This window comes from Ochotona princeps, chromosome 2, assembly GCF_030435755.1.
Source record: "Ochotona princeps isolate mOchPri1 chromosome 2, mOchPri1.hap1, whole genome shotgun sequence".
NCBI lineage: Eukaryota > Metazoa > Chordata > Mammalia > Lagomorpha > Ochotonidae > Ochotona > Ochotona princeps.
The window spans coordinates 14,069,464-14,200,423 of NC_080833.1; the positions used below are offsets into that span (position 1 = coordinate 14,069,464).

Below are 130,960 nucleotides of genomic sequence, written 5' to 3' on the forward strand. Positions count from 1 at the left end.
ACACCTAGCCTCTGTCCAACCTCATATCCCAGCACCCTAGTGGATGCCCCAGTCTGTATGACTTTGGCATACCTGTGCTTTCTCTCAGTGCTGGCTCCTTGTCACTGTGCAATTTCCTTGTTTATAACGTCGATTGTTCATTGTTGGACAGAGTGTCAGTGTCTTAGTTCGTTCATGTGTGTCTCTAAGTTGGGGAACCTGGGGCCTGGTTTGGGGCAGGGCAGGGCAGGGCAGGGCAGAGTTTGGGTGGAGTGTAACTTGTGATCCTTGGTTGAATCTCTGAGCTTGCTAGGTCTGTATTCTCTGGGAGCTCCTCTCTTGGAAAAGCGATGCTGGGCCCCAGGCGATGGCTCAGTGGTTAAATCCTCGTCTTGCACTCGCCATGATCTGACTGCTCCACTTTCCATCCATCTCCCTGCTTGTGGCCTGGGAGAGCAATGGATGGTGGCCCAAAGCCTTGGGACCCTGCACCTGCTTGGGAGACCTGGAAGAACTCCTGGCTCCTGGCTTTGGATTGGCTCAGCTCTGGCTGTTGCGGCCACTTGGGGAGTGAACCAGTGGATAGAAGATCTTTCTGTCTCTCCTTCCCTCTTTAAATCTGACTTTCCAAAAATAAATAAATAAATAAATAAATAAATAAATAAAGCAAGCCTTGGTCTTGCAGATGGGAGCTAGCAAGAAGTCCCCTGTGGTTGCGAGAGGTTGGTGGGCACAGAGGAAAGACCTGGCAAATGGCAGCTCACATGTGCCTCGGTTTCCCCACCTTTCAAGTGAGAGAAGAGTCCGCTTACTATCATGAGGGCTTTGATGGGTTAAGGCAGACAAGGCAGCTAGAGCAGCAGTTTGTTTGCACCAGTAATTTTGTGTAGATAAGAATGGCAGTTCCTGAACTTCATCCCATGACTTTTACCGTAACACAAACGGAATATTTGGATTCATTTCTTAAAAACATGAAATAGTTTCAAAAGGAAAAGTTTATATCAGTTCTGTAAATAAACAGTATCAGTTTTTAAAACATGAAAGCAGAAACAAAAATAACGGATAGTGCTGTGGCGTAGTAAGTTAAGCGACTGCCTGCAGAGCAGGCATCCCATATGGGCACTGGTTTGTGTCTCGACTACTCCACTTCCCATCTAACTTCCTGCAAATAGGAAAGCAATAGAGGATGGCCCAAAGCCTTGGAACCCTGCAGCGATGTGGGAGACCTGGAAGAAGCTCCTGGATCCTGGCTTCGGATCAGCTCAGCTCCCACATCTCTGTGTTGTGGCTGCATGGGGAATTACCAGCAGATGGAAGATCTTTCTCTCTGTCTCTCCTTCTATCTGTAAATCTGATCTACCTTTCCAATAAAAAAAAAGATTAAAAAAAAGGTCTGTGTCCCCCAGTGTCACTCTTCCTGATTTATTTAACACCTTATTTTAAAAAAATTTTAAAAGATGTGTTTATTTTTATTGGAAAGGCACAATTACAGAGAAAAGCAGAGACATATTCCATCCACTGCTTCATTCCCCAAATGGCTACAACAGCTGAAGCTGGGCCAATCTGAAGCCGGGAGCCTAAAGCTTCTTGTTGGTGTCCCATGTAGGCACAGGGGTTCAAGGTCTGGAGCTATCTGCTGCTTTTCCAGGCACATTAGCAGGGAGCTGAGTCCGGAGTATGGCAGCTGGGTCTTGAGCTGGTATGTATATGGGATGGCCCTGCAGGCAGAGGCTCAGTGTGCTACACCATGGCAGTGGACCCATTGATTAAGAACTTTAGGACTTCCAGTGTATTTGACACTTTTTCACTAAGCAGCAAGAGAAACCACAGTAGATGTCATCTGCCTATTAAATAGGGGAACGGGATCTCCCCAGGTCCTGTGCAGGGACTTGGCCAAGGTCGGTAGAGGAGCCTTTAAAAAAAAATCTATTGGGGCCCGGCGGCGTGGTCTAGCGGCTAAAGTCCTCGCCTTGAAAGCCCCGGGATCCCATATGGGCGCCGGTTCTAATCCCGGCAGCTCCACTTCCCATCCAGCTCCCTGCTTGTGGCCTGGGAAAGCAGTTGAGGACGGCCCAATGCATTGGGACACTGCACCCGTGTGGGAGACCCGGAAGAGGTTCCAGGTTCCCGGCTTCGGATTGGCGCGCATCGGCCCGTTGCGGCTCACTTAGGGAGTGAAACATCGGATGGAAGATCTTCCTCTCTGTCTCTCCTCCTCTGTGTATATCTGGCTGTAATAAAATGAATAAATCTTTAAAAAAAAAAAAAAGTCAAAATACTGGAAAAGCTCTAAAAACCTATCACATTACATTTAAAAAAAAAAAAAAAATCTATTGGACCCGACATGATGGCTCAATTGGTTAAATCCTCCCCTTGCAAGTGCCAGGATCCCACATGGGTGCTGGTTTATATCCTGGCCGCTCTACTTCCCATCCAGCTCCCTGCTTGTAGCCTGGGAAAACAGTGAATGGCGGCCCAAGTCCTTAGAACCTTACACCCATGTGGGAAATCTGGAAGAAGCTCCTGCCTCCTGGATTCAGATCAGCTCATCTCCTGCCATTGCAACCATTGGGGGCATTTGAGGAGTGAACCAGCAGATGAAGATTTTTCTCTCTGGAAATCTGTTTCTCCAATGACAATAAATAAATCTTAAAAAATAATCTAGGAGCTGCAGGGATTCCCCTGCTTGGCCACTGTTCCCACTGGTGTGCGTGAGAGCTGGGAATGGGGCAGACCAGTCTGGGCAGGACTACAAAGCCTTTTGTCCTGCATGTGAGCTGAACTGGGGGAGAGCCGCTGGTGCATGCATGAGCCAGAATAACTACAGGATGGTCAGACTTTGCCAAAGCATCAACTGGCAAGTGTTGGGCCATGGGGCAAGTCCTGTCAGGCTAGACTGTAGAACCACCTGGAAAGTGCAAGATCCGGGGCTTGGAGTGGACCTAGTAGGGAAATTGTGGGCACTCCTCTGATGGGTTGCAGTTCCCACTGCATGAGCAGTGGTGAGCATGAGAACTAGGACTGGGGGCAGACCTGGCTGGACAGGCTGTGGCAATTGCTGGCATGAGTGTGGGCTAGATAGTGGTGTTGGCTGAGCTAGGCTAGGATCCAATGCCCATTGAAGTGTATGACAGCCACAAGGGAAGTGGGACAGACTGGACCAGTCCACTGCACATACTGGCATGGAGAGGACCTAGGGCTGGAGGTGGGCCTGGTGGGAGTTATTGGGGGTCGCTCCAATTAGATTGCAGTTCCTGTTGGTGTGCCAAGTATGTAATGGGCAGGGTTGGGCTGGACTGAAACATTCATTGGTTTGCATATGAGATGAGGCTGGGGACAGAACCGACCAGGTGACTGCAGCCACCAGCGTGTGTAGGCTGATGTGGGTAATGGACCCCCTATTGGCTGGAAAACTCAGGAGTAAGTTTGGAGAGGGTCACCTTTGGAGAGGTTTCTTTGGGGATCCCCTCAATTGGATCACTGGATTCAGAACTCCAAACAGCAAAATCATAGCATCTGTGGTCTGACCATGGAGTTCATGTGTCAGAATCGGGCCTCCTCAGTTGCTGAAGATGGTGCAAGGGACGGCATGTCCAGATGCTCATGGGGGACATGAAAACCAGTTCATTGTGGCCTGTAGAGGACATCTAGTACCATGGAGGGCAGAACAAATTGGACAGCTCTTCCAGTCAAACTTTAACAGCAAGTATCTGGGCAAATCGAGACTCTAAGGTGGACTATGCAGCCAATGGACCTTGGGAGGATTTCCTCAACCTTGGAGCAACGAAAGCAACAGCATCTCAGAACTAACAAAACCACTCAAGCAGTACCCTTGGACCATGCTCCACATCAGAGACTCTGGGATGACGTCAGGTGGCCTTCCTCCATCCCCGGGGTACTGATGTGGTTGGGCTGCTGGGAGTGGACCTTTCCCCTTCTTTCCCCACTTTCCACAGATACAGGAAGACAAAAGGAGATTGAAGGCAGTTGTCTCACCCGCTTTCCTACATTCCTCCCACCTCTCCATCATAACTGGTGGTCCACATGTGTTAGGAGCCACAGACTTATGGGCCTTAGACTTGGCCTACCTGACAGCCTGTTGCATTTCAAAGCCTGCCTTGGGCAAGCAGGGCCACGGCAAGCAGGATATTAGGCCAGAACATCTTGTGTAGAGCAAGCAGAATAGAACCTCCACCCTTGTTCCTGTTCAGATGATTAGTTCCTCCCCTGTTTCAATATAGATGATTAGTTCCTCCCCTGTTTTAATATAGATGATTAGTTCCTTCCCTGCTTCAATGAAGATAATTACTTCCAGGAAACCCCTCCCCTTTTCCTCCTCCCCTAGAGAAGAAGGTATATATATGAGGAGTAAACTAAAAAGCATGAGGCACTCTTTTCCACCAAGTACGTGTGTTCGTGTGTTTCTTGGTCCAGCAGCCCTGGGGCTAGCAGTCTGGCATTCCTAGTCCACCCTCAGGATTTGAGCATCCTGTCCTGCAGGTCGGGACAAATTGGTGGCCCGTATGAGGAACCTGATATGGTGGAGCTACTGAGGAACCTCGCGGTGAAGACTTTGGCCAAAGCATTTGGGGTGTGAGGTAAATAAGGTGAGTCGATAATGGGCTTGGACATTTCCAGGAAAAATTTTGCGGGGGCATAAGTGATTTCATCCCCAGACCCTCTCCATGTCCTGGGCATGAGGGACAATCTAAGGGACCCCAGAAATCTGGAGGCAAGCTTAGAATTATGAAATTATTAAAACATAATGGTAATCTACCCCCACACTATAGTTACTCCCTATTCTTCTGAAAATCTACAGTGCTTGATGTGTGGTGATCTGGACTGGGCCATTTTACATCTGTCCTGCCAGGCCAAGTTCGATACACAGTATCCCCCTTCTATTCTTTCCTTTCTTAAGGTTCACTGTGCCATTTTCCTGAGGATGGTTAGAACAACCCCTATTAGTAATGCTTTAATAATTTTTAATCAAGGATTATACTGTTGGGAAGTCCATGCTAATGATAAACAGCCTTAGCAAGCCAGGTCATATGTGTTTATCTTTATGAGTGTAGAAACCTTGAAAGTTAAGATAACACATGAAGATCTTCACATTACACTGAAATGGTAAGAAGGGACATTAGTTTGTTTGCAAAACAAAAGACATAAACTTGATCATGGCAAGTATGTGATTTTAGCATTTGTGGCAAGGTCCATGGATGCTTCCTAAGACATGCATATATATGTATGTAGCAAGATTGTTGATGTCTCTTTTTCTTATATTTGCCGGTAGTAACCTATAAGGCTAGATTTCAATGCTGTGTATCAAGTCAGAATAGAAAGTTAAGAAAGTAGCAGAAGACTATTCAGGCCAATCCCTCCTAGTGAGTTCAGTGGATGACTACATTAAGAATGGCCTGATTGTGAGTGGGAATCCAGGCAGACGGTAGTACTAAGACACCCAGGCAGATGGTAGTACTAAGACACTCAAAACTTTTGCTTGAAGTAATACTTGACATCTATTAGTGTGGTCATTCAACAACAGAGTAGAAAAATCTAGCTTATTTTCTGTGTCTCTCAGTAACTGTTAGGAAGGCACATAATAAAACTCTGTGTATCAGTTAGTTGAGGGAAAAACAATTATTTCCATTTTGGCATTGTTAAGCCATTGCTAAACCTGAGATAGTGATGTTTGATCATCTGTGATTTGATGAGATGACAAGAAACTGGTAGTGGATCATATATGTGAACAACTTCCTAACAATTGTCTAGAGCTGCTGTCTTGTTCGCAAAACCACAGGCTCCATTTTACAACTAAGAAGAGTAGCTCCTCCCAAAGTCTGTTGAAGATGAAGCAAAGCAGACATTTTAAAATATATTGAAAATGAGCCGTTATGTCCTGGCTCAGAATTAGCTTAGGGTCTGACAGTGTAATGTCTACAGACCCCTGGAACTCCTGCAGAAAAAAAGAAAACTACCAAAGCATAAGAGGCTTTAACACGTCTAGGAGATTTCTGAGCGGTCTTACCACCCAAGAGGTCTCTAAACTGAAGGAGAATACTTAGTGGTTGTGTTGTAAAGCTACCTGTGAGGAGCTGTGTGTTAGTGTTGTGTGTGTCCACACTGTTAGACGTGAGTGTGGTATTGTGTACAATCCTGATCATTGCATGCAGTTTATACCTCACAACTCTACTTCCTCTATACCCTGGTTCCTGTCTCAAAGTCAGGATTCTGAAGGTCTAAGACTGGAAACCTGAAGTTGGATGAGGGCTCCTGACAAGACCTACAGAACCCCCCTCAAATGCAAACATTCAAAATTCCTCATTTGCTAGAGTTGCATTAATGAAAACTAAGCCATCTTTTGGTTAATAAGATTTGCTTACCTTTGACGCTCTCCTGCAAAGTTGTCTCTTACATTCGCCACCCATGCCCAAGGAGAAGAGAATAAAAACCAGTTCTAATTACATGGGCCTAATGAAAGCTACCAACACTTTCTTCTGTTCCTTTAAGCATTTCCCCCCTAAATTTAGCCCTTTTTACCCTTAACTTTTTAAATATAGGCCATGAGGGTAACCCTGCAGCAGATCGTCATTGGAACCCACGTGCAGAGAAAAAACCCAATGTCTTTCAGAAAAATGTTTTGACTGGACAACGGCAAGGGCCAGACCCTGTTCTTATTTGGGGAAGAGAAAGTGTTTGTGCTTTCCCACAGGATGAAGACAGCCCCAGATGGGTTCCCAAAAGGCTGGTTAAACACCATTCTCCCAGGCTCACTCTTCTACTCCTATGCAGCCCACGCCCCGGAAGGACGGAAACACACTGGGGGATAATGAGAGCGATCCCACTTCCACTGCCATTGGGACCCACGACTAGAGTCCTCCCAAAGCTTTTTCAGGAATGACTTATTACTCAGGTTCAATGCAGTATGTGTCATCTTGGTAAAGTGGGAATGTGTCTCTACACTTGCTAATCTCTCTCTCGTGAGCTCTCTTACAGATCAAATGGTTCCTGGAATGCAGATTTTGAAGGCTTGACCAGCATGCTTTGACATCATACCTTTGCCATTGATTCTACCCATGTTGATCCCATTTCCTGGAATTCTCTTGGAGATATTATAGTCCAGGGCTTCCATTTGTTCAGGAACTGGGCAGGGGTTACCCCTATGATAACTCTCTTATTCATAGGCCTCCTTTTGCTCCTTCAGCTTAAGCGGCAAAAGACAGTAAGCACAGGCTCAGGTTGTGGCCATAAGACAAGCCTTTGCAGCCTAGAAGGAGGGCAAGACCCTCAATTCTGGCTCTCACCTATACAGTAGACGGGGCTGGTAGTCAAAGACGGGCAACCTCTGACCCAGTCAGGTACCAACCTAAGACAGGAGTTAGGCTTCGCCATTTGCCTAAGCTTCCCATGATGGGTAAGGGACTGACGGGAGGTCAGATGACCTAAGACAGGCACAGTCACCGAGCCGTACCCTTACTGTATCATAGAAAAAATAGAAGGGGGAGCTGTTAGGAGCCACAGACTTATGGGCCTTAGACTTGGCCTACCTGACAGCCTGTTGCATTTCAAAGCCTGCCTTGGGCAAGCAGGGCCACGGCAAGCAGGATATTAGGCCAGAACATCCTGTGTAGAGCAAGCAGAATAGAACCTCCACCCTTGTTCCTGTTCAGATGATTAGTTCCTCCCCTGTTTCAATGTAGATAATTAGTTCCTTCCCTGCTTCAATTAAGATAATTACTTCCAGGAACCCCCCCTTTTCCTCCTCCCCTAGAGAAGAAGGTATATATATGAGGAGTAAACTAAAAAGCATGAGGCACTCTATTCCACCAAGTACGTGTGTTCGTGTGTTTCTTGGTCCAGCAGCCCTGGGGCTAGCAGTCTGGCATTCCCAGTCCACCCTCAGGGTTTGAGCGTCGTGTCCTGCAGGTCGGGACACGCATGGGCATGCATCCCGCTCAACTATGGAAACAGCATCAAATATAAAATGAATTGTTTCATGTAAAAATTTTTTGTACAACAATTACATATATGTGGGAAGTATGTATATTTCTACATGTATATGGGAATATATGTATACATATATATACAGTAGGGGGAGAAGGGGAAATCCTGAGCCTAAAGCACTGTATCATAAAACATTAAAAAATTTTTTTTTAATTTATCTATCTAGCTACAGAGAGAGCTTCCATCTGCTGGTTCACTCCTCAAATAGCTGCAATAGCCAGGGCTGGGCCAGGCTGAAGTCATAAGGGTGTTACAGGGTGCGAGCGAGATCACACCAGACTAATGTCTAAGGCTTATTAAGGAGTCTTTATTAATCAAGCTTGAAGTCAACAGAGCACAATAGCAACTTACAAGTCCATACAGCAGTCCACCCAATTATAATCCAATCAATCATAATCCTAAAAGGAACAAATGGTCATTATCCTTAAGTCCATCCATTAAGCTGAAGACCTATGTCCCAGCTTCCCCAACAGTATAAGTTATCCTAAGAGACATGCAACAAATAACCTGGACACACTCACAAATAACCCGGACACACTTACAACACTGCAGACATTCACCTTTCCCTGGCTTTTCTGCCCACATTCTACTACTGCTTGGTCTCATCCCTCGTGGAACTCCAGCTAGTACACAAATCAGAAACAGCATCACTATAACCATTGCCTCTTCTAAGCAGTACACAGGGACCATGCTCAGGGGCTTACCTGTCCTGGGTCAACCAAGAGTCGAGGTGCTAGCGTAATAGAAGCACCTGGCCAGAAAGAAAAGAGCCCCTGCTTCACAGGCCCTTTAAAGGGGCTTGTGAGGGGAGTGGTTACACAGAACACAATACCGTCCCCTCTCAGTTGATAGGTGAGTCACAGCTGGGCAGGAGCGAATACCTGAGTGATGTGGGCTAAGGAGTTGATTAGTGCTGGTTAGGATGGACAGGAACAGGAACAGGGCTTGTAGCTAAAAACACCTAGACTAATTGGACTTCTAATATCCTGGCTCATTTAGGATGTGAGGAAAGTGGTTGAGGATGGAATTAACATTCCATTGCTGTTAGGACCCACCTTCAGGACAGAGGATAGGGGACCCAGCCAAATTTCATTTGCCCACTGTCAATGGGTGCTGGTTATCACAGGCTGCACCCCATAACAAGGGAATCTGGCATTGCAGGCAACGTGATAGCCCATTGTGCCACAGCGCCTGCCCCCAGAGGGATCTTCCTCGAATGTGGGCTGTCTGGCCATGCTGCCAGGGCAAAACCTGTCCCTTCAGTGGCACCCACGAGGCACATCATCGGCTGTGACCGGGACTGCTCCCTGGCTGAAGACAGGATAGGAGGGCAGGGTCCCTGACCAGGGAGGGTTCCCTTCGGATGCATGCTCCGCGAAGGGCATTAGGGGAGGCATACAGAGGGGGTATGGAGTCAACGATGCAGACAGGAACACAAAGGTTGCAGATTTCGAAGAGGAGAAAGCCAGACGGGTAGAGACAGACGCAGACGCTCGGAGGGGAACGCACGAAGACAGGCGGCGAGAGGCCGACTTCACAAACCGACCCAAGATAGAGGCGAGCGGGGGGACGCCAAGGCCGGAGCCCGCCAGAGGGGAGGAAAAGCCGCCGGGCAGCGCTGCCCAGCAGAGGGCGCCCAGGCCGCGCGGCGCCGCCGGGTGCGGGGCGCGGGGCGCCGAGCGCGGGCCGGGGGCGGGGCGCGGCGGGGGCGGGGAGGGCGCCGGGCCGCGCTCGGGCCCCGCGGCCGCCTTTATAAGGCCGCGGGGGGAGGTGGCCCGGGCAGCGTCGCGCTCCCGCCACTCCGCGCCGTCGGCCGCAGCTCGCTGGTCCCGCGCCCCTCGTGCCGGGGCAGACCCTCGCCCACGAGGTCCGCGCAGGTAAGGACGTGCTCGGGCCCGGCGAGGCTGACGAGACAGAACGAGGGCGCCCTGTGTGCAGCCCCTGTCGGACCCTGGCCTCTGCCACCGGCTGGCGTCCTCGCGCGCATCCGCGGCTTCCGCCGGACGCGCTGGGCCGGGCTGCAGGTTGGACGGGGCGCCCGCGAGCTAAGGAACAGCGCTCGGGACCGCCCGGTACTCCTGGGGTTTCCCACCTGCCGAGCTGCTCCTGGCGCCCCAGCCTCCGCGAGGCACCTGTGTCCCGTTCCTCCTCAGCCCCCTGGTCTGCCCAGCCCGAGCCTAGGCCCTCTGCTGTCCAACCCCCGCAGCCACCTCCAGGTCCAGCCACAGCCGCCAAGCGACCGGGGCGGGGGAGGGGAGCGCCTGGGGGTCTGAGGAAGTTAAGAGCCGCGGGAGGGTGGCACTGCGACCTGGGGAAGGGAACGAGCCAGAGGCGCACGTCGCTGTGTGTTTGCTCCCTGAGGCCCTGTGGCAGAGCTCTGGAGTTCGCGACTCCCAACTCGGGGATGTGCACGGGTGAGATCGGCTGCCCAGGGCTGGCTTCCTTGCTCCGTCGTGGCAAGAAAGGGTTAAAGGCATGGGCACTGTGCGAGTGCGGGGAGCTGAGGACAGTCCTGCCCACTCACCGCATTGTCCCTTCTGGCCGTTTTTCAACACATAATGGAGTTGGTGGAGGGGCCTCTTCTAGGGGATTGGAGTGTAGGGGTGGTGAGTCTCAGCCGGACGGGGCGCTACCCCAGATCCTTTAGGGAGGGCCTCAGCACCTTGTGGCATCCCAGGGATTTACAGAAGGGAAGCAGCCCTGGAGGGAGTAGTAGGGTCAAGATTTGAACCCAGGCCCCAAGCCCTGCAGCCATGACCTCCTGCCTCCTGTCCCCAGTTTGTTACCTGGGAGATGAGAGGCTAAGCCTCAGTTTCCCCTTCTGACCCTCCACCTGCAGACCTGCGCTCTCCACGACTCCCCCACTGTGGCTGCCTAACCCGCCCATCTTGTCCTTCTGCCTCTGTTTCAGCAACATTGAATTCCCCAAGCAGAAACTCCAGGGGAGGGGAGCTGTGTAAGGGTGGGGGAAGGATGGAGAGCGGGTTGCCTGTGTCCCTAGTGGAGGAGGGAGGCAGGACTATGGCCCCACCTATGAAAAGGGGTGCAGGAGCTATGGGAGGAACAACACTGAGCTGAGATCAGAGAACACAGTGCTGTCTTCATTCAACAAGTATTTGCTAAGCATCCGATTTGTGCCAAGTTTTGTTCTAGGTGCTGGGTTCCGGGGTGTAAATTAAGCAGACCTAAACCTTCTTAGTGGGGACATTTGCATACCAGGCTTTGAAACTCCATGTCCAAGTTGACATTTTAGAGCTGAGATCAAGCAGTTCTGGGGGTGGGGGGATTTCAGATGCAATCCCCGGTCTGAGGGGTGGCTTGCCCTTGGCACTCACCAGTAGAGACCTGGCTGGGGGCCCAGTGATGCATTCCTCCCTGGGCCTTATCTGCTCCCTGAAGCCATGGGAGATCCCATGCACCTTCTGCTGGTGGACTCTGGGTGTGATGAGCACTGGCCGCGTGTTTAGCCCGTGCCTGTGCTTTAGCAAACCTGGACCATTAGCAGCTGTCATCACTGTAGAAAGTGCAGCGCTGGGACCTGGTTGCTGCCCCTAGCTGGATGGGCTGGTGCAGTACCTTCTAGACTCAGCCTGGGCTAGGAGTCTGGACAGCCCTGGAGCTGTCCACCATGCCTCCTGCCCTGTACCCACCCCGATGCCCGCTCTGTCCTGCTCAGGAGCCAACCCCAGCCTGTGCTGTCCTGTGACTTACATGCCCCATGTTCTTTGTCCATGAAGAAATGCTTGGGAGGGGAGCAACCACTTGCCCAGGGACCCCTAGATGCCGCCCTGGAGAGCTGGCGGTGGGGCTCAGGTGTGCGGAATTCCAGGTCTGCTGCTTATTTCCATGTGTAGTACCTACAGGGGCAGAGCCTTGAGTCATCGCCTGGAAATCCGTCTGATGGGTTGATTCATGTAGATCCGGGCGCTCCAGGAGGATGCTGGGGAGAGGGAGCAGGCTGGGCTGAGGACTAGCGCGCAGAATTGCCGCGTGGCCACAGGAATGCTGACTCAGCTTCCCAACATGACAGTGTGGTTGCCCTCCTTGGCAGCCTGAGCTGGGCTGTGCAGTGGGTTTTTTTTTTTTTTTTTTTTCTTCTGGAGCTGTTGTAACTTCTAGAAGGCAGCTGGGGGCAGCAGATTGTAGGTTCGTTCCTGTGCTGCTTTGTGACCCTGGACAAGCCGTTTTTTTTCCCCCTCTGGCCTCAGTCACCTCATCTGTAATTTGGGTTAGTAATATGTACTTGGCAGGGTTGTTAGCAGGGGTCTGCCGGCTCTGCCCTGAGCCAGCTTGACTTATATGGAAGTATATATTCTCTGGAGGAGGACAGGGGGAGCTTTCTTCACCTTTACCGGGCCAGTAGAGGGCTAGGAGGGGAGTTGGATGGTCCAGCTCAGCTGTGTGCCTTGGGAAAAATCACCCCGCTTTTTCTTGGCCCTCAGCCCCGTTGTGTGGTGGTGCACAGTGCCCAAAGAACATTCAAGAATACACTCCATATTTTCCCACCTCCTTTACCACCACTCAACATATCATAATTGCTCCCAGAAAAACCCACGCTTCAAGTTTTCCATGCTTAAATTCTCAGCCTCACTGTGGCATGAAATCAATTGTTTGTATTTAAATTTGACTTCTCAAATTAAGGGGTAACATTTGAGATGAGGACAGGGGCTGAGGGAAGGAGAGGAGGGAAGAAGTTAAACCAGATGTGTTTTTGTTCACTGCAGGGTGGTGGTTAAACTGCCCAGGCTCTAGCATCCTGCTCTCTGGACTCTCCGTAACGGAGAGTCGGGTTTCGCTGAAAATTATAATGATCTCCCCTGGCTGGAGTGGACACGCCCTCCCATTATTATTATTATGACTATTATTATTTTACGTTCATCTGAGGCCTCAGAGCTCCACCCAGGGAGGAGACCTCTCTGTAGCTGCAGGGGATGGCACTGCCCACTATCCCTGGAGGCCAGGGAGATGGAGGCTCCTCCACAAGAGAAGGGACTTGCCCCCGGGGTCACCCTGCTGCTTAGGGTGCTGGCTCATGGTGCTGCCTCCTGGCTGTGAGTTCTGTGGCCTTGCCCAGGCCAAGAACATGCCCACGTGCCATGGGATGCCCCTGACTGCCTGGGCTACCATTTGTGCATTCGCCCTGGTGCATCTGTTTGTTGAAAAGAGGTAATTGTTGAAAAGAGGTAATTGTTCGAGGGCAGACACAGGTGGCGTGGGTGAGTGGACAAAGAGCTTAAGCATAGGAGAGTCAAACTGAAGTCCTTGGCCTTTGAGCCTGTGTGACATTGGGCAAGTCGCCTCCCCTGTCTGGGCCTCAGTTTCCTCTAGCCTACAGGCTAAGTGGCTGAGGAGGAGGGATTTCCCCAAGACTTGGGGTGGGTCTGATTTCATCAGTTGCTCCTGGGGTATTTATGGCCCATGGTGGGCCAGGCTGTGGTCTGTCGGTCCCAAAGTGGGTTCGCAAGGCTACAGGGCATGGGGGTAGGGGTTTGTTGACTTCTCCTGGAATCTGAAAGCTTTAATTTAGCTGCTGGTGCTGTTAAACCAGGCGATTTTGTTTTACATAAAAATATGGGTTTCTGGCTTTGCTTGAAAGATCAGAAGATGTGGCCATCCTGGGCCCTGTCCCTGCCTGACCACAGCAGCTGGTACTGATTAGCACTGCTCTGTCCACTTTACCACAGTCTCCACCGCACCCCACTGCCTCACCCTGGCTCACATGCTGTGCTGCCATTACCTGCCTGCCTTCTGGGCTTGTAATTTCTGGGCTAGAAGCTGTGGGGCCACGTAAGTTTCGTGGGGGCAGGGGAGCTCAGACCTCATTTGAGTGACTGTGTGAAGCTTGGACCAGCCCTAGGGGACGCAGGGGAGGGTGTGGTATATGTGGACATAGGCCCCTCCTGCCTGGCCTGGCCCAATCTGAGTCATGTTGGTCAATAGAGGATTTGCTTCTGCTTTGAAGGCTCCCAGAAAGTCCGAAGGCCTGGGGTTCAGGGCTGACAGCCTCCAGCGAAAGCTTAGAGAACCAAGTCTCCTCCCATGGGAACAGGCAACCCTGGGTGCATCAGCCCAAAGATAGCCCAGGGCCTTGCACCTCCTGAGCAGCCCAGAAACGGCCCCTGGTGGGCAGCAGCATCCCAGGGGTACCTGGCACCTACTTTTCCTGACAGCACCTGCGGGACTCTACTGCCCCTCTGCCCCCTGCTGTTGTACCGCTGGTGAGAATAAGGCTGGGAGAGGGCCATGGGCCTGAACTCCTCTCCTGGAGGCCTCTCTGGCTGAGCCTGGGAAGACAGCTGGGGGAATATAGGGACTCTATTTCTGGGATCAAGGTTTCAGAGACCCTCTAGTGAGGGCCCGCTTCCTGCACCCTGCCTGCCTCCTTGCAGGCCTTTGCCACTCAGGTGTCGCACTTCACCTGCTGGGTCTCGGGCTGTGTGGCAGAGCTCAGAAGGCATCTTCTGTGTTTTCCAAGTGCCACCTCTCCCAGGATCTTGCGTGCCTGGCTGCTCCGCAGGTCTTCCTGTCTCAGGCCGCCTGTCCTAGTCAGTGACACAGTGGCTCGAGGCCCCAGCCGGTGGTCACAGGCCTGAGGAGCTTTCCTGGAATCCTTGAGATCTCAGCTGTCTTTGGCTCGACCATTCTGGGTGCTGTCTCTGTCTCTGTCCTCTTTTAAGGAGGGAAAGAGATCTTCCATCCCCTGGATGATTCCCCCAAAGGCCCCAACAGCTGGGGCTGGACCAAGCAGAAACCAGGAGCCCTGAATTCCATTCAAGTCACCCCTGTGGCTGGCAGGAACTCAAGCATCTGAGCCATGGTCTGTGCTCTTCTCCGGTGCAGAAGCAGGAAGCTGGATGAGAAGCGGAGAAGGCACTTGACTCCAGGTGCAGTGATACAGGATGTAGGAGACCAGGTGACCGCCCTACCCGCTGTGCCCACAAGGACATACTTGCCTCTGGTCACACAGGAGTTAATAGCCTCCTCATTTGCAACCACTCTGGTGGTTTTTTTTTTTTTAAGATTTATTTATTTATTTTTACAAACTCAGATATACAGAGAGGAGGAGAGGCAGAGAGGAAGATCTTCTGTCTGATTCACTCCCCAAGAGACCACAACGGCTGGTGCTGCGCCGATCCGAAGCCGGGAACCAGGAACTTCTTCTGGGTCTCCAACACTGGTGCATGGTCCCAAAGCTCTGGGCTGTCCTCAGCTGCTTTCCCAGGCCACAAGCAGGGAGCTGGATGGGAAGGGGGGCGGGGTGGGTGCTGAGATTAGAACTGGCTCCCATATGGGATCCCGGGCGCTTTCAAAGTGAGGACTTTAGCTGTTAGGGCACACCGCCAGGCCCTGTTTTTTTTTTTTTTTTTTTTTTTTTTTTTTTTTTAATGTTAGGTATCCCCTCCCCTTTTGCTTGCCAGGGGACTCCACCAACTAAGGGGCAAGCCAGGTCACACACTCCCCCAGCTGGGAAACAGGCGGGAAACAGACATGGGGTTTCCTCCCATTTCCAGCCCACTCAGTCAAGTCTGCTTCCTCCTCCTGGTTGCGAGTGATGTGACCTGGGAGAGTTAGCTGCACTAAATGGACATTTTCCATCAGTTCTGTTGAGCTCACGGAGGTGATCCAGTGGAGCTTCTCCAGGGCAGCCAGCCGGGGGCTGGGCTCCGTCTGCTGGATGCTGGGTAAGTTTTGTGGAAATGCAAATGCCCTGCTCTGGCTTTTGTTTTGCCCCTTGCCCCATCCTAGTCATTAAGATTGACAGGGAGGCTGAGCTAAAGCCTTTGAATGACCGTATTGTGTTCCACTTCCATTTACAAAGCAGGAAGCAGAAGCTCAGAGAAGCTGAGCAGCTTTCTCAGGTGCACAGCTGGGAAGCGGAGAATAGACCCAAATGCTGTTCTGGGGAGCGGGGGATCTGGCTCTCTCTGCAGGAAGAGGGAGGGGACCCCCCACAGCACTCCTGGTGGGGCAGCTGCTTCTGTCCTCTCCTGGACACCCCTTTCCCTGGCCCAGGAGAAGGAAATGACAATCCTAGTGGGAAGAGAAGCAGAGGGATGTGGGGTTGAATTCCAGCCCTGCCGGTTCAAATGGTGTGACCTTGACTGAGTTCCTTTCCCGCTCTCCAACACATGGCTTGTGTGAGTAAGACCACTGGGACTCTCCTAGCTCACAGTTGGTAGAGAAGTGGCGCTCATGCTACCACTTCCCTTCCCACCCCCATATCAGACATCACTAATCAACCACTGCTCTAATTCCCTCTAAAGATCCTTTTAAATATAATGTGGTAACCATTAGCAACCAACCATGGTTGGTCCCCAAGATGAAAGGGCCTCTGAGAGCCAATTGTGTGGGTGAGGTGAGGGGATGCTGTCCCAGGAGGCCCCTAGCTGTGGGCTTCTGTCTTCTTTCACCTGTCTGGGAAAGCTATTTGTCAGAACTTGCATTTGGTGCAGGGTGGGAGGGAGGCTCTAAGCTGTGCCCCATGTTCAGTATTAAGGGGGTTAGTCACAGCTGCTGCTTGAAGTCCCAGTGACAAGGCAGAGGCTGCCTTCAACCCCTCCTGCAAGGAGGCAGGCTCCTTCCCCTTCCCCCAGCCTTTGTAACAGTGGATGGTGGTAAGGACAGTATTGATCGGACATTGGCTTTCACTAAATATTTGTCAGGTACTGGGCCACTTTGCTAAGTGCTTTATGCACAGTTTCACTTTGGGTCCTTAAAATGGCTCATTTTTCCAGGTGAGGAAGATTACTTGGAGGTAAAAGCACTTGTGTGAGTTTTCCCAACTGGTATGTGGAGAAACTGAGACTTGAACTCCCCTCCATCCAGCCTGGCTGCCCTCCCCAGTTGTCTGAGGACAGCTAGGCTCCGTGTCTGCTTTCTCTCGGCTCTTATCATTTCTCATTTTTGATTTTTAAATATTTATTTTATTTTTATTTGAGACAGAATTACAGAGATCTTCCGTCTGCTGGTTCACTTCCCAGATGGATACAAGGATCAGAGCTTGGCCAGGCCAAAACCAGGAACCAGGAACTTCTTCCAGGTCTTCCATGTGGGTGCAGGGGCCCAAGCACTTGGGCCATCTTCTGCCACTTTCCAAGGCCATAAGTAGGAAGCTGGATGGGAAGTGGAGCAGCTGGGCATGAAACAGCATCCGTCTGGGACACCAACGCTGCAGGTCAGGCTTAGCCTACTGCGCCATGGCACTGGCCCCTTCATTCTTCCTTTTTTGAAGTGTTTATTTTATTTGAAAAGTGGAGCAGCGGCAGAAAGAGTTCTTTCATAGGCTAGTTTATTCCGCCAGATACTTGCAATAGCAAGGACTGGGCTGGGTTGAAGCCAGGAGACAGGAAGACATAGGTGTCAGGACCTCACAGGCGCTGCAGGGCGTCTCCCAGGCGCTTTAGCAGGAAGCCGCATTGCAAGTAGAGGCAAGGGGAGACTTGATCCAGAAACTCCCGTGCCAAGCAGCAGCATAACCCTCTGCATTGTCACTCGGGCCTCACGCCCCGTTTGTGACTGCAACTCCTTGGCCTGTGGACAGTGTCCTCTCATTGGCAGCGTCTTCCATGTACCATGTCACGTGAATTCTTTGAAGCCCTGGATAAGTGCCATGTTTGCAGATTAGAAAATTGAAACTCACAGAGGGAGAGTGGTAGGTCTGGGACCATACAGTGAATACAGTTAACCTGACACTAGGAAATGAAGTGTCTCGCCTGTCACCTGGGCTTTGCTGGACAAATTTCCAACAGAAAACAGCTAACCTTTCAGTGTTTAAAGTCATCGAAAAATCACCAAGCGCTTAACACAACCTGATTAGGGGTATCCTTCATTTTGTAAAAGGGAACACAGCTTCAGAAGGCAACTTCAGGAGGTCAGGTTTATGACAAAACCAGCTCTCCAGCTGAGGTCAGTGCTCAAGCCACAGGTTGTTCCCACCCACGTACCCTCAGCCTCGCGCGTCGTTGCGGGCCCCTACTGTGCTGCCAACTGGCCTTGTGGCTTTCTCTGGATCTTGCTGTGGAATCCGGGTCCTATGCTCCTGTGGAAGTGTCTGACTTTAGGTCCCTGGAAGGCAGGATCTCTGAGTCCTCCAGCACTTCCAAAGAGGGACCTGTCCTGGGCAGGCCGTTAATGGCCTTGGAATTCCTGAGAAGTGGTCTTACCTGGAGGGGCTTCCCATAGCCCAGTCCGCCTGATTGCCAAGGGTGAAAGCTATCCTATGGAAAGCTAGCCTATGGAGGCTGTTTCCTGGAGTGCTGCCTTCCACCCCATCCATGGCCTCTTGCTTACGATGATCATGGCGCTGCTTGGTTGACTGGTGACTGGGCAGCAGGACAAGCCAGTTTCTCTGACGGTTTCTCTGTTGGTGACACAGCCTTTAGCTAGGTGTGAGTTCACTGAAACTGTCTTCTTGTCTTTGTTCTTCCCAGACGTGTCTCCAGTGCCAGGCAGCACGTGTCTTCCATGCTACTGGTCATAGCCACCATTTGCTGAATCTGTATGTGTCAGACTTCCTTGGCATATAGGAAGCGTTTAAGGCACATACTTGCTGAATGAATGCATACTTGCAGGGAGTAACCTGTCATGGGGACAGAGGTTGTGTGACCTCTGTGTGTCAAACAGCAGCTCCCCAGGAGGATTCACAGGAGTGGTACATATGTCAATGTGTTTCCCTTTTATAAATTTTAAATGTACGTTCACTTTATTTGAAAAGCAGAGAGAGAGAGAGGAGAGATTGATCTTCCATCTACTACTTTACTCCCCAAATAGCCCTGGTCAAAACCAGGAGACCAGAACTTCATCCAGGTCTCCCCAGTGGGTGGCATCACTTGCTTGAACCATCACCTGTTGTTTCCCAGGGTGCAAGTTAGCAGGCAGCTGGAATTAGAAGTGGAGCAGGGGGCCTGGTGCAGTAGCCTGGTAGCTAAAGTCCTCGCCTTGCACACACTGGGATCTCATATGGATGCCAGTTTGTGTCCCGGTGACCCCACTTTCCATCCAGCTCCCTGTTTGAGAAAGCAAATCAAGGACGGCCCGAAGCCTTGGGACCCTGGATCTTTGTGGGAGACTCGGAAGAAGCTCCTGGCTCCTGGCTTTGGATCGCCTCAGCTCTGGCTGTTGTGGCCACTTGGGGAGTGAACCAGTGGACAGAAGATCTTCCTTTCTGATTCTCCTCCTCTCTGTACATCTAACTTTCCAATATAAATAAATAAATCTAAAAAAAAAAGTGGAGCAGGGACTCAAAATAGATGATTTGATAGGATGCAGATGCTGTACCCAAGCAGCAGCTCTAGCGCTAAGCCAACTGCTCTCCGTGTGTTTAAGGTTTAAATGCATTGTTCCACGAGCCAGGCGTGGCTGTAACTTCCCACCTATGCATGCTCACTGAAGCGCAGGAAGGTAAAAGCATGTGTCACCTAGGTAACAGTTGGTGTTGAGTGCCAGTATTCTAATATCTTGGACATGTGTGTTCTAAGTAGCATAATATGGAAACCAGTCACCCTACCCATCCCTTCCCCATTGCCCCCTGGACCCCAGATCCTAGGGGTGGAACAGATAGGAATGCAGAGGTGAGTCACAAGATCATATTGCCTCCTGATTGTGAATTTGTCTCTTCGCAAATGTAAAATGCCTGGTCCAGGATCCAGCACAGAGTAGGTCTTGTGATGCTCCCCCATGGAGCAGGTGGCATTTGTGCCATGTGCAGAAGCTGGCAGGAGGGAGACTAAGTGCGCAGTCATGAGTCTGTGTCAGGAGCGCTTCTTGGAAATTGAGTTGCAGGCCTCTTCCACACGCTCTGACTCATTCCACCTCCATATCAGCCCCACTAGGAGGTGCCAGGGAGGGCGTTCTGGGGATGGCATTCTTACTCAGATGAGAAACCAGGCTCAGAAATGCACTCAGATGCCCCATAAATGGTTAGTACCTGGCAGACCTGCGCTGTGGCTCTTAGCAAGCAGCGTGGGTCACCTGACTACTCTGCCTTCTGGAAGGTTCAGCAGGATTGCCAGTGGGCTGACTGTTGGCTGACAGGCAGTGGGTGTGTGCCGGCGCCCCACATTTGGTGGGATGGAGCCCACCCCATCTCCTTGGGAATCATTGTCAGATCACACCCTGTGGCTGGGTCCACACACAGGTTTCCCTGAAGGTCGCCTGAGCTGTCTTCACCGTGCCTGGGGCAGCCTCAGCGTGTGGCAGCTGCCTAACTTCCCAGCCCTGCACAGGCCTGACAGACCAGGAATGGCAGTTCAGCCCCCAGGGAGCTGCTGTGTCAGCTGCAGCCCCAGAGGCCGACAGGAGGCTCAGTGAGGTTAGTAACTCACCCGGGGTCACAACTGGTGATTGGTGGAGCTGAAGTAGAGCCCCAACCTGGTGGGATCTCCCCTCTACCTCCTGCTAAGAGGATGTGTCTGCCTTGGGGATGTCAGGGCCAGATATCAGAATCCTCATTAAACCTGAGTTTGTTCACTCACAACAGTGAGATGTGCCAGCCACTGACTTGTTCACGCAGCCCAGGGCCTGGACACATGAGCTTTTTTTCATTTGGATCTTTGAACCTCTCCAGGGTGAAGGCCCCTGGACCCCTGGTTGGGCAGGTGAGGAAGGGAAGGGATTCATCTGTTGTCATGCAGCTCCTAAGTTGTTAATCCGGAACTGGACGCCGGCAGCCTGGTCCTACACTGGGGCCATCATCACTCATAAATATTAGATAAATCTCTGCAGGCCACATGTGTAAACTCTTCTTGAACCTGTTGCTTCTTCCGGAGCCAGACTTGAGGAAGGGTGGGTGCAAGGCCAGAGGTGAGCGAAGGGCAGGAATACAGCAGGGGTGCGCCGTGTGACCCTCACACAGTCACAGTCCGTTCCCTGTGTGATTCCTAGGGGAAAGTGGGGTTGGGCTGAGCAGCACAGCCAGGCAGCCCCCGTGTCTCCGCGCCAGGGTCAGGAGGAGGCTAGAGCAATTAGTCTGGCTGCTGCTACCACTACATCCGAATCCTCAGAGGGGGGAATTGGCAGCCCTCAATCCAGAGCTCTGGCCTCAGGCCTGACCCCCTGGGTTTCTGCCTGCTGCTTCCAGAATCTTCCTGGGATGGGCAGTCTCACTGCTGACTTGTGCAAGAACTTCGCTCAGAAACTTCCTCCTGTGGCACTCAGTAAATGGGTCCTTTCCTTTTGGGGAGCAACCTGGTTTGAATGATCAAGTGCTTCCCTGTGGCTCCTGGCCAGATGTCTGTGCGGCTGCAGCCTGCTCCTCCTGCCATGTTCTCCAGTCCCCTGGGCACTACAGGAAAGGACCCTGTCAGGCCCTGCATGGCGCCTATGACAGGGGCAACACCTGTGCTTGTCTTTGGCTCAGTTCTCCCCTTGCTGGGAGTGGTAGGGGGTAGGAGGAGAGTAAGAGGTTGTTCTTACCCCAGGAAATATCTGTCCAGGGCCCTTTCTTTTCAGCTCACCTGCCGTGCCTGCTGCTGGGCACCTGTGAGAGGAACAGGAGGAAAGGCAGGTGTGGAGGGCATGCATTCATTCAACAAACATTTCTTTAGCCCAGCTGCATGCCTGGCCCAATCCAGTCACTGGAGGTCACACATGAATGTGGGCCCAGTTTTTGCCTTCCTGGAGCTTTTGGTTTTTGGGGAGATGGTCAGGCCTGCAGGCCCACGAGGCGTCCCAGGTGGGCATAGGTAGAGGGAAGGGTAAGAGGCCACCAAACTGAGTCTTGGGCAGAGTGGCCACCAAGCAGGTGAGGAGAAGGCAGTGTGTCTTCTTTCCTTCCTTAACCAGTGTTCCCTGAGCTCCCTCTCTGGGCAGATGGGGTGAGAAGAGCGTTGCATGGGCAGGCAAGGACTCAGAGCTGGAGAATGAGGAGAGAGCCATGGAAGGACCTAGAGGAAGAGTATTCCAGACAGGGTAACAGCAAAGGCAAAAACCTTGGGCAGAGAGAAGGAATCTCGGGGTGAATAGGGGAGCTGGTGGGGGCCAAGAGGTGATGTCAGAAAGGTGGGCAGGACCCAGAACCTGTAGATAGGTGACTCAGAAGACAGGGAGGGTGATGGGGGTCTGCCCAGAGTTGTGAAGGGTGTTGGGAGACTTCCTGTTTGTTGGACAGTTCCTTAGAGATGAGGTTGGCTCTTGGGGACTTGCAGGTACACAGGGAATGTCAGAGAGCCAGAGAGGGAAATGCTCCTACCAGGGTCACAAAGGGAGGTGATGGGTGGATCCAAGTCTCTTCCCCAACAACCTGTTTCTTTCCAGTGAACCCACATGGCTTCTCTAGACTCAGGTGGACATTTGTTAGGCACCCGCTGTTTGCTGAGAAAGTTCTGTAGTTTGTCTAGTGTGGCAGTAGGAAGGTAAGGTTCCATGACCTGGGGAGCCATGTCAGTGACTTTGACCAAGGAGCTGAAATAGAAGAGGAATGTGAGAGTGGTGAGGACTGGATGAAGTAGGGTGCCTGGCAAGCGCTGTGAATTGGTATTTGGCACAATGTATGGGCCCTGGGGCTTGACTATGAGGTTCGTTTATAAATGACCCCTTGTCTGTTCTATTATTAGAAATAAATTTGAAGCATACATGAACCATTGTCCAATCACACCAGGATCAGAAGTTGATAGTAGCACACCCCTCCCCACACTACTGTCTTCAATCTGGGGCTTGCCAACCTCTTGCCTTTTTGTAATTAGCTATTTTTTCATTCTGATTTTAATTGATTTTTTATTAGTATAAGCATCACATACATAGGTCTATATCACATTTATGATTTATTTTTGAAAAGACTTATGTATTATTATTGTAAAGACATTTACAGAGAGAAGCAGCTATTTCCATCCATTAGTTCACTCTCCAAATTGCCACAATGGCCAGAGCTGAGCTGACTTGAAGTCAGGAGCCAGGAGCCTCTTCCAGGTCTCCCAGGTGAGCAGAGTCCCAAGGCTTTAACCGGTCCTCTACTGTTTTCTCAGACCACATGCTGGAAGCTGGATGGGAAGTGGAGCAGCCAGGACACAAACCAGCACCCATATGGGATCCTGGCGCTTGGAGGTAGAGGATTAGCCAATTAGCCATCATGCTGGCCCCCACATTTGTGGTTTCTCATTACCTTTTTGATAAATATTTTTTTAAAGATTTGTTTATTTATTTAAATAGGTAGAATTATAGAGAAGAAAATGCAGAGAGAGAGAGGGAGCTCCATCTATAGATTCACTGCCCAAATGGCCACAGTGCCCAGAGCTGGGCGGGCCCAAAGCTTGGACTGTCCTCTGCTGTGTTCCCGGTGCATTAGCAGGGAGCTGGATTGGAAGTGGAACAGCTGAGTCTCTAACTAATGCTGCAAGCTCTGTACGTGGCTACTTCCCCAGTTACGCCAGCCCTAAATTTTTTTTTTCTTTTTGCCCTAAGCCTGCCAGTAATGCTAAATAAAAATGGTAGTACTGGCTTAGTACTGGTTATGTGATTTTTTTTCTTTCAATCTATTAATGTAGTTAGTTTTCTAATCTTAAACCATCCTTGAAATCCTAAGATAGCTAAACTTGTTTAGAGTGTATGTATTTGGTATATTCTTGTGTAGAATTATTACATCAATTTGTATTTTCCTAGCTTTGGTACTGCAGATGTAAACACCTGAGAATTAGAGGAGGATCTCATTTCGTTCTTCCCAAAAGTTTGAGTAAATTGAGCTAATTTGGTCCCTGAAGTTTGGTAGAATTCACCTATGAAAGTCATCTTGGCTTATTGTTTTTCTTTGTGTTTTAAGTACTGCTTTTTATGTATTAGTCAATTTTGGTAAGTTATGTTTTTAGGAATACAAGTGCATATTTTATATTTTCAAGCATGTTGGCATAAGGTGGTTGATGGTGTTTTCTTGTCCTCCCTTCCTTGATGTGTCCTCTGTCTCCTGCTGACCCTTGCTTTTCTTTCACGTTAAGATCACCACAGGCTTCTCCACCTTTGTCAAGCTTGTAGTTTTGACCTTCTCAAGTGAATCTTCCCCCTCCCTCCTGTTTGTTAAATTCTGCTTTTTACAATCTTCATTTACTTTCTTTGGTTCTTCCGTTTTGTTTTTCTAGCTTGCCATATTGGAAACTTAGCAAATTTCTCAAACGATTCCTTTATTTATTTGAAAGGCAGAATGACAGAGAGGCAAAGACCTTCCATTCACTGATTCACTCCTCCAGTGGCCACGATAGCCAGGGCTGGGCCAGGCCAAATCTGGAAGCCTGGAACTTCATCCGGGTCTCCCACATGGGTGGCAGGGACCCAAGTACTTTCTTAGGAACAGTAACAGGGAGCTGGGTAGGAAGTGGAGCAGCCAGTACTCAAAACTGCCACAGGATGCATGATGCCAGCATGGCAAGCAGCAGTTTAACTGAACCACCACAACTCCAGCCCCTAGCTCATTCATTTTTAACCTTTATTTGCTGTGTTACACAATTTTTGGCATGTCGTGTTTTTATAATCATTCAGTTCTCAGTAACTTTGAATTTCTCCTATGGCTTCTCTTTGATCCATGAGTTATTTAGGGATGTTTTCTAATTTCTAAGGGTATGAGTAATTATTTGTCCCAAGCTCTAGCTGGATTGCATTGTGGCCACAGCCTGTGGGTTATGTGAAAACCTCTTATTTGAAATGTGAGCCTTGCTTTAGGGCTTGGTATGGGACCAAGTTTTCAGATGTTTGAATGTTCTCAAAAAGAATAGCTGTACACTTTCTGCCATGCTCCATTTTTAATCTCAAGTTTGTCCTGATTTTTCTCTTAATTCACTGTTTTATTACAAAAAAAAAAAAGGAAAGGAAAGGAAAAGCTATCTGTGGCTTCTCACCAGAGGCAAGTTTAACGTTTTCTCGTCCCTTGGCCTATTCTTCCCCTCAATTTTCATACCTTTCGCCCACCTACACCCTGGCCCCTGACATCACGTTAATAATCGTCTAGATCCTTCAGTCCGGAGTTATTACAGATGGAGAGTAGCGTATGTTCTTGTTCTTTCCTTTGATCTTGGATTTTTGTTTTTTTGAAAACTAAACTTAGTTTTTGTTTTTTAAGATTTATCTATTTTTATTGGCAAGTCAGATATTACAGAGAGGAGAAGAGACAGAGAGGAAGATCTTTCGTCTGATGGTTCACTCCCCAAGCAGCCGCAACGGCTGGAGCTGAGCCAGTCCGAAGCCAGGAGCCAGGAGCCAGGAACTCTTCTTGGTCTCCCACATGGGTGCTGGTCCCAAGGCTTTGGGCCATCCTCGACTGCTTTCCCAGGCCACAAGCAGGGAGCTGGATGGGAAGCAGGGCCACTGGGATTAGAACCAGCGCCCATGTGGGATTGCAGTGCGTTCAAGGTGAAGACTTTAGCCGCTAAACTTAGTTTTTTGTGTCTTCAAATGTGGACCTTGCCTGTGGACCTTGTTTGTATTATGTTTTTCTTTCAGAAACACATTATTTTTAAACTAACATGGGGTATCTCTCTCTCTCTTTTTTTTTTTTAACAAACCTGAACCTTTGAATTCTATGACTTTTATTAATCCTTAACATTTGAAGGTCAGTTTAGCTGGATATAAAATTCTTGGTTTAAATTTTTTTTTCCTTTGGTTCTTGGGAAATTCATTTTAAGAAAAATAGTTGTTTTATTTGAAAGGCAGAGTTACAGAGAGAAAGGGGTAGAAAAAGAATGAACCATTTGCTGGCTCATTCTGCACATGGTCACAACAGCCAGGGCCTTCACCCATGCAGAAGTCAGGATCCTGGAACTCTGTTCAGGTTTCCCACATGGGTAAAAGGGGCCCGAAGACTTGGGCCATTTCCACTGCTTTCTCAGGCACATTAGCAGGGAGCTGGAAACAGAAGTGGAATAGCTGGGACTTCAACCAGTGCCCATGTGGGATGCAAACGTTGCAGGCAGGCAATTCAATTCAGTGTGAAATATTCCTTCTGCAAATGATCTGATTTTCTCTAGACTTTTAGAATGTTTTGTTATCTTTTCACGTTCACTTCAGTGCTGGTGGTTGTCCCAGTACCTGGAGGAGGGCGGAGCTTGCTTGGAGCCCAGCCTGGAAGGAGGGAATTCTGGCGGTGGGCGCTGAGCCAGTGGAATCACTGCTCCACCAATGAAAGGCCAAAGCGACCCAATTTCAGCTTCCCTGTCAGGTGAGGTTTAAGAAGCCCCTGCACCTCTTCCTGGCTCTTCCTCCTCTGCAGCCTTTTCCTTCCTGTCTGTCTTTCTGCTGCATGCGGAAGGGAAGCCCGTGACCATGGTTCCCTGGAATAAAGGCCATTTACATTCTTTTTATTTATTTATTATTTTATTTCTATTTTTTTAAGATTTATTTTATTTTTATTACAAAGTCAGATATACAGGCAGGAGGAGAGACAGAGAGGAAGATCTTCCATCTGATGATTCACTCCCCAAGTGAGCGCAACAGCCAGTGCTGCGCCGATCCGAAACCGAGAACCAGGAACCTCTTCCAGGTCTCCCACGCGGGTGCAGGGTCCCAAAGCATTGGGCCGTCCTCAACTGCTTCCTCAGGCCACAAGCAGGGAGCTGGATGGGAAGCAGAGCTGCCGGGATTAGAACTGGCACCCATAGGGGATCCCGGGGCGTTCAAGGTGAGGACTTTAGCCGCTAGGCCACGCCGCTGGGCCCTATATTCTTTTTATATATTTGGCTGAGGTATTCTTTCTCTGGTGGTCGGTGAATCTTGCAAATGCATCTCAGTTTGAGTTTTTCCTTCTTTTTTATTTTGATATATTATGCAGTCTTTTAAACTGATATCTCTCCATTTTGTTTAGTTCCAAAATTATCTTCATTATTTCTTCAAGCGTTTCCTCCCTCAATATTTCTTTTCCTGGAATCCAGTTTTTAAGAAGGGTTTATTTATGTGAAAGACTGAGCTAGAGAGAGAGGCAGACGGAGAGTAAGATCTTCCGTCAACTGGTTCACTCCCCAGATAGACACTATAATGGTCAGTACTGGGCCAGGCTGAAGCCAGGAGCTCCACTGAGCTCTCCTGCATGGGTGCAGGGGCCCAGGTGCTTGAAACATCCTCTCCTGCTTTCCCAGACACAGCAGGGAGCTGGATTGGAAGTGAAACACTGGGACATGAACTGACACCCATATGGCATGCTGGCATTGCAGGAAACAGCTTTACCTGCTGTCCCACAATACGTGCCCCCAGCATATTATCTACACACTGATGTGTACTTTTTTATTTCTCTCTCTTAGTCAAAATTTTTTTTCACAGAATAAAATAAATAGATCTTAAGTGTTCAACTTAATGAACGTCCCCAGATGTTTATATATTTATCCTTGTAACTGACCACAAAGATTTTAAAATAATTATTACCATTCATAACCCCTAAGCCCATCTTTTATGTCTCCTGCCGGGCAGTTTTGCCCCCCAAAGGTAACTCTTATTGTGATTTTATTTATTTATTTGTTTTGCTGTGAGTTTGATGACTTTCCCATCGTTTCATGCAAGTGGAGTTCAGCGTATGAGCTCTTGGATCTGCATCCTCTCACCTTAGCAGGAGGCTGAAATTGGAAGTAACACCAGGTCTTGAACACAGGCACTCCCACAGGGGGTGTGGGTCTTTAACCATGGTGCCAAATGCCTCCCCCTGCCTTTGCATTTTTTTCTTTTAGATTTATTTTATTTATATTGGAAAGTCAGATACAGAGAGAGGAAAGGCAGAGAGGAAGATCTTCCATCTGTTGAGTCACTCCCCAAGTGACCGCAACGGTCAGAACTGAGCCAGTCCAAAGCCAGGAGCCTCTTTCTGGGTCTCCCAAGCAGGTGCAGGGTCCCGAGGCTTTGGGCCGTCCTTAACTGCTTTCCCAGGCCACAAGCAGGGAGCTGGATGGGAAGTGGAGCTGCCGCGATGAAAACTGGTGCCCATATGGGATCCCGGCATGTTCAAGGCGAGGACTTTAGCTGCTAGGCTACCATGCCGGGCCCTGTCTTTGCATTTCTTTTTATTTTTTTCTCTTTATATGTGTTCCATTTTATTATTAGCTTTTTGATCGGTTTCTCTTTTTCATTTTGTTTTGTTTTGTTTTTAAATACATTTTATTTTTTAAAATAATGCTTACATGATTGATCAGGGTGGGAAGGAACGAGGTTTAAGGAAAATTAAGTGAATTCATTGCTTCCAAATTTGCTATTTCGGGCCCGGCACGATAGCATAGTGGTTAAAGTCCTCGCCTTGCACGTGCTGGGATCCCATCTGGTCACCAGTTCTAATCCCAGTGGCCCTGCTTCCCATCCAGCTCCCTGCTTGTGGCCTGGGAAAGCAGTTGAGGATGGCCCAAAGCTTTGGGACCCTGCACCCGCGTGGGAGACCCGAAAGAGTTCCTGGCTCCTGGCTTCGGATCGGCTCAGCTCAGCTCCAGCCATTGCGGTCACTTGGGGAGTGAATCAACAGATAGCAGATCTTCCTCTCTGTCTCTCCTCTCTGTATATCCGCCTTTCCAATAAAAGTAAACAACTCTGAAAAAAAAAAAAAAAAACAAATTTGCTATTTCTTCTTGTTGTCCCTGGGGAAAGAGGAGAAACAAAGGGGGAAACCACTTTGTCCCATGTCTTTGCATTTTTTATGAGCAAATACTTAGGATTAGAATGCTTGTATCCTGTAAGTCTGTGTGTGTTATCCTCATCAGAAACTACCAAATTATTTTCCAAAGAGGCTTTGTTATCTTACACTCTCATGGCCCATACATGCGACATCCAAATTTTTCTACATTCTTGTTCTTCTGTTTTGCCAGTCTATTAAAATATACATATGTGTTTTGAAAGACAGAGACACGTGGGGATCTCCTATCTGCTGACTCACTCTCCAGATGCCTGTTACTAGCTGGACCTGGGCCAGGCTGCAGCCGGGAGCCAAGAAGTCAGCTCAGGTCTCCCACTGGTGGCAGGGATCCAGGCGCTTGAGGCATCGCTTGCTAACTCTGCAGGGCGCATTGACAGGGAGCTGGTGTTGGAGCCAGGACTCTGACCCAGGTACTTGGCTATGGGATGTTGTTGTGCCAAGTGGCCACCGTCTTCTGATTGGAATTGGATTGTTTTGATGGGTGTGAAGTGGACTCAATCTTTATCTGCTAAGGAATGACTGTGAGCACATTTCCAGGCATCTTGGTCATTTGCATGTCTTCTGTTTTGGAGTTTTTTGCCCACAGAGAGGGAGGCTTTGCTGTCACCCTTCCGGAGGGCTGCATTTCCAGGACACAGGCGCCTTGCTCTGTATGCTGCATTCCTATCTCATTATGGCTCTGATCTGCTTGGCTTATTGATGGTGTACTTGGAGAAGCCACTTTAAACTGTGGTGAAGTCCAGCTGATCATTGTGGTCATTTGTGAAATGAGCAATGTTTGCCCTCAAGTCACCAGGTAACCTTTTGTTTTCTTCTAGAAGCATTATAGTCTTGACTTTGACAATGAGCTGGATGACCCTTGTCAAATTAATGGATTAAGATCAAGCGTGATGTTCTCTGCCCTCTCCTTTGATAGCTCCAGTTCCCTGGCCCCTGCCTGCTTCCCCCACGTGATATCCTGTTTCCCTGTTTCGTTCTCTGATGGCGGGACCCACTGCATAGCTTATCACCCCGTAAGGGATGTTGTTTCATGCAAGCTCTTTAGCTGGGCCCGTTCACACTTGTTCTGTTTTGTGGCTGCTGCCTGCTTTTGTCTGTTTCTAATGTTTATTTGTTGTTCTCAGCTCAGCTCTGTTAAATTGGCCCTCCTTAATCAAATGGAGAACTCTGTTCTTTGGTCTCTGACCTTTGATCGGATACTTTGTTCTAGCATTGAGTTCCTTCTTCACACATTTGCAGCTGTTCTGCTTGGTGCTGAGTCTTGGGGTTAGAGTCCTGGCCTGATCCCAGGCTCCCAGCCGCAGTGAGCCCAAGGAGAGGTCAATGCCAGGGGAGACCGCTGGTGTCAGAAATGCCAGGCTCTTAGCCCATACCTCCCCCACAGGCCTCCCTTGTGGCACCCACGGGAGCGACAGCAGGAGCAGAGTTCTCAAGTGAGGACAGGCAACCTGGAGGCCTGTCAGGCCCTCCTGATTCCTGCAAACTCACATTCCCTGTGGTGCTGCCCAAATCTGGCCCCAGTGAGCCCTGGTGCTGTCTGCCCAGCCTGCTGATTTCCAAGTGAGGACACTGTCCACCAGGACAGTGGGCATGTGACAGGAGAGTGCAAGCCTTGGGTTCTTTTCTGCAGCATTCTGTGCTTCCCTGAGGCATGCCCTGCCTTTCCTCTCTGACCACCACACATGCATACACCAGTTTGAACCTCCCATTTCCCAGGGAAATTCTGTTTTCCCCAAGATTGCCTGGGTTTGCTGGTTTTGCTGTCCTTACTCCAAGACTGATTGGAGAAGGAGAATCTGTTGTTGTTTTTAGAGATTTATTTATTTGCTTGATAAGTAGAGTATGAGAGAGAGGGAGATACAGAGAAAGAGAATTATCTTCTGTTCACTGCTCACTCTCCAAATTCCTATAAATGCTCAGGGCTGGGCAAGGCCAAGTTAGGAGCCAGAAACTCCCTTCGGGTCTTTGCATGGGTGACAGGGGCCGGAGTCCTTGAGCCATTGCCACTGCCTCCCAGGGTGCACATAGCAGGAAGCTGGACGTGAAGCGGAGCAGCCAGGACTCAGAGACTTGGATATGGGGTGCCCGTACTTGCAAGTGGCAGCTGAACTTGCTGAACTACAGCACCACTGCCTGAGGGCCTGCTGCCATGGCCCACTAGCAATGAACCCTTTAGAGGAGCCATGCTGAATGAGTTGAGTCCGGAGGCTTTCCAGGAGGTCAAGAGCCTCAGGCAGGCAGGAAGTTGTAAGGGTGTTAGGGCTGCCCAAGAAAGCACTGTGGCCTGGCATTGAAGGGCCCTTAATCCAGCCTTGCCCCATCACCAACCAGGGCACAATGATTTCAAAAGAACTGCAGCCTGCTTAGTGACACACCCGAGTCAGCAGTATTAGAACAAGGTAGAGGGTTTTAGATAAATGTTGGTAACACGACTAAGAAATAAGGAAAGATATTCGCTATATACAACAGAATGAGAAAATGTTAACCATGAAAGCATGGGTGGAAACGGTCAGTGTGAAAAACTAGGTCCTTTCTCTGTGACTCAGGTCTGCAACCCCAGTGATTGTGGCCTCTGGGCCGCTGTGTGCCATGCTCTTCTGCTTAGAGTGCCCTCTCGCTTGCTGTTGAAAAGCTCCAAGAATGGGGCCCGGCAGCATGGCTTAGCGGCTAAAGTCCTCGCCTTGAACGCCCCCGGATCCCAAATGGGCGCCAGTTCTAATCTCGGCAGCTCTGCTTCCCATCCAGCTCCCTGCTTGTGGCCTGGGAAGGCAGTTGAGGACGGCCCAATGCATTGGGACCCTGCACCCGCATGGGAGACGCGGAAGAGGTTCCTGGTTCCTGGCATCGGATCGGTGCGCACCGGCCGTTGCGGCTCACTTGGGGAGTGAATCATCAGACGGAAGATCTTTCTCTCTGTCTCTCCTCCTCTCTGTATATCTAACTTTGTAATGAAAATAAAATAAATCTTTAAAAAAAAAAAAGGAAAGCTCCCAGAATGCACTAGCAGTCAGAGGGGACCTTGAGGATGATGGTTTTCCAGACTTGGGGTGCTTGTCCTGATTCTTCAGCTTCGGGTTGTGTGACCTGGGGCGGGTCCTGCTACCTCACGGAACCTCAGGCTGCTCTAGGGAAAGAATGTTCCAGAATGTTGTTCCTGGAATACCTTTGAGCTACAAGAATGAGTGCTGGCAGCCAAGAACTGGTCCTGGATTCTGGACTGGGCTCACCACCACCCTACCCCCCTGCCTCCAGGGTCAATACTCCATGGCTCCCTTGCTAAGCCATGAGCTCTCAAAGTCTCTCTCTCCATCAGCTTACGCTCGGGCATAGTGGTTGAGAGCAGCTTGCACTCTGCAGGTAGACAGTTTGGTCTCAGAATCCCAGCCCTGTTGCTGACCTGCTGTGTGGTCAGAGGGGAACTACCGAGCCTCTCTGTGCCCTTCTACTTCCGCTGTCCTATAGAGATGCTGGTGTGGGGGCCTCCCTCTGAGTGGGGGAGCCCAGGTCTGGACTGTGCTTCACCTCTGTGAGCCTCAGTTTCCTCATCTGTAAATGGGCTACTGGGCCGCTTTGCTTAAGGCTGGTGAAAGAGCACATGGGGGTGCAACAGCGTTTGGGGGTACATGTGGCTGCATTGGAGAGGGGACTGTGATTTATCCCCGCCTGCAGTTGTGTCCTTGGCTTCAGGGCTGTCGCAAGATTGTGGTGAGATGATTTCTTGGCAGGACCTTCCCTAACCCTTCAATTTTGTTTATTTATTTCGTTTGACTTGAATGGCAGACAAACACATAAAAACAGAGAGATCTGTTTGTTCACTTCCCAAATGCCTGCAACAGCTGGGGTTGAACCAGTGCACAACCAGAAGCCTGGAACTCCGTTTAGCTCTCCCACGTGGGTGGCAGGGATGCCAGCCCTTGAGCCATCACCTGCTCCCTCCCAGGTGCACATTAGCAGGGACCTGGACTCAGAAGCAGAGCTGGGACAGGAGTCCAGGCACGCTGATGGGGCGTGCAGGTGGCCCCCGGGGTGACTTAGCTGCTCTACCCAACATGTACCCCTATGTAGCTTGTTTGATGATTTTTTTGACCATTTGATTTGAAATTGCAAATCTCACTCCCCGCTTCCCTGTCCTCTGCTCCCCACCCCGTGGATTGTGCTCGTTACCCTGTTGTCTGCTGTGACTCCACTAGCAGAGTGTCAGCTATTTTGGTCAGCCCCTGGAATAGCCCCTGGCAAGTGGCAGTGGCTTGGCGCCCAAAGGTCTGAGGACTCCTGGTTGAATGACCTCTGCGGAGGGGTCTGGGCATGGAGGTTGCTTGGTCCATCTCAGCTGGGAGATAGGGTAGGGGCATGTGAGAGAGGTGGAGCAGGTAGCTTGGGTAATAGGGCTGCCCAGGAAAACAGCCCTAGTGAGGGGGTTGCTGGTTTCCTCTGCCATGGCCTGCCAGCAGCGAGCCCTTGGGAGGATCAACGCTGAGCGAGTCGAGTCTGGAGGCTTCCCAAACAGTCAAGAGCCTCAGGCAGGCAGGAAGCCCTTGATCGCTGGCTTTCCTGTCCTCTGTAGTTGTTTATTTATTTACTTATTTTTCATTTTATTGAAAGACAGACACAGAGATCTTCCACCTGATGGTTCACGTTCCATGTACCCACAATAGCCAGGGCTAGGCCAGAGCAGCCAGGGACACCATCCAGGCCTCCTGGCTGGATGGCAGAGAGCTAAGTACTTGAACCACCACCTGCTGCCTCTCAGGATGTACATGAGCAGGAAACTGGACTGAAATTGGGGGAGCCAGGTGCTGCGGTCTGGGATGTGGGTGTCCCAGGAAGTGGCTTTCCCACTGTGCCAAGTGACTGCCCCTCTTTAGCGTTTGAAACCGCCCTGATTGCTCCTAAGGGGAACACACTGTCCCAAAGAAGTGCCTCTTCCACTCCAGTGGCTACGAGAGAAAGCTCTGGGCTTGGAGCCAAGCAGATCCTGGGGCCGTGGTCCGGCCCTGCTCTGTGTAACCACTTCTTCTCTGAGTTTCGATATCTGCCTCTGAAACTAGAGGGTTTGGAAGCAGGATTGTACCTACAGTCCACAGGCACCCCTTGTGGAGCTGGCATTGTGGTGCAGTGTGTTAAGCTGCTGCCTGCCACACCTGCATCCCATATCTGAGTGCCAGTTCAAGTCCCAGCCACTCTGCTTACCGTTCAGCTCCCTGCTAATGCACCTGAGAGCGTCAACCACTGAGAGCCCTGCATGGCCGGGGAAGAACTGGATGACACTGTACTGCAAGATCACCTATGCAGTCCCAGGACCAGAAACGCCACTGCTAACCATCCATGGGCTCGTGGAACCAAAATGTTCAGAAGCAAGCTTCAGGCAGGGTCACTTCCCAGTGAGCTGTGATGCTCTTGGGAGGTGGGAGCGAATTGCAGATGACCGCCAGAATAGCGGCAGGTGTCCACGGTGGCCATCAGAGGGGTGGTGGAGACATCACCCTGGAGAACTCGCAAGTGTTTCCCTGCCGGGAAGCCTGTCCCAGAGACCCAGTGAAGTCCTTTACCCCTACTTTCCCAGCGAGGAGACAGCTTAGGAGAGTTGGGCCAGAACGTGGACTCAAAACCATGCACAGCACCTACCCATCTCACTCAGGACAGAATTACAGCCCTGGGGGAGGTGGAGAAGTTTGGGAGGGAGGGGCTCACCGTTTAGAGAGTGAGTGCCCCCAGGGACACCGTGACCGTACCAAGGCCCGGGGAGTCTGTACCAGCGCAGTGGCCTTGGTGTCCTGCAGCTCGTTGCCAGGGCACCCTCTTCCCCCTCCCACCACACGCACAATACACATTCAGGCACATGCACACGTAGTCTGAGTGAGGTCACACACTGTCCCGGAGTGGCTGGGGCGTCAGTGTTGAAGGCTACCCTGGCAGATGGGTACTGGATAGAGGGGTGGCAGAGATGCTGGATGTGGAGCCAGAGATACAGGGTGTGGAGCCAGACTGGCCTGGTCGGAATCCACCTTTCATGTACAGTTGCTGCACGACCGTGGCCTACCTTCCCTTCAGTTCCCTTTTTAAAAAAAAAAAAAAAAAAAGATTTATTTGTTTTTATTACAAAGTCAGATATACAGAGAGGAGGAGAGACAGAGAGAAAGATCTTCCATCTGATGATTCACTCCCCAAGTGAGCTCAACGGCCGGTACTGCGCCGATCCGATGCCAGGAACCAGGAACCTTCTCCAGGTCTCCCATGCGGGTGCAGGGTCCCAAAGCTTTGGGCCATCCTTAACTGCTTTCTCAGGCCACAAGCAGGGAGCTGGATGGGAAGTAGAGCTGCTGGGATTAGAACCAGCACCCATATGGGATCCCGGCGTGTTCAAGGCGAGGACTTAAGCCACTAGGCCACGCCGCTGGGCCCCATTCTTGGAGCTTTTAACCTGTCCTGGGTGGCCCCACCTCTCCAGGTGCTTAGAAGACTGAGCCTCAGCTCCCAACACTCCCCTTCTTTGCTCATCTTGGGAGTTGCTGTGTGGCCTTGGCTGGGGTCCCTAGCTGCTATGCACGTGGGAGTAATGGTAGCCCCTGTCCCCACGGTCACGTCATATGGGCTGGGCCAACAAATGCGTCAGAAATGCTGGGAACAGTCCTGGGTGCGCCTCTGTGCCGCTGTCAGCTGATGCTTCCTGTCACACCCACCTGCTGGTTTTTTCTCTCCTGCGCAGCAGTGCGTTCAGGCGGTAGCACGGTGACACAAGCGTGGTTGGCAGTCACATCGTGTGACTTGTGAACAGACAGGCCCAGACAGGTGAGGCACTATGCCTGAGGCCACACAGCCAGTGAGCAGTGCCTTCCCATCAGGAAGCCTGGGCATTGCCTCTGCCCATTCGTACCAGGGTCACCATGAACTTCATAAGTGGCAGTGGCCAGGAGCGTGGCAGACTGGCTAGGGTGCCTGCTGGGAACATGACAACTGCTCTTCTTAGGCCCTGATGCACGGAGCCATCCTGATACATGCTGGCTCCCTGCCCGTGCAGGAGCCCCTGCGCATGTAGGAACCCCTGCCTGTGTCCTCTGGAGGTTCTACTCATGTTGGCCCTGCCCACAGTTTTCGGTACACAGCGGGTCACTGTCCGTCTTCTACACGGAGGGTCGTGGGAGGCTCCTCCCCAGGGCTGCATGAGTTGCAGAGCAGCTCTGCTGAATCTACTTCCTGACAACTCGGTGATGTGTTTTCTGTATCTCCTGCGGCCAGAGTTTGGAGAGCTGCCTTAGGAGCTTAGACTAGTAACGTTTTGGCTTGGCCTCATGCTTGCTTTGTGACCTTGGGCAAACCCTTAAACCTCTCTGTACTTCTAATCTGTCAGCTGTAAAATGGGGACAGTAACATTGCCTGCCTTGTAGATGGGTTAAGACCAAATGGGTTACTGTAAATCAAGCACCGTGGCTGGCACCTAGGCAGACCTGGCAAAGTCTTGCTTTCAGTATAACCAGTACGTGATGGCAGAGTATATAAAGTAGGGATTTTTTTTAAGATTTATTTTTTTATTGGAAAGACAGATACACAGAGAGGAGGAGAGACAGAGAGGAACATTTTCCGTCTGATGGTTCACTCCCCAAGCAGCCACAACGGCTGGAGCTGAGCCAATCTGAAGCCAGGAGCCAGGAGCTCTCCCGGGTCTCCCACTTGGGCCACCCTTGACTGCTTTCCCAGGCTACAAGCAGGGAGCTGGATGGGAAGCAGGGCTGCCAGGATTAGAATAAGTGCCCATATGGGATCCCGGTGCGTGCAAGGCGAGGACTTTAACCACTACGCTATAGTGCCGGACCCATAAAGTAAGGATTTTTCTAGAAGCATCTCAGATTGTTCTCTTCAGTCAGTACAGACTGTGACTGTACAGGATTCCAAGCATTGGTGTCCACGTGATGCCTTGCAGATTGCCTCACCCCTCCAAGAGCTTCCCAGGCCCTTCCCCGCTCAGTGGGGCTCTGTCTGTCTCTGCTGTGCAGCCCTGGGGAGGTGTTGTGCCCTCTCTGCTTTCTTTTGATGCTGATTAGGAGTGTCAGAAGGGGACAGCCGTGTCTCCTGCTACCACAGGGGTTCCCACTGTGGGGAAGGGGGTGCTCAGCAAAGTCCTAGCAAACATCTGAGATGGATGGCACACACCCTGACCATGCCCTGTCACACCAGTGCCCTCCCATCCCCACTGTCCTGCTCGGCTGCAGGCTTGGTCAGAGCAAAGGTGTGCAGGAGCAGAACGGGAACCCCTGTGGGGTGGCAGCAGCTCACAGGCCTGCCAGCAGGCGCAGGCCCCTCCCCACAGCTGCTGCCTCCCCTCCCACCAGCTGAGCTTTGGCTGGCTTCAGGCCTCTGCCCACGGCGCTGTCCTCGGGCACTGAGCTGATCCTCTTGTCCCAGGGAGCCTCAGAAAGGCTCTGACTTAGGACCCCATGGCCTTGGAGCTTCCGCCCCCAGCTCTGTTGCTGTGTGGTCTCTGCGCCTCAGCCTCCTTGCCTGTAGAATGGAGCTGGTGACAAAGCCCAGAAGGGAGCAGGGTGGCTTGGCAGTCCAGCCTTCACAGCCACCTGCTGCCTTTCTTCCCCTCTCCCCGGCGATGGTCTCTGTGCACTGGGGTCTCACTGCCAGAACACCTGCTCACTCTGCCCTCTCGGCCTGCTTCCTTCCCCTACTCCGTGGAGCCTTCTGGCTGACCCGTCCTAAGTGTGCACTCCTCTGTAGCAAGGAGGAAAGTGTGAGACTGGCTGGTGCTTTATTCCTTTCCTCCCACGTTTGTGTGTGCGTGCATGTGTGTGTGTGTGTGTGTTGATATGTGCATGCGTGGACTTCTGTGTGAGGGAAGGATCTGGCAGCATGGCACCCCTTGACCCGTACCTTTCCAGGCACAGGTGCCTGGGAGGCAGGGGAGCTCTTGATGTTAGGAGCCTTGAAGGCAGGAAGCTTGGGAGTTGTCTGGGTGAGTGAGCCTGCGGGTGAGCCCTGAAGCAAAGGCAGCTTGATGGAGCAGGGAGGGCTGGGTCTGCCCATTCCCAGTGCCGGCCCCTCTTGGGCCCCTTCCCATCCTGTTTGCCCCTGCCCACCCCTTGGCTGTGATTCTGGGCTGAGATGGACACAGAGCCAGCCCAGGCGCTGCACAGGAACACCTAATTCTTGCAACAACCCCATGGGTTCTCCTGGTTCTCAGCTTGGCAGATGAGAAGTCTGAGGCCTACAGGGGTGAGGTCCCCAGCACTGACTGGCCCAGCTTTCTTCCCACCCCATCACTGCCTGCCTCAGAAGCCTCAGGCCTTGGTTTGGCAGGTGGGGGAGGAGCCACTGCTACTGGGGCTGGGCTAGGGGTGGTGGGGCAGCCTGGAAGTGCGGAGGCTTCTGTGGAAGGCAAGGAATGTTCCAGCACAGGGAAGGCTGTGTGCAGATGTGTCAGGACAAGGGTGGGCAGGCACAGCTGATGGCTCAGCCCCAAACCTTGGGGAACTCCTCCTGTTGCTCAGTGCTGCCCACGGTTGGAGGAATAGGCCTAGCTACATCCCCAAAGGAAGTCTCTCTTTGGATCTGACCTGGGGCCCACTCTGCCCTCAGCACATTCCTTCCTGAGAGGCAGCAGCAGCCTGCAAGTGGATCATGTCCCAGCCTGCAAGGCTCACCAGCCGGGTGGTGACCCTGAAGCTGTCACCTGCCTGGGCTGGCCTTCAGCAGGGCTCCCTCCACCGGCAGCAGCTGCAGCTCCTGCTCAACTTGCCACACTGCAGGCGCCCTTCTTGCTTTCCACAACTACATCTCTGAGAAGCCAGGGAGACCTGGTGGATAACCTTGGGGCTGAGTGTCCTTGTCTGTGGGAAGAAGGAAAAGGGAGACAGGCGATTTGCTGCTAGGGCTGCTTCTCACTAGGCAAAGTGTTCCTTCTCTTTTGGCCTCAGTCTTCCACTCTGGGCAATGGGTTGATCACTAAGACAATCTGTTCCTGAGATGGCTTGTAAAATACAGGTTCTCATTCTCTACCCAGGGATTCTGACCAAGTTGTACACTGGGAGGGACAGAGGTTTATCTGGAGAGTTGTATCTTGTCTCGCTGGGCTCCCATTCTAACCCTGCTTCTTGCCCAACTCCTTGATTCAAATCTCAGCAGAGCGATACACACTGTCACTCCTCCCACGTGCTGACAAGGGACACTGCTACAGCCCCAGAGCGCGCTGTACTCCCTCCTGCCCTACCCCACTTCCGACCAGGGTTTTGCCACAGGCCACCTGAGACTCTCCTATTCTGCAACAGCGGGGAGTTTGCTCAAAGACTCCAGCCCGTGTGCTCTGGGCTGCGAACGTGAGGCTGGGGTCTTCCTGAGGGCAATGACTGCTTCAGGAGCCCTGCCGGGTCCAGGATGGTCATGAAGGGTGACAACCATGCCACCAGCCTCGTGTCAACTTAGTGAGCTTGCTGGGTAGAGATGACAAGGGAGTCCTGGGAGATGATTGAATCCAAGGCGGAAGTGGCCTGGGTCTGAGTGACCCCAGGCCATCCTTCTGGGCCACCTCGGGGATGATCCTCTCACCCAACACGTCCCTGAAACAGCAGGGGGCTTTGGCTACAGGAAGCCAAGCCTGTTCTTCTGGGGCTCCGCCAGCAGGTGGTGGGAGCAGGTGCAGGACAATGAAGACACAGCTTGAAACAGGAAGGCAGGCAGACACTCGGGACAGCTCACGCATTTTGAATACTTGCCCTCCAGAAGAGCTCCTGGCTGAGACTTGTGCCCTGTGAATGAGGAACCCCACCCCACCCAAGCCTCCAGCGCACAGACACCATGCTGCAGCAGGACCTCCTGTGTCTGGGAGTCGGGCTGCTCACTGGGGGTGTGATAAGGTCACATCCCAGTCCTCGGTCCCCTGAGAACTATGTCAGGTTTCAGAGGTGTGAGCCGGACTTACTGGCTGTGAGGCCTTAGTTTCTCTACCTGGCATTGAGCCTGACCGTCCCCAATTTACAAGCCCAGTCCCTCTTGTGAGAACCTGACACAGCTTGAGTGAAAGGAACGGTGAGAAAGGGGGTGTGCTGTGGTTATGAAGGTGGCTCTCCTGCTTCCCTGGGAGGTCAGAGTAGGCCGTGGCCTTTCTAGGGTCAGGAAGGGGACCATTCCTTGGCACCAGGAAAGTGGACTTGGGTAGTTTGTACCATGGGATCTGGTGTGGACCAGGGCTTGGGCTGAGAGGCATAGTTGAGTGTGAGTGGGTGTTTGTGGGGAGGGCGGGGAGTGACATCACCTCTGAACCTCAGTTTCTGAATCTGTAAGATGGGAGCCTTAACTGTCATCTTGACTTTGTGGGATTTGTGGAGGAGACCCAGATGATACTAGAGAAGCAGAGAGAGGGCCAACTCGGAGAGCAGGAATGGTCCCTCCCCACAGGCAGCTGTCCATTCGCCTAAGCCTGAGGAGCTGGCTTGGGTAGCTGAAGCCTCCGGCTGCCCTGCAGGCCTGCTGCTGCCCCACTTCCGAGGCAGTGCAAGGCAGGGTGAAGGGTTCGAGTGTGCACGTGGGAATCCTAGCAGGAAACTCAGATAGAGCCAGCACACAGTAGGTGCCCAATAAGAGCAGTTGTCTTGACATTAGGTAGGGGTGCCCTGGCCTGGCCTCCCACTGGGTTGGAGCAGTTACTGCTATAGGGAAAACCCTGAGGCTTCTTTCCTTTGGTTACCTCCTGGTGTCTGGCACAATGGCTGGCACAGGGCAAGTGCTTTTTCTGGCTGGGCAGCTATCTCCCTGCAGGCAAACACCACGTCTCCTGTTCCTCACTGTTTCCTTCCGCTGCGTGTAAATGTTCAGTAAGTGTTTGGAAACCAGCAATAAATGAGTAGAGTAGGAGTGAGCGTCAGGCCCCTCCTGGGACTGATGCAGAGGCGGGCAAGGGGAGGTGAGTTTCATCCCTTCTCACTGATCCTCCAGGATTAACCTAGTGGGATAAAGCCAGGTCGTTGCCACTGACCCAGGGCTTAGGAGCCAGCGTCCACAGCTAATTTGCGTGTGTCCAGGGTCCGTAGCCACTTCTGAGGACACTCTGCCCCAGGATGGTCCTCCTCTCTCCCACCCTGGACCTGGTGCTCACCATAGTCCTCAGCTGCCTGCTCCTTGGACTGGCCCTGGGCCTGCTGTGTTTCTTCACCTGCCGCCTGGCCAGGCCGCTCAGGTAGGGGCCCTCATCTGGCTGTGTCCCCACCCCTGCCTGGTTTCCTGCCCTAGCCACATCTGGCCTCGCTGTGTTCCCAGGGAGGAGTACAGGACAGAGAGGGTATCCTGGAGCCCCTCTGCCTCTTCGCCATGGGAAGGAGGGGGAAACAGGCCCAGGGAGTCAGCCTGGTTTGAATCACACTCTGTCCTTGCCTCGCCGAGACCTTCTGCTCAGCTGCTTGAACTGTAACCTGGGACCACAGCCCTCTTCCCTCCTCCCCCTGCCGGTTGCTGCAAGGATTTTGTGAGGCCATCCGTGGGTATAAGTGGTACGGTGCAGGCCATCCCGAGTTCCACAAAGGGCGATGATTTGTGTCCGTCCTGTTACTCTGTCCCTCGCCCTGGATCCGTCCTGTTACTCTGTCCCTCGCCCTGGATCTTTTCAGACCCAGTCCATGGCTGGCTTTTTGTCCCCTCCACTGCCTGCCAAATGGCTGCTCTTTCTCCCAGGCCCAGAATCCAGCCAGGCTTCTGCACACTTGGTATAAATAATCAGGGCACGTAGCTGGCAGCCTCACAGAGAAAGTCCCAGCTATAAGGTGCAGGTTTGGCAGGGGGACTGGCACAGACCCAGAGCCCTATTCCAAACTATCAGAGCACAGAGGGAGAGGAGTGGGCGGCCTGCCCCCCCCCCCCCCCCCCCCCCCCGCCGCAGCCTCTGCCTGAGCGAGGAGTCACTCCCCAGGGCTGCCAGAGGCCTCTGGGAGAATGGAGCATGCTCCAGAGGTGGAGTCAGTGGGGAGGGGCCGGCTCTGGAAGGATTTCCCAGCTCCCCGCCCCTTTTCTGTCCGGGGCAGAGGCCAAGGGAGAAGGCATCAGCCTCTGGGCTAACCCCGACTCAGCGCACATTCCTGGGGCCAATATTCAGAGCTTCCCTTTGGAACCGAGGGGCCTTGCACTCAGCATTTACAGAGGACGTTGGTGTGCAAGGGCTGGCTACAGAGGTCCTGGTCACAGAGCTTCCGTGCAGCAAGGAAGAGAGTTGCTCAGCTGAACAGGCTCTCGAGGTCTCCGCAGGGCACGCGACTCTCTTCCCGGTTCTTTCATCCACCTTGGATTCTCGGTGCAGAGCGTGGAAGCTGTCGTGTTTCCCAGCACGGGAGGTGCTACCACAAGCTCTGAGCCCTTGTTTCACTCATTCAGCATCCCTTTCTTTGTGCTCACTGTTCCCAGACGTCCCGGAAGCTGATAAATCTTTTATGAATCTCATTACTTTATGGCCTCCTTGTGAGTGGCTGGGTAGGGGGGATTTCTCTTAATCCATCTGCGCTGCGATTTCAACACATGTTTTTGTTTTGCTTAAATATTTACTCATTTGTTTGAAACTCAGAGTTACAGAGAAAGAAATATCTGTCTGCTTGTCCGCACCCTAGATGGCCACAATGACCAGGGCTGAGCCATGCCCGAAGGCAGGGCCTGGAGCTTCATCTGGGTCTCCCAGGTTGCTGGCAGGGGCCCTGAACACGTGGGCCATCTTCTACTCCTTTCCCCAGATTCACAGTAGGAAGCTGGATCAGTAGGGGACAGCCTGAACAGGAAGCAGCACCCAGCTTTTTAGTTGGCAACTTTACTCGCTATACCACCACTCCGGCGCTAACATCTAATTTTTGTATCAGTACACCATCTACCAGTGGTGCCTCCACCATCTTCCTGATCACAGGCAGTTCATGGCGTTTGCCACGGTTGCTCTAGTGTGGATAAAAGCACCTAGGGTTTGTTGCATAAAGCCTTTGTCAGGTTCAAGACTTCCTTCTCAGTCCCTGGTTTTTCAAGGTCTTTGTTACGCAGTGACCAGTGTATCCATCCTCCCTCCCTGTGTGAGCTCCTGGAATTCCAGCAAAGGATTGACCACACCCACAGTCCCCAGAACTGCCACATTCATCTCCAGCCAGCCACTCTCTCCCAAATGCCAAATTTGTGTATCTAAGTGCCCCTCTGATGTCTCCACTTGTAACAGACACCTTAATCTCAGTATGTCCAAAGCCAGTTCTGAGTGTTCTCTGCCAGCTTGGCTCTGCCTGACCCCCTGGAGTGCCGTCCCCAGTGCTAAAATGCTCAGTGATTTCTTTCTTTTTCTTTTTTTTTTCCTAATATTTTATTTATTTTTATTGGGTAGTCAGATTTACAGTGAGAAGAAGAAACAGAGAGAAAGATCTTCTGTCTGCTGATTCACTCCCTAAGTGGTTGCAACAGCCAGAGCTGAACTGATCCAAAGCCAGGAGCCAGGAGCTTCTTACGGGTCTTCTCTACGGATGGTTCACTTAAATTCCAAAAAGTGGTTTTTATGTGTTGAAATACATCAGATGTACAGGAAAATGTCCATAGCGAAGTTGGCAGCTTCTTGGGTTTTCACACTGAGCCCACCGGTGACCCTCCAAAGCCCAAAGGGGACCCTTAACCCTGCCTTGTGTCGTTGGGACCATGCAGTATGTGCTCTGGGGCCTAGTTTCCTCACCTAGCCTGCCTTAGTAAGACCCGTCTGTGTCGTATGCTCTTGGAGATGATCACCCATCCTCGCTGCCGGCTGCTCATCCGGTTTGCTGCACATGAGCAGGGGTGAAGCTGCTGTGAACAGGGCTGATGGGAATTTGTATTGCATGCAAGCAGTTTTAAAAAAAGATTTATTTATTTGAAAGACCGAGAAATGGAGAAACAGAGAAAGATCTTCCATCCCCTGGTTCATTTCCCAGATGATTGCAAGGGCCTGGGCTGGGCCAGGGTGAAGCAAGAAAGCTGGAACTCCATCCAAATCTTCCATGTGGGTTCAGGGGAACTTGAGCCATCTCTCACTGCTTTCCCAGACACATTAGCAGGGAGATGGACCAGAAGTAGAGCAGCTGGGACTCAAACTGGTGCTCACGTGGGGTTGGCAGGGTCACAAGTGGTGTCTTTTTTCAAAGCAGTCCTGCCTGTCAGCTCTCTGACTCCCCCTCAGCTTACATCCCCACCAGCACTTGAACTTGTCTGTGCACACAAAATTGGGGGTGATTCTTCCTGTTCCCCACCCTCCCCCTTTTTCACACGTTCAAGTGGTGTTAAGGCTTACTGTGGCCCAGCACTAGCAGCACAGAAGCAAACAGCCACATCTGAGAAGCTCTCAGAAGCGCTCAGCAGCTACGATGGCGCAGGGTTCAGAGGCAGCAAACTGGACAAGGCCCTTCCCAGAGGCTCTTTGAAAGAGGTGACTTGGTTGGAGGATGTTGCGTTAGTTTCCGCTGTATCAACATTTTATCTCAATTCCATTGTGTGTACAGTAGAAAGAAAAAATTGAGCCACCGTCAGACATCCCGCAGAGTTCAGTGCTGTTGGAACTCCTGCTTTCCCGCCCAGGTCTCTCAGTCTTCCCCCTCCCTGCCAGGCCTTGGCTCTGCCTGGGGACAAGGCTGGCATGAAGGTGGGGTCAAGATCCCTGGTCCCTGGGGTACAGAGCTTCTTATCTGCACAGCGCCCTCCTTACAGCAGGGAGTCTGCCATTTCCCACAAGCAGCGGTATAATCATTTCCATCTTGGTTGGAGTTGAAGTAATGACATTATTTCCCAGTGAAACTGGCCACTGAAAATTACACAGCTTCCAGTAACACTAGTGCACAGAACAAGAACGCGTCTCCATGCCAGTGGAGCTGTCCCCTGTCATCCCAACAGGGTGACCACAGCTCAGAAACGTTCTCATGCCCTAAATATACGCTCTTTTTCAACAACTTGGAAAAAAAAAGATTTTAAAAGAAGAGGAAATAATTGTTCACAGTCCCTCTGCCTAAAGGAAAACACAGTTCATGTTTTGATGTGTTCCCTTCCAGTCTTTTAAAAATAAATCTCTAAAAATTTATTTATTTGAAAGTGGAAAGACAGAAGAGAGAGCACGCATACTTCCACCTGCTGATTAACTCCCAGATGCCTCTCCCTCAATATCCCCCTTTACCTCAGGTACAGGAAGGAAACAATAAGGAAATAATAGTCTTACCCACTTTCCTATAGCCCTTGAACCTTTTGACCCTAATTAACTATGTAAAGATTGTCAACAATATAATTTTAAAAAATGGAAAAAAAACCTCCCAGATGCCTACAGGAGCTGGGCCTGGGCAAGGCTGAAGCCTGGAGCCCTGCAAGCAATGCATGTTTCCCGTGATGGTGGATGGGATAGGCCCAAGTACTCGGCTATCACCGACTGTCTCCCAGGGTGCGCATTAGCAGGAAGCTGGATTTGGAAACACAGACTTAGGCCCTTGGGTACCTCCAGGCCAAGTTTTCTTCTCAACACAGAAGAAAATGAGGGAAATGCAAAAAAGACCATTCAACACCCAGGAACAGCCACAGTCACCAGCCAGTCTTTGCCTGTGTGCTCCTCCCACCATTCTTATATTCAGCATAAATGACAAACTCCAGAAGTGAACTAGCAGGTGCAGTTGTCCTGTAACAGCTGTTGACCATGTAAGAAAAGATAGGCTGCTTCACTTGGGCACCTGTGCTGTGGGACACACAGTTATCATTAAAAGACCCAGAGGCATATGTTCTGGAACAGTGTGTCTTTGGCTACTGTCCTGGGGCCAGCAACACAGTATCACCTGGGAGCTTATTAGAATGCACTTAGAAAAAGAGCTGAGGGCCTGGTACAGTAGCCTAGCAGCTAAAGTCCTCGCCTTGCACACACCGGGATCCCATATGGGAGCCAGTTCTAATCCCAGTGGTGCTGCTTCCCATCCAGCTCCCTGCTTGCGGCCTGGGAAAACAGTTGAGGACAGCCCAAAGCCTTGGGACTCTGTACCCGCGTGGGAGAACCAGAAGAAGCTCCTGGCTCCTGGCTTCGAATTGGCTCAGCTCTGGCTGTTGTGGCCACTTAGGGAGTGAATCAGCAGACAGAAGATCTTTCTCTCTGTTATTTTTGTATATTTGACTTTCCAAAATAAATCTTTTTTTTTTTTTATAAACAGCTGAAATGTTTGTCCCACCCACCTTCCTCCATACCTAAAACCACCCTACCCTAATCAGAGGCCCACATGGGTGTGCATCCATCTCAGCTACATAAACAGTAGTAGAAATAGGTCTTTAAAAAGATGCACATGGAGGGGTGGCAATGTAATTTTTTTTGGAAGAGTTATCTATTTGTTTGAAAGTCAGTTACAGGGAGAGCGCGTGCTCCCCCCTGCTGGTTCACTCCCCAGATGGCTCTAAGGGGCAGGACTGAGCCAAGCTGAAGCCAGGTACCTGGAGCTTTTTCCAGGTTTCTGTGGGTGACAGGACTGAAACACCTGGGCCATCTTCTGCTAACTTTCTGAGTCCAATAGCAGGGGATGGATTGAAAATGGAGCAGCTGGGACAACTGACCCCACTATGAGATGCCAGTGTTGCAGCTGCAGCTTTACCTGCTATACCACAGTACTGGCTTCAAGGAATTAAATTTTGAAAAGAAAAATATGGGGGTCGGTGCCATGCTACAGTAACTTAAACCTCCACGTGTGTTGCTGGCATCCCATATGGGCTTCAGTTCAAGTCCCAGCTGCTTCACTTCTGATGCAGCTGCCTGTTAATGACCTGCAAAAGCAGTGGAGAATGGCCCAAATACTTGGGCCCCTGCACCAATGTGGGAGTCCTGAAAGAAACACCTGGCTCCTGGCTTGGGACTGGCCCACTTCAGTCATTGTGGCCAATTGAAGAGTGATCAGCAGATAGAAGATCTCTTTCTTTCTTTTTTTTCTCTGTAATTGCATTTCAAATTTTTTAAAGATTTTTTTTTGTTGGTTTTAATTTTTATTGTAAAGTGATATACAGAGAGGTGGAGACACAGAGTGAAAGATCTTCCATCCTCTTATTCACTCCCCAAGTGAATGTAACGGCTGGTGCTACGCCGATCCGAAACCAGGAGCCAGGAACCTCCTCCAGGTCTCCCACGCGGGTGCAGGGTCCCAAGGCTTTGGGCCATCCTTGACTGCCTTCCCAGGCTATAAAGCAGGGAGCTGGATGGGAAATGGGGCTGTTGGGATAAGAACTGTTGCCCATATGGGATCTTGGTGTGTGCAAGGCGAGGACTTCAGCCACTAGGCCACCGTGCCGGGCCCATGCATATCAAAATTTAAAAAATAACAGTAAAAGAAAAAGAGATGCTGTCAGGGTCTCAGTGTAGGGCTGAGACTGGGCTAGCAGCCCCCCAGGAGTCTGATGCATGCCATCATTTGCTGGGCACTGTGTAAAACTACCTTCTGGGAGGTGCTGAGTTGCAGGTGGGAGTGGGTGACTACCTTGCAGCTTGGGATTTATTCCTCCTTACACAAGTATGTGTGGGGTTAAGTTTCCTGGGAAGGACTCCGTGTCCAGTCCTAAGCCCATCCTGTGCCACCTACTGTTGAGTGAATCAAGGAATGAACCAGTGAATGGAGGACGGAGCTCTGATGTTTTCCTCATGTGTCTCTCTGGTTATCTCTAGGATCGGAACATCAGCTAACAGCTGACCTCAGCCAGCCACTGCCACCCAGCCACCCCTGCTGCATCTCGGCTCCCAGGAGGAAGCAGGTCTTGGTGCACCATGATTTCACCGTTCTTAGTACTGGCCGTTGGTACCTGTCTTGCCAGCGCCTTCGTGCCAGGTAGGATTGGGGGAGCATAGGTGAAGGAATGGGAAGACTTGGTCTAGATGGGGGTAGGAATGAGGGCCGTGTCTATGGTCAAGGTCAAAGAATCATCCAAGGTGTTTAAGAGGTGGAGGTAAAGTGTTCTGAGTGGGAAATCTTGGCTCTGCTTCTGCATACATTATTTGACAGCAGAGTGACATCAGAGAGCAAGAGACAGAGATCTTCCATCCACTGGTTCACTTCCCAAATGACTGTGTGGCTGAGGCTGGTCCAGGCAGAGCCGGGAACCCAGAATCCATCTGTGTCTCCTCTTTTGGTGGCAGGAGCCAGGTACCTGGGCTGTCTTCTGCTTTCCCATGTACCAGCAGGGAGCTGGATCAGAAGGAAAGCAACTGGGACTCAAACCAGTGATTCCAAACGGGTGTCAGCAATGGATGTGGCAGCCTACTGCTCCATAATACCCGCTCCAGATTGGTCATTCTTTTCCCCTTTTTTTATTATGTTCTTGAATTAAGATTTTTGATTTTCTCTTTTGCCTCTAATAATCCGAAATATCCCTAATTTTTTAGATGCTTCCAGGTTTCGGTGCACTAACTTCTGCTTGTTCCCTTGTTGTTTAGCTCGTCACCACTTTGTGTCTTGATTTGGTGAGGCATTCATATGGAACTGTTTGCACGATGTCATGTTTCATGCCTTCGGGGTGCTAGGGATGCGGCTGAATCTGGGCAACGTGTATGTGGCTCTGGTGCTGCAGAGTCAGACCACTTGTTAGACCAGGCTCAGGCTTGGAGTGGAGTTTGTGCTTCTCATGACTTTCCGTCCCTGCCCCTTCTTCCACTGCTCCTAGACAAACGAGTACATTCAAACAGCATCTGCTGGCTCCTGCCTCTGCTCTGACGCTCGGTCCCTCGGTCGCAGACTCTGTGTGCCCCTCTGGCCTGGATTCCCTCCTCCATCCTGCCTCCTGGGGATTTCCTTTCAGCCATGTGTTGGTTTTGGTTGCTAACTTTTTTCCAGCATTTCTGTATCTGTGGTTGCAGAAGGGAACTTGTCCTTGCTTAGTCCTTGACGGAACTGGAAATCCCCATGGCCTTCCCTAAGTGTCAGTTTTCCCATCTGTCCAGTGGAGATGATTCCTGCTCCTCGGGCTCCAGGGGGAATTACAGCAGCCCCAGGGATGGCTCAGGACGAGGACATCCTAACAGTAAGGAGTTGCAGATGCTGTCGGCCCCATGACTGGGAATACACCCAGAGTTGTGGGGTCCCTAGGACCATGCTCCCACTGACAGCCAGATTGTGTGACTTTGGGGACACGAGGTCACATTGGCATGAGCGTCCTTGCCCTTTTTTTAATCTACTTTTGTCTACTTAAAAGACAGAATAATAGAAATCTTCCATCCACTGGTTTACTCCCCAATACCTGCAATAGCCATGGCTCCCGTGTGGTGGCAGGAGCCCAAGTACTTGAGCCATCACCAGGTGCATTAGCAGGGAGCTGCTTCGGAAGTGGAGCAGGCAGGACTTGAGCTGGCAATCTGATCTGGGTCACCAATATCCCAAGAGGCAGCTTAACCTGCTGTGCTACAATGCTAGCACTCCTACTTCCTGATTATAGTAAGGGGCCCAGACTTTTAGTTGTGTAGCATGATGACATTTTTTTAGTGTGATGAATTTTTACAAGTATTTATACTTACCTGGCCACTATCTAGATCTGGTCCTGAACTCCTGTGCCAAAGGGAATGACCAGGCTTGCCCCTGTTGTGCTGAACACAGACCACCAAATGTGAACAGCATGCATGTGGTAGCCCATGGCATAGTCTGACCATGCTGTCCCCTGCACATCTGTGCCATTGCGCCATCTCCAGAAACAATAGTCTACTGACATTCAGTTGTCTAGAGCCTCATTACTTTAAACTGGTTTCCTGAGGAGGATGTCAGTTTGTCCCTACTGATCCTCTTCAGGAACTGTGCTAGGTGGTTCTGGTCATAGAAGCAAGGGCTTGCCTGCTTCCCAGGCCAGCAGGGACAGAGGGGAGCAGGGCAGCTGGGGACATGGCCGGGGCCATGAGAACTGCAGTTGCCTGGCAGGCTGATGGTCAGTCCAACCCCAGGATCTGCCAGGCCATAGGTGACAGCAGTGGGTGGTCAGGTCGGGCAGAAACCCATCCCTGACCCGGGAGGCACAACGAGGCTGTGGAGACCGTGTGACCAAGGGCCTTGTGAGGTGATGCGTAGGTGGTGGCGGGCAAGAACAGGCAGAGTCTCTGATCCAAACAATTGGCCTGGACACTGGCCTGGGCTTTGTGTCCTGTGGTCCCTTGAATTTTCTAGGGCAGACACAGGCACAGGGAGAACTTGCCTGAGGGCACCTGTCTGGATGGAAAGGGTGGGGGTGTCCAGACTCCCAGCTGGGGACTCTGCCTACAAGGTCTGGCACCTGCAGAGATGGAGTTGGAGCTCAGGCTGTTGTGAAGGTGGCGGTGAGATGCGGAAGTAGGCGGCAGTCAGATGGAGGCAAGTGTGCTGGGATCTTTGGGAGCTTTACCTGCTCAGCTGTCAATCACACCCACCGTCCCAGAAAGGAGGAGACACTGTGCTGGCCACAGGAAGTTAAACGCCACATGGAGGCACCATAAAAATCCCAGAAAACCTCACTTGATTATTCAATTAAAGCAACAGATGGGTAACAGGGAGATGCCCTCTGTTGCCCTTGCCCTGGCCCTTGCCTGGGGACCCTTCCTGGGCTTCTCACCTCACAGGGATACCCTGGCTCACACATGACTGGTGTTTCTGTGTGGGGTGACCCACCCTCATGAACGTTGGTTGCCTCTCTGTTAAATCGGCCTGGCTCTCAAGTGTGTACTACCTGGATGCCTCAGCTTTGCAGTCTTACCTTTGAGGGATGAAGGTTAGGATACCAAGGCCCATGACATGGCCAAAGGGGACGGGGTAGCCTCAGGGGAGGCTTCTTCTGTTTTTGTTTTATTGGAAAGGCAGATATACAGAGAGGAGGCGAGAGGAAGATCTTCCATCCGATGGTTCACTTCCCAAGCAGCTGCAGCAGCTGAAGCTGCGCTGATCTGAAGCCAGGAGCCAGAAGTTCTTCTGGTTCTCTCACGTGGGTGCAGGGTCCCAAAGCCTTTGGCGGTTTTCCACTGCTTGCCCAGGACACAAGCAGGGAGCTGGATGGGAAGTGGGGCTGCTGGGATTAGAATCGGTGCCCACATGGGATCCCGGTGCATTCAAGGCAAGGACTTTAGCCACTACACTATTGTGCCGGGCCCAAGGGGGAGACTTCTTGAGGCAGGGCCCTGGGTGTGCCTGGGCCCAAGACTATCCGAGGCAAGGATGCTGCCACATGGACACGTTGGTCTCTATTTCTCTGGGCTCTCACGTGGGTTCCTCATTTCCTAGCGTGATTTCCTAGCTTGCTGGGAGCATGCAAGGGGCTGGTGCCACATGAGACATGTCACAGCAGAGACTAGGAGTGTTTGGGGGAGAGCTATTCCCTGCACTGCCACAGAAGCAAGTGTGGGCCTGAGGGGAGTCAGAGGGGAGGCTTCTGCCCGCCCCCACCTCACACACAGCCATGCAACACGGCCTTGGACAAGACCCTTCAATTTCTCACAGGGGGCAGTACTATGGGAAGAGGGGATCCCACCTCCAGCTTCTGGCTTCCTCTGGACAGGTTCCATGGGGTCTGAGTACAAGAAGACAAGCACTTAGTTCCCTGACTCCCATGGACCCCGACCTCCGCTCTGGACAAGGCGTCCTAGGAGATGGGAGCCACCTCCCAGCCTTTCTTGCAGGCCAGAGACACCCTTTGACTTACCTAGTCCAGTCCTTGGGACGATCTTCGGGGGATCCTGCCAATAATCCCTTTTGCCAGGAAAGGTCCCTGGGTCTTAGGGAAGCGACAGCTACTTGACAGAGACTTGGCTGCAGCTTCGGGTTTCCCTTTAAGTGTTTTTTTTTTTTTTTTTAAGATTTTATTGTTATTGGAAAGCCGGATATACAGAGAGGAGGAGAGACAGAGAGGAAGATCTTCCATCCGATGTTTCACTCCCCAAGTGAGCTGCAACGGGCCGGTACGCGCCAATCCGATGCCGGGAACCAGGAACCTCTTCCGGGTCTCCCACGCGGGTGCAGGGTCCTAAAGCTTTGGGCCGTCCTCGACTGCTTTCCCAGGCCACAAGCAGGGAGCTGGATGGGAAGTGGAGCTGCCGGGATTAGAACCGGTGCCCATATGGGATGCCGGGGCTTTCAAGGCGAGGACTTTAGCCGCTGGACCACGCCGCTGGGCCCTCCCTTTAAGTGTGTTTTAAGTTGTTGATTTATTTGAAAGAGAAAGGGTCTCCTATCAACTGGTTCCTTCCCCAGGTCTCCCACATGCGTGGCAAGAACCCAGATGCTTGATTCATCACCACTGCCTTTCCAGGGTCTGCATTAGCTGGAGGCCGGCATCCAAAGCCAGAGGCAGGACTCAAATCCAGGCACTTGGATGGGGGACCTGTTCGCCGAACACATGCACAGGAGTCAGAGGGAGGACAGGATGAGGACTTTGTAGTTCTCGCTTCATCTCAGACTGGGTGATGATGCATGGCAGGTGATGGATCAGAGACACAGGTGTTCCTCTTGACTACCTCCTCCAGCCAGCTGTGAGACTGCAGGGTTCTTTAATACCCAGTACACTCAACTGAAGGCAAGTCCTGCTTTCTGGCACTGCCATTAGTGCTGTCACCACATCAGGCTCCTGCCAAACCTGCTCTGTCAAGTGAGCCCAGCAGAGTGGGAAGCTGATGGCTGGAGACATCTGGAGCCGCCTGCAGCTGGAAGGCATCATGCTGGGGAGGAGGTTAAACAGTGCCCTCCCTACTGCTCTGCACCTGTTCAGTTGCTGTTGTGGCAGAACGCCCCTGGAGGGGTGCAAGTAAAGCATGGGCTTTGGAGGGGAGCCCGGCTTTGCCTGTGCCTGCCGGTGCTGTGTGTCCTTAGGTGAGGCCCTAGGTGTCACTGAGCCTCATGAACCTTGGGGAGAAGACTCCAGGCCCACAGGCTCATCTGAGGGCTTGGGCAGGCACGTGTTTGCAAATTGCCAGGTGTGTTGTCTGAGGTGCGCCACTGCGGTTATCTCCTCCCAGGCCTCAGCAGGGAGGTGTGGGGGATCTACAAGTCTGGGGGTGAAATCATTTTGCCCCCCTCTCTGCACAGAGAAAGAGAAGGACCCCAAGTACTGGCGGGACCAAGCTCAGCAGACCCTGAAAAACGCTCTGGGGCTTCAGAAGCTCAATACCAAGGTGGCGAAGAACATCATCATGTTCCTGGGGGATGGTGAGGCCTGGGGAGGGAAGGGAGGCAGGCTGGGGGGGAGGGGCTGTGCTGAAGAGGCCGAGCTAGGGCGGTGTAAGAGGTGGGGAGGTCGTGAGGCTGCAGACCCACGAGGTCTGGGTCTGGGGAAGGAAGGGAGTAAGGGCTGCCCACTGTCCCAGCCTAGCTTGACACCAAACTGGGGAGCTCTGGGCACTGAAGAGACAGAAGTCCTCCCTCCTCTTCCTCCCACAGGGATGGGGGTGTCCACCGTGACGGCGGCCCGCATCCTCAAGGGTCAGCTCCATCACCACACCGGGGAGGAGACCAGGCTGGAGATGGACAAGTTCCCCTTTGTTGCCCTCTCCAAGGTGAGCCCCCCAAGCCCACCCAGCCTGAGCCTCCTATCTCTCAAACTGGCCCCATGGGGTTGGGTCGGGGAGGGAAGTGCAGGAGGTGGCAGAAGGTCCCCAGTCAGCTGTGAAAGGAGAGCAGCAGAGATCAGAGATCTTTATAGTGACATGAAACGCAGAGTAAAGGTGTGCAAGTTGTCACGGTCACTTCCCCAAACCACTGGTGTCTGCCCATCTAACCAGCGTCAGGGTCAAGCAAGAACACAGCACTGGCCAGAGGCCCCCCCCCCAGCCCTCAGCACCTCCCCATGCTGACCCTTGACCCACCCCCTGCAGATTGGCTGCACCTGCAGGGTGGTCTCGCCATGCAATTCAGGTTCTCTCCTGACATGGTGTGTGTTCTCCAGGTTACTGATCCCATCTGCTGGGTGTGGTTGTTGTTGGGGCTCCACAACATCCTGCAGGGTTTCCTGTGCCTTGGAGGAGCTCTCCAGCTGGTGGGGAAGGAGACAGGTTGATGGATTCAAGCTCTCTAGGAGGCTCAGGGTGGGGCCTGGATGCAGAACACTAAAGCCCGTGCCTTTCTCCAGGACTTACCAGCTGGTCCTCTTGGTGCTGGCTACTGCAGCTGCAGCACCCAAGAGCGGCCTCGTTGACCTGCCCTGACCTCCACCAAACACTTCTCCACGCGTTGGAGAGGCAGACCCCACCCTTCCTGCCGCCTGAGCCGCAGCCTGGGGAGTGGGGAGAGGAAGCAGCAGCCAGGCAGCAGGGCTCAGCTAGGCCCGTGGGGGCCGCTCCGTGTGCCTCCTGCCCCCATCCCTTTGCTGGGGGTGGGGAAGTGGTCATTTCCTGACTCTGGCTTCCCCCCGCAGACATACAACACCAACGCACAAGTCCCCGATAGCGCGGGCACTGCCACCGCTTACCTGTGCGGGGTGAAGGCCAATGAGGGCACTGTGGGGGTGAGTGCGGCCACCCAGCGCTCCCAGTGCAACACCACACAGGGCAACGAGGTCACCTCTATCCTGCGATGGGCCAGGGACGCTGGTAAGCTGGGGCGTGATGGGTGTGGGTGGGCCAGTCTAACCTCAGTTTTTGCACCTGCGCAGCAAGGAGAGGCCAGTAAAGGAAGCCTCGCAACCTCCCAGCTCCAGTGCTCTGAGCGTCTGGGCAGCAGTCCTGGAATCCCCTTCCGGGTGGAGGCCCCTGGGCTGACCTTAGGTCAGTGTCTCCCAAATTTCCCATCAACCATAGACTGGCCATGTAAATGAAGCCCCTCCTAGGTTTGGTGTGAGGAGTGGAGAGGGCCCCACCACGGCTGGCTCTTCAGGGTCAGTGCATGCCTGCTTCTTCCACTCCCTTCTGGAAATTGGGAGGCCCCAGCACAGGATGCAGGAGACTGTCCCACCCTGTTCCCAAGTCTTCAGGGGGTCCCCTACAGGAGTGATCCCAGGTGGCCGGGAAGACTGGCCCCAGTGCTCACAGCTCCAGGCTGAAAAGCTACATCCTGCAGGGTGGAGGGAGGGGCTCCCAGCCCCAAGACTACTTGGCAGCTGCCACCCACCTTGTGTACAGGTGGAAAGACTGAGACCCAGTGGTCAGTGGAACATACTGGTAGTTAGCTGGGGTAGGGGAGAAAGTAGCTGGGGCACCCCATCGCACACTGAGCCAACCCCTGCCTCCTACACCCCAGGGAAGTCTGTGGGCATCGTGACCACCACGCGAGTGAACCATGCCACCCCCAGTGCTGCTTATGCCCACTCTGCTGATCGGGACTGGTACTCGGACAATGAGATGCCCCCGGAGGCCCTGAGCCAGGGCTGTAAGGACATCGCCTACCAGCTTATGCACAACATCAGGGACATTGACGTGAGTGTGCCGTGTGGCCAGGGCGGGCACGGGCTTGTGAGGTGGGGCCCGCAGCGGGCAGGAGACCTCAGGCCTAGGCTGGTCTGGGAGCGGCGGCCTTGGCCTGGCTCCCCACACACCTGGGAGGGCTCCCAGTCCATTAGGGGATTTGTGGTTGGGGCAGGCAGGCCCTGGAGGATTGCTCTGCGGTGTGGCTGCAGAGTGACCCCTCACGTGTCCGCCGCAGCCCCGGAACCAGGCGCCTGGGGATTACTTCATAAATTGGTTCCTGGCGCTGTGCCCCCAATACACACACACACACACACACGCACGCGATGCAGCATGGGGGCTGTCTGAGGGAGAGCCTGCCCTGCAAGCACAGGCGTGTGACTATACACTCAACAGCACGTCTTAAGAGAGCTGGTAGACATCATGGCTAGTGCAAGCTGTCTCCAGTTCAGGACAAGTGGACCTGCTGAGCCCTCAGAAAGCAAACATCTGGCCTGCGGCCAGTCTCCCCTGACACCCCAGTCCTTGGTTTCCCCAGTGGCCTCAACCTAGGCTGTTGGAGGCCATGGCGAGAGCTGCATGGGCTGATTACCAACAGTGCTTGGAGAACTTGCGGGGCCAGCCTGAGATGGGGTCAGGCGCCTGAGGAGGAGCTGTACAGAGGGGAGACACTTTTGGTTGTTGGGGGGTGGCGCTCCGCAGGGGCAGGGGTGTGTGAGCCCTGCCCTCTCCTCTAACTTGTCTCCCTAGCTCCATCTGCCCTTTCACCCCACTGCTGCACAAGCCGCCAATCCCCCCTCCCCGGACTATATATGATGCAGAAACCCTGGTGTCTTCACTGAAAATAAATATCTTTTGCTTATAAAAGGAGGAAAGAAAGAAGGCACAAACCCGAGTCCTGAGGCCCGACAGCAAGTCTATTATTTGGGAGTTTAATGAGCCCGGGTGCGGGCCCTCCTGGGGACGGAAACCAGGAGACTCCAGGCGAGAAGATTGGGGCCTTTGGTTTTCACTGGAAATGCCACGGGGTCAGGTTCTGTGGGAATACTAAGGGGACACGGGTCCCGCGACCTGGGGTCCTTCATTCCTCATGGTCTGCCCCGCCTCCAGAGCGCCAGGCTGCAGCTGGCAGTTGGGCTTGGCAGCAGGAACCCTCCCCCTGGAAGCCCACGCAGCAGTGCTGGACTCATGCTGGACTCTACAGTGACTCCTGTGATGGACTGTGTGTGTGTGACAGGGGGAGGCTCCCCTTTTACAAGTTGGGAAAATGAGGGCCACAGGGTTAAATGACACACCCTTGGTCAATGAGCACCCGAATCAGGTGCCCGTATGCCACAGGCCTGGCCAGCTGGCTGGGGTCTGAGAGCGGAAAGCAGAGAAGGGGTCTGTGAGCTGCCAGGCCTAGGAATGTGAGATCCGGGCCAGCCTCAGCTTTCCCAAGGTGTTGGCCAGGGGCAGCAGCCTGGGCTGGCGCCCGCGGTGACAAGAGGACACCAGCGTGGTGGACACCACGGGCGGTGGCTGTTATGCTCTTGGCCCCCATTTTATAAATAGTCAGAACTTCAAACATGGACTCCCAAGGAAAACAAACAGGCCTGCGTCCGTCTGCCACACACAGCAGCCGCGCTGGGTAAAATTAGCCCAGTGGTGACTGCACAGTCACTGGGCCAGCCACGCTGTTTGCCCAGGCTGTGGCCGGCTGCCTCCCAGCTGTGCTGCCCCAGAGACCTCCCGGCCGGAGCCTCGCCCAGGGCATCCTGCCTGTCCGCGTGGGAGCTGAGGTCCCTGGAGTCCCTGTCCTCGCTCCTCCTCCAAGTTCAAGAGGCCCCGGGCTCAGGTCCCAATTCTGCCGCTTATTGGCAGTTGCAACTTTTTATCTGGGAACCCAAGGAGCAAGGATTGCCTTGTAGCCGCAGTCCCAAGTGGCATGGGCTTGTGCCTCTTGGTGCTCAGCGCCTGACATGCTCTGGATGCCTTGTTCCCTTATAGGCAGGACTTAAAGGAAAGCCAGTGCAGGCAGAGGACCAATAGCTTGGGGCTGTTTCATCCATGAGCCCCAGTCCAAGGTCCCCTGTGACTCACAATGTTACATGCCCCTGCTGAACGGTGGCAGAAAGGACAGAGCTCAGGACTCAGCAGGCTGCGACAGTGTCCCAGGAGGGCTCAGGGTGCCGGAGCCCAGTGGCCCAGGGCCATCGGGAGAGCTTAGAATGCAGCATCCTGATGACTTTGTCTCCTTTAGGTGATCATGGGAGGTGGCCGCAAGTACATGTTTCCCAAAAATAGAACCGACGTGGAGTATGAGATGGATGAGAAGGCCAGGGGCACGAGGCTGGATGGCCTGGACCTCGTTGACACCTGGAAGACCTTCAAGCCCAGGCACAAGGTAGCAAGTTCAAGGCCAGAGGCAGCGTGAGCAGCAGTGGGGCCCCATGATTCTCTAGGTCTCATGTTCCCCTCTGTGAAATGGGGGGTCCTAGTTCCTCCCAGGGTACCCTGAAAGAGATGAGAATGCCACTTAATAGGGGATCCCTTGGTTCCTTCCTGCCCAGGCTGGAGTTTGGTCCTTTTCTTCCTAGGCAGGGTGATCAGGCTGGAGCTCAGTCTAGACCCCCAACTTGGGCAGACAGGGGGCCCAGGCCATGGTCCAGTGCAGGCCGGATCAGGTAGAGCCTTTGAACCTGCATTAGTCATGCCCTAGCAAACAGCACCCAGAGAGTGGGTTCAGCAGTCCATTCCCTCTTTGCCACTTCATGGGGCTGATGCAAGGAGCCAGTGGGAACACAGGAAAGCAAGTGTGGGGGGCTGGACCCCCATTGCAGCCCCAGGCAGCCTCTGATGCTCCCAAGGTAGGTTCTTGGCAGTGCCTGGACCCCCGGTCGTGCCCTGGCTGGGGCGGCACTGTGTGATCGCCACATATGGGGAAGCAGCTCCACCTTTATCCTCCTCCTAGATGGGGCCCCACAACACCCTGGCTCCCCACGGCCCCAGGCCCCCGGCTTATACCTTGCAGCAGGCACTCATGGTCCCTGGTGACCTACACCTCCTCTTTGCCCCAGGGTCCACTTGCCTGGCATTCCTGACCTTGGGCAGATCAAGCCCCGCCATGCTGGGCCTCATAATTGCCCTCAGGTTTGTCATTTCTGGAACAAAGCCGTGTCAGAGGGAGCATCTTAAGCAGCCAAAGGAAATGGTCACGTGCTCCAGATGGCGCCAGCCAGGGTAGTCCTCCGGGGTCCCCAGCCCTACAGCTGCTGACACAGCCCCTTCCTCCTAGCACTCCCACTATGTCTGGAACCGCACCGAACTCCTGGCCCTTGACCCCTATTCCGTGGACTACCTCTTGGGTAAGTGAAGGGGGTGGAGCACCCAGTGGCCAATTAAGAGGCCTTTGCTCTCGGACTCCAAGGGCTTGGAGGGGCAACAAGGGGGGTTCTGGTTCATGGGCTGCAGACAGTGCAGAGGCATCTGCCTCAGCGGGCGAGGAGAAAGCTAAAACCTGGACGTTCAGAGGGCAGTAGCCTGCAGCATGGGGCACCACTGACTGTGGCACAGCCCGGGCAAGTCTTACCCTGCCACAGCCCCTGCACTGTGGAGTGGGGACCCGGAATGAGCTCTGCTGTGTGGCCAGGGCAGGCACCTGCCAGATTGTCTCTGTGGGCCCAGATAGCTGTCCCTCCCCAGGAATGTGGAGTCAGCAGGTCCCTGCTTGGTAGAGTGGGGCCCTGAGCACCACTGTGTGAATGGCCAAAGTCCCTTTCCCACCTGTCACTGTGGGAAACAGAATCTTTGGCACAATGCATTTTCCAATGGGCACAGCTCTGGGTCCTGGCAGGGTCACTGGAGATGATAGGCTCAGGGCTGGGCACCAAGGGATCCTCCAGAAACACACACACACAACTCTCTGCCTGCCTGGGTCACCTGGTACCACCTGAGGGTTGTGTAGTGCTTTGCAGGTGCCCACACAGCCTAAGTGCCACTCTTGGATCAGAGCCCAAGTGTAGGATTTGATCTAGCTCTGCCATCCTACACTGTGTAACCTCAGACAGGGGACTCCCCCCTCAGGGCCTCAGCTTTTCCCTCCATCAAATGATGGTGCTGGCAGAGTCCACAGGGGTTGTCATCAGCAGTTGGTGATACACTGGAGAACATGTCGACTGCGTTCCAACAAGACATCCTGAAACAGCTTAAACTAGAGGAAACCCTGATAGCTTCTGGGAGTTCCTCTGAGTTGGGACTTGGCTGGGTCTTCTGAGGTTGCAGACACCCCAGGGCTGCCTGGGGCTGCACGGCATTCTTGGTTGTTGGCTGGAGCCCCACCCCCATACAAGGGCTCCCCTTGCCAGTCTGGGCATCTCTTCCAGGAGGTGGGGTTATTGGCGGCATCTTGGAGGCTTTCACCTACATGCATCCGGAGTACCTAGGACTGCATGTGGTTCTGACCGAGAGGCACTCTCTGCATGCTGGCCAGGGAGGGTGAGGTGTTCTGGAGAGTCACCCCAAATCACTGAGACAAGGGAGCAGGGGACAGGGGTGGGGAACATGCCACAAGGGAGAGGCAGCGGTTGCAGGACAGAGGGACAATGTCCCCAGCCTCCTGCTGGTTGACAGCACAGCCCACTGTGTCCACTGAATCCAGGTGACAGTGCCATGTGCTAATCCCTCCCACACTGCAGTCACACTCGTGGACTTGATTTCCAGCTGAACATGGCAAGATATCAAACCCTCTGACCCTTGATCTCCTTGTCTAAAAAGTGGATGTAGTTACCTCCCTCATCGTGGTGCTGGTGGGGAAGGTGGAAGGAATTATGGGCACAGTTGTGGCTCCCAAACTGTGCACTCCACCCCCAGGTTGTATGTAGCAGGTCTGTTTCCCAAGACAGTCCATGTTCCTTGGGGTTCTCAGCATGCCACCCCCACCCCCAACCCCGGTGCTGTCCCTAGGTCTCTTTGAGCCAGGGGACATGCAGTACGAGCTGAACAGAAACAACATCACTGACCCGTCGCTCTCCGAGATGGTGGAGGTGGCCATCAAGATCCTGAAGAAGAACCCAAGGGGCTTTTTCCTTTTGGTGGAAGGTAGGGCCCCCGCCCTGGGAAGGAGCTTCTGGAAATAGCCCTGGGAGAGAGAGAATTTCCCTGGGAGAGGATAGGCTTGGGGTGGAGGTAGGGGACTGTGGAAGCAAGTCAGAAGTGCTGGCCCAGGAAGGCTTGCAGGTCCCTGCCTGTCCGTTCTGTTGGGCCTTCCCTGGCGCTGTCCAGAGGCCTGGAGTCCCGGCGTCAGTGCTTGTCTCGGTGGTGCCCTCTGCTGGCTGTGTGACCTGTACCTGTACACTTCTGTAAACCAGAGCCAAAAACTCTCCCCTCCCCGGGGAGGACTATCAGCCTGCCTTGAGTTCAAAAACATGAAGTACTTGAACCAGGGCTCAGCAAAGAACACATCCTCCATGTTTCTCTTCTGGTTATTCTTATGTTACACAATGGCCCAGGCAGTAACAATAGTAAGGGTGAGGAAGTGATAAAGATCCTGGAATCCTACAGAGTTGCAACAGCCAGGCCCCCATGATGCCTTGCGCTGCCCTGCCGATCCGTCCATGTGTCCCCACACACACACTCTGGCTGCACACACTTACGCATTCAGGCCCCCCCACTGTCAGAGGCCAGCGGCAGCCAGCCGGCTTTGGCTGCTTCCTTGCCAAACCCGGGGTTCCCACTGAAGCTCCGTGGTCTCGGCTGAGCCTCAAAGAGGCCTGTGCTGCCGAGGAACCAACCAGGAACCTGTGGTGGTGAGCGTGGGCTCCCCTGGGAGCTGTCCTCATTGTGAGGAGGGCCAGGCCGGGCCCACCAAGCCAGCTGCTCCCTCAGCCACAACAAAGGGAGGCCCTGCCTGGCTAGCCTGCCAGGCCAGCAGCCAGGCACAGGCTGGTGGGAAGAAGCAGCCTGGCGCCCGAGCTTGAGACCCTCAGAGCTGGGTGTGTCCACCCCCAGCAGCGTTCCCTCAGGTCACGCTCCCCTGGACCACTCGGCCAAGCTCAAAGCCAGGTCCCTGCCCTCACCAGGGGGAGGTGGCATGGCCTGTGGCTTCCCCAGGCTCTCCAAGAAGCCTGCAGAGCCAGCCCAGGCACCAGGACTCATAGCCACTTTAGGCTTCCAAGGACTCATGTCAGAGGACAGGGACAACCAGGGGGCTTCCAAAGGAGTCACACCTGGATTCATATGCGTGGCCTTTGCCCTGGCCACACCCCGCTCCTCTTTGGCTTCTGTAGCTATAAGGGGTGGCACATGTGTGACTGGCCCAGAGCAGCTCCCGGCAGTGGGTGCTGTTCTTCGGTGTCACCAAGGGAGAATGATGCAGGGGACGACCATGGGGCTGGGCGGCACGTTTCCCATTCACCAAGGTCTTGGTGTCCCAAGGCGGCAGGATTGACCATGGGCACCATGAGGGCAAGGCCAAGCAGGCGCTTCATGAAGCCGTGGAGATGGACCGGGCCATCGGGAAGGCTGGCACCATGACCTCACTGGACGACACTCTGACCGTGGTCACCGCTGACCACTCCCATGTCTTCACCTTCGGGGGATACACGCCCCGTGGCAACTCTATCTTTGGTAGGCAGGCCTCCTTTGACCTGGCACTAGGCATACCCCAGGTCTTCTGTCCACCTGTGTGGCAGCAGGAGTGGGGTGGGAACTCGGTAATAACTGAGGAAGGAGGAAAAGGTACCAGTAATTGCAGAGCAGGAGAACCCAGAGCGAGGGGAGGAGGGAGTAAGCTGGGGTGGGTGGCTAAGTGGGCAGCTGGCTCCACAGACAATGGGTAAGGACAGAGAGCAGACAGGTGGCCTGGGAGGTGGGAGTGAGGGACACTCAGTGGAATACAGGGCTGGCTGGGTAGAAAGAGCAGGGTTAATGTGACCGAATGACAAGGCTGACACTTGGGCTCCAGTGTGACCCCGGACTGCCCCTACCTGTGTAGGCCTGGCCCCCATGGTGAGCGACACAGACAAGAAGCCCTTCACAGCCATCCTGTACGGCAACGGACCAGGCTACAAGGTGGTGGGCGGGGAGCGAGAGAATGTCTCTATGGTGGACTATGGTGAGTCTGCCGGGACCAGGACTGGGACAGGGTGCCCCCAGGGAGGAGGGGACAGAGCTTGAACTCCTGGTCCAGGGCAGCGGCTGGGAGCAGCCAGGACAGGAATCAGAATAGTCACAAGGTGACTCTCAGTCAGGTAGCTCTGTGTTTTGGGGTGCCTAATGCCAGCTTTCTCACCTTCAGTTCCCCCGCATACAGGGTGGGGGGTTCTAGGCAGCTTTGCATGCAGCTTCTTGGTGAGTTACATTGTCATCATGACTGTCCCAGTAGTGATGTAACATTCTAACGTCAGGCTTCCCACCCAGTTGGTCCAGGTCCATGTTGTTGCATGCACCTTTGTGCTGGATAGTTCCACAGTGGTGCCTCTGGCCAGAGGCTGCCCCTGTCAGTAGTCTCCAAGTCAGACAGACCCGTGACATTAAGTTTTCCTGTTAGGGATTGAGAGTGTGGGCTGCTGGGTCAGAGTGTACTCAGTTTGAATCCTGTGATCCAGGGGGGAGCCTTCCCTGCCCTGACCCTTAGCTTCTTCAGGCCAGCCTAGGGGCTGGGTGGGGGCAGATGCGTTGCGTGCACCACGCCAGCCCCTTGCAGGCTCTCAGAAAGCCTGTTCTTCCCATCCCCAGCTCACAACAACTACCAGGCCCAGTCTGCTGTGCCCCTGCGCCACGAGACCCACGGTGGGGAGGACGTGGCTGTGTTTGCCAAGGGTCCCATGGCGCACCTGCTGCACGGCGTACACGAGCAGAACTACATCCCCCACGTGATGGCGTATGCGGCCTGCATCGGTGCCAACCTGGACCACTGTGCCTGGGCCAGCTCTGCGGGCGGCCTCGTCCCAGGCACCCTGCTTGTCCCGCTGACCCTCCTCCCCTTGAGCATCCTGTTCTGAGGGCCCACAGCCCTGGGCACCCACGAGCCCAAGACAGAAGCAGCCGCCTCCTCCGGTGCTGTCCACTGCCCAGCAGCCCACACCTCAAGGGGCAGGGAGGCCTAGGCCTCTACTGCCTCTGTGACTGCCAGAAAGGGGACCCAGGAACCAAAGTCTGCCACCTGCCTCACCCCCTTTCTGGGGTCTTCAAGGGGCCACTCCTGGCCTCCACTCTCTGCCCGCTCCCCTCTCCTCTGCCCTTTGGGCAGAGAGCACAAACAGCAGAGGCATCTTATTTTTCTAGCAAACACACTTCTTCTGGCCCAGAAGCCCTGGAGCCTCCATGGAACGTTCTGGATCCGACTTCGCATTCCCCTGGAGCCCCCTGGGCCCGGTCATGCCCATGGCCCTGTGCCCAAGCCCTGTCCCCTGCAGGGGTGCACCCAGGGCTCCGCCAAGGCTGCCCAGCGCTCCCAGGAAGCCACCTCCCAGGGCTGGCACCTACCCCAGGGCGGCTGGGCTGGAAAGACCCACCCGGTGGGGCACCCACCGCGCCCAGCCACAAACACAAGGGCCAGCTCCTCTCTGAAGCGACTCTCCTGTTTGAAATGGCAAAGAAAAAAAAAATTTTTTTTTCTCTTTGGTGCTGGTTCAAAGGGAACAACAAAACATTTAAATAAAACTTTCCAAATATTTCTGAGGACAGAGCTGTGTCTTTGTGGTCAGTGAGGGAGAGGCTGAACTGGGCATGTGTCTCTGGGAAGAAGTGGACACCGGGCCTGGGAGATGGGGGTGGAGGGAAGCTGGGGGAGCAGCGAGAGCGTCCACCACTCCCTACCTGGGTGATGCTGGGCAAAGTTGTCCTGTGCGTCCGGCTCTACGTCTTACGGAATGGTAGACAGCCTACCCCTCTGTGCCCCAGAACCCCCAGCAAGAAAGACTTCAAGGGCTTGGGGTCACCCCCACTGCATGGCCTCCATCAACCACACCACGGACTCTGACCCCTTGCAGCTGCTCATTCAGCTCAGCTGGCACCGTGTGGGGTGCCAGGACTTGGTGATGAGCCAGACAGCCACGGCTCACCCTTACAGAGCTTCTGCCTCGTCCAGCAAGCATGATCTTCTATCCTGGTGTTCATCCATGAGACCCAGACTCAGGACTACTCCTGGCCCTGGGGAAACAGAGCTGTCCCAAGTCCATGCCTCCTGCCTCACTGGCACAAAAGTCCCTGTTGTGACAAAGGTGATGGTGACCCCGGCGTGTGTAGCACCCTCGTTAACATGGATGGGGACAACAAGGGCGTGGGAGGGTTGCCGCAGGTCCCCCAAGGTGTGGAGCTAGGATTGGAAACCAGATCTGATTCCAAGGCTCCTACACTTAATGACAGCCTTGCTATGTTTACCATCCATGACCAAACCCCTGCCCGCCAGGTCCCGCAGCAGCCCAAACAAGCCACTTTATAACACATGCCGGTTAAATTTGAACTCGGAGGACGAGCGTCAGAAGGATTGAAAACGCAACCTGAGCAGATTTCTCTCTCGGCTTCCTGGCAGTCCTGGCAACCAGGCAAGCACAGCCAAGCTGAGGCTGCGACAGGAAAACAAGGAAGCCCCATGTTGGAACTGCGCAGGGCAACGTCCTTGGTCTCATTCCCAGTAAAGGTAACTTAGTAAGAACTGGTTTCTGTCGCAGACGTCAGAGGGCGCCCCCCGCCAGCAGGCCCATGGGACCACGCCTTCCCCCACCTGGTGCCTTTGCCGCCTGCTTTAAGTCCCGGACGCCTTTCCCGTCACTTCATGGGGAAACTGCACACCTGCCTCCCAACCCCGCCTTCCCGGAAGTGGCGCACAGCACTTCCGCACTTCAGCCCGTCGTCCCTGGCTGAGACCCCGATCCTGAGCCCGCCCCGCTGCAAAGGAGACCGGGAAATGTAGTCTCTGGCTGCTCCCCGCGCGGGAGGCTGGGCAGGGGCTCACCTTCAGAGCGCGCACCCCTACTTGGGGCCCTGTCCTGTCAGCTTCCCTCTCATCCTTAGATTTATATGCACCACGATCACTGCCCGCACACTCGAGCCGCTCCTTTCTGTCGTGAGAAAGGGGTGCAGGCAGCTGGGGGATGCCCCAACTCACACTTCCGAGACCTGAAAAGCAGAGAGACAGAGATCTACTGGATCGCTCCCTGAATGCCCGCACCAGCAGAGCTGGGCTGGGCTGAAGGTAGGTGCTGGGAACTCACCTTGGGTCCCCCGCAGAGGGAGCAGGCAGCCAAGGCCTGAAGTCATCATGCAGAGCCTGCACACAAACCAGGCATTGTGATCATGAGGTGTCCTTAGCCACTGTGCCCAAAGCCCACCCCTTGCCACATCTCCGGATACGAGATTTCACAGAAGATCTGGATTTCAGACTTTCAAAAATAATTTATTTGAAAGAGCAACAGAGAAAGTTGGAAACAGAAAGAGAGGTGTTCTATCTACCGTCCTCCTCCCTCCGGCTCAGGGCCAGGCTGCAGCCAGAAGTAGTAACTCCATCTGGAGCTCCCACTGAGTGGCAGGAGGCCAGATACCGGGACTTTCTTCCCAGGCACATTAGCAGGGCCTGGATCAAAGGAGAACAACTGGTGGCCTAACCTGTGGTGCCACAGAGCTAGTTCCACCGCACAGCTTTTTCGAAAAGTTGGAAGCTCTGCCTAGCAGTGCAGCCCTATTTCTGCAGAGTCAGCTGGAGTGACAGAGTGGGCAAAGCTCTCCTACTTGGCACAGTCCCAAGGCTTCCCTGTGTTCTGACCCTGAGCCCCTGCAGATGTGACTGGCTGGGATGGAGACACAGCTTACAACTCCTGCCACAGCCGGTGCCAAGCCCGGGAGAGAGGAGTGAGTGGACTCTGTCCTCAGCTCCTCTGTCGCGTCAGGGGTCACCCTGTGCGGGGGCAGGGAGGGGCACCCAGCATTGGGCATGAAGGCTGAGAAGGCAGTGGGGGAGCTGAGGCTTAGCAAAGACAGTAGACCTTCGCGTCAGCTGATGTGAGCGGCTTCAGAAGGAAGCGCCAAGCGGAGAGATGAGCTTGAAGTGGTTCCAAGAAGCTGGAGGTGGACCTTGAAGATGGTCAGAGCTAAGGAATGTTCTAGACTGAGAGATAAGGAGGGAGCTTCCATATGCTGGTTCACTCCCCAGATAGCTGCAATGGCCAGGGTTGGGTCATGCTGAAGCTTGGAGCCAAGACTTCATCCGGGTCTCCCATATGGCAGGAAAACAAACATTTGAGTCATCCTTCGCTGCTTTCCCAGGCCATTAACATGGAGCTAGATTGGAAGTAGAGCAGTTGGAAATTGAACTGATGTTCATATGAGATGCCAGCATTGCAGATGGTGGCTTTACTCGCTATGCCACAATCCTGACCCCTGAGCATTCTTCAAAAAAAAATTTATTTTTATTGCAAAGTCAGATATACAGAGAGGAAGAGAAACAGAGAGGAAGATCTTCCATTCAATGATTCACTCTCCAAGTGACCACAAGAGCCTGTGCTACACTGATCCAAAGCCAGGAGCCAGGAATTTCCTCCAGGTCTTGCATGCAGGTGCAGGATCCCAAGGCTTTGGGCCGTCCTCGACTGCTTTCCCAGGCCACAAGGAGGGAGTTGGATGGGAAGTGGAGCTGGGATTAGAGCTGGCACCCATATGGGATCTCAGCGCGTGCAAGGCGAGGACTTTAGCTGCTAGGCACCGCGCCTGGCCCACCCCCTGAGCATTCTTTCTGAGAGGTCATCCCAGAAGCCAGTTTTGAGGCTGGAGACCAGCAAGGAGTCTCCTAAGACCAGGCAGGAGATGCTGGGACTGCTCAGGATGGGGAAGACAACCTCCAAACACACACTAGGAGTCCTGGCTCTTGTCAGTCAAGAAGCAGACTGGGGCAGCAGGTGACTGGACGACTCAGTAGCAGCAGCTGAATACTCTGAGAGTGAGAGCAGAAGAAGTCGAGACCAAAGCAACCAGACACCACCGGGCGCCCCATGTGTAGCATTTTCACATCCCTGCCAGTATCACTCCCCATTTCACAGATGGGAAAGTTGAGGCTCAGCAGGGCATAGCGATCTGCTCTGCTACATGACCTATGTAGGTGACAACTTGAAGTTGAACCCAACTCTGCCTGGCCCCCAGTCTGTGTTTCATTCCTTGTAGCTGCCAATCTCCAAGCAGAAAAGCCCCACCCCATCCACCCTACTGTGGGCTCCCACAGCCCCCTGCCCCCAGAAGCCCAGCCAGCAGGCGGCTGGTGAGGGCCCCAGACACCCGCATTTGTAATTAGGTCTACCACTGAAGACCTCCCACCACGATCTAGCCAGGGCCGCCTGGGAGGGGCGCGGATTAAGTTCTCAGAAGAGGATTTGGGCTTCTCTGGGCCTCCTGGTGATCCTGGCGCCAAGGCCCCTTCTGGCTGCTCTGCAGGCCATGTGAACCTCAGACTGGGATGGGCACGTGGGTCCCACCAACCTTGTGGGGCAGGCAGGGCTGGGGACCCCGGCACAGGGCCATCTCCTGCCGCTAGAACACAGGGTTCCTGGAGCCCGGGCTGGCCCCTACGTGCCTGCCTGCACACGTCCACATCTCTCTTCCCAACCACTCTCGGAGGCCAGGCACGGTCATTAGCTCCAGTGCATAGATGAGGAAACAGAAGCAGAGAAGTGAGCTAAGCAACCAGAAGTGACACCGCGGCTGAGGGACAGAGCCAGGACCTGAAGCAGCCGCCTAGCTCTGGAGGGCAGGCTTTATTCACACAGTCGTAGCCTCTGGCGGTGGCGAGCAGAGCCAGCTTCATGCCTGATAGCCCCTTCCCTGTAGAACCTCAGTGTCCAGTCAGTGTCACCTAGTGTCTGTGGGTGGGTCACCTACACCCCCTTCATACATCCTGGTCAGTGCCATTGCTGCAGCCTACTGCCTGTGGACTTTGGTCCCACATGCCCTGGGAGGCGGCAGGCAGGCAGGCCGGGTGGAGACAGGAGCTGAAAGGAGGAATTAGGGAAGTCTGTCTGCAACAGAAGTCGCAGGTGGCACTGGTCAACAATGCCAGTTAGGTGGCAGGTCAGGGTGGAGCTCAGGAGCTGGTAGCCTTGTCCTCTTGCCTGGAAACTAAGAGGGGCAACTGTAGCACTTGTCCTGGTTGGGGGAGTCAGGGTGGTGGCCCTGGCTGGGGGACAACGGAAGTGGCAGTGATGAGGTCGAGAACAAGGGCAACCGGCCGAGGTAGGGCAAGGGCAGGGCTGGAGGGCTTGAGATGGGGTTGAACATTTCGCCACCCAGACCATGGACAAAGGCCCAAGTCTCTGAGAGCAGGTGCCATCCTGATGCCCGCCCTCACAGTGAGCTTCAGTGCCTAGTGGGCCCTGAGCCCTCTGCTCTTGAAGGAATCTCCTGGGACCCCCAGTGAAGCTCAGGGTCCCAGTGAATTGCTGCAGCTTTTGGAGGATGGCAACCCAGAGAGAGTGAGATGCCAAGTTGGAGTCACACAGCGAAATGGGCAGAAGAGCTTAGCTGTCTCCCCCTGGCACAGGGTTCTCATGGCCAGTCAGGGTAAGCTGTGTCTGGGATTGTGGGTGGCAGCAAGGAGGGAGAGCTTGCAGGTTCTGAGTGCCACCTGGCACTCAGCCCTACCTCATGCCAGCCATGCACTGCTGCAGGTAGGGCACTGAGGCTGGCCTCATTTTACAGCTGAGAAAAAAGAACCAGGTCTTAGAGAGTGGCTGGGGCCATTGCCACTGCTGGGCATCAGGGAAGGCCTATGGAGTAGGTGAGTTAGTAAGATGGCAGCTTTGTAAAGAGTTGGAAGAAAGACCGTTTGGAGCAGGACCTAGCGCAGGTGCAAAGCCCCACTGTGGGCATGTGCATGACCTGTCTAACGGACAGAGCCCAGAGAAAGAGGTGCCAAGGCAGGAGGAAGGTAGGAACTGCCAGGGAGAGGAGGCAGCAGAGGGGCATAGAGGAAGACCCTGCTGGGGGAAGACCACTCGAGCTGCCGGGAGGAGGAGGGTCAGCAGTACCTGGATTCTCTCCCCTTGGCGGAGCTGGCGAGGGTAACGGCTTGGACCCAATGAAGTGTGGCACTGGCGGGAAGGAGCTGGATCCCAGACTTGTTTGGGAGTTAGAGCCAGCAGGGATGTGGGGAGAGGAGGAAACAGCAGGACGGGGCATCCGCGGGATTTTAGCCTGAGCCCCTGGGTAGGTGGAGGTGCCATGAGTGGACCTGTGTCCAACTTGAGGATAAAATGGAGTTGGATTTGGATCCTCGAGGGATAGCAATGCCGAGTGGAGAGCCAGGAAGTGCAGGAAATTCTTCCAGCTGGAAGAGACAGGGTCACCACACCAGGGATGGGGGATCACAGAGGACCACAAGGGTCCCATGGGAGTACTCTCACTACAGCAGGTGCTCCCTTCTGGGGAACAGAGTGTGGGACAAGGACAGCCTCTGAGAATGAACTTAAAAACAGCTGGGTGGGTTCCTTCCAGCCTAGAATGTACTCCCTCCCCCAGCACCCAAACCTGTTTGGCATGAAGGCCTATCCTATTCCCATGATAGAGAGAGACAGACTAAGGCCCATAGCAGGGCAGGGCTGGCAGTTGGGTCTTCTGCTGTTAAAGCTGACTTTTCCTCCAGCCTGTAGGATGGGTTCTTGCCTGAGCCAGCCACAAGCCTGGATTGAACCCATCCCCTGTGACATTTCTGAGCAGAGAGTAGGTCTCTGGAGACCTCCCATGGAAATGGGCCCTGGCATCCCCTTCCTGGGCATCCCCCAAGGTGACGTTTGCCCAGTAGTGGTGCCCCTCAGCCTTAGGACCCCTCCAGGTCCCTGGCAGGGAAGCCTGGTGCTGGTCACAGCTCTGGCTCTGCTGCCAGGACCGAGGCCACACTGGCCCCCTCCCAGACCACCCAGCGCCAGGGCCTGGCGGAGCCCAGGAGGGCTGGCGGGCAGTGCTCCCGAGCTGGCCAGCCGCGGTCTGGCTCCGCCCGAGGGGCTGGGGCCTGGGAACCACTAGCTGTCTCCTCGGGAAGCGGCCCGGATCTCCAGAACAAACAAGGAAACCACAGGCTCCCCGCCTGCCTGCCTGAGCAGGGGCACAGCCTCTGGCCCGTCCCCAACTCCCCACTCACTGGCCTTAGTCCCTTCTTCTAGGGGCACAGAACGGGGCAGCAGCAGGCAAGCACCGGGCTCTGAGCCAGAGAGGGTGGACAGGGAGCAGGAAGTGCAGAGGGAGGGGGGTCTTTGCACCCAATGGGGAAGGGGTCGCTGGGGCACATCCCCATGCACTGACAGGATGCCACCAAGCTGTGGGGGCTCCAGTGGTCCATGGTACCCACAGGTGCCCAAAAGAGTCCCTCAGGGGAAGGCTTGGGCTGGTCTGGGCTGGGGCACTTCTCAGCCTCAAGTCAAGATCAAAGTCTACTCAAAACTATGTCAATTCCATAATATTGCAAATTGCTGTTGATGTTATATTGGGACTCTTAATTGACTGTGATGATATTATACCAGCTCTGACTTCGGACCAGAAATGGTCTCCCCAAGAAACTGTTCAACCCATCTGGACAATAAGTAGCTGGACTCCATGCTTGGTATATGTTTGCAAGGAAAGAATCTTGATTGAATTTGAACTGTAATGCTGCATCAAGGTGGAGGAATCCACCAGGGGGGAGGGGAGGGGGAGGGGGAGGGGGATTCCCAAAGCCTATGAAACTGTCATATAATGCTAAATATTAATTAAAAAAAAAAAAAAAAAGATCAAAGTCTAGAATCAAAATAGCCAGGTTCCTGTGTGGCCTCACTGAGCAGCCTTGGGCAGCTGGCTTCACCTCTCTGTGCTGTGATTTCCCTTTGAGACAATGTGACTATGGCCCCTGCCCACCAGAGCAATGGTGAGGCACATAGCATGGCACACGTGGGTCCCCAACTCCCACTGCTGGCTTCGCTGCAAGTTCCCATGACTCCAGCAGGACAGGTGGGGACAACCTGGCTCAGGGTTGGCTCAGGACTGAACCCTCTTTACCACAGGAAGACACTGACAGGGGCCCTGTCCACGGCACAGTAGAACATCCAGCCAGTGTCTGTGCAACGGGGGAAACTGAGGCCCAAGCAGCAGAGGCCAGGCTCCAGCCCACCCAGGCCCCGAGCTGTGGGCCCACGTCTCACTCCTGCAGCATCCCAAAGCCCCCAGCCCCCTGGAAGGAGCCGCAGGTCCTGGGAAAGGAGGGCTGAGATGACTGAAACCCCAAGGACAGGTGCAGCCTTCCCAGAGTGGCCTGAGCAGGGCTCCCTGCCCACCCCAGGGCCCTTGAACTCATTGTCATCATCATCACTGCAACAGCAGCAGCTCCCTTCTTGAGGCACTCCCTGTGGGCAAACACCATCCACACAGCCTGCAGAGCTCTGTGGGTGAGCTGCTGGTGCTGCCCCACTGTAGAGATGGAGAAGCCAGGGTCCGAACCATCCAGGTCTAGTCCCAGGTCATTCCAGAAGCCACTGCTGGCCTTGGGATTGGTAGCTGGACACAGGGCCCGAGGCAGCGGCAGGGGGTTGAGGACAAGGGTCCTCTCAGTGCATGGTGACAGTGAGTCTATGAGGATTGAATAAGAAAGGCTGGCTAAGGGTTGCTGCCCTCGGGTAGGTGGGAGGCAGCACAGGTTCTTAGCAGTTCTCAGTGGTCTTCTTCTAGGAAGACCTTTGAGATGGATGAGCCACAGGACAAAGGTTCAGATCTCACCCCCGGAAACAAGGGTCTCCAACTGTCTGAGTTCTAGGAATGCCCTGCGCTTGTCCACGCTCCTTGCCAGCCCTGAGCGTGGCCTCCATGGCCTATGTACCCACCCTCCGTTCTCCCAATCCCCACAGAAGTCAGAAGTTGCCACGACGCACCTGCACCCTGGCCCAGGGCTGAGCCCTGACATGGCACTGGACCTGAGAGGAGATGGCGCAGGGAAAAAGCCTCCACCCCGCAGCCCGCTTCCTTCTCTGGGGCTCACTCTGGGACACCCAAGCTCCTGACTCCAAGGAGCTTGGGAGGAAGGGTGCTGGGGCCCCCTGCTGGCCACGCAGCTCCCCCGTGGCAATGGGCTGGAGGATTCTTCAGCAAAAATGTGTGAAGCTCCTACTATGTGCCAGGTGCTGGTGCACAGCAGAACTCACACAGCCCTCCTTTTCTCTTCTTTCTCTTTCTCTCTCTCTTTTTAAAGATTTTTTTTAAATTGGAAATATAGATCAAAGTTACAGAGAGAGGGAGAGACAGAGAAAGATCTTTCATCTACTGGTTCACTCCCTACTGGTTGGAGCTAAGCTAATCCACAGCCAGGAGCCTCTTCCGGGTCTCCCTCGCGGGCGCAGGGTCCCAAGACCTTGGGCCATCCTCTGCTGCCTTCCCAGGCCCTCCCTTTCAAAGGCCATGGTTCTACTGAGAAAGTCACCACGGGGTCCCTGCCCCTGTGAACAGAGCACTCCCTGCAGGCAGCAGCTGTGCCTCCCCCACTGGACTGGCAGGTAAAACCCTGCTGGACCCGAGAAAGCTCCCCCCCTGCCACCGGAGCTTCGCTGGATTGGTGTGCCAAATAAAACACAGGATGCCCAGTTCAATTTGAATCCCAGATAAACAAGGAATTATTTTCCAGTATAAGTATGTCCCAAATATTGCACGAGGTATACTTAAACTAAAAATTATCCCTTGTTTATGTGACATTCAAATTTAACTGGGCACCAAGTGTCTGTTTGCTAGGTCTGGCAACTCCATGGCTGAAGCTCCTTCCTCCTGCTGGCACCTGGCCTGCCCAGATGGCCCAGGTCATGCCTGCACCTGGTCCCTGCCTGCAGTCACGCTCCTGTTGGCTCTTGGGACCACTGCATTCCCCTCAAGTCCCACCTGCAAACCGGGCTCCCAGGTGGATGCCCCACCCCCACCTGCTGTGCCCCAACTATGCATTGTTGCATAGCATCCAGGCCCAGAGAGCTAGAGACAGGGCCAGGCTACAAGTGTCAGAGGCAGAGAGAGGCAGGAACATGGAGATGAGGGAAGCTGAGACAGCAGAGGGAGAGGACAATGGGCAGGACAGAGAGCCATGCTGAGCTGCAGGTCGCTGCCCAGAGCTGCCCGGGGAGACCACTGCAGAGGAGAGACAGGAGAGACAGGGACGGGGAAATTAGGTTTCCAAAGCCTCGATGTTGGGTCCCAGCCAGGCAGGGCCAGGGAGGCAACGTGGGGTTTCCAGCACCAGCAGGCATGGATTCGAGTCCATCCAGAGCCCAATCCCCGCTCTTGCCACTGTCCCCTGGTCATGTCTCCCAGGGGCACACACAGGGACATTCATGGCTTCCCAGAAGGGCCCATGGGGCAGCCAGAGTGGCTTTTAAAATTAGCCTCGCTAACCAGATCTGGCTATTTCAGAGGCTCCGTCCTGGGCTGTCCCCTTGGCAGCAGGGACAGGAGGGAGGGACCTGCACATTCCAGGGTCTCTGGCGAAGCACCCCCTATGGCCTGAGTGGCAGTAGATGGCTGGGACCTGTCCCCTGGCGCTGGGCCGGCCTGGGCCTGTGGCTGTTTCTTTGGCAAAGTTGCCCAGGGCAGGCCACAGATGTCCAGGGACACCCCAGCTGTTGGGGAGAGGAGAACCCCTCTTAGTGTGTCTGGGTTCCAGCTGGGCACTTGGCCAGCAGCCTGCAAACTGAGACTGACGTGGGAGGGGTCTCACTGTGGTACAAGTGAGGAAACCAGGGCTTGGTGACAAAGGGTGATCCCAGTGAAGGCAAAGAGACAGGGGCGTCCTCTGGGGCAGCCACTAGCTGCTGCCTCTGCTCCTGGCGCTGTTTCTGGGCAGAATCAATGCTCCCAGGAGCCTGGTGCCCCCCCACCCAACTCCTAATTCCCCCCTTGGATAAGTGTCCTGGCCCTACCCAGAGCCCAGGGTGAGCCCAGAGCTGGCGTGGGGACAAGAGCAACAGGGCCAGACACTTTGATCCCAGGAGCACATTCTTCTTCAGCCTCCCTGGCCCCACCTTGCAGTCCAGAAGGGTGGGGGACTGGCCTGAACCGCAGCCCAGAGGCCTTACCTTCCCCGCACAGAGCCTGGCACGGTGTGGACAGGGTAGGTGTCAGGACAGACCCTGCTGGTCAAGCAGCCCACCTGCTTCTGTCATCACAGACCCTGGCTGTGCCATCTTGGCTCTAGACAGAGCCAGAGAGTGGTGTGTGCACACACAGGGATGCCTAAGTCAGGGATGCTGAGGCTGCCACAGCTGACGGTTCCAAGGCCTCTGTGAGGCCCTGCCATGGTGTCCCGCGTGCACATGCCATGCACTTGGCCATGCCTATCTCCTTTGATGGCTTACCAAGAGCGAGGGCCGAGTCTCTCTCTGCCCAGCCATACCTGCCGTAGCTGGCTCTGGTGCTGCACAGGGCAGCTGGGGAGGTATGAGAGACAGACAGGTAAAGGCTAGGGCAGAGAGGGCTGCGAGCAGAGGCTGATGGGGTAGTTGGGTGGACTATTAGGGGATCTACCACGCCCAGGGCCGTGTAAGGCCCGTCCCAGGGAGGTACGGCTGGGGTTTGGGAGTGACTCACAGGCCTGGGTGGCCTGAGCCATCTGAGGGTCACCAGGGCCTGTGAGGAAAAGCATGGTCTTGGGATTCAGTGGGGACACTGGCGGGGAGGCCAGGCCATAGTCAATCCTAGGGGGTCCAGCTTGGTACTCACCCCAGGCTGTTGTTTGCCAACCCACCTCCCACGCCTGAGGATACCACTGAGGGTCTCCCTAGTGGTCCCTCTGTTCAGCTAGCTGCTCAGGTCCCCAATACCCTGTGCTCAGCCACCCTGGCAAAACAACAGCCCCTCAACGCCCTCCTCACTTTGCCACCTACCCTGCCCCCATGCTATCTCCACCAGCCACCATCGTTGCCTGGGTCCCCACTGCCCTCTGCCTCCAGTCCTAGCTCTGGTCAGGCCTCACCCTTGCCCAAGTCCCAGGCCACTCCCCCCATTCAGAACTGCTCACTGCCCTCCCCCATCCAGGTGTGCTATACAAACCATACCCTGGCACATGCAGTTCCCTGTCTCAGGGACACTTCCCTGAGCCTGCGCAGGAACGGGAGTTGAACCATGGCTGGGGTAGTAGGACTCCTGTCCAAGCTGCTCTCCCAGCTCACTATCCACCACCCTCTATTCCACTGCCTCAGCCCTAGGACCTTCTCAGGGCAATGACCTTGGCTGACTCAGGTCCATCCATCAGGGCACGATCCCTTGGCGCCCCCTGGTGGCCACACAAGGGGGCAATCTTGGCAATCCCTGACCATAAGCAGGGAAGAAACCACTGGTAGTTGAGCATCAGTTGTGTGCCGGGTGTTTGATCAGCACCAACTCATTCAGTCCTCACCATAAACCCTTGGAAGAGGCACAATTCCTCTTACTTAACGGAAGGGAAGACTGACAATCAGGGAGGGAAGTTTCTCCACACCACTCAGCAGGAGATGGTGCTAGGACTCAACCTTTGCAGCCTGACTCCAGGCTATGTGCCTCCCTGTGGGCGAGGGGGACAGGACAGGGTGAAGGAGGTCACAGGTCCTGCTGTGTGGCCCTGGGGGCGTCCCCAGACCCAGCAGCTTTACTGGGCACAGGCTTGCCCTTCCCCCAGCCCCAAGTGGTTTTAGCAGGGCGCACACAAAGCCATGTTCCACTCGGGGTACAATAGCGATAAATAGAATTTATTTTGTACAACTGTTACCAACGTACACATGGCCATGAGGGCTTCCAAAACAGGTAGTGCTGGAGGGTTGGCCTTGGGCGCCTAAAAAGTGTGGACAGACACACACAAGGGTGGGGACTCACGGTGGCCAGGCAGCAGAGAGCCTTTAGCCAGGGAGCCTGGGAGCATGGGATGGCAGGGGTGAAGCTGGGCGCTGGCTGATGAGCCAGGGGATCCCCTTTGCCATGAGGGGGTCACTCTCATCTGTCACGTGGAGGCAGTGGACAGGGTACTGGCAGATCTGTGGCAGAGCTTGAGGGTCCAGCAGGGGCAAGGGGCATAACCAGCTCCCTGCCCCCTCAGCCCACCTGGGGCCAGGGACTTGGAGAAGCAGCGAGTAGCGTTGAGGGGAAGCCCTGGGGGAGGACAAGCCTTCTCCTGGGACAGGTGCGTGGAATCACAGTTTTCAGGGACCTCTGAAATAATCTGTCTGTAGCAGAGATGACCAGAGAGGGAGAATGACTTGCTCAGAGTCACACAGCAGAACCCAAATTAGAAAGTGACCACTTTCACTCCAGTGGTCACTCCATCAGCACACTCCGAGGAAGGCTCCCCCTCTCCCACCTTGCTCCCCTGAGGCCGGAGGTCCCCCAGAGCTGATGGAGACCCCATGGGAGGGGTGAGCAGAACCTTACCCCAGCCCACACCCCCAGCCTGGGGGGTGGGGGTGAGGCTCACAGCTTCCAGGCTCCCAGGTCTGGATGGCTCTGCCCTGCAGAGACAGCCCAGGTTGGGGGGCCAGGGGAGGGAGGGAGCAGGAGGCCACCAGCGGCCGGTGCGGGCCTTGGGCGCAGAAGTCCCGTCCGCCTGAACTTGAACTTGACACAGCATCTTCAGCTTGTGCTTCTGCAGCCTCATCTGCAGGACACAGGGAGGTGGAGACCCCACAAACCAGGCGACCATGGCCTGGGAGGGGCCCAAACTCAGAGGCCCAGGCCCTTGCTCCTTCTGGCCCATGGGAGCAAGGGGCACAGGCCTCTCTCTGCCCAGGGGTCTCTATGTGCCTCTCCAGGTCCCATACATCAAGGACAGAAACAAGGTGACTTTTAGCAGCCCCATTGCACAAACAAGGAAACTGAGGCCCAGACAGGGGCCAGAGTTTGCCTGAAGATTTCAACCCTAACTGTGGCTTTCACCACAGATGGGTGACAGGAACAAGGAGGCAGCCCAAGCTCCGGTCCCACCCCTTCCCGCCTCCCCAGTCACTGAAGGGAGGAGGGGTTGACCTGCTCAGTCTCACCTGCAGGGGGTGGCCTGGCTAACAGCCCTGGGGCAGGCAGGCGGCAGGCAGGTGGCAGGACAGATGGAGATGTGGGGCAGGAGACAAAGGGAGACAGAAGTCACTCACTGAGCCCTGGCTAGACAAGTTGACCCCTGCAGTTCCGACTGGGTGCCTGAAGCCCCCTCTGCCCAGCACGTACCAGCCGGGACGTGTGCTGCTCAGACGTTTCCAGTTGAATCTTGATCTCGGGATAGGTAGGGTCCCCCGACTTGCCAGTGTCTGGGTGGGGTGACCGCGAGGGGCCTGGGGAGGAAGGCAGGAGGGAGCCACCTCACTGGCCATAGGAAGGTACCAGGGAGACGGGGAGTGGAGGGTTGGCACTGCTGCTCCCCACCAAGTCCCTCCTACAGGGATCCCCTCCCTTTCTTACCTTCCTCCCCACATAGCCAACCCACGCCAGACAGTGACCCACCCAGAGTGGACCAGGTCAGGGCAGTCCCATCCCAGCCCCACCCCAGGGTCAGAGGGACTGCATCAGCCATGACCCGCTCCCACTAATGGCAGGGGGAGCTTGGCACAAGCTGTGCTGGCTGCTACCTGGGGAGCTGCCATCGCTGGTGGTGCTGATGCTGTCCTCCAGCCACGTGCTGTAGATGAACGAGTCCCGCTTACGGGGCGTCCCCGAGGACGAGACACTCTCCTGGGGGGAGAGGGGAAGGTCAACCCCGGCCGCCTCTCTCCCTGGATGAACACCACAGCCCCACCCCTGTCTGTCCCTGCCAGGAGGGGGGTGCCCAGCAGGCTCTGCCCCCCTCCCAGGGAGACATCGGGAGGCAGAGCGGGGACAGGGACAGACCCGGCAGCCACTGCCACAGACGTCCTCCTGGACCAGACACTCTGACAGCAGGTATGCTCCCTGCCCTTGGGCGGTGAAACGCACCACACAGCTCTAGCCCAACTGTTTCTCCACCTTTTGGCTAAAGACCCAGTGCCCATTCTAGAACCAGGGTCCCACTGCTCTCTACGACCAAGAAGGGTGCGACAGGCTCTCTGGGAAAGTCGAAATGGGAAGAGAGGGGTCCTGTCCTGGGGCCAGAAAATCAAGCAGGGCTCTCAAGAGGAGGCATGGGAGACTCCATCAAGAAGGGCGTGTAGGAGTTAGCCAGGCGAAGGCGGGAGGAGGAGGTGGCAGGGAAGCAGAAGCAGCGCGTGCAGAGGAGTAGAGCGTCTCAAGTGGGAAGAGATGAGGCTGCGAAGGGGGGGCCGGCCCCATCGTCAGTCTCAGAGACAAGTGCCCCTGTGGCGGGCACTGGGGAGCCACGGAGGCTTGCAAGCAGGGCAGGGCGACTGCATTGCTCCTTTGGCCTGGGTCCCCTGATCACATCTCAGCCACACACCCAGACTCACACTTCTACCCAGAGCGCCTGCCCAGAACAAGGGGCGCCCTCCGGGCCTCTGGGGAGCCCCACAGGCGGCTCACCAGGCCTGTGTCGTCCCCGTCCACGCCCTCCGTCTCCTCCACCACGCTGGCGAAGCTGCTGGCACTGGACGAGGAGCGGGAGAAGTCCTTCAGCACCTCAGCTCTCTGGGCCGCTGTCTCCGCTCTGCCACACACAGCGCCATCAGCTAGCGCCCCCGAGCCCCTCCTGGGCCCAGCCCTCACCCCGCTCCTCCCTGCTCCCCAGGGGTCTCTGAGTCTGCCTGGCCTCCCCTGCAGCCTCGTCCACCTGCCTGGCCCTCCGCACACAGGGGTCTGCCCAGGTCTCTCTCCTGCCCAGGTCCAACTCCCTTAGCTCGGCATTGAATGGCAGCAAGGACCCGTGACGTGCACGTCACCTGGGGTGTTTATTCTGAGCCAGGCAGGGTCCTGAGTGCTTTCTGCAAAATTTTCTCCTTTCTATGGCTGTTAGACCTATCGTGCAGATGAGGACATGCTGAGGCCCAGTGAGCATGGCACATGGCCCAGGCTCACTCAGCTGCAGGAGGCATCCAGGCAAGACCCCAGTCTCTTTCTGTGCCCACCCCACAATAGTTGTTTTATGCTCAGGGCTTTGCTGTCTCCTGCCTGGAGCTTAACCCCTGCTTTCAAATTCTCCCAAAACAGATGCCTTTGAAAAACCATGGGACTGTTGCCATGGCATAGCTGGTTAAATTGCCATCTGTAGCACTGTCATCCCATATGATTGCTGGTTCAAGACCCAGCTAATCTACTTCAGTCCCTGCTAATTGTGCCTAGGAAAGCACAGGAAGATGGCCCAAGTTTTTGGGCCCCTACATCCACTGGGAGTGAACCAGTGGATGGAAGATCCTTCTCTACCTTTCAGAGAAATTGAATAAATTTAAAAAGAAAAAAAGAAGCCAGCAGGCCCTCTGGGATTCCTCCTGCCGGCTCTGGCTCCTGCGGGCCTGGCTTCTCCCGGTCCCTGGCATTCTCCCTGTTGGCCTGCCTGGCTTTTCAGTTCTCCACCAGCCCAGCAGCCTGGGGGGCCCAGCCCCCACCCATCGAGTGAGGAGCAGTTTCCTGACCGGCCTGCCTGCTGCACGCCTTCTCTCCCCAACCCATTCTCCGTAGCATCACAGCCAGCTTCAAGAAGTACCCCCAGCTGACATGAAGCCTCCCGAGAGCTCCTGTCACACTCAGGATCAAGTTCAAAGCCCTCACGTGGCCTCCAATGCAGTGGGCCAGCCCTGGCTCCCCCGTGTGACCTCGTTCCGACAGCTCCCTGTGCGACATCCACCCTGGCCCAGCCCCTCCGCTGCACCCTCGCCTCAGGGCTGTGGCACCTGTCAGTCTTTGCATTTGCAACCTCTTTTTTTGCCAGGCTGAGCCTCATTCAAACCTCAGCTCCTTGGCCGTGCCTCCCTGAGGACCCATTTTAAATCCCCCATCCCCTGGTTTTACACCCCCCTCTGCTGTGCCTCCCTTCCCTTGCCACTGCCACCATCTGGGCACAGCTTACAGGCTTATGTGATGCCTGCGAGCCAGACCACGTGCACAGTGCCCCCACACAGTCCACAGCTGGGCCCGAGGCCTGGCAGGCTCACAGCATTCAGCGGCTGTGTCCGGCTCCCGGGAAGCCCTGACCCAGGTGAGCGGGGCGGGGGGAGAAGACAAGACGAGCCCCTCCCCCTCAGCTGGGCTACCCCCAGCACCAACCTGTTCTTTGTCGTTGGCATCTCTGGGGAGCTCTGTGTAGATGAGTTCTCTGACTTGGGCTCCTGGGACACGTGCCCGCTGTCTGGGGTCTTCTGGCCAGCTGGGGGGCTCTCCCTGTGGGGCACAAGGGGCAGTAGGGGATTCAGCACCAGGGCTTCAGAGGTGGGAGAGAACTGACCCAGGGATGCCCAGGAAGGAGGCGGCAAGGCCGAAACTCGAACCGAGGGTTCACAGCCTTCTGGGCTCTGGGGCAGTGGGGACTGGGCTGGGCCATTAATGGTGCGTGCTTGGAGTACCAGACTCCTCCCTCCTGAGCTCTGCCCCTGTTTCAGCAGCTTCTGGCCATCGGCAGTATTCTCGTCCTATTTCTGAGATTGGGTTAGTGAGACTCAGAGAAGTATAGTGACTTGCCCATCATCACACAGCCCCAGCAGTGTGCAAAGGGAATTCACACCCAGGAACCAGCATCTGCTGACCTGGGCTTACAGGGAGGCACTCACCGACGCCAGCCACCCATCGCTTGCCTGGGAGCTGGCACTGGACGCTCACCCACACTGTGTGGGGTGGGGCCAGTACAAGAGGATCGGGGTTGGCCATACAGACCAGGGCTCGACTCCCACCTTTGCTCCTCAGGCCTACAGCTTCATGATGTCCAGGGGTCAGCAGAGCTGCTGCGTGGGTAAGGTGCTCCCCGACCCCAACACACACAAAGCAGGGACCCCACTGCAGTGGTCACTGCTCAGGCCAGGGAAGGGGCTGCCCGCACCCACCACCCACCTCTTCTCCTGCACCTCCTGGATGTTCTCAATGCCAATGGCGCTGCTGCGGCGCGAGCCAAATGGCCCCGACTTCTTCCTCGTGGGGCTTTTCCCGGGCACAATCAGCGACTGCAGGAGAGGCCCCGGCTCAGTGCCCACCTGCCCCGGGATCCTGGGTGTCCCCATGCCCTCCCGGGACTGTGCTTAGCCCTGAAACAGAGGCCATGAGCAGGCAAGCACAAGGGAAGATGTGCACCTCCAAGGCAGCCCTCCTGCTTCCCAGAAAGGATGGAAGGCCCAGAGAGGGCCAGGGCATGTCCTGAGGTCACACAGCAGGGCTGTACCCAGGGTCTCAGCCCAGGAAAGGGGCAGGAGCTGAGGGCCTGGGGATGGGGGGAGGGGGATGGATGGCACTAAGTGCTCAACATGGCCACCCCTCTTCTCCCCCTGCCTCAGGAAGGGCTGGGGGCAAGAGCCAGGCCTGTCCCTCTGGAATCTTCCAGCTCCCAAGCACACACCACGATGCATGCCCTGGGTCCTGGGAGCAGGCTCAGCAATTGGGGGAGGCTGAAAGGTGGGTCCCTAGAAAGCCTGGAGGGGCAAACTCCAGGCTGGTGCTTGATGGAGGGGAGTCAGGGAAGAGGGGAAGACAGTGCCCCATGGGAGCTGGCGACACTGGGTACATGCAGCTGGGCGTGGGGTCTTGGGGTACCAGATGCTGGCAGAGCCTGGGCCAGGGGTCCAGAAACCCCTATAGAGGGATGCCAGCTCTGGTTCAAAGCAGGTGCTGAGTGCCCTCAGGGCTGCCGGCCCCCAACCCCCACCCCCAATCCTGCACTCCTGGTGGGGAGGGGCATTTTTCCCAGTATGGCCTCCATCCTGAGAGCGAGCAGAGTGGCGCATGCAGGCGCCTCCATGGCCGGCGGCCCGCGGACGACAACCTCTTCCACGGTTCCTATGCCTATGGCACTGCCCCGGCGTCCGAATCTACTCGCGCTTTTCCCAGGAATAAGCAATGACTGGCAAGCAGCAAGGGTGGGGCAGAGAAAGAAACAGAGAGAGGGGTTGAGAAGGGGGATGGGATGGGCAGAAACAAAGAAGAGAGTGGTGGGGGCAGGGAAAGACATGGAGCCAGGGAAAGAGAGGGGAGAAGCAGGAGGAGACGGCCCGAGGACAGAGTTGCAGGCAGAACAGGGTCCATGTGCGAGAGCCAGCCAGAGATGGCATGCAAGACATGAGGGGACATGAAGGGGCCCCGACAGTGGGGTCAGGGACCCAGACACAGAGAAAGGGGCATAGCAGATACAGGGACAGGGAGAGTGAAGGGCAGGGGTGAAAGGGGCAGAGGCAGGGTAGGGAAGAGTAGCAGAAAAGAGGAGGCGATGTAGAGAGGGAGAGTTGTGCAAAAACAAAAACAGAAATGGGTCTGGTTACTGCCATGGTGGTGCCGCTGGCCTGGCCCTGTCCCCGGGGCCCCTCTGTGGCCACCCACAGGAGCCTGGGCCACTCCAGTGGGCAGGAGGGGAGTGGCTGGTTGTTCTTGGTTGGGGGAAATCAGGTCTGCTCCTCCCATGACAGTGGGCATGGTGACTGCTGGGTGGCAAAGGCCCTGCTGTGCTCCCCTGGCCAGGCCAGACCATGGGCAAGGGTGGGGGCTCCCTCCTGCCATATAACGCAGCCTCACAGCACCAAGCACAGAGCATGGCATGCAGCAGACAGTCAACAAGTGGTGAGTGAGCAGGTGGACAGAGGAACAGAGGTGGGTGGGGGATGGAGAGTGTGTTGATGACTGGGAGATGGATGGGTGGAAATGTGAGTGAGTTAACTGGAGGGATGGATGGATAGGTTGATGGTTGGGGAGAGATAGATGAATGGGTAGCTTGATGAGTGGGGTGGGTGAATGGATGCATGATGCATGGACGAAGAGGTGGCGGGGTTGAGGGAATGGGATGGATAGATGGGCTGATGGTTGGGTGGATGGGTGGATGGATGGATGGATGGGTGGATGGATGGGTGCATGGGTGGATGGATGGATGGGTGGATGGGTGGATGAGTGGATAGATGGGTGGATGGGCAGATGAGTGGATGAGTGGATGGGTGGATGAGTGGGTGATGGATGGGCGGGTGGATGGAAGGGTGGGTGGATGGGTTGGTGCGTGGGTAGTTGTGAGGATGGATGGATGGGTTTGCAGATGGTGGGGAAAGCAAAGCAGTGGGTGCAGTGTCCCAGAGCGCCCACTAGGTGGCGGAAAGCAGCCAGGCCTTACTCCTATTGGCCCAATACTACCAGAGCAACAGAATCCCAGAGACTGGCAGACAGGAACCACTCAGGAGCCGCCCAATCAGAAACCTGCTTCCCGACACCAAAGGCAGCTACAACCACAGAGGCTGTGGCTGCGGCAGACAGCAGTCCAAGGTGCTCACAGAGGAAATGCCCACACAGCAGCTCACTTTCTGACACAGAATAGGAATTCACTGACACCCAGGGCTTAGCATACACTTCCTGACACACAGTAGGTTCTCAGAGCAGCCCAGGGAAGGGCACACAGTAGGTGCTTACAGAGGTGATGCAGCCCAGGTCCTTACACACAGTAGGTTCTTACAGCAGCCCAAGGAAGGGTACACAGTAGGTGCTTACAGAATCGATGGCCACACAGCAGCCCAGGCCCTGACACACAGTAGGTACTGACAGGAACTCAGGCCAGGTCCACAGGAGGCGCTCACAGGGTGCAGATCCACATAGCTCCCAGAAACCCAAGATGTGACAGCAGGTGCCCACACAGCAGCCCAAGTCCCAGCACACGACGGACAGGAGGAGATACTCAGTGAGGAACACAACATGAGGCTGCTCGAGAGCTGAGCTGTGAGATGCCACCCCCGAAAAAAAAAGGGGGCCAGAGGAGGGGAGAGCCACACAGTGGGGCAGAGATTGCAGCTTTTAGCACCCCGGTGTCCTGGCTTGGGCACTTGACCCCTGTGGAGAGCAGTGGCTAGATGGAGTCTGAGCCCAGGATGGGCATGGGGACGACAGGGCTGTGGGCGGAGACCGGGCCAGGCCTCAGGAGCCAGGGGAGAGCTGAGGGCCCTGGGGAAGGGCAGGGGAGGGGGACACTCACTATTCCAGCTGCCTTGGCCAGGTCGGGGTTGTTGGGTGTGAAGCTCCCGCTGTGGCTGGTGGACACCGTGCTGGACTTCTTGTTGCTCAGCCCCATGGCATCCATGGACTGGCTGCGGCTCCGGATGACCCGCTGTGAGGTCAGGGGGTGCAGAGGCACAAGCTGTGGAGAGGCCTCCCCCCACCCCGGGAGCCCCTGGAGCCCAGAAGTCACCTGGTTTCACAAAAGGCAGGTACACATGGTACCCATGGGTGGGCTCAGCCCTGGTTCTGCCACTGCCTTGCTGGGTGGCCCTAGGCAAGTCACGCCACCTCTCTGAGCCCGAGCCATCGAGTACGGGGCCACTCCCAGGTGCAGAGCCTCGTCTTGCTGCGACCAGAGGGCTGCAGAAGATCACGGGGCACAGCCAGAAACTGCACTCCTCCCTTCTGGGGGCACCCAGAGACCTTCTCTCTTCCTTCCTCTGTTGTTTTACTCTCTTTTCCTTTCTTGCTTTTTTGAGACCAATCGATGCCATGAGTATTTCTTACTCAGTCACTTGATCTCCTATGCTGGGGTTTCTAGTACCATGCCCACTTTACATGTGATGGAACTGAGGCAGAGGTGAGCCCAGAACCTGTATGCCAGGCCCATGACCATGACTGTGGCCTCTGCTGCTGCCTCTGAGATATTAAATCCCCAGGTCAGGACCCCAGTTGGCACTCACAGACATGTGGCCACTGACGCCTTCCCCAAAGAGCACCCTCTTCCTCACCCCGGGGTAGAGGCAGGGGATAGCCAACAGGCTTCTCAGAATCCCTGGCCAACCCAGCCCCCTGCTTGTGGCCTGGGCAAGCAGCAAAGGATGGCCCAAAGCCTTGGGTCCCTGTATCTGTGTAGAAGACCTGGAAGCAGCTCCTGGCTCTTGGCTTTGGATCTGCTCAGCTCCAGCCATCGCAGCCATTTGGGGAGTGAACCAGCAGGTGGAAAATCCTCTCTCTTCTCTGTCTCTCCTTCTCCCTATAAATCTGCCTTTGTAATAAAAATAAATCTTAAAAAAAAAAAAAAAAGGAATCATTGGGCAGGCCAGCTGGTCAGCTAATCTTCTTACACAACCCCCAGGGTTCCAGCCTGATGGCCCGCCCTGGGGAGGGGAAGAAGTCAACCGTGTCTGGTTGAGGGCAGGAGGAGGGCTGTCCTGCTCCTATGGGGATAAAGAGAGGCCACCACCCGGGGCCCTGCAGCCTGGGGGAAGCCCAGGACCTGGACAAGACAGAGTTGCTGAGGCACAGAAGTGGGGGGGGGATAGGGAAGGGTGGATTGGTAGGGGGTTAGGAGGGAGGGGGTGGTGAACTGGGGAGGTGGGGGTGTGGAGGGAGGGAGATGGATTTGCTTTCTGACTTGCATGGTGCTAACCTCATTGCTTTGCAAATCACAAGCATGGGAGACAAGTTGTCACTGCCCTGCTCAATAGACAGGAAGCTGAGACACAGAATGCCCACGCTGGTAGTTGGCAGAGCTGGCATTCAAACCTAGGGAGCCAGGACTCTTACAGTAAGCTAAAGCAGGGCCACCCAGCAGCCACATCGGACGGTCTGAGAGTCCCTCAGTGCCCACTCCCCTTCTGGGATCTTTCTTCCTTTCCATCTGTCAGGGTAGCAGTCTCTTCCTTTCTCTGCCTGCTGTCACCCCTGGGACCAGCAGTATCAGAATTCCCAGTGGACTCAGCCACCGCCCAGGCTTAGGTCCTACTTCTGGCCATCAACTTCTCCTCAAGCAGAGCTGCACCTCACAACTCTCCCAGGTCCAAATTCCAGCCCAGACACAACCCCATCCCCAAATCTAACCTCAACTGAAGGCCTAAAGCCTAGATCCTTCGGCGCCACCTCCCCACTCCCGACTCCACCTCCAACAGAGGCCCGCCTCTAGCCACTCTACCCCTACTGCCCCAGACTCCACCTCTAGCCTCGCCACGCCCATACCCCACCCTACCCACGCCCACCGCCAACGTCCACCTCGAGCCACGCCCCTGCAGCAGTCTGCACCCGCTCCTCGCCCCACTGGCCACACCTCGGCCCCGGGGTTGCGACCACCTCTAGCCACCGCCCCACCCCCAAGGCTTTAGCCTCAGTCCCACGTTCCACCCAAGCCCCCGTTCCAGCGGAGCCCGTTGCTTGCTGCTCAGGCCCCTGCCCTTCACCTTGAAAGACTCGAAGAAGCCGCCACCGCCGCCGCCATTCTCCATCTTGTCCTCGTCCCCGCCCAGGCCCATCATGGACTGGCTGTGAATGTGCAGTTCCTCATACAGGGTCTCCAGGAGGGCGGCCCGGGTCCGCTCCTGGGGACCAGGATGGGGTGACATGAGAAGCCTCCTCATTGGCCCTGCCCCACAGTTCCAATCCTGGCCACCTTCTCTCTTCAGAGAGGAGGAGTGGGCAAGGCCCAGGCCCCAGAGGCTGGCTGGCTTCCCCTGGCCCCTTTAAGATGTAGCTTCACACTCCCACCCACCAGGCAACCCCCCGCCCGGCAATTCAGGTCACTTCCCGGCACTGTCCTCCCAAAGCTTCCTCCCCAGGGAGCCCCACACCAAGACCAAGGCGGACCCCACAGTCAGGCAGCAGGGCAGAAGATCTGGGAGGCAGGGGTTGGCTCAGCCACAACAGCTGCCTCACCTCCAGTTTGGCAAACTTCTCTGCCTTGTAGCAGGCGTATTCAGCATTGATCAGCTTTGTCAGCAAAAATTCTTGGAACTCAGGGCCCTGGGAGACCACAGTGGGGATGACAGGGGGGCGGGGGGCGTCAGATGACTCAGAAGCAAGAAGCTGACCCTGACAAGGCTGGGGACTGGGGCCCCCCCTCCTACCTCCCCAGCCTGGGTGCCATGAGAGGCCCCCATGCCCTTCATGGCCCTGTGTGGGCTGGGGTCTGCTCCTGCCTCTGTGGGGAGCTGAGGTCAAGGCCAGTAGACGGGATAGCGGGACCCCACCCCCACACTGGAGAAGGAAAACTTGAACAGCAGACAAGAGATGAGGAGAGGCAGGGTTGGCTTCAGAAAATAGAAAACAACCATGCAGTTGATTCTGTGATGTGGAAACACATCCTGTTTTAATCAAGATGGACAGCAATACCAGGCCCCAGCTATGTGGCTGGTGGGGCCCTGCGGGCTTTAGGACCCAATCAGGCAGAACCTGTTACCCTCAGCCCCTACCCGTTGGTCCTGTGTTGCCCATAACTGGGCCTGGGCACAGCCTCTCACCTTCCTAAACACAGCAGGGTCTGGGAGAGGGGGTCCAAAGAAGGGCACATCATCTCTTGCAGTGACAGAGACCTGGAAGACAGAGGGGCAACTGTTCCTGTGGAGGCCGGGCCTGTTCCGACCTACACAGCCAGGGCCCCCAGTTCCCAGTCCTGCCCCTCGGAAGGGAGGCACAGCCAAGTGACTGTTGCCAGGAGCAAGCCTTTCACCCAGGGGTTCTGTTCTACTCCGCCACCCTTGCCTTGTGGGTGGTGGGGTGCAGTAGGGTGAGGTGGGGGAGCTCAAGGATCTTAGGGTACAGCAAAGGCGGAGGAAGCAAAAGGAGGTCAAGGGGGCTTGTCCTTGGCCATACTGGCACCCAGGTTCTAGTCCCACATGTTCTACTTCTGATTTAGCTCCCTGCTAATGCGTCTGGAAAAAGCAGTGGAAGATGGCCTGGGTGCCTGGTTCCCTGCCTCTCACAGAAGAGACTTGGACAGAATCCCCGGCTCTTGGCTGCAGCCTTGCCCAACCCCCGGCTGTTGTAGTTGTTTGGGAAGTGAACCAATGGATTAAAAAGAAATCTTTAAAATAAATAAATAGGACCTGGTGCAGTAGCTTTAGTGGCTAAAGTTCTTGCCTCGCATGTGCCAGGATCCCATAGGGGCCCCAGTTTGTGTCCTGGCAGCTCCACTTCCCTTCTAGTTCCCTGCTTGCGGCCTGGGAAAGCAGCTGAGGACGACCCAAAGCCTTGGGATCCTGCACCCATGTGGGAGACCCCAGAGAAGCTCCTGGCTCTTGGCTTTGGATTGGCTCCGCTTTAGCCGTTGCAGCCACGTGTGGAATGAATCAGTGGATGGAAGATCTTTCTCTCTGTCTCTCCTTCTCTCTGTAAATCTAATTTTCCAGTAAAATAAATAGATCTTTTAAAAAAAAGATTTATTTTTTATTGGAAAGTCAGATATACAAAGAAGAGGAAAGACAGAGAGAAAGATCATCCATCCACTGATTCACTCCACAAGTGGCTGCAATGATCAGAACTGCGCTGATCCAAAGCCAGGAGCCAGGAACTTGTTCTGGGTCTCCCGCGTGGGTGCACGGTCCCAAGGCTTTGGAATGTCCTCGACTGCTTTCCCAGGCCACAAGCAGAGAGCTGGATGGGAAGTCGGGCTGCCAGGATTAAAACCAGCACACATATGGGATCCTGGCGCATACCAGGCGAGAACTTAAGCTGCTAGGCCACCACACCAGGCCAGAAAAAGTAAAGAAATCTTTAAGTAAATAAATAAAGGAAGTATAGGAGGCGATACCAGACTAGGACGCCCAGGAGGGTGACTGCTGCCTTGGAGAGGGTGTACTTTGGGGAGCAGCAAGGCATGATGGGAGTTTGTCATCACCACTGCCCTCCTTGTCCCCTGTTCACAGTTAGAGAAAGTGAGGCTGAGAGGCACTCCAGGGAGCCAGAGCCCCGGTTCACCCACCTTGTAGAGGGGGCCGTCGGGACCGCCGCCTTCGGCCTGCACCACCACGTAGGCGTGCAGGAAATTGGAGGCGATCATGTCAGGCACGAAGGGCGTGCTCTCATCCTGGAAGACCACTGCGACGATGTCATTGCCAATGTGCCGCTTCCGCTGCAACTGAGCACAGAGCCACAGGCCTTCACAGGGGGCATGAGTGTGGCGGGTACCCCTGACACTGCGGGAGGGTTGCAGGCAGGCAGGCAGGCAGGCAGCACGGCTGGGGAACGGCTGGGGAACAGCTCCCTTCCCAAAGGCGCAGACAGCTGGCTCTCAGGCTATTTCTGTTTCCTTGGAGTGGCCGAGGGAGAAGTGGCTTCCCGGCAGGGGCCCAGGGCCCAGGTCTCCCCGGCTCACTCCTTTCTAGGTGGCTTGAACGAGCGAGCCGCGCTCAGAGAAGACTCACACCGTAGACAAGAACAAGTCGCTCAAAGTAAGCAACGGCTATTCCCACTGTTATATCACCCTGCTGTCAACCTGGCCTGAGGGCCTGAGACAAGGCGACAGCCCCACAGGAAGTTCAGAAGAAGGTGACAGGTTTCTGAGTGCAGTTCACGGGACATGCCCTGCAACCCCCTTCCCCTCAGGCCCTTGTAAGAGCTACTGTCTGCACCAAGAACATTCCCCCTTCTTCTCTCACTTCTCTGCAGCCTGAGGTCAGTTTGTCGCAAAAGCCTTTCCTGTTCCCCACTTCTGCCAAGTCCAAGTGCCCCACCTGACACCACAGTGCCCATGGCTCCCCTGCAAGAGCACTGGCTCTCGCTACCTGAGTTCCTACCATGTACCCTCCTGCAGGCTCACCTGCCAGGGAGATGTTGTGAGCACCCCATCACCCCAGAGGGAGCTGAGGCCCTCCCAGCATCATAGCAGCCTGTCTCCCCTACCCCAACCAGGACCCACTCCTGGCAGGATGGGATAGCATCTTATGTCTGTCCCCAGGGCCAAGCACTGAGTCTGGCATGATGGACACTGAACAGGCAGGAAAATGAAAGGACAGGCGGACAGGTGGGAAGCAGGCGGACGAGTGCCCAGGCTACCTGCTGGGCGTCGCCTTCTGTGTAGGGCAGCTTGGTGGACACGTGAAACATGATCTCCTTGTTGCGGAAGTTGCAGTACACAGACTCGGTCCCCGTCTGCCCATGGGTCACGTCCAGACCTCCTCGGAACCTGTGCCCAGGCCACCCCCCCAGGGCCATGGCTCAGTCTCCAGCCCCAGCCAGGCCTCTGTGGGGCCAGGATGGGGACTCCCTCCCTGCCCAGGCGCATGGGTCAGCTGGGGCTCTGCTTAGCCCCCCACTCACACTCACCCCTTGAAGTCCTGCAGTTTGACCTTCTGGCCAAGGAATTCCAAGAACTCCACGAAGGCGGGGCTCTCCTCATTGGTGCTAAAGAGCTCTTCCTCGGAGGTCTGGGGACCACACAGAGGTGCCAAGGTCACGTAACTGGAGCTCCCAGCAGCCCACTCTCACCCAGATGGGCAGGCGGCTGAGGGGGCACCTCCAGTGGCCCCTGAGCCCTGGGCAGGGGCTCTGCCTTGCAGAGCTCTGCAGCCCCATTGTGAGAGCCAGGTGGGGTGGGGGCAGAGAGGAGGAGGGGCGCACACCTGCCCCAGCTTCTGATAAATGACTCCGAACTTGAAGTTATTGCTGATGACATGCTCATCGAAGGTGACGATGAGTCGGGAAGCCTGCGGGAGACAGAGGTGCAGACTGCAATGGCCAGGCTCCCACCCCCTCTCCCAGCCCTTACGAAATGCCAGGCACCGGGCTGGTTTCAGAGAGCTCCAGCAACACTGCTATGGGTGGCAGTCTGCTGGGTTCCCAGGCACAGGGTCACTGCTCTGGAGTTTTGCCATGAGCCCCTGCCCTGCCGCCACTCACTCTTCTTCACCCTTCTAGAACAACCAAGTCCCACCCATGTGCTGCGGTATCTCGCACAAGGTCTCCTTCTCACCGTGGGCCTCTCTACTGTAACCTAGAGGCGGGATTTGACTTCCCGAAGGTTCTTCCTTTAGAACACTTTTCCTAGAGGACACCACCCCCACCCCCCAGCAGACCTCACTCTGTGAATTCAGCAGGGCCACAGGGCTTGCATGGCTTGTCAGACAGAAGCCCCCGTCTCTATCCCACCTGTCCCAGTCCCTGGCAGCCAGCATCCCTCAGCAGAGCTGGAGTGCAACAGTGTGGACTGGGGGCCATGTTTACAGGCGTGTCCGTTACTATCTCTCCAGGCCTACTCGAGGGTCAGGAGGAAAAGCCAGTGGACAAGCAAGCCTTCTTGGGGCTCCCCAGGTAGCATGGTGACCCTCACTTTAAATGCTGGGCACCCCTTGGTAAAAAACACAGAACCTCTCTGTGGTTCCTCCTCCACAAACAGTGGACCTTGCAGGGTTATTATAAGGATTCAATGAGAGAACTTGGGGAAGATATCTAGTACAATTAGTGCCCAATAAACCCTCCATTCCCTCCTCAGCCACCCACCCTCAGGGAGCAGGGCCGGGATCCAGCCATACCTTGGGGTAGAGCACAGGGTAAAATCGATCCACATTGACGTCTTCACACACCAGCTGCAGGAGGTGAGGAAGGGGCGTGAGGTGGGGCCAGTGGGGACAGGAGGGACCTCCCGGGCTCACTGGCCAAGGCTGCAGAGGACAGCGGCAGAAAGGAAGAGGGAGGGGCCGTGCAGGGAACTACCAGAGCTACCATGGCACTTGGTGCTGGGTATGCAGTCCTGGAACTTGCTGCTGTCCAGAACAGGTGCAGAGAACCAGAGTCCCCTGGGGTCTGAGAGTGCCATAAAGAGGGCCTAAGGAGGCAGCCATGTGACGCAGTGGCTAAGGCGCCTCCTGGGAGGCCCGCAGCCCACATGGAGTGCCTGGTTTGTGTCCCGGCTCCCACGTCTCTGAACCAGCTTCCTGTTAATAAGCACCCTGGGAGATAGCAAGCATATTTGGTGTCCTGCCACCCGTGTGAGATACTCAGATTGAGTTCCAGGCTTCTGGCTTTGGCCTGGCACAGCCCTGACTGTGGTGAGAATTTGGGGAGTGAACCAGTGAGTGAAGATGTCTCCGTCTCTCTGTATCTTCCTTTCAAATGAAATGAAATGAAAACAAACAAACAAGTGAAAATAGAAATTAGAGTGCTAGAAGCACACAGGCAGGGGGCAGGAGCCCAGCATAGCCTAGGGGGCCAGGTAGACACAGTGGGCCTGGGACAGGTGGGTCCACAGAGATGGGCGGCAGCAGACAAGGATGTGCCAGGCCACATGGCACCCAGCCCTGGGCCCAACTGGGCACTGTGCCACGGGAAGCTCAAGGAAGCAGTGGTCTCACCTTGGCCATCTGGACCACATTGGGGAACTCAGTGAGGCAAGAGATGGGGATGACATCGTGGTAAGTCCGGCACTTGGTCCTGGAGGAGAAAGCCTCATGGTGAGGAGCTGGCTTATGGCAAAGTGAGAGGTCAGGGGAACCAGTCGGCATGACAGAACACCAGGCCTGGCTCAGGCACAGACTTTCTCTGGTCCTCAGTTAGGAGAGTGGGTGAGATTTGAGCCCAGCGGTCAGACTGTAGAACCTCTGCCCTCCCTGCTGTCCGCCACCGCCCTCACCTGAGCAGCAGCCGCAGGTGCTCTTGGTCCCCGATGACATCATACTTGAGCGAGAAGACAAGGTGGCCGAGGGCAGTGTCCAGCGAGTAGTAATTGAAATGCTCCTGGTGTGGGAGTGGGAGGGCAGGGCAGTGGGTGAGGCTGAGCCTGGAGTGGGATCCTCGCCAAGCAGCAGGTGTCACAACCAGGAGCAGATGCTCCAGCAGAGGGACCCACATTCAGATCCCTGCGCTGCCATCTGCCAGCTGGGCAGCCGGAGACGGTGACCCCACCACTCTGTGCCTCATTTACCCGGTCTCTAAAGTGGCAAAGAGACCATCTCCCTTGCTGGTGGCAGGGGCTGAAGGAAATGAAGTACCTTCAGTCCATGTCTGACAACCTCAACCTTGACTATCCAGCTTCTCACCCACATGGAGGCCATACCTGCACCTGCATATTCATTTCCCAGCATCTGCTCTCCACAGGGCTGGGCACACAGCAGGTGCCCAATAAGGAGAAAACCGCCTAGCTGGCTGCCTAACGTGTGGCTCTGTGGGCCTTGAAGCCAGGGCCGTGAGAAACAGGAAGTGAAACACCTCAGTATACACAGGGCGGCTGGCCAGGCAGGTTGCTACCCTCCTGTCCCTTGGGAGGAGACCAAGGGGGCATGAGGAGCGGCAGCAGCAGAGATGGCAGCCCCAGAACAGAGCCGTGCGACAACCCCAGGTGGGAAAGTCCCAAAGCAAGGGCTGGGAACACAGGGAAACACCATCCTCGCCAGACCCAGCTGCCCCTGGCAGTCCCAGCCCTGGGAGTGGAGCTGGCTCCCCGGCCACACCCACCCCAGGAATCATCCTGGAAGTCAGTCCTGTTCCAACATGAACAACTGTGCTCAGAGGCAGGGCAGATAGACGGGCGGGGTAGGAGGGTGAATCCTGCAAATCTGCAGGTGAGGGGTACCCTGGACCAACATGGGCCAGAAAATGTCCGCGGCCCTGCTTGGACACAGCGTGATATGCACAGGTGAGGAGGGACAGGCACTCAGCCAGGCCAGGGCCCCCATGGAGTAGATGCCTCCTGAGCCTGGTCAGACCACAGCACTAGACCCAGCCTGAGGCCATACAGCTTCCCAAGCCCCAAGGAGCTTTCCCTCACCCCCCAGGGACACACAGACACCCGCAGGCGAAGGACACACCCTCTCGCAGTGGGTCTCAAAGGAAGCTGGCTCAGTCCAGGCTCAGGTCCAGGCTCAGGACCGTGTGACCCTGACCGAGTCACGTCATCCCTCTGAGCTCCAGTTTCCTCTCCAGTGAGAACAGGAGCACCTGGCCTCCCAGCAGCTAACGTGGAGAACACACTGGGTGCCAGGCATGGCTCTCCATGCCACAGGTGTCCTTAAACAAAGTCCAAAATGTTCACAGTTCACAGAAAATGGAATAAAGAGAAACGCTGACTTTGGTTCGGATTTTTTCTTAAAAATTCTATGTGTCCTATGTTGCTATCACTCCCCATTTTTATAAATGGAGAAGTAGTTTCAAGGAAGTTATATCATGTACTTGTCCAAGGTCACACCAGCAGGGTCAAGATTCACAGCCAGGACTCCCAGCACCCTCAATACACTCCCCCATTTTTGGCTGCAAACTGACAGACACATTGCCAGCGCACACTCTCCCCTCCAGCTCCCACAACCTGCTCCAGGAATTCCCACAAACACCCCAGGCTGACACTCAGTAGACAGGGTCCCTGCTCTAGGGCTTCCATCAGGGCCTAGGTCTGCTGTGTTGGCTGAGTTGTAACTGGTACACAGAAAGGGCCATGCACATAGCTGGTGCTCACTATGCAGTCCCTGTGAGAGTTTCCTTTGCTTCCAACTCCTTACAAGCGCCTGTCTTTAAAGCCTTGCAACTGCCACAGGAAGTGGGTGTCAGGACCATCGCCACATTCATAGATGAGGAAACTGAGGCACAAATGAGAAGTTGACCATGCCACCAGACTGTCATTCATAATAAGTGTCTGTGAAATGAAGGAATGCTCCCTGCTTCCTAAGACCCAGAGCTGTGGGGCTGTCACCCAGGCCCAGGCATGGCTTCTGCTCTCTTGTGCTCCTGGCTCCCCAGCCAGCCCCCCGAGCAGTCACCCACTCACCTTGCCAAGAAAATGCTTCCGGTAGATGCGGGCTGTGGGGTTGCACTCTAATTTCACCTTGGCTGTGGGTGACTGCAGCGGCTCTGTCTCGGGGATGCTGGTGATTTCATGGTTGGTGCCTTCAATCCAGTAGCCCCCAAACTGGGGCAGCAGGATGAGGGGGAAGGGCCCTTCTCGTCCTAGGACCTGAAGGGGCACTCTGCTGAGAGCCACCCTATCCTGTTCCCCATGGCAGCGGGGAGAGGCAAGTCCAAGACACCCTCCCAATCCAGACCCAGGGCCACTTTTGCTGGTGGCTAAGGAGGCCTAGGGGACAACACAGAGCCTACATGGCCTCCAGGGTTTGCATCCTGCCCACCCCCATTTAGTGTCTGCCCCAGTCCTTTCCCTGTCCCCCGCCCACCACCCATGCCACCCCAGACCCAGACAGCCTTGAGCCCTGTGTCCCAATCTGAGAAGGGCATCCCAGGCAGGTAGTGCTGGGAGCATGACCTTGGTCCACGTGGCCTAAGGATTCAAGCAGACCTGTAAACCAAGTCTCCAGCACCTCGGACAAGGTCTGGAGCCAGGTTCCAGGGGTGGGAGAGGGATGCCTGAGGGATGCTGAGTCCAGCTGAGTACCTCGTGGACACTCGGGTAGGGAATGTAGTCCTCTTCCGTCTGCAAAACACAGGCAAGTTAGAGGCCCAGCTGCAGGGGGAGGGGTTGCCACCTGCATGCTGCCCAGCTTCCCTAGCCTATGGAGTCTCATCTGCTCAATCACCCATGACTGGGAGTGTGCACAGCATATACCCCCTTGCCTTGGCATGACCTCCAAGATTGGGGCTGGGACCAGCCTAGTTCACTGAGTGCTGGCATCTTTTGAGGCTCTTGCAGATTGGGGAGAGGAGGCAAGTTCCCTCTGTGGAAGAAACGGCTGGGCCCCTGGAGACCCTGTGCCTCAGACCCTGTGCCATAGCTGCCAGGGTCTGAGGCAGCCTGACCAGAGCGGAGCCAAGAGGTGGTATTTGCAGCACGCTCCCCAGAGCCACTACTACCACTAGGCTGGGGTTATGCTCTGGGAACTTGTGTCTTGAATAAAGCCTAACCCACCAGCCTTGGCACAGCTGCCAATCTCCTAGTGTTACTGAGGTCCCTAATCACGGAGAACCATGTGCCCATCTGCAGGGACCGCCCCCCCCCCCCGGCCTGAAAGCTGGGCCTTAAACTGGCAGCCAACAGGTACAGCTCTATCCCTGCCCCAGGGGCATCCTGCAGCAGGAGATGCTGGGTCCTGGGTGTGAATCCTCTCACTCTGCCACCATGACAGCCTTCAGAGAGAATGTCTGCTTCTGAGGGTTAAGGACTTGCATTTTGGGGTGGGGCAGACTGCAGAGGCAGGGCCTGAGGCAAGGCAGGAGCTGGAATGAAGGTCCCCAGTCACTGGACGAGGAGGGGTCTTCCATATCATGTAACTCCTGGAGGGCAGGGCTGCGCATGCCCTTTACCACAACCCCCCCCACCAACCAGCCAACCCCTGGCTCCCATGGAGACTTCACTAGGAGGTGGGGAGGTTCTGGCCTCCACCATGATGGGCAGCTGTGGTCACAACTCCCAGGCCCTACCTTAGACATCCTCCCCCACTACCATCCTGGAAGCAGCTGGCCTAGCCCACCTACTTTGAGTGGTGGTGGGAAGGAGCATCGCTGTTCATCCATCCTGCTTCCCTGCAAGAGAAGAAGCACCTATCACTCTCCCATGCCAAGCCAAAGCAGAAGGCCCTCGGAGGGGCCCTGGGCAGGGGGCTGAGCCTTTCCCTGGCCTCCTTGCAGGGTGTCCGTGCTGGTGGTAACCTGGGATGGTGCAGACTGTGGCAAATAGGGTGGGGCGGGGAGCTCAGCATGGGAATGGCATGAATGCTGACTTGTGCCTTGCTGCTGGGAACGGGGACGGGGAAGACACGTGTGCCTGTGTGGGTGTCAGGGGAGGTTACTGCAACACAGAGACGGGGGTGGGGCGAGGGAGTAGGGGCAGGAGAGCGAGGGCAGCATACGGTGACCTGACATCAGGGAACACTCTGAGATTGGTTGAAGCTAGGGCCTGTGAGACCACGTCTGGAGGGTAGGCAGGGTTCAGGCACCAAGACAAGGCTGTACTCCAGACACCTCCCGTACGTGCAGCTCTGGCCCCTGGCATTTGTCCCCTCCTATCTGCAGGTTCTGCAGAGGATCCCATAGCACCCCTTGGGGTATGTAGGGGTGGATAGGAGACCTACCCAGGGATGGAGCTTGGATGGCTCCTGCATCCAAGACTGAGGTCGGGCATTGCTGGACTCCTCCCTCTGGCCCGCAGAAAAGGGACTCTGGACCAGAGCTGCTACCACCTTCTCCTGGCCTGTCCTCTGGCTGGAGGCAGAGCAAGGGTCCCCACTTTGGCTAGCCCCCCTCCCCACTCCACTCCAACTATCTATGCAGCTCCCCAGGATGGGTTAGAGAGCTTGCCTCACCTGCATCTTTTCAATCATTTCAAACAGGTCTGTGTTCTGCAACAGAGACAGGGAGAGCCAGGTCAGTGTGGAGGGCTCTGGCAGACCCTGCCACGCCCCGAGTCTCCTCCCTCCCCCAGCTATGCCCAACCCCTGCAGCACCTATCCCAAGAGCAAGAGGGAGCCCAGGAGCCTGCTGGTACGGGGTTCCGGGCAGGCGACCTGCAGGTCTGACCAGGCCAAATTTACATCCAGAGGTCAGAACTCCACTCCTGGGGTGCCACTGCACTCGCATCTCTTCCCTGGGACAGTGTCCCCATGTCACGGCAGGACTCACAGTGCCAGCTCGGAGGAGGCCGAGATGAGCCCAAGCGGGCTTCACAGGAGGGTCTGGGGTCTCACCCATCTCCCTGAAGGAGGTCATACACGATAAACCTCGACTGCAGGCCACTGCTCAGACTGCCCCCACCCCAGGCAGAGTGGACTGGGGACTCTTTGGGAGCGCAGATGCTGGAAAAGGCTGTGGTGGCTTACTACTTGCCTGTGAGCCCACAGGCACCTGAACCAGGCTAGAGACAGCCCGTCAGGGGACTAGCGAGGGCACACACAGGGTTAATCCGGCGTCTGCCAGCTGCTGGCAGCCCTGGCCTGTCCAGCATCAACTCCCTACCAGCCTTCCAGGAAGGCGGCATCCTTGCTGGCTGGGGCTGGGGGCTGGGCCTGGGAAGCCCCCAGAGGCTTTGGGATGGTGCCCCTCCCCCAGCACCTCCAAGGCTCAACTCAGGCAGTTCCTGCAACCCAGTGGGGGCACCGCCTGAGCTCATACACATGTGCTGTGGGGTTGTGTATCCGGAAACACACACACTCTCCCCCTCCTGCTTGCTGCTCAGTAGACACACACACACAGTCGGCATGTTCATGCTGAGACTCAGTGCAATATGTTAACACAAAAATACAGATGCTAACACATACTACAGATGCTAGCATCCTGAATTACACAACACAGATGCACACACTCAGGTCCATGTCCCAAGAGACACAAAGGCAACACCACACACCGACACTCACACAGGAAGCTACTCCAACACCACATACTCTCCATGTCAGACACTCAGAGGTTCAAGAGACACAGAGCCCCTCTTGCACCACAAGCCCACCATGCCCTGCGGAACAGCCGTGCCAGACCCCATCCCACCACAGACATGGGAGTTTTGAGAAACCAGGCAAGGAAGAAGCATCTGGCAACCGTGCAAATGGTTTACCTGAATGGATGAGGGGCACAGGCCTAACCTCAATCCCCACACTCACTACATACCCAGGGGGGCCCTGGTAAACCTCAAGTGACATGTCAGGTACCCCACACGCATGCTCTGAGGCTTGTTTACAGAGACACGACTCCCTATGCCATCCACATGGGAGCCCCAGGTTGACGGGCCCCTACAGCCACACAATTCCAAGAGGCACTCAGCAGATGGCACAGACGCACCTGCAGTCCAGGCAGACCGACACACCTGTCAGCCTAGCACACTGCCTAACAGCAACCCCAACAGCTGCTCCTGCGGCAGCCAGCGGCCACCTTCAGACCAGCGCAGTCCTAGCACCCCACAGCCACGGGAGCCCCACGATATCCCTCCAAGGCACCCCATACCGAGCTACCAAACCTGGCCAGGAAAACAATGAGGTACTCCTTGCTACCCCCCGCCATCACATCAACACTGACACATGGTACTGTCATTCAGACAGTACACACGGCACAAGCAGCTCCCACAGTTACAGCCTGCTAAGGAGAAGCCAACGCCCTCCCTGACACCGGGTGAGGGCTGTGGGTCGTGTGGCCCAGAGGGAAACATCTTACAAAGTTACTCTCCAACATTCAGTCCCCCGAAAAAGGACGGGGGGAAGGGCGGAGAGGTCCCCATGCCAGGGCACACGCTTTGCCACTGTTGTCCGAGCTTCGGTGCCCCACGCGTGTTCCGTGGGCAGCTGCAGAGAGTCCCGAGGTCCAGGACCCGAAAACAGGGGTGCGCCCAGGGGCCGCCCAAGAGCCCGGTGTCTGCCCAGAAGCTAAACACACCCACTATGACCGACGGAGCCTTGCACACCCCTCCCTGGCTCAGGCACCCAGCTCCACCAAAGTCCCGACAAGTCGGGACCCCGGGACCCCCTAGGCCAGGCCAACCGGCGCCCGCGTCCTCACCTGCCAGACGGCCCCAACGGGCAACGAGCCCCTACGCGGACGACCGAGGGGCGCAGGGGGCCGCGGCTGCGCCATCCCGAGCCCGGCCCGGCCCCCGCCCCGGCGGCGCTTCAGCTGGCCCGCAGGCTCTGGCCCGCACGCGCCTCGGCTCGGGCCCCGCAGAGCCGAGCTCCGCGCCCCCGGCTCTCGGCGGCAGCGGCGGCGCTGCTTGCGCTGGGCTCGCCGGGCGGCCGGGCCCGGAGGGGGCGGGACGCCAGGTACGGGCGGCGCGGGGCCGGGGCGGAGCAGCTGCCTGGGGCGGAGCCTCTGCGTCCCCGCCCCGCTGGGCAGCCGGGCCCGGCCCGGGCCTCCGGGCACTGCGCCTGCGCACCCTGGCCGGCGCGCTGGAACCGGGCGCGAGGTGCTGCCCCAGGGGTCCCCACCCACCACTCCTCGATCTCCCGGATTCTGGATACTCTGCCTCGGGGCCTCAAGGACGTAGTTCTTGGGACAGACTGGGTCCTTTGCAAATTCCTCTCAGGAGGTACAAATGTCACCCTTTATACAGATGGGAAGACTGATTGCAAGAGGTGAAACAGAAGAAGGAAAAGCAGGGATCCAAGGAAAGGGCTGAAGCTGCTCTTCCCCGCTCCTCCCCTCCAGCACAGCCCCAATGGCTGCCAGTGGCTGAGCCCAGTGCCTCCCTTCCCTGTGCCAAGGCAGGGTAGCAAGGAGGACTCCAGCAGACCAGAAACAAGTGCGTTCCCACTCCAGCCTTGCTTCAGCTTGCTGAGGGACCTTGAGTGAGTGAGTCCCTGCCACTTCTCTGGGCTCCATGTTCCTCTTCACAGACCTTTTAGCTGCCTCTGTGGTGAGCCCCTGGCCTGGCCTGGCAGCTGTACATAGGGCCACACTTCCCGAGCTGTGGCCCAGTCACCAGCAGTTGCTTTGGCCGCCAGGACCTCTGCAGCATCTATGCCCCCGGGGCCAAGGGTTCCTGGAAGGAAGCTCCACACCTTCCTCTCCCCTCCCCAGACCTGGCCCTGGGTCAGGGCCGAGCCTGGAGAGGCGGTGGGAACTCCAGAGATCTGTGTTCCAGACAAGATACAGCTTCGGTTTTAATAATTAACAGCAGCAAATATTGATTTACACAGCCACTTGCAGGCCTGAGCGTTTCCGGGCACCCATTGAAATGCAGCCAGAGCAACATCCCTTCCCACACCGCCTCTGGGGGAGGCGAAACCTGCCTGCATCACGGAGGTGCCTGGGTGGGAGGAGCAGAGGGTGTGTGTGTGTGTGTGTGTGTGTGTACACGAGAGAGACTCCAAGACAGGAAGTGGCTGTACACGGATGTGCTGTGTTCCACGTGAGTGGGAATGCCTAGGTGTGCGTGGTTGTGTGTGCACACATGTGCAGGTGTCAGAGTGCACTGACACATACATCAATGTCTCTACAGAGGCGGGTAGGCTGCGGACTGTACAAGGATACAGACTTCTGAGTCCAGAGTGGAAAAGCCCTGGCAAGGGGAGGGCTGTAACTGGTGGCTCAGTGTCCATGCAAATAGGGATTTCCCAGAGGGAAGGGGACATCCCCTCTGGGTGCTGGTCCGTACAGCACCTGGGAAGACAGTGAAGCTGAGACAGCCATTCGGTGTCCTAGCTTCTGCTCCCAAAACAGTTTCCTGGTCGTTGCCCAAGGGCATGCTGGCGGGGCAGGTAGAAAAGGACTGCTCCCTCTGGGTTACAGTCAGGAAAACTGAGGCCCAGAAATGGACATGGGCCTGCTAGTTGGCCCGGGAGGGAGGAGGGTCACTGACCCCTCAGAATGGCTCCATCAGCGGCCCTGGGGGAGGGGCATCCTGAGCCTGGGTACTCTCAGGCCACTGCTAGCTCCTTAAGGGTCTCTCCAAGCCCAGCAGCCCTCCCTCGTTGGAGGAAGACAGTCCTCAGACTAAGTCTTGATTCTGTAGTGGGAGTGGATTAGGAGTCTGCCATCTGAGCTGTAGTGGTACAAACAGGTTTCTAGCCAGACTGGGTGGCCAGGAAGGGTGAAGGGAAGCTGCTAGAAAGCCACCCTCAGGCTGTCTGGGCATGCACTGGGCTACTCCAACCTCCACTTCCTGATGGGAAGGTTGAAGTTGAGGTTGGGGGGAGCTATGGTCCAAGGGCACACAGCCCCAGGTGAGCAGCCAGGCCTCAAGTTTCTTCCAGCCAGGCCCTGAGGAAGCCTTGGGGTGTTGCCCAGACAGGAAAGCAGGGGAGGGTCTCCCCAGAAATATCCATCTGCTGCTGCCAGCACTGCCACTGGGAACCTTCCTGCTGGTGGCAGTCCCATATCTAGACACCATTGCCCTCCTGGCTGGGGAAACGTGCCTGGCCCTGCCTCCGAGCCAGAGCTCTGAGGGAGGAGCCTGGCATATCCTGTTTCTGCTATGTCCCAACTGTGTGACCTTGGGAAAACCACTTCACCCCTCTGAGCACCTGGGACCTGGGCCTCCGTCTGCAGAATGCCTGCCATCCTGGGTTCAAGAGAGGCCTGAGAGGCCCGACTGTCCATGGCATGTACTCAGAACTGCACAGTGAACTGCCCGTGTGCGGGCACACTACCCCCATGCATGACAGATGTCATAAGGCCAGGCCCTCTGGCCACACCACACAGTTGCATCCAGTCCTGGCATTCACCTTATGTGCTTCTAGGCAAGTTTACTTAAACTGAGCTCTTTGAGCCTCAGTCTTCCCATCTGCAAAATGAGACTGAACTGCTCCTGCATAGTACTTAGAGCTGGTGGATGGAACCAGCGACAGCCTGGAAGGCACGGAGTACTTACCCGGCACACAGATCTCGATAAATCCGAGGGGGCTTCTCCAGGCTCACTATGAAAAAACTACACATGGATTTCCAAAATGCTTTGCCTCAAAAGAAACTTAGATTCTGTCCTGACCTTGCACAAACTTTTGGAAGCATCCTCAAGCTAGGCTTATGACTGGCGTTTGCACCCCCAGCACAAGGTTTGGCACAGAGCAGGTGCTGGGCAAACACTTGATTCTGGCGATTACAGCCTCATCCCCAGGGCTCTGACTTGGTGCCAGTCCTTGGACATGGATTATTTTACTGGCCCTTTTCCCTGTCATCCACACAACAGCCCTGCCAAGTGGGTACCATCCTTATGCCTGACTTGCAGGTGCAGAGACGGGCGGCAGTGGTGAGCAGGCAGATGAGGAAGATGAGCTGCATGGCCAATTTATCTCCAGCTGCTTGGCTTAGGTCACCCTAAGCTGGGCTGTCTCAGGGAGTATCCAGTCAAGGGAGTGGCGTCCCTTGGGGGCTGAGCCCCTAACATACAGGTCTGCTCCCTGGTACCTCCTGGAAGAAACCCCCAAGTCAGGAGTGCTGGAAGGGCAGGGGGCACTTACCTTAAGGTAGGGTGAAGCAGTACGTGAGGGACCCAAGCCCCCTGGTGACAGGTCTAGTGCCTGAGGGAAGCGCTGGTTCTGCCCATCACTCCTCCTGGAAGAGAAAAGGAGTCTGGAGTCAGAGAGGGCCCCAAGTTGGGTGATGTGGAACCTCTGGGAGGAAGAGGTCCTGGATTCCTGGGGTGGGGCCTCCCTAAGACCAGCCAGAGAGCTGGCAGGTCTCTCTTGGCATCTCACTGGGCTTCTGCTAAGAGGAGGCCCACAGCCCATTCTGAAGCTGGGCAGAGCCCATGGCAGTGAGAGCAACTGCTGAGGGCCGTCTCCTGGGCTGAGCTGGGTGCCCAGGCTCACCCCGGCCTCCCAGGATAAGGCAGGCAGCAACCCTAGAGCCATGAGACCAGTCAAGTTGCCAGGAGCTGGGGTCTGGCTCTTCTTTGTGGGTGGCAGGATCCCAACTACTGAGCCCATCACCTGCTGCTTAGGGTGCACATTAGTGGGAAGCTGGATTGGAAGCAGAGCCTGGACTCGAACCTAGGAACTGAGATACAGGATGCAGCATCCCACGCAACAAATCAACCACTGTAGCCCACGCCAGCCTCCACTGCTGTTATTCATGACAATCACAACAGCTGACGCTCCTGTGCCTGCTCTGTGCCAGGCCCTGCTCAGCCTCTTTCCAGGCCCGAGGGCACGAGTGCCTCACCACACTGGCATTCACTTTATGGATGAGGACCTGCTTATACACAAGGGCCCCATGGTCAGCAGCCAGCAGCCGTGCGAGCCCCATGCGACTTCACACCCACGCCCCTCCCTAAGGAAGGCCAGCAGGTCCGGTGAGGGTGAAGTCAGCGCTGTCAACCCAGCAAGCCTGCAGAAGCCACCTCATGCGTCAGGCAGAGCAAGTGTCTGGTGCAGCCTGGGAGCAGGAGCCCAGGGCCAGGGGAGCAGGCCTGGCTTCTGTTGCTGCTGAGGGCCACGTTGGCATGGGCTGGTCTCATGAGGGTGAGTCACCCTCTGGATGATCCTCAGTGGCTCACGATGGTGATGGTGATGGTGGCGGACTTGAGTCCGGTGGAACTAGGAGTGCCACGCCCCAGGATGGGACAGGCAGGACTCTGAGGAAGTTCTGGACACCCTCTTCCAACTGCCCCTAGGCCCAGAGGAACCACCCACAGTACCTGCTTCAGCCTAGAGATGCTGCCATTGGAAAACAGGGTCTGTGCTGGGCAGTGCTGGACCCCAGAGAATGACTATAGTAACAGTTACATTGCAAGCCTGTAGCTTCAGTGTGGGGAGATCTGCTCAGGGACCCCCTCAGCCTGTATCCCCCCAAAATCCATCACTGGGCCTGGGCACCTTGGAGGCACTCACTTAATGAATATTTTCACATTCACTCACACTGGGTAAACTTAGCTGCCCCTTATATATGTGTTGATTGACTGAATGAATGAAGAGTTGCTGAGGGTTTTCTTTTCTTTAAGATTTATTTTATTTGGGGCCCAGCGGCGTGGCCTAGAGGCTAAAGTCCTCGCCTTGAACGCCCCAGGATCCCATATGGGCGCCGGTTCTAATCCCGGCAGCTCCACTTCCCATCCGGCTCCCTGCTTGTGGCCTGGGAAAGCAGTGGAGGACGGCCCAATGCATTGGGACCCTGCACCCACGTGGGAGACCCGGAAGAGGTTCCTGGTTCCTGGCTTCGGATCGGCACAGTACTGGCCGTTGCGGCTCACTTGGGGAGTAAATCGATGGACGAAAGATCTTCCTCTCTGTTTCTCCTCTTCTCTGTGTATCTGATTTTCCAAGGAAAATAAAATAAAATCTTTTTTTAAAAGATTTTTATTTATTTTATTACAAAGTCAGATATACAGAGAGGAGGAGAGACAGAGAGGAAGATCTTCCATCGGATTCACTCCCCAAATGGCCACAATGGCCAGAGCTGAGCTGATTCAAAACCAGGAGCCAGGAGCCAGGAGCTCCTCCAGGTCTCCCACACAGGTGCAGTGTCCCAAGGCTTTGGGCTGTCCTTGACTACTCTCCCAGGCCACAAGCAGGGAGCCGGATGGGAAGTGGAGCTGCCAGGATTAGAACCGGCGCTCATATGGGATCCCAGTGTGTACAAGGCGAGGATTTCAGCTGCAAGGCTACCGTGCCAGGCCCAAGGGTTTTCAAGCAAGGGACTAGCTCGACACAGTCTGCTGCAGCTTACAAGGTATATAGACATGGAGTGAGACCGGGAGCTAGAAGAGGCGAGGGCACTGGAGAGAGGGCCAAAGAGAAATGTCCACAGCAGTCCACTACAGCTCCAGGGGGACTCTGTTGAGACCGTGTGCCTGGATCTTGCCAAGCATGTCACACCCTCACCACGGTGCTAAGAGGTTGGTTTTATTTCTTCCCATTTTACAGTCTGAGAAACTGAGGTGCAGAGAGGTGAAGCCACTTCCCTTATCAAGTGGGTGACTCAGATAGAATTGAAAATTTATGCTGGGCCTGGCATGATGGCTCAATGGCTAAATCCTTGCCTTGCAAGGTCCAGGATCCCATATGGGTACCAATTCGTATCCACCTCCCTGCTTGTGGCCTGGGAAAGCAGTCGAGGATGGCCACAGGCCTTGGTACCCTGCACCCATGTGGAAGACCCAGAAGAAGCTCCTGGCTTTGGATTGGCTCATCTTTGGCCATTGTGGCTACTTGGGGAGTGAGACAGTGAATGGAGAATCTTTCTGTCTCTCCTCTGTATATTTTTGATCTGCCTTTCCAATAAATTAAAAAGAGAAGAAAAGAAAATTCCTGCCATGAGTCAGTATTGTGGCATAGCACATAATGCTGCTGCCCGCAAGGCCAGCATCCCATATGGACACTGGTTTGGTTTCCAGCTGCTCCACTTTCAATCCAGCTTCCTGCTTCTGGCCTGAGAAAAGCATGGACAATGGCTCAGGTATTTGGATCACTGATACCCATGTGGGGAACCTAGCAGAAGCTTTGGGCTCCTGGTTTCAGTCTGGCCCAGTGTCAGCTGTTTGTTGTCTTCTGGGGAGTGAACCCGCAGATAAAAGATCTCTGTCTCCCCTCTCTCTGTAACCCTGACCTTCAAAGTAAATAAATACATTTTTGAAGATTTATTTATTTATTTTTAATTGGAAACTCAAATATACAGAGAGGAAGATCTTCTGTCCGATGATTCACTCCTCAAGTGGCCACAATGGCCAGAGCTGCGCTGATCCGAAGCCAGGAGCCAGGAACTTCCTCCATGTCTCCCATGCTGGTGCAGGGTCCCAAGGCCCTGAGCCATCCTCCACTGCTTTCCCAAGCCACAAGCGGGGAGTTGGATGGGAAGTAGATCAACCGGGATATGAACCAGCACGCCCATATGGGATTTTTAATGAAGTTCTCAGTTCTTTACTGAGATGGCCACCTGGTCTGTCAGTTGCACCCTGTTCATGAAACATGCTAGCATGCTTGCCACCATCCTCTGGATCACATCTGAATTCTCTCTTGCTGGGACACAAGTACCCTGAATGATCCATCCCTGGTAAAGTATTGGCGCCACCGTGGAGCACTGAAGAGAACCAGTGGTGTTGGGCTTGTGGCACAGCGGTAAAAGCTGCTGCCCACCGGCATTCTATATGAGTGCCAATTCGAGTCCCAGCTGTTCCATTTCTGATTCAGCTTCCTGCCAATGTGTCTGGGAAAACAGCAGAGGATGACCCAAGTTCTTGGGCCCCTGAAGCCACGTGGGAGACCCAGAAAAAACTCTTGGAGTTTGAGAAGTGAAGCAGTGAATGAAACATCTCTCTGTCTCTGTTTCTCCCTCTATGTAACTCCGCCTTTCAAATAAATAAATAAATAAATAAATCCAAGGGCCCGGCACGATGGCCTAGCAGCTAAAGTCCTCGCCTTGAACACGCTGGGATCCTGGTTCTAATCCCAGCAGCCCCACTTCCCATCCAGTCCCTGCTTGTGGTCTGGGAAAGCAGTTGAGGACGGCCCAAAGCCTTGGGACCCTGCACCTGCATGGGAGATCAGGAAAAGGATCTGGGCTCCTGGCTTCAGATCGGCACAGCACTGGCCGTTGCAGTCACTTGGGGAGTGAATCATCGGATGGAAAATCTTCCTCTCTGTCTCTCCTCTCTGTATATATCTGACTTTGCAATAAAAATAAATAAACCTTAACAAAAACAACAACAGCAAAGCAAGTAAGCTCATGCCCTTGGTCTAGCAGTGACAGTGCCTGTGAGGGGAAGGGCAGAGGTTGCTCAGGGGTCAGGAAGTCCCAGGATTGAGGCCCAGGTGGGGCTTGGCCTTGGCACTGTCTCTGCAGGCCTGGGTGCCAAGGCAGCTCTCACTCATCATTAGACAATGGCTACTGCAAGTCAGCTGTGGCAGCTCCCTAATTCAGTACCCTTCCAGAACTCCCTCAGCCTCCATGTCCCTGTCCCTCAGGACTGTTCACAAGGGAGGCCTCACAGGGCAGTGGGCTCTGGCTTCCATCAGGACACTGTCCCAGGGCCCTGGTACTCCAGGTGCCAGTTCTGTCCTTACCAGGTCACTCCATCTACAAAGCCACTGCAGCGGCCACAGGGCAGGGAAGGCCAGGAAACTGGAGGCTGTGGTCTCTGAGGAGGTGAGAGAAGGGCATTAAGGACAACAGGCCAGTGTGCCTGCGCCTGGTACCACCTTGCTTCAGACCCACAGCTTCCCCACCCCAAGGCAGGTGCATGAGAAAATGGTGGTTCACAAAGATCTACTCTCTTGCCCAAGGTCACCCAGTTCATGAGCAGAGTGGTATCTGACCCCACGTTTGTCGACTCTAGAGCCAGGATGGAACTTCCTAACCAATCCTGAGGCCTAGTGGCCAAGGGGATCGAGCCAGCCAGGTGTGTCTGGGGGGAGGTGATGGGAGGTGAGTAGCAACCTACCAGCAGCCTCTGTGCTCCCTGCTGATTTTATTGCCTCCAAGTGGGGACAGAAGGCGTGGGGGCAGGTTACTTGTCCACAGTCACACACAGCAAGTGAAAGTCTTGGGATCTGGAGCTGTGCCCTTTCCTGGGCCCAAGTGCCATCCCTTGCTGCCACACTGCACTGCCTCTCCCTGCACAACAGCTGCTCAGGAAGCCCCACCTGCCTCCAACCAAGCCTGAGCTGTCCAGCACCTTGCAGCTCACTCAGGCATTGTCACCTTAAGGTATCAGACTTCTCTCCAGATGAGAGAACTGAGGTTCAGAATTGTTGAGGGACAAGTCCAAGGCCACACAAGGGGGAAAGGGCAGGACTGAGGCACAAATCCAGCCCAGGTCCCCTCCACCACCTACGTTCCAGCTGCCCTAGTCTCTGTCCTTGGCCTCCTACCCGTCACAGCCCTGGATTGTGCAGCCGCTGCCCACATCTCCCCTGAGTCCAGCTCCAGTCCCTCCTTGCCCATTGCCCTCTCCGACACATGAAAAGGCCTCCATAGCCCAACTGCTAACTCGCCCAGGGTCACACAGCAAGCTGAAGCTACCTGGAGTCTGGGCCAGACACAACTGGGGTCACCTTCAGACCCTGCAGCTGCAGTCACTAGCCACCTAGCCCCACTCCCTCCCAGCAGAGCGAGCTCTGGTGCTTCCCAGATAAATGGCAAAGCATGGGGAATAGGGGTGGGGCTCGCTCCTAGCTAGGATGGGCCAGGCCAGAAGCTGCTGCTGCTGACAGCTCCCGGGTTTCCTGGCAACTGTCATGGCACTGTCTCCCCCTCCCTTATCTGTATATCAGGTAACAATCATCATCACACAGCAGGTGTTGGGAACACAGCTCGGGCACTTCTCAAAGCCTCTTTATCTGCTCTGGGGCTCTCCCCGGAACTGGAGTGGGAGATAAGGCGGTCCCTATGATCCCCAATTCCCAGCAGGGCAAACTGAGGCTTGGTTACCCAACAAGGAGGGAAGTAGATCAGGGATGCAAAGGCAGACCTTCCACTGGCCCAAGACTCCTGATGCACCTCCAGGGCTCAGGAGATGAGCTCTAGCCTGGGAGGGGACAGGTGGCCAGGTGCCTCCCCCCCGTGCACCAGATGGTGGGAAGGTCCTGCCTCCTCTCCATCCCCAGCATACACCATGGAGATGTCATTGCTCCTGGGAGAACCCAGCCTGGCAGGGCACCAGAAAAAAGCCAGTGAGTGTGTGTGTGTGTGTGTGTGTGTGAGAGAGAGAGAGAGAGAGAGACTTGTCCCTTCTGTCAACCAAAGGTGCCTGCCCTGGAGGAAAGTCTCAGGGGGTCTGGTTCCTGCAGACCCTCCCCTTCCCGTCCCGCCCCAGGCACCCGGTCCAAGCCTTGTTCTGGCCTCTAATGTGGGCCCTTTTCCAGCCAAGCCTGGCTGCTTCGCACATGTGGTCCCCAGCTCCCTCTGCCTCCTTCTGTGCTTGGTGAACCATGCAGCACTAAAATTACATCAAACAGGTGAGTCTCTGCTGGCTGCAGCAGGTGACCTGTGACCACCAAGGCAGGCAGGGCTTGGTGACAGGGAGCAAAAGGGCTGGACTTGCGCACACCTGCAGGGAATCCAGGTGTGGCAGCCAAGAGGGTGGAGGAGGGCTGTGCCAGACGGCAAACACAGAGTCAAGGAGGCTTGGCAGGGGGTTAGCCCAGGATGGGGCCGGTGGGGGGCGGAGGGTGCTCAAGTGCATTGGAAGTTAGGGGAGGGAGACTTGGACCCAGGTCCCTTGTCTCTCTGGCCTTCACGAGACCACTGGATCCTATCCACCTGGCCACTCATGGGACAGAACAGAAAACTCTGAGTGAGAAAGGGGTTATGAAGCCCACCCATAACCTGCCCACCTCCAAGACTACTAGAACCTGGGTCTTTTGCCACTGTGGGTGGGCATCAGGTGTGAGGCCAACTCTCATCAAAAGCCAGAGCCCAGCAGTGGCACCGGAACTGCCCCTCCCAGGGGGCCACAGAGGCCCTTTGTTTTCTGAGCTCACCCAGCTGGCACTGGCTCCCCAAGGCTTGACCCTGCCCCTGATAAAGTGCCAGGGCAGGTGGCCAGGGTGAGCCAGGTGAGCAGGTCTCTGAACCGAGGCCTGGTTGCCTGGTCCCCTTCTCCCCAAACCCACATGGGGCTGGAGAGCTGGATTCAGACCCAGGCAGTTCATGGCTTAGACTTGGGGGGACCATAGTGTAAGGATTGGAAGTGGCTGCTGATGTGACAAAACCAGCTGCTACCACCTTCACCCTATTTCAGAGATATCGAAGCTAAAGCCAGGGTGAGTAGTGGGGGGTGGTTCAAGATGGGCCAGGGCTCTCACAGCCACCAAGGGGCATTGCTGGCCACAGAGAAGAAGAGGCCACAGGCTCCACACACTACATGTATAGGGGAAGCAAGTAGGTGGCCACCGGGGCCCTTGCCCTAGCCCCACCCTGGCTGGATGCCAAGATACCCGGATCCCGGAGCTGGGCCAGGCAGCGGCCTCCTGAGCAAACAAGGAGTTGGCAGCCCTAAGAGGAGGCCATAGGACGGACCCCGCCCGAGGCCCAGCACCCACCTGCTGCCAGGCCAGTGCCTCCCTACCCAGGTGGCCCAAGCCTGACCTAACTCCATGCCCTGTGCACTTCACTGCAACTGACTCCTAGCCTACAGCCAGGGCAGAACGGGGTGAATCTGAGTGGACCCAGCCCTGGTCCTCTACCCCCTGGGGAACAGCGAGTGCACATCACGGCTAGCAGATGGCTTTCATCACAAACCCCTCAACAGTCACCCAAGGGGCACAAGGCAGGCAAAGAGCTTGCCCTGCTTCCTAGAAGACTGGAGCCCACACAGAGGGTAGCAGGCCTGTGGCTCCACCCCCAGCTCCAACCCAATTACCCGGCACCCATCCATGGCGGCACAGGACACAAGCCCCATAGCAGGGCACACCACCCACAGCCCCACCCTCAGCATCCGGGGCCCTTGGGCCCAACGGGGGGACAGCATGGCCCTCCCTGACCCCTGCAGCCCAGGGGGTCTCCTCCTCAGAGCACCACACATTCCTCTGCTCACTCACTCGCGCCATCCCCCTCCCTCACAGCCCCCTGCCTTGGCCTTCATTCCTATGCCCAGTCACTCATTCAGGACACATCTCCAGCCTGACCATGGAGCTGGGTGTTGGCATCAGAGTGAAGAGAGCCCGGATCGTGAGAGCAGAGCCCCGTAACAGCACTCCGCCTATTCTTCCGGAAATCCAGGCTCCTCGGGCTGCACGGCTAGGAGCCTGGGTCCGCCTGCGCTGGCCCCTCATGAATGCAGCCCACTGGCTATGGCCAGGTCACCGCGCACAGACCACCCGAGCCCACGCAAGAGTCCCACAGGGATAGTCAGGTCACTGTTCCTTTACCATGGGCAACGCGGCAAGGCCTGGCAGGCCTAAGCCACCATAACCTTTGCAAGTCTGTTTCTCCACTAGCAATTGGGTCTTGGCCCTGACATCCTCTGGAAGGCAATGAGAGGATGAGGGACTGAAGAGTCAGTCCTCTAGGAACTGGCTGAGAGTGGAACCCTGGGGTGAGCTTCTCCCTGGGGAAGGGACCTGAGCCACCTCCTAGTGGCTAGGCTTTTCTAAGCCTTAGTCTCCTCCTCTGTGAAATGGGATGAGAAAACCTACCTTGCAATGCTGTTGTCTGGAATGTTAGATACCTCATAAATTAGGTATACTCTGCTACACTCAGAGCTAATTATGCAGTAGGTGCTCAACAAATCACTTGTTCCAGCCTGGAGAGTAAGCCCTAGCACACAGCCAAGCTGCCCAGGTCTGAAGCCTAACTGTGCTGCTAAATAGCTCTGTGACTTTGGGTATGTTACGTAACCTTTCTCAGCCTTGGTTTTTCCTTCCAAGAGATGCATTAAGCACAAGCATTTGGCCTCCCATGAAAGAGTGCCCGAGTCAAGCTTCATGCTTGAGTCCTGGGAGGCAAAAGTGAGGGTCCATACCATGGGGTTCCTTCTGCCTACAGGACAGACCTTGGTTGAATTCCCAGTGCTTCAATCACAGCTGGGAGCTCTCAAGGGCATCTGGGGAGTGACCCAGCAGGTGCAAGTACTCATGCATGCATTCTTGCTCACTTGTTCTTTTTCTCCCACAAAAATGAGGCCAACTGCACTGCAGCCTGATATGACTGCTACGAGGATTAAATGAGTCCAAACAGAGCGTGGGGTAAACATTAACCATGGCCATTGCCTGGCCTGGCCTTCCCTTCTTCCTCCTGGCCTTCCCCTGGAAGCTCTGGAGGACTGAGACAGGTGGAGGTGACAACAGGCAAGATCACAGTCCAACACAGAAGCAATGGGATCTGCAGGAGAAAGCCAGGCTACCTTCTCAGGTGCTGGGCCTCCCACCGGACAGATGCTGAGCAAGCCTCCAGGGTGCAGCTGGGGAGAACCCAAGGTGTGGGAGCAGGAGCTGCGGCTGTGTGACCCCACACGGGGAGTCCGACGCCCCTGGGCAATGCCAGGATCTCTGTGGCGGAGGCGAAGGCAGTGGACAAATGCTCATGCCTTTCAGGAAAGGGCCTCCTCCAGCCCTGCTGGTGGGCAGGGACTGCTGCCAGGCCCTTAGCCGATTGTTTGGCAACTCCTTTTCAGTATTAACATGTGCACACTCTTTGGCCAAGCAATGCCACTTCTAGGCATTAATCGTCCGGAAGTGCTTACACAAAAGCACAAAGAGATGGACCAGGGACAGTCAGTGCAGCAGGGTTGGTGACAGCGGCCATCTGGAAGCCACCTGAGGTCCAAACACACGGAGGCATGCGCGGGCCATGGAACATGATGCAGCCAGGACAAAGAAGGACTTTCACGGGACGCGAAAGCTGGCTTACGGCAAATGGCAAGATGAACAAAGCAAGGCGCCCGCAGGCAAACCTCTTTTGTGAAAGTGAAATGTGACATGCCAAGGCGCACTTGACGCATCTCTAAGAAGCACGGGCTTTGACGGCATGTTTCTCTGCAGAGTTTGTACTAACATATTGATAATTTATTATTTTTATAACTGAAAAAAGTTGAAGATGCTTAAAAGCTGAGAGCTTACACCCTGCCCCCTTGGCCTTTCCTGCCGCGGTAGCAGCAGGCCTTAATCACCCCTTATTCAAGGGGGAGGAGCCATGGGGCGCTGGAGCTGGGCTGACATCCTAATCCTCGTGGCTTCTGAAGCCATAGTCTTTCCCCCTTGTTAGGTAGCAAGCAACCTGTTCCAAGGGTCAGGGAAGAGCAGGGCAGGACAGCAGGGGCCCTGTGGGTGGTGGGGGACGCAGGCTGTGCCCTGGCGGCTGGGCTGTCATGTCTCAGCAGCCAGGCCAGTCAGAGTTCACCGCACAGGGACACAGCTGTGTAGCTCATTTGTAAATGCAAACGTAGGCTCTGGTCCCAGCACCAGCTTGGCCCCAAGTTGCCTCAAGCTGATACGTGCCCAGATCCAGCTCTGCCCTCCTTCCCTGCGGCCTTGGGGGTCACCAGGCAGGTGGGCATGTGCTGGCCCAGACCCCTCCTTGGCTTTAGGCATAATTCCCTGTGTGGGTCAACCTGTTTCTGGAAGAATTTGGCCTTGAGGACTGCTCATCACCTTCTCTGGACATCTGTAGGTGAGGGGTCTGGCCAGGGGACCAATGAGCAGACTCCTGACTGCGTCACGCTCCGCTCTGGCTGTGGGGCCTGGAGCGAGTCCCCCTCCTCGGCTTCCTTTGCTCTCAGCGTGTTGACAGTTCCACCCTACAGTGCTCCTGGGGGAATTCAGCAAGATAAAGCACTCCCTGCGCTAGGCGCCACCTGGCACGTGGACCAGAGAGAGGCTCTTGCACGTGACTGCACACGCACATGAGCGTCTGCCAGTGTGGAGGCAGCCAGGGCAGGCTTGGCTGGGCTGGGGGCTGGGCCCCATGGAAGCAGCTGGTGGGGGCAGGGGTGGGTGTCTGACACTCCGGGGAGCGGCTGCGGGTGAGGATGTGGATGAGGTCTGACAGGAGCGTGAAAGGGATGTGGGAGAAGAAGCTCGTGTCTCGACGTGCATGAGTTTGTGTGCGAGCGTGTTCACATTGGAAGGCATCACCCACCTGCCTAAAGGCTTGCACCGCCTGCAGGATGGGACTGCGGCTGCCTCACATAGCCGCCCAAGCCCGAACGCTGTCTGACCTCACGGCAGCCTCCTTTCCGCTGTCCGCATCTGCAGCCCCTTGCACAGCATCTGTCCTGCCTCCTCCCTGCACCTCCAGAGCTGCAGGGGGACCTCTGCTGCCACCCTCACCCTAGGCAGCCTTCTAGAGTCTGTCCTGGGCTTTCAGAGATTTTGCAGTTTGATTTCACTGTGTGGTTAAACCTGACCAGAACCTCCCCCCAGAAAAAAACAGCTTCCTCCAGTGGGGCCTGGGGGCCTAGCCCGGACCGCCCTTGGGACTCCATCTCAGAATGAAACAAACGGGTATGTGGCTATCTCAAAGACTCTCTGACCTTGGGGCTGGTACTGTGACACAGCGCATTAAGCTGCTACCTGTGACACCCATGTCCCGTATCAGAGCACCAGTTCGAGTCCTGGTTGCTCTGCTTCCAATCCAGCTCACTGCTAATGTTTTTGGGAAGGCAATGGGTAATGGTCCAAGTGCTTTGTCCCTGACAACCACACGGGAGATCTGGTTGGAATTCCTGGCTCCTGCCTTCTGCCTGGCCCAGTTGTGGCTGTTGTAGCCATTTTGGAAGTGAACGGCCCTCTTTCTCTGTCTCCCCGCTTCCCTGATGCTCTGCTTTTCAAATCAATAGGCAAGTAAATACTTTTTTTGGGTAAAGATTGATTTATTTATTTTTTTCGAAAGGTAGACTTATAGAGAGAAGGAAAGACAGAAAGATCTTTTGCCCGCTGGTTCACTCCTCAAATGGCCACAATGGCTGGAGCTGAGCTGATCCAAAGCCAGGAGCCAGAAGCTTCTTCTGGGTCTCCCATGTGAGTACAGGATGCCAAGGCTTTGGGCCATCCTCAGCTGCTTTCCCAGGCCACAAGCAGGGAGCTGGATGGGAAGTGGAACAGACAGGACACAGACTGACACCCATAGGGACCCTGATGGTTGCAAGGGGAGGAGTTAACCACTGACCCATTGTGCTGGGCCCGAGAATAAATCTTGATTTTTTTTTAGCATAGTGGCTAAAGTCCTTGCCTTGCAAGCGCCGGGATCCCAGATGGTTGTCAGGTCCAATCCTGGCGGCCCTGCTTCTCTTCCAGCTCCCTGCTTGTGGCCTGGGAATGCAGTTGAGGACAGCCCAAAGCCTTGGGACTCTGTACTTGTGAGGGAGACCTGGAAGAGCTCCTGGCTCTTTGCTTCGGATTGGCTCAACTCCAGCTGTTGCAGCCGCTTGGGGAGTGAATCATCAGATGAAGATCTTCCTTTCTGTCTCTCCTCCTCTATATCTGCCTTTCCAATAAAAATAAATAAATCTTTAAAACAAGAAAAAAAAGATTTATTTTAAGTTTAAAGGCAGATTTTACAGAGGAGAAGCAGAGAGAGAGATCTTCCATTTGCTTTTTCACACCCTAAATAGCCACAGCTGGGAAACAAATCAGCACCCATATGGAATGACGGCACAGCAGGTAGAACATTAGCTTGCTAGACCACCATATAAGTTTCAAATAAATCTTTTTTTTTTTTAAGATTTTTTTTTTTTATTACAAAGTCAGATATACAGAGAGGAGGGGAGACAGAGAGGAAGATCTTCTGTCCAATGATTCACTCCCCAAGTGACCGCAACAGCCGGTGCTGTGCCGATCTGTAGCCAGGAACCAGGAATTTCTTCCAGGTCTCCCACATGGGTGAAGGGTCCCAATGCTTTGCGCCGTCCTTAACTGCTTTCCCAGACCACAAACAGGGAGCTGGATGGGAAGTGGAGCTGCTGGGATTAGAACCGGCACCCATATGGGATCCTGGGGCGCGTTCAAGGTGAGGACTTCAGCTGCTAGGCCACTCCGCTGGGCCTCCCAAATAAACCTTAACAAACAGTAGCAGCTATGGGGCCCAGCATGGTAGTCTAGCGGCTAAAGCTCTCGCTTTGTATGTGCTGGGATCCCATATGGGTGCCAGTTCGTATCCCAGAGACCCTGCTTTCCAACCAGCATCGGATGGAAGATCTTCCTCTCTGTCTTTCCTCCTCTCCGTATATCTGCCTTTCCAATAAAAATAAATAATAAATCTTAAAAAAAAAAAAGTAGCAGCTCTGGGCCATGAGTGGGCTGGGAGAGGCTGAGGCATTCTGGGGTTAGTACCAGGTTGGCTAGCGTAAGAGGGAGAGTGTATATAATAAGCCCTCCATCCATGCCCTTCCTAAGACAGTCAGGCCCAGGGTCTTTGTGCCAGACCCAGCACACCATACCTCCACAGCACACCTCTGGGCAGCGGGGCCAGGCAGGCCAGCCAGGTGAGCTGTGTGGGTTCCACCCCTGCCCGCACCAGCAGCCTGGAGGCCCCACCTTCGGCTCACATCAGCTGGCTCCTGCAATACCAGCCCCAGCCTGGTCTCGCGTGCCTGCCCACAATGGCCTCTCTGCCAGGTCTGCCCCCTGGGCAGCGGGGCCTGAGCACAGGGAAGACAAGCTTCTAACCTCACCTTCTCAGCCACCTCCAGCTGGGCTGTGAGAATGATTTGGAAAGCTCCAGGCTTATGGGGGGAAGAAGGTGTCTTATTCCTGCTCCAAATCCTGGAAACAAGCTGTGCTATGCCCAGACTGCCCACCCCATGCTCTCCCCGACACCACTTTAGCACAGGCTGCTCATTGCCCCTCCCCGCCACCCTCTACCTGTCACCCAACTGCCCATTGGTTTATTCATCTGTTAACTCTTCCTGCACGTGTCACTTTACCATGACCGTCAGGCTCCCTGGTGCACCCCCAGTTCCTGGACTAGCACTTGGTCAAGGTAGGCAAATTCTGCTGCATGGACGAGCACATATGGAAGCCTCCGCAGGGACCCTGTGAGGTGAGTGCTGTTCCTGTTTGCAGGTAAGCACACCGAAGTTACAAGATAAGTGTCTAGTTCAATGTCACACAGCAAAGAGCTGGACTGTGTTAGCGCATGCAGGATCTGCCTCCACCAGACCCACAGTGCCTTAGAGGGTGTCAGGGCTGAACTTGCCACTTGACGGTTAGAAAGTCAGCCTGGAAGAGGGAGACGGACACTCCCCGAGGCGTCATGGCACAGCGTGCCTCTTCCAGCCTGCCACGCACAGCCGAGATGCCAAGGCCACCCCTTCAGAAGCACTTCCTCTGGCCTCTCAGTCACCCGAGCAGGGAGCCGCTGCACCCAGACGATACAAAGGCCAAAAATGAGGCTTAGCTGGGCAAGGACTTTCCAAGGTCACGCTCCAGCCAGCTGGTGCCAACGTCAAGGCCAGTGCCACACCTGGATGTGCCAGCGGAGGACAGTCTCACCTCCTGGCAGGCAGCAGGGCCACTGGGCACCCTCTACAGCTCCAGTCTGTGAAAGTGACAGTGATGACACAGAATTACAATAGCTGGCACCTGGGTTGAGGCCCTGGCACACACGACCTCATTGAATCCCCACAACCATCCGAGAGACAGCAGCAGCTCTGCCCTTGTTTTACAGGCTAGGAACGTGTGCCAGGGGTCCAACCGCCAGTCGCCCAGCCAGCTGTGGCCGAGGCAGCACTGCAGCGCAGGGCCGGGGGCTCAGCGGCAGCAGGGCAGCACAGGCAGGGTCATGCTCAACCTCTGCCTCAGGGCCACAGCACAACTCCCAGAGCTGGGAGGAGAGACAGCGATTGCATAGGGGCCAGTGGAGGCCAGGGTCCAGGGCTCCCTGGGGCTAACAAGGATGTGCCCTGGTGATTTCTGCATCTGCTTTCACCTGCCATGCCTAACTTAGCCCGGCAGCTGCCACCACCTGTTTTCTTCCTCCACATGGCAAACCTTCCATATTCTCTCCGTGGGACATTCTCCTTCACCGCACACACACACATATACCACTTGGCCTACTTTAGTTTCTGGGTCACCTTCCTCCAGGAAGCCCTTCCTGACTTCCAGGTGAATCTCAGTAACCCTCAGGTCTTCCCAATCTGTGCTTGCCACCCTCATTATCACTGCCTGTTTCCTGAGTTCCCCTTCAGACTGAGGACTCAATGACAGGAGTGGCCTGGTCCACCATCCTCACCACCACCTCCCCAGTATTCATTACAGGGTTTGATCCTCAGAGGTCCTCCCCTGACTAAATGTCTACTGAATTAATTTTTTAAAAAGATTTACGTATTCATTTGAAAGGCAGTGTAGCAGAGAAAGAGAAAGAGAGAGAGGGAGATCTTTCCAGCTGCTGGTTCACAGTCCAAATGGCTGCCATGATTGGTACGGGGCCAGGCTGAGCCAGGAGCTGGGCTTTTCTTCTGGGTCCCCCCCAAACATACAGGGGTCCAATGTGCTTTCCTTAGGCACATGAGCAGGGAGCTGGATCGAAAGTAGAGCAGTGGGTCTCTAACCTACACCATAGCGCTGCCCCCGCCACTGACCAACATACTGGATGAGTGGGTGCCAGCCTTGGAGAAGACGCTGAGCTCAGAAAAGCCTTACAGGATCTTGGGTAGCAGCCGCGTGAAGATCTCTGGGACAGACCAGTCCTTCTCAACGTAATCACCCAGAGAGGGAGTCAGATGCTGACACGCACCCTCAACGCTTCCCTCTTAGCAGCTCTGCTCCCATGGTTACAGACGCGTGATGTTCAGAAATGCATGACAGCTTGGCAGGGCCACACAGCAGGTTGGGGAAAGACAGAGGGGTTCCCAAACCCAGGTCTACTTTGCCGCAATCCCCACATCTTTCCTTGCACCCCAAAGGGACCAGACTCTGAGCACCCCTAGGATGGAGAGGCCAGCAGGGCCACCTGATCCAGGATCTCAAGGTGGTAAGAAACCTCTCTGTGGTGCTGAGAACAGCAGCTGAGCACCAAGGGTGTGGTGTGAGTGACACGGGGGTTGCTGGGCCCAAAGCCCACCCACAGGGGTTCCTCCTTTCTTCTGAAGCTACCCAGGACCCTCCCTGAAAGAAGGAGGTCTCAGTTGAGGGGCCCATGCAGGGGGCTTCACACCCAAGGAGGGTAGCCATTCCCAGGATGGGATGTCGCTAGAGGCAGACAGGTGGAGACAACTAGAGAGTCTGGGGTGTCAGCTGGGCGGAAGGGGGACAGCCTGGCCGTGCCCCACTAGGGCCGGTAGGAGCAGAGCTGCAGGGACACAGCCCTGTGCTTAGCACACTGGAAGGCCACTGCAGGTGGCTCAGAGGGAGCACCTGGCTGAGGCAGGAAGGCTCTAGCCCTCAGCCCCCTAGCAGCCCGAAGTGTGACTTCCACGTAGTAAGGCTCCTATTGCTGGGAGTGTGCAAGGAAACCAAGAAGGGACACAACAGGATCAGTCTAGGCAAGCTGGACTTCAAGAGACCCAGGAAACTGCTGAACATGGAAGGACACTTCTCAGGAGTCCTCAGGTGCTTCCATGACCCCTGTAACACTCAGGAGTCATGGACCAATTCTTCGCCAAGCAGGTGGACCCTGGAGAGAACCTCCAAGATCTCCTCCAACTGTGAAGATTCAAAAAGGCCCAGACCTTCTGAGTTTGGAGATTTTACAAAGCCAAGGGTGAATGGTTCTGCACATCAGATGCAAACTCTTATCCCGCAAGACCCTTCTCCATACTCATCCCCACCTCCAACACGCCCAGCTGCACTGAGCCTAGGAGACACTAAACTCCCCGCACACTCTCAGCTCGGCCTGTGCACCTGCTGCTCCCTGTCCGGACACCCTCCCCCATCTCACATGACACATATTAGTTCAGCTCCCACCTCTTCTGAAAGGTCTGCCAGGACGACTCCATCCCCCAGCTGTACAGGACAGGGGTGAAAAGCAAAGCATAGCTTGGTTAAGAGATGTGAGCAGGTGACTTAACCTCTCTCTGCCTGTTTCCTCAGCCCCAAGCCAGGGATAACAACAGGACCTGCCCCACGGGGCTGGTGCAGGGCCAAGGTCATGGAGACGTGCAAGGTGCTTTGGAACACAGCCCATCCTACAGCCATCCTGGTTCTTGTTGGCACGTGGCTGCTCTAGAACTGACTATGACCATCGGAATCTCTTTCTTGTCTGTTTACTTATAGGCGGTCTCCTCCACCCCCCATTTCACAGATGAGGAAAGGGAGGATCTGAGAGGCAAAGTCCAGGCCAAATCAAGCTTTCTGAGGACAGAGCCCGGGCCTTCCTCATCTTTCACTGAACCTGCGGCACCTGGAATCAGGCGTGGCACACCAGAGACGCTTAGCGCTTCCTTGTGGCTGAGTGAAGAGGTGACCACAGCTCCACCGAGCCCTAGCTCAACTGAAGGCTCCATCTCTCATGGAAGTGGCTGGGGACTTGAGTTGGGGACCAGCATCCATGCCCTGGTCTCATGGGACTTCCTAGCCCCAACTAGGTCAGGGGGTTGAAGTTGGTGCTGCTGGCTTGGCATTTGCCACGGGTGGTCCCTGCCCATTGGGATGGCAGCAGGTGTGGACTCAGGAAGCAGCTGTGGGCTGGATCCCCTGGCCAGTGCTCTGCCAGCTGCCCTAGGGGTTCTGCCCAACATATGCATAATAGATGAGGGGCCCAGCGGGCCCTGGCTGCCTGGCATTTCAGAGGCATTAATGAGGCCACCCTCGTGCTTCCTGCAGCAGCACACAGGTTCCCAGCACCCCTGGATCCAGGATGGCTGAGGGACACAATCTGGGGACAGGGACCCTGCCCAAGTCCATCATGGAGCACAAACAGCAGCCAGGAGAGGAAGGGCCAAAGCGTGGGCTCGGCTGCTGGTCATCTGGGCTCCTCATTCACTGACGGCATGCCACTTCTCTCTGTGAGTCCCAGTTTCCTCATCTGTAAAATGGGAGTAATTGTCATCCAGACAGTGTAAAGCTGCCATCAGGGTAGACTGTGGTAATTCAGGCAGAGTGCTTGGCCTAGGGCTGCGACACAGGAGGGACTTCATGCCGGGGGCAAGTGGCTCTTTCAGGACATAAGAGAGACATAGGAGGCTGGACTGGCTCTGTTTGGGGGTATGTAAGTCCGCTCCATTTGCCTCCTGGCTGCAGAACCAAGACCCATTTCTGCAGCTTTACCATCTCTGACCAAGGTCCCTGCCTTAACAGCCTTGGCCTTGGTGTCTGTGAAGCTCACGAGTAAGCCTCACGTCCGCCACAGAGAAAGGCCCAGCCAGCCACAGCACTTGGTGCCCTCTGCACTCTGCATTGCCACCCCCTGCCAATCCCAGGTGCCTGTGTTGCCAACAACCCATATCAGAGCTGGGTTCAAATCCTGCCTGCTCCTCCTCTGGCTCAGCTTCCTGCTAATGTGCCTGGGGAGGCAGTGGAGGGCAGCCACGTGCATTCATGAAGCATTTACTAGTGGCTGTGCTAGAACATGCAGGGATCAGAGACATGATGGGATAACAGCCTGGCCTTCAAGGGCCTCACAGTGGGAAGTGGGGATGAGCCAAGCGAGCTCCTTGCAGGCAACTTGCTGAAGCCGCTGGTCAGTAGTCACCTGTTGACCACGCAGCGGGGTCAGTGATAACAAGTGACCTGTTCAGGGTGACACAACTAGAAGGCAGCAGAGGCAGAATTCTAATCCAAGTCTATCAGACTCTGAGCTCCACGCTGTCCCCACGGGCCTGGGGACATCACTAACATGAATTCTAGGGCCTGGTGCGGTGGCCTAGCGGCTAAAGTCCTTTCCTTGAATGCACCAAGATCCCATATGGGCGACGGTTCATATCCCAGCGGCTCCGCTTCCATCCAGCTCCCTGCTTGTGGCCTGGAAAAGTATATCTGACTTTCCAATAAAAATAAATAAATCTTTAAAAAAATAACATGAATTCTATAGGAAATGGAGGAAAGATGGGTCATGGATCTGCAAGCACAGCACATGATGACAAAGGTGGATATGGCAGCAGGTGGATAGGGACAGGGGTGGTGGAGCACAGAGGGCGCTGACCTGGGCACCCTCCTCATGGCTGGAGATGCAGGGCATGAGTCCCAGCTGGGAAAGGGAGGTGGAGGCAGGCCCTGAGTGCCAGGAAGGCATGCAGAACCGCCAGAATGGCCTCTTGATTGAGCACAGCTAGGGCAAAGCAAGTGCCTCCTCGGGGCTGGGGAAGGAGGACCTAGGGCTGAGCACCACGGGCAGCTGTGCCAGCCGGGTAAGGCACTGGAGAGCAGTGCTCCAGAGGGAGGAGACCTGCCCAAAGTCATGTGACTGGTCAGCCCTGGGCCCTCATTGCTAACTGTTGTTGGCTCAGGGCTCCACCAACGGGGCCCTGCCAGTTTCTAAGCTGTCCCCTGGTGCAGCTGCACTCAGGCCCTCCCTGTGGCCTAGAGACAGAGCTAAACTCTGAGCTTTGCACAATCCAGCTCTGCTGCTGTGTGACTTTGGGTAAGTCCCTTGCCTCCTCTGGGCCTCACCATCCTCATCTGCACTTACGGGTTAACAGTTAGTCCCTAACTGAGACATGATCAAGATGACAGGAGATGATGCAGATCAAGTGCCTGGTGAGTGATGTCTCTACTGAAGGAAAGGACCGCATCCTCCTGGTCCTGCCTCATCCGCCCTCACTGTATGCGGCCCTGGGCCCACAGCACCCTGCACACGTGAGGAGTGCCGTCTCAGATAAGAGATAGTCAACAGTCCAACGCAATCACGTGACACTCCAACACAATCAGCGCGAGTAAGGCCTGGCCTTAAAGTCTGATGCAAACCGCTATGGTGCGGGGTGGGCGTGGAGAGGCCTGGTCTATCACAGGGCCTGGGTGCAGGTCCTGGCTCGCTCGCTCTGGTACTGACTCTAGCTTCTGGCGGATGTGCACCCTGGGAGACAGGCAGGTGTTGGCACAAGCAGTTGGATCAGGTCCTGACCACTCACGTGGGAGGCCTGGATTGAATTCCAAGCTTCTCACTTTGTCCTGGCCACAAACTATGGGAATCTGGGGAGTGAACCAGGAGATGGGAGATTTGCTGTCTCTTTGCATTTGAAATCAATGAAAAATCCAAATATCTCAAAAGATAGAAACATGTCCTCTTTTTCTAATGTGTAAATAACAAGACACCCATTTTCTTTGTTCATGAAGTCAACGCTGGATTGTTAAGTGTCAGCTTGTGGGATAGGTACAAACCAACTGGGCACAGCAGCGGGAAGACCAACCCATAGCGGGCGGAGACTGGCTTCAAGTTGCACATATAGCATCAAAGACAAATTAAAAGGCAGGCCCCGGAGCTCAGCCTGGGCACCCCACGTACTTCCTGTTCCAGTTGGGGCTTCCCAGGACGGCTGTGGGGCCAGGGTGCCAGATAGGAGTCCCCAGCAGCGGGGTGGCACCGCAGGGAGGCCCTCAGCAGGCCGGGAAGCAGAAGCCAGAGCTGCTGGGGGCTTTCCTGCCATAGGGGAAGTGGCAGCAGGGGCAGCCAGTTGACCCCTGGGGCTGTTGCTGCCAGGGAAGCAAGGAGAGTCCGGCTGCGGGGACGCTCACCGGGGTGAAACCACTTTTCTGTCAGTTCTGTCCGGTCAGGTTCTTTAAAAAGCAACTTTGCCCTCTATCAACAAGCATTTAATCCCATTTCACAGACGGGAAACCTGAGGTTCCTAGAGGCTACAGAATTGTTGAAAGCTATATAGGCAGTGGCACAGCAAAGCTGTGAACTTGATTTGTCGGACTCCATGGCTGAGTTCTCTCAAAAGAGCCCTTGGGAAGAACAAGTGCGACCTGGGAAAGGTCTGCCCAGCCCCCAACCTGTGGGCTGGGGGAGGTCCGGCCTGCCAACCGAGGCGCTCCGGGAGATCGCAGTACTCACCACACACTCCGGCGAGGGGAGAAGGACTTGTCCACCCTGAAACACAGCAAGGGGGCAGCAGATGAGGGCAACCTCTTCTCACAGCCTTACTCAGCCAGTGCACGTGCCCCTCCCCAGAACACCATCACTACCTGCCTTGGGCTGCAGGGCCCTAACATCTGATTAGGGACCCTTGGGCTGCTGTGAGGCCTAAGGAGCAAGGAAGACAGGCAGGACTGGAGGCAGTGGGGTGGGGGAACAGGGGCTGTGGGGTGTCGGTGGAAAGGGCTCAGCATGAGTGTTGCTGGGACAGGTGAGGCCGGACAATGACTCCAGCGGCTTGGATGAGGCCCAGTGTGGCCCAGTGTGGCCTGGCAGGCTCAGAGGGCTTGCAGGTGGCATGGAGGCAGTGCTGGCTCTGTGCAGGTCAAGGAGAACTATAAGAACAGCCAGGGCTCACCCTGTCGGCCCTAGACAACTGGGGGGGAACTGAACCAGCTTCCTGTCTATCTTGCCGTCCCTGGCCCCCAAGAGATAGGGGTGACCCTGGACTTTGTTTTCCCAGCTCCTACAGGGCCAGTTTCTGGGCTATGAGGTAGTGCTTACACCCACCGGCCTCTGAGGGCACCTTGGGGCTTGGGGTGAGCTGAGGGGACTCCGCCCTCCTGCTCACCTCCTGGGCCTGGGGGTTGGGCAGCTGTTGAGACAACAAACAACCTCTGGGTCCCAATGAAGGAACCCCCAGCTAAAGGGTGTCCTTCAGGGGCAGCTCAGGTGGAAAGTGAGGCCAGAGAGGCCAGGACATGTCCAAGGTCACCCACAGACCTAGCCCCACTCTTGGGCCTCAGTGCCAGCTGAGCCCAGCCCAGGCTCAACACTGACCGTGGGCAAGACCCCCCGGCAGGGCAGGCAAACAGGTCAGACACAACCCGCCTGGCACACATGAGCCCAAGCTCCTGGGGTGCCTGTGCTGGTCAGGAAACAGCACCTGGTGCCAGTCACAGAGCCCGTTCTACAGCCTGCCTTCCTTTTCACCAAATCTCCACCTTTGGCAAGAATCCCCCCATCCCATCTCTGCACTCCTTGCAGGAAGGTCAGATAGTGCCCCTAGGATTGCCCAGCCACCACTCCCACCAGCTGCCTAGAATCCCACGCGGTCTCAGTGGGGCAGCCCGGATGTCCCCTGTGCCCATGGTATCCCAGGGCCTGTTGATGGCTTCTAGGTTGCCTTACACACTTTTCCCACGCTCAAGCAGATTCATCAACCCCAAACCAGCCCAGCCTAAGGCGGCAGGGCACAAAGTTGCACGTACATGCACACGCGCACACATGTGCATGCACACGCAGCGCACGGAGACATGCGCGCACGCACACGCAGCGTAACGAGCCACACGCGCGCACCTGCGCACCTACCCTCCGTAAGCCCCGAAAGTGAAGCTGCGCTTCCGGCCGCTCATGGTGCCGCCGCTGCCGCCGCTGCTGTCACCAACGCGCGGCCGGAGCCAGCCGGGCCGCCCGCCCTGCCCCGCCCGGGTCACCTTGGCAACGCGGCCGCCCCGCCCCCGGCACAGCCCCGAGATTGTCCGCGCCCCCGCGGGCCGCCGTCCAGCTGCGGGGCAGCCTCGCAGAAAGGGCTGCTTGTTCGCGGCCCGCGGGGGCTTCGCTGGATTTTCCGAGCGGGGGCCTCGGTCAGGAGCGGGGCAGACACCCCCACCCTACGACCCTCAGTATAGGGGCAAGGCCTGACTTAGGGAACCGGCTGCAGATGGTTCTGGGGGGCCACACCCTCTTCTGTGTCCTAAGAGAGCCCACAATAGGCCCAGATGAGGATGTGGAAACCAGAATCTACACCCTGGGCAAGTCGGCCCCTCCCGGTACCTCGATATTTTTTCATCTGTGGAATAGGATGAAGTCCATCTGCCCTCCAGACCTTGTGATGGGCACCTAGTAATGCTGCTAATGCTCATACAGTCAGTGGGCACTGCCCACCCCGAAACAACCCTGATCTGCAGTAGAGGAGGGGCTAGCGCCTGCGCCCTGCACCAGGGAGACCCTCCAGCGCTTCGAGGTTCCCGTTAAGAGGAGCCTCCCGAGCAGGTGCAATGGGCGACCAGGGAGGAAGGCTGAGCACAGGCCCAGCGGGGGCGTGAGCAGCATGCACAGGACTCTCTAGAAGCCTTGCAGGAAGCAGGCTTCCTCGATTTGCTCCGTCTCTAGCTGGGAAAGGACTGGTTTGGGCACAGAGCCTGCCAGTGGCCTCGTCAAGGCGGGCTGGGTGGGTGGTGTCAAGGAACAGGGGTAAAAACTCTGGGTAGAGGGATCATCCAAGGGCAGTGTGGGAGGTCCTGCAAGCCAAGCATCCTCCCTGCCCTCTCCCTCCCTTCTCTCCAGGGGTCCCAGAGAGGTGGGGATGGTCTAGAGCAGGGTCTGAGCTAAGTGTGGGGTGCACGGGGCCAGCCCCATAGAGACTGCTGCACTCCCTTGAGCCTGACTCAGCCTGGCCAGTCTGTCTTTTCAGGAGCGGACTCTGCATGTCCACTTGGCAGGGTGGCCAAGGAGCCTCCACATGCCAAGTTTCCCAGCTGGGCCTGGTCCTCAAGGGGCCTCACGATGCTGGGACAGTGGGCCCTTGAGAGGAGCCGTGGGGGCTGCAGGGCTCCCACCGAAGACAAAGAGCCCAGTGTGGGCTCTGGCCTCTGGGCTCTGACCAGCTGCAGCTGCCTCCATGGCAGGGTAGGGGGGAGTCCCCGTCTCCTCGGCCAAGACACTTGCAGCCAGCGCCTAGTCCCCTGGGCAACAGTAGCATTTAAATGCACCTTGTGAACATACAAGGCCGCTTTTGCAAATCTGCCCTCCCCATCACAGCATGAGGGGCAGGTGAGCGGCCCTGCCTTGGGTGCAGTGAGGTGTGTGTGTGGGTTCAAATCCCAGCTCTCACACTTGTCAGCTGGGTGACCTTGAGCAAGTTACTTAAACTTGTGTGCATTCGCTTCTTCCTTTGCACCACGGGGTTGATGGAAATAACTGCCGTCAGAGGGTCTGGCTGATTCGGAAGCATGAGGCAGAGAAGCTGACACCCAGCAAGTGCTTGGTAAGTCAAACATCTGCCTCAGTGGCATCTGTATTCAGCGAGCTATAGGAAACTGCCATTTTTGTCAGGCTAGCAATGACTTACTAGGAAGAATTCCAAAACAAAAGAAACAGGCCCGGCACAGTGGCCTGGCAGCTAAAGTCCTCGCCTTGCACACACTGGGATCCCATATGGGTGCCAGTTCTAATCCCGGCAGCCCCGCCTTGGCATCCAGCTCCCTGCCTGTGCCCTGGGAAAGCAGTTGAGGATGTTCCAAAGCCTTGGGATCCTGCACCCGCGTGGGAGACCTGGAAGAAGCTCCTGGCTCCTGGCTTTGAACTGGCTCAGCTCTGGCCATTGAGGCCACTTGGGGAGTAAAACAGCAGATGGAAGATCTTCCTCTCTGTCTCTCCTCCTCTCTGTGTATCTGCCTTTCCAATAAAAATAAATAAATCTTTTTCAGAAAAATGAAACAGTCATCCAGAGGAGACCAGCTCATTTATGTTGGGCAGTGTGGATGGGGCAGCTATTGGGCAGAACACGGCATGTGTCTGTGCAGGTGGAACCATTTCCACCACACACACAGAGAGTGTACACACATACACATGCAAGCAGTGGAAGGAGTACCTGGGGCCGGAGTGGTCTCCAGCCATTCTGGATTGTGAGACTTCAAATGCATCATTCAGTTCCCCATGCTACTGGCCTAATTGGCCAGAGCTAGGGAGCACACACTAGGTGCCTGGTGACTGGCGCTGGGCAGTCAGCCACCTCCTTCCTTTGCCCATGGCCTGTCACCTGGAACACAAGTCCAGGCAGGTTCCCAGGGCCCAGACCCTGTCTCTCGGAGAAAGCTGGGCCTCCTGGATTCGTACTGAGTTATCAGACACGTGCCAGGCTGTGGGAGGGAGGAGGGGAGAGAGCAGGGGCGGAGGGCTACAGCAAGTTCCCCTTTTAAGTTCACCTGGCTTTGAACTCTGGGAGTTCCACCCACCTGCCTCCAGCTTTTGCTTCCCTGGGAAATTTCCCCTAATGGGAAAATTCAAGGGCAGAGGACAGGGCAGACTCCTCAGGGATCTCAGGCCCACATTGAATGGGACTGGTGGGGCTGGTGAGACCAGCTCTTCCCAGAGCCCCCAGCAACCTTCTCCCCTCCGGTGCCTTTCCTAGGTATCATCTGGGCCTCCTGGGCAGGACACGGGCACCCTGGGGCCCTTGCCCCAGCACAGGCAGCTCCCGTGTGCTTCCCCCTTCTCCTCTGGGTCTCCGCTGGCTCATCTCTCTCTTTGCTGGAGGAAACTCACACCATGGGAAAATTTGTTAGCCTTGGGAGATGCCCGCCAGCTTTGAAAACATCGTGAACCGTACTTTGTTCCCAGCCGTTGTGGACTAGCCCTACCACCAACCCCAAGGAGCTACAAGCCCTGATTTTTCCTGATTTCTGGGAGAAGGAGCCAGAGTGGAGTGGAGGTGGCAGTCCAGGCTCACAGCCGTCCCCAGGCAGCCACCTAGCGTGGCTAGCGAGCCAGCTGTCCCATGTCCCTGGCTCTGAGCCCTACCCCACACAAGGGTTCCTGAGACCCCTACCTACTCAGAGGGTTCCATGAGGGTCCAGAAAAATCTGGCCTAGCCAAAATGGCCAGAGTAAATGTCCCCACTGCCATGCACCATGACCCTGGGAGAACATCCTTTTGGAGACAAGGACACATGGGTGATGCCCTAGTCATTCCCCCACTCCTTCCTGCTCCCTGGCACATACTAAAGACCAATGGTCTGTCTGCTTCACTCAGAGCACCACAGACCAGGTCTGTGGTGGACCTGTAAGTGCACCTGCACACACACTCTGCCAAGTCACGCATGGGGCACTTGCCCTTGTGCTAGGCACGGTGGGGACACGCACCTCACGCCTGCAGAGATCACAGCAAAACCAAACACACAGAGACGTGCTCACTTAACGCTAGCCCCTGTGCTGCAATCCCCCATGTACGCATGCACGCACACCCACACACACACACGCCACAGTCCAATCCAGCTCACAACACAGGCTCCAGGTCAGCACATGCTCACTGCCTCCCCGGGGCAGGGTTTGCATCCATATCCCAGAAGTCACCAGCCCACAGGCCCTTCTCAGACCCCAGTCTGCTCAATATTCATGCAGGCACATCCCACACACACACTCGGGTGCTCGGCTCCCTAGACAAGAGACAAAGCAGCAGACAGGCCGGTTGGCACGTGCCAAGGATCAGAGAAGACCGGAGAGCCGGGGGCAGGCCACTGTCACTCTGATGGCCTACAGTCCCCCAGCCTCCCTGCCCTACGTGACCCTTCCAGACCATGGCCATTTTCAGGGGCAGCTGGAAAAAGCTGGGTTTAATACCCACAGCTCTGCCCAGGGCAGCGAGGTAGACTGGCCCTGAGGGGTTAGGAGACCTGGGTGTGGCCGCAGCGCTGCAGATCCTCCGGCAAGTTCCCCAGCCCAAATTTCTTCCCACATCTCACTTCAGCATCTGTAAGATGGCAGCATTGGCTGGGGGTGGGGAGGGGCAGCGGCGCGGTGTGGGGCAACCCCTTCGGCCCCTCAAGATGCCACCCTCCCTCACGGACAGCCAGGGTGGGGGGTCTGGAAGTCTCATGGACAACTCCGGCTGTGGTTGCCAGTGGTGGCAGCTCTGCCCTCAGGAGGGCATCAAAGAACCAGCGAGGTCCCCAGGACAGCCTGTGTGACCCACTCCACAACTTATCTGCCACATGTGAGTCTCTTTCTGTGTGGCTTTAACTTGGAATGGGTTTACCAGAAGTGCAACTACTGGGCCATTCTACAGGGCCATTCTAGTGGTGATAGGTTTTTCTTTAAGGTAAAGGTGTACTTTTTTTCTTATAAAGAGGGGTGCACATTGGCTCATTCCTGAGGTGTGCTCACCTCGACATTCATTCAGAGATACAGAAGGTCCTTCACATCTCTTGAGGCAGCTTTTGAAACTAGCTGGGTAGGCAGGCTCATTATCCCAGTATGTCATTCAGGGCAAAACACATTTTAAAAATCCTGTTCCAACACGGCCCTGGGAGTCCGCCGCGGTCCCGGGCGCCCTCAAGTGGCCATTACGGGAACCGCAGCCAAGAGGCAGGGAAAACTCCAGGACCAGGGACAGCGCCTCCGGGTTGCGCCCTGGGCTTCTCCATGCAAGCGTGTGGGACCCCCAGCCCTAGGTAGAAAGCAGCTTCCCCGCCGCGCCCTCTCCATCCTCATTCTTTCCCACTTCTTTTTTGGTGTGGAGGCGGCCCCGGAGCCTGTCCTCTTTCAGCTCACAGTGACACACCTGCTACCACAATGGTGACACCTGTGCCACCAGCAACCACATTCTTGCCACCTCTTCTCCCATGTGACCCATTCTCACACAGCAGATCACGGATAGAGCTGCGCCTACGCACCCTGAGACCTCTGTGACTCCCCAAGACAGTCATGTGAGGCGATCAGGCCAGGGGAACATGTCTGCCAGGGCTGATGGGGCAACTATGCCCGGAGCCCATGTATCCCCTCTGCCCGCCTCCGCCCACAATACACACTGCTACCTTTCAGTGACAACAGCAGCTACAAGTCTTCTAGGCCCTTCCTGTGCCAAGCACTCTCATCCAGCTCTTAAATCTATCCAGTCACCTGCCCATTGCCCAGGCCAGAAAAGTCCTAGGGCCTGAATGCTTGCCCAAGGGCCAATGAAGGTAGAAATGCTGGCCCCTTCTCAGAAACACCCAATGGAAGACAGCCTCTCATACAGTACCCGCTTGACCACCTCCTCCACTCAGGGCCTGGGTGGAGTGGGGCAACCAAGAGGAACCCCATCTCCTCATCCTCCCATGCTTTAGTCTTACAGGGCACCTCCCAGGACACACAGTAGGCGCCTAATAGATACTGCGGCTAGTCTGTCTTCCAGGGAGCAGGGTTCAGTGGTTGAAACCACACAGCACCCAAACCAAGCTGGGTGCTCCAACTCTCAGTCTTCACATTTGGAAAATGGACATGTTAGTTCTTAGTTCACAGGGTGATGGGGACGAACACGGACAACTGAGCATAGTGGACGGGAAAGGTCTGTGTGGTTGTTAGTTAGTGTGTTACCATGCCCCAGAGGCCTCCACAGAACAAACTGGGAGCACCTCGGGCTCCACAGGCTCATAATCAGTGCCTGAGAAATGTCCAATGAATGAATGCATGAAAAACATCCTAGGTCAGCCAGGAACAAACAGAAAAAAAAAAACTCCATCTACTAATCCAACGGCCTCGGCCTCAGCCTGGGTTTAGGTTCAGGTGCACCTATGTTTGAATCTCTGCTCTGTCACTTTCTGAGTCAGGCTTATAACCTCTCAAAGCCTCAGTCTTTCCATGTGTGAAAGGAGACAGTAATGCTGATAATTGTACTTCCCTCTAGGGTTGTTCTTAGGGCTCAGTGTAAAGTGGGGCTGTTGGTATTGTCACAGGACATGGGTTAGTGCATCCAGAACTCTGAGCACCATCAGTCTCAAGGGGAGACTGCAGTCAGGTCTCTGCCTGTCCCAGGACCCCTGCTGCCTTCCACGTACCAGGAGGGCTCTCCAAGGGTCCTTCTCCACCTGATGTGTTGGGGCATTCCAGTCCCTAAGGGCATGGCAGGCAGGGATGGATGCCTCTTGAGAAGGGGCAATGTGGGGCTCGGTCTATGGGGCTGGAACTCACACCTGCAGGACCTGGCCCTGA

At 55.3% G+C, this 130,960-nt stretch overlaps 2 protein-coding genes across 11 annotated transcripts; one reads left to right on the plus strand and one right to left on the minus strand.

Annotated features, from left to right (window-relative positions):
- Positions 1 to 9,709: 9,709 nt before the first annotated feature.
- Positions 9,710 to 63,515, plus strand: ALPL (alkaline phosphatase, biomineralization associated). The gene is made up of 12 exons (XM_058676408.1): positions 9,710 to 9,857; positions 47,187 to 47,346; positions 52,543 to 52,662; positions 52,894 to 53,009; positions 53,867 to 54,041; positions 54,688 to 54,863; positions 57,094 to 57,237; positions 58,129 to 58,198; positions 59,796 to 59,930; positions 61,266 to 61,457; positions 61,825 to 61,944; positions 62,568 to 63,515. The coding sequence occupies exons 2-12, from the start codon at positions 47,286 to 47,288 to the stop codon at positions 62,831 to 62,833; spliced, it is 1,575 nt and encodes a 524-aa protein (XP_058532391.1). The 5' UTR covers positions 9,710 to 9,857; positions 47,187 to 47,285; the 3' UTR covers positions 62,834 to 63,515.
- An 11,996-nt stretch (positions 63,516 to 75,511) lies between these two features.
- On the minus strand, positions 75,512 to 124,655 carry RAP1GAP (RAP1 GTPase activating protein). 10 transcript variants are annotated; one of them, XM_058676425.1, is made up of 26 exons: positions 124,581 to 124,655; positions 123,189 to 123,224; positions 102,344 to 102,437; positions 96,776 to 96,811; positions 95,949 to 95,996; positions 94,912 to 94,950; positions 94,291 to 94,476; positions 92,167 to 92,270; positions 91,889 to 91,967; positions 91,070 to 91,123; positions 90,161 to 90,244; positions 89,865 to 89,965; positions 89,595 to 89,724; positions 88,522 to 88,677; positions 87,062 to 87,133; positions 86,478 to 86,564; positions 86,006 to 86,143; positions 83,827 to 83,958; positions 81,652 to 81,729; positions 80,730 to 80,839; positions 79,953 to 80,066; positions 78,276 to 78,339; positions 77,393 to 77,495; positions 76,995 to 77,129; positions 76,814 to 76,840; positions 75,512 to 76,431 (listed from the first exon to the last, which is right to left on the minus strand). In XM_058676425.1, exons 1-24 carry the CDS (start codon positions 124,622 to 124,624, stop codon positions 77,014 to 77,016), a joined length of 2,205 nt encoding a protein of 734 aa, XP_058532408.1. In that variant the 5' UTR covers positions 124,625 to 124,655; the 3' UTR covers positions 75,512 to 76,431; positions 76,814 to 76,840; positions 76,995 to 77,013. The 10 variants fall into 10 exon arrangements, with proteins under 10 accessions (XP_058532408.1, XP_058532398.1, XP_058532401.1 ...); XM_058676415.1 differs by having other exon boundaries at positions 78,276 to 78,399; positions 124,581 to 124,653; XM_058676418.1 differs by having other exon boundaries at positions 76,995 to 77,098; positions 78,276 to 78,399; positions 124,581 to 124,650.
- Between the last annotated feature and the right edge of the window lie 6,305 nt (positions 124,656 to 130,960).

Excerpts from the sequence above, each read along its gene's own strand:
- ALPL (XM_058676408.1), top strand. The coding sequence starts at position 47,286 with ATGATTTCACCGTTCTTAGTACTGGCCGTTGGTACCTGTCTTGCCAGC. Across the intron at positions 52,663-52,893 it reads CATCATGTTCCTGGGGGATG|GGATGGGGGTGTCCACCGTG; the intron begins GTGAGGCCTGGG and ends TTCCTCCCACAG. Across the intron at positions 59,931-61,265 it reads CTTTTTCCTTTTGGTGGAAG|GCGGCAGGATTGACCATGGG; the intron begins GTAGGGCCCCCG and ends TGGTGTCCCAAG.
- RAP1GAP (XM_058676415.1), bottom strand. The coding sequence starts at position 124,624 with ATGAGCGGCCGGAAGCGCAGCTTCACTTTCGGGGCTTACGGAGG. Across the intron at positions 94,477-94,911 it reads CCTACCCGAGTGTCCACGAG|GTCCTAGGACGAGAAGGGCC; the intron begins GTACTCAGCTGG and ends GTGCCCCTTCAG. Across the intron at positions 80,840-81,651 it reads GCATAGGAACCGTGGAAGAG|TCGCTGATTGTGCCCGGGAA; the intron begins GTTGTCGTCCGC and ends CCTCTCCTGCAG.